This window comes from Mesocricetus auratus, unplaced genomic scaffold (genome assembly GCF_017639785.1).
Source record: "Mesocricetus auratus isolate SY011 unplaced genomic scaffold, BCM_Maur_2.0 Super-Scaffold_100001, whole genome shotgun sequence".
Classification (NCBI taxonomy): domain Eukaryota; kingdom Metazoa; phylum Chordata; class Mammalia; order Rodentia; family Cricetidae; genus Mesocricetus; species Mesocricetus auratus.
Window position 1 is genome coordinate 961,647 of NW_024429187.1, and position 144,179 is coordinate 1,105,825.

Sequence of the window (144,179 nt, forward strand, 5' to 3'; positions counted from 1 at the left end):
CACACCCACTTTAGGCATGACTAAAGACATATACGGAGGGACGTAAAGACGTATACGTACATAGGCAATGAACTACGTCACTAGCCAGGCCCACTTTTGGGCATGGCTAGGGGGCTTTACAGGGGAAGGCATAAAAGACTGCACAAAGGAAGTCTTGGTCTCTTTTCCCGGATTTCGGCTTCCGGTTTGGCAGTGGGGGGGGACTACTGGGCTCATCTGGGTTGCTTGTTTGGTATCTTGTGAGTAATTTCTACAATAAATACTTAGTTTTACTTTCAGTAAGTGTGCCGTTTATTGTTACAGCGTCATTTGGAGCATCACTCAAGTACTATTCTAAAGCTTCTTGGCTTTCCTGAAGAGCATTTCCCCGCCCAGGTGATTAGCAGGCCCACTGATTTGGCTCTAGAAGGGGGAGAAACTAATGTCTTTGTTCTTTACTGGAAAGTTCCTGCTAGACAGTAATCTGGTAATAGTCCTGGCAGATCAGAAAGTCATGTCTTTATCCAGGGCCAAAGGTAGGACACAGATAGGACTTGACAATGAAGAAGACAGTTACATAACAGACAAATTGAAAGACACCAAGGAAGGGCAAAAGAGTTAGCACATCACATCTGCTGTTCCTTCAGAGTGCTCAGTTCAGTTTACAGCACCCAGATGGTGGATTACAACCATCTGTGACTCCAGTTCCAGGGGTCTGGTGCCCTTTTCTAGCCTCTGAGGACAGTAGACATGCATGTGGTGCCCATGTACACATGAAGACCAAATATTCATACACATAAAATAAAAATGATAGAACTTTTTCTATCCCCACCTTCATTTAATTCATGAAGAACTTGTTTTGCCACAATCCAAGTTCTACCGGAGGATTGGGGTTGGAGATTGTCAAGGGATGGTCTATTACTGTAGTCTTCCCCTGAGGAGCAGCCTGGCCAGGGATATAAGGTTCAGTTCTCAGCACCCTAATATCAATTACTTCTACATAGGTATTTCTATTTCCTACAGTAAGATAAGATTTAGTAGATCTGAAGAAGGAGACTATTATGAACCCTGAAAGCAATTCAGAACAAGATGACTTTAAGAACAAATGATGACTTTAAGAAGTAAGGACATTGTACTCATATGTCAATTGGTAAAACTAATCATAACAAAAATATGGGTGTTGTAGCACATGCATTTAGTCCTAGTAGTAGGGAGGTAAAGGCAGATGGAGATATGTGAGTTTGAAGTCATCTTGCGATCCACAATTTTTGAAAATATGGAAGACAATTTTAGCTCATTGCCAAACTCCTCTACACCACAACATAGTCCTTAGTGTGGTAGCACTCACAATCTCACAGGTCGTGGCCAACACTTTTAATGAGTGATAATTTTCCTACAAACAAAATACCTACATATCCTGAGTGGGTTTTGGTATCTATCTAACAGCAATGCTACTCATTGTGTAGTTTCATTTTTAATCTATATCCTTCTGTGAGTCACAATTTACCAGATAACAGCTCATTTGAAAGCTTGCCAACCCTTTCCTATAATTGACACATTCTCCTGAACTGGGTATAAACACTGTCCTTTGGGTATATTTCTGCAGGGAATCTAAGAATTATACACTCTGTTCTTTTAGCAATGCCAAGATGCAACTAAATGGAAGTCTTCTATGGAAAGTTCCTTCCTTAAGGGAGAGCAGGCTGGCTCAGCCTGAACCAGTAGTTCTCAACTTTTGAGTTGCAATCCCTTGGGGGTTGCATATCACACAGATATCCTGTATATCACGAATTTACATTAAATTAGTAACAGTAGCAAAATTATAGTTATGAAATAACAGCAAAATTGTTTATGGTTGGGGGTCACCCCAACATGAGGAATTGTCTTAAAGAGTCACAACAGGAAGGTTGAGAAGCACTGGCCAAAGACTTGATGGCCATACTTTCACTCCATGGTATGGGAGAAAATGTACTCCTGAAAGTTGTCCTCTGACCTCCACATGCTTTTCTTTTGGAGAGTGTTCCTTGGTGGGTTGATCATTATTGAATGAATGGTGAGATTGTTCTGTACAATGATGCCTTTGTTCATTGCTCTTTATGCCCTTAAAAAGCACCTCATGTTGTTTTGTATTAAATAATTCCTGTTTCTATCTTATACCCTGTCTCATCTGAATCCAGTCAACAGAGATTACAAATACTAGAGAGATAAGCAGAGCTGGGAATGAGATCCCAGTAACAGTTGGATGATTGTTTCCTTAAAGTTTACTCAAACCTGTAGGAAAAACATACATATAGTCAAATAATTGGTGAGATCTAGACATCCTATGACTTGTCTCTGCTAACTCCCTACTGTCACAAGAATTGAAAGGGCATTATAAAATATTGTAAATATTGATTCTATAAAAATAAGACATAAAAATAAACCAGGCATTTCCTAAGAGATTAGCCCCACAGAGAAAAAAAGTGTCAAGAGTAATGTAAGGCATTTGTACTAAACCACACAGGAAACCACAGACTTGGGACCTTACAATGTATACTCCACACCAAGGGCAGAGAACTTTAACATAAGGGACAAGAGGACCTTCACAGTGCCATCTCTTTTCTTCCTTTCATCCATACAGTAGCAAATGTTTAACATTTTTAGAAGTATTATATACTATATGAATAATATTTATTCAAATTTTACATTAAATCTTTGGGATGATTCAAACTTGCATTCTTTGGGTGTATGTAGATTCCCACAAATGTTCACTGTGACATTCACAAGAGAACATGTTATTGGAATAAAATTTCAAATTATTAAAAATATAGTGCTGGCTGGATGTTGCTAGCACACACCTTTAATTCCAGCACTCAGGAAGCAGAGGCAGATGGATCTCTGTGAGTTCAAGGCCAGCCTGGTCTACAGAGTGAGTTCCAGGATAAAACCACCCTGTCTCAAAAAACAATGTGTGTGTGTGTGTGTGTGTGTGTGTGTGTGTGTGTGTGCTTGTGGGTGGGGAGGCAGCTTAGGAGTTTTCTTACTTTTCAATTGCTGTGACAAGACACATGACCAAGGAAATTTATTAAGGAAAGTATTTAACTTGAGAGTTCATGATTCTAGAGGATTGGAGCCCATTACCATCATGGTACGGAGCAAAGCAGGAGACATAATGCTAGAGCAGTGTCTGAGAACTTAAATATACAGTGCAAGACAGTGAAGGCTAACTGGAAATAGCATGGGCTTTTGAAAGCTCAAATCCCACCCCTAATGATACACTTCCTCTATCAAGACCTCATCTCTCAATTCTTCCCAAAGAGTTCCAACACCTGGAACTATATGAGTCTATGGGGCCATTCTTATTCAAACCACCACAGCAGGTAAGAACACTGACTACTCTTCGAGAATCTGGGTTGGGTTCCCAGAACCCACATGGAAACTCATTACTCCAACTCTAGGGGCCTGACACCCTCTTTTGGCCTTCACAGGCACTGAACACATGTGATACACAGACACATATTCAGGGAAAACATCTATACACACAAAAATTTAATTAATAATTAATTAAGAATGTATAGTAAAAGAATGTTGGGTTAAAAGCTTAATTTCACAGGGGCTGTTCAGTATATTTTTCATATATAACCTATTATACAAGAAATATTTATTTTGTGTTCATTGGCATTTTGCCTATATTTATGTCTGTGTATGGGTGTCAAAAGTCCTGAAACTCAAGTTACAGGCAGATGAGAGCTGCCATGCGGATGCTAGGAATTGAACCCAGGTCCTCTGGAAGAGCCTCCAGTGCAAGGCCCAGTGATTTTAAAATAATTTCTCACAAAAGTTTCACTTTATATTCTGTATTATGTGAGTTATTGGTTTGATTATCTGTTTTACTGAAAGAAAATGACCAATTCCTTTTGTCACTATCTACTCCTCAGAAACTAGCCTTGGATCATTCTTGGTGCTGTCACCCACATTTTGTCCTCTGTGAGCTGAGTCAAAATGCTCCGTACCAACTTCACAGTCTAAGTATTTTGATTTTGTAGAGGGCTGGGGTTTTTTATCTTTCTATTCTTGCTGTCTGACATAAATCACTATCATGATTCTCCACAAACTGGATAGTAGAGTTATTATCATTTCTTAGTGAAACAAATGTGAAATTTAGGAATACCAAGGGGTTCACAAAAGCATCCTCAGTGGGTAAATACACATCTTTACATTTGTGTTGCATACCTGCTTATTGGGTACTTACAGATAAGGAACAAAGAGCAACAGTGAACATTGAAACAATAAAAATTTAAAAGAAAAGAAAAGAGGAGCAATGAAGAAAAATGATAGAAAAGCTTATAAATCTTGGTACAAAATTATGCCACTTTTTCTCCTTTCTTCTACAGAAAACAGCAAGAGTCTCCTGTTTTCTAATTAGCATTACATCAGAAACTTCTGTCAAAGCATTGATTATTTATTTTAAATTTTCATCTTTATTAATTGTATGATTACATCAGGTATTTTTTGTTTATTTGGTTGAGTTTTTAGTTTTTGATCTTGCTTTTGTTGTTACTATTCTCATTATTGTTTCTTTCTTGGTTTTGGCTTTTGCTTGTTTGGTATTTGCTTTTCAACATGGATTTCTCTGTGTAGACCTGGTTGACCTGGGACTGGTACTTGTTCTGTAGAACAGACTGACCTCCAACTCAAATGTCTACCTGTCTCTGCCTTCCAAGTGGTGATAGCACACCCATCTTGGTTTGAGGTTTTTTGAGATAGGATAACACTCTGTAGCTCATACTGTTCTCAAACTCATGGTGATCCTCCTGCCTCAGCTTCCCAAGTGGAAGGATTATGGGCATAAGTATTGTGATAGGGTCTATCAAATACTATTAACCATTATTCTACTGTGGTGCACAGGCCTTAGCTGGAATTTGGCAATATAACAGATACTAAGGGGGAAAAGTATGGGCATTTTGTAACACGTATTATATTCTAAAGATGGACTTCAAAATTTACTTTTCATTTCTATAATTTTTACTTTTTATGTTTTACATACTAACCACAGTCCCCCAATTTCTTCTCCTCCTGCTTCCCCCCAAACCCCCCAATAACCCCCCCAGACTCCCCCTCCACTCTTCAGAAAGGGCAAGGCCTCCCATGAGCTGTTAACAATGCCTGGCACATTAGGTTGAGGCAAGACCAAGCCCGTTCCCACTGCATTGAGTCTGAGCAAGGTATCCCACCATTAGGAATGGGCTCCAAAAAGCCAGCTCATGCACCAGACATAGATCCTGACCCCACTCCCAACGGCCCACAAACAGACCAGACTATACAACTGTCACCCACATGCAGAGGGCCTAGTTCAGTCTCATGCAGGTTCCTCAGTTGTTGGGTCCAGAGTCCTTGAGTTCCCATAAGTTTGAGTCAGCTTTGGTTTCTCCTCAGATCATATAAATCTTTCATCTTTTGCTTTATATTTTTGAAGTACTAATATATTTTGCTAAATTTATGTGCAGTAATGGTCTATGAACATTCCTAGTTGTAGCATTTGAGAGTAATTCCCACCAGGGAGACTATTTTCCAAATTTCTGGACCTTGAGTTTATGTGGAGATGCCCTCTGGTAGACACTGTGCAAAAATCACAAAATCTAATGAGCTCTTGAACAATTGGAACACAAAAGTGCACAAACAGTACAGCTTTCTCGAGTTCAAAAGACATACTTCCTTTTGGATTTAAAAAAGGCCCCAAAGCCACATTATAAACTGCATCACATGGTGTGCATAAATTCATCCATAATACCTGGATTCATTCTTGGTTTTCTACTCATTGACTTTATAATTTACTGAAGGTAGATATAAGTAAATGTATCATTAAAAGGCGTGACCAAAGGCTTTTGATTATATGTGTAATTATCCTCCCTTCATAAAATGTACAGTGTTTAGTTATTGCTTGCAGCCTCTAAAATAGTCACCACCAATCATCATTATGTCACCCCTTGGCATTGATGCCACTGTTTGATTCTCATGTGAGTCTTCATGTTGACTATGGTGACCCATTGTTGAATCTTACCACTAAGGAAATAGTGGCAGGATGATCAAAACATTGAGGCCACACTGACCTACCTAGGAAAATCTTGTCTCAAAAATCAAAACAAGAACACAAAAAATAAAAAGAAATCATTTATTAACACATATCATGCATGTGTATAGAATATGTACACACATATTTCGATGTAAGTCTAACTTCTACCAGTTATTTAATAGTGAATGTGTACTGTGCAGAGTTTTAGCATTTAATCAATCACTAAAGTGGAGTTATTTGACTCAACTTAACCCTAAATCAAACTTCTAAGTTTCCATCATAGAAAGAACATTTTTTCCATTTTCTTTGATATTTTAAACAACCTCTAAGTCCATGTTAGTTCAAATAAAACTTTTCATATACAAAATGCTTTGATGTTTCCGAGGGCCATAAAGACAAAGCATTTACTTTCAGTGTTTTTAGAAGGACAGTAGACTGTTGACATAGGAAACATGCACTGGGTGGTGAAGTCATGAAAGTCCAACAAGAGAAAGCTACTAGGATCATTGGATGCAGTCAAAGAAAACATAGTGAGAGTTGGGAATGGCAATATGGAACCTAATGTAACTGAATACAGCTGTCAGTATTGTTGTCTTCATAAAAAGGACTTGATATGACTCTATTGGAATCTATAGCTCTTCCCCTATTTTTTATGTCTTAGCAGTTTGCAGATTAAGGAGATGTTGTCCTTTTATTTGGAGATGTTGGACTCAGCCTAGAAAACCACTGTGGATATTTTGAGTATCACTTCTTCATCACTTAAAGACTCTAAGTAGCATTTGTGTATATCAAATGCAGGAGAAAACATGGCTTATAAATACTCGGCAGGTAAGCTGTAGGAGAAATTCATATATTCCTTGGGTTCTTGGGCCTGTGAGGTCCTGTTCTACACTAATGATTCTGATAGCATGATGTATAACACAATAGGAATAACATCAAGTATTAGAATTTGGGGATACATTACCTTCTACCTAGTGTCATGAGATTTTGCCTCTGTGAAAACACCCTCCTCTATCATTTCTAGAGAGGAAAGCAATGAGATATTTAAAAAAAAGGGAATGGGCTTCCTCTATAGAAGTGCAGGAAAAACAATTCATCATATACATCCACACAATGTGTCACACAGAGTTCCTAATAAATGCCATAGCGCATCCCATACTATATGTCACATAGAGTTGCTAGTAAATATCATAGCACACACTTCCACATAATGTGACACATAAAGTGGCTAGTAAAAACCATTTTCCATAGATTTTCCTTCTCCATCTAAAGAATTCTTCTGAGGGGCCTTCTTAAGTAAAAACACAATTGCTTTGGTGAGTCTGCAGGCCTGAGCAAATGTTGTTTGTTGGTGACAGGTGAAAAATAATTTATGTTCAAAGGAACAAAGTTTTAAGATGTTATCTCTTCAAAGAAATTCTCCTTTTTCTGTGGGCATAAAAATATTCAAAGTAACAGGTCAGTGCACATAAAGCTATGATCTCAGGAAGAGGTCTGCAGCTTTGATGGCCTGGGAGACATAGGGTTCTGTTAATTCTTCAACCATAAACCACAACATTTTCCTTTGTGATTGACATCTTCTATGTGTTGTTTTTCATCTTAAATCATATTCTCTTGTACTATGGTATCTTCTCTACATTGTGCTGCCAGGTTGTAAGACCAGATTTTATAGCTACAGGGATAGTAAGTTCAGAATGATTATGATAGAGCCATAAGTTTTACCTTGCCTAAGAGGGGCATTCCTACTTCTAGAAACTACACGTACTGTGAAATTCTTCTATGTTTCAGAAGCTCAATGACACTTATAAAAACTATAAGTCTGTAGTCCTTTGGCTTGTATTTGCACACATATGATGAAAAGTCTGTTTCACCTAGTTTCTTTAAAGCATTTTCTAGACCACTGGATTTCTAAATATCCATTGGCCCTTGATCTGCTGGAAATGTGTGGCTATAGCATGCCTGCCATAGTCCAGGTCAAGGTAGCTATATAAATTGGAAAGTCTGTAACCAACTTTATCTTTATTGTAGGTTTTCACAGGAGACAGAATCAGAGGCCGTGACTGCAACCAGGCATTTGGAGGAAAGAGTAATAACTGAGGTGGATGACAAAAGAAAATGTCCTTTAGGTAGTTGTAGCTAACAGTTACTATCACCTTAGGATACTGGCTATATAAAATTCAACCAAACATTATTAATATTTTGAGGTCCTTTCAGAATGTGCAAAAGAGAAAATTTATACTGTGTTATTTTTGTAGTATTCCTATCATCTACTTGGTTTCCTGTAGTAAGTATCAGTTTAAAGAAAGTGAAACAAAGTAAGTGCATAAGAGGTAATGCAAAGAGAGAGTTAGAAAAATCTTATCTTAGATATCTCAATAAGGGATTCCTTGAGGTATGACAGCTTCATGTGGGAATGAAGGAATGTTGAGTTTTTTGGACTGAATCAAGAGATTAAAAACATAGTTTGGACCTACATAGAATCGTTAGCTTTTTGTTTGTCTGTTTTAATCTCTCCATAGAGTGAATTCTCACAACTATCATCTAAATTCACAAGGACCCAGCAGCTATGGGTGACTAGATGTCACCATATTAAATAGACAGCTCTACATGATGGTCTAACTCAGTTTATGCCTATACTTTATTCATTAAAATTACTGTTAAGATGAAGGCTTTATAGGCTTCTTTTTTTTTTCGAGACAGGGTTTCTCTGTGGCTTTGGAGGCTGTCCTGGAACTCGCTCTGTAGACCAGGCTGGCCTCGAACTCACAGAGATCCACCTACCTCTGCCTCCCGAATGCTGGGATTAAAGGCGTGCGCCACCAACGCCCGGCTTCTATAGGCTTCTTATAAAGGGACTGAAGCAAAAACAGCAGTGATAACTGGAACCATACTATGAAAAGTTTTACTTATTTGTGCATATCTCTTGAGCTCCATTTAAACCTAAGCCGCATTCTAGGACCAGCAAAGTAACTTTGAGCTCAAAGTTACAGAAAACATATTCAACAAAATCATAGAAGAAAATTCCCTAACCTTAAGAAGGATATGCCTATGAAAATACAAGAAACTTACAGAACACCAAATAGGCTGGACCAGCAAAAAAAAGTCACCTAGCCATATAATAATCAAAACATCAAACCTACAGAATAAAAAGAAAATATTAAGAGCAGCTAAAGAAAAAGGCCAAGTAACATATAAAGGCAGACCTATCCTGATTACACCCACAATAACACCACTACCAATAAATCAAGCACAGACAAGAATCATCAATCAATAGTAATTAACATCCCTCAACGTCAATGGTCTCAACTTGCCTATGAAAAGACACAGACTAGCAGAATAGATACGAAGACAGAACCCATCCTTCTGCTATATACAAGAAGCACATCTCAACGTGAAAGACAGACTATACCTCAGAGCAAAGTGTTGGGAAATGATTTTCCCAATCAAACAGACCCAAGAAATAAGCTGGTGTAGCAATCCTAATAGCTAACAATTAGGCTTCAAATTAAAATCAATCAAAAGAGATGAAGAAGGACATTTCATATTCCTCAAAGCAAAAGTCCGTTAAGATGAAGTCCCAATTTTGGACATCTATGCCCCAAATACAAAGGCAAACACATTCATGAAAGAAACATTACTAAAGCTCAAATCACACATAAAATCTCACACACTAGTAGTAAGAGACTTCAACAGTCCACTCTCACTATTAGACAGAACCTCCAGACAGAAACTCAACAAAGAAACAAAAGAATTAATAGAAGTTATGACCCAACTGGGTTTAACAGACATCTATAGAACATTCCACCCAAACACAAAGGGATATACCTTCTTCTCAGCACCACATGGAACCTTCTCTAAAATCGACCACATAATAGGAAACATAGCAAACCTCCACAGATACAAAAAAATGGAATAACCCCCTGTATCTTATCAGACCACCATACATTAAAATTAGAATTCAACAATAACACAAATCACAGAAACCCTACAAACTCATGGAAATTGAACAAAGAAATCAAGAAGCAAGTCTCCAAAACACTAAAGGATCCAATTAAAAAGTGGGGTATATAACTAAATAGAGAATTATCATTAGGGGAATCTAAAATGGCTGAAAGACACTTAAGAAAGTGCTCAACATCCTTAGCTATCAGAGAAATGTAAATTAAAACAACTGTGAGATACCATCCTGTCAGAATGGCTAAAGTCAAAAACACTGAAGACAATTTATGCTTGAGAGGATGTGGAGAGCAGGGATCACTCCTCCACTGCTGGTAGGAGTGCCAACTGGTATACCCACTTTGGAAATCAGTATGGAATGGGAATCAATCTACCACAAGACCCATCAATTCCATTCTTAGGCATATATCCAAAAGTTGCAAAATGATACAACAAGTATATCTGTTCCACTATGTTCATAGCAGCACTATTTGTAATAGACAGAACCTGGAAGTAACCTAGATGCCCCTTAACTGAAGAGTCGATAGAGAAAATTTGGTACATTTACACAATGGTGTACTTCTCAGTGGAAAAAAAACAACGGAATCTTGAAATTTGCAGGCAAATGGGTGGTACTAGAAGAAACCATACTGAGTGAGGTAACCCAGTCACAAAAATACAAACATGGTATGTACTCACTCATATATGGATTTTAGACATGGATCAGGACAGTTCTAGTCTGCAATTCCTCTGACAGAGAGTCTGGGAAACAGGAATAACCTAAGAGAGATATGCATGGTACTCCAGAGAAGAGGAATGAGGCAAGATCTCCTGAACAGATTGGAAACACGGTGGGAGGTGTGTGTGTGTGGGAAGAGTGGGAGCTGGGAAGAAGAGAGGGGGAGAAGAGGAGGAAAGAGTAGGTCATGGGGGAACAAGAAGGTTGAGTGGGGGATAAAATAGGGGGAGAAGAAGATGAGAAATATTATAATAGAGGGAGTCATAGGTTTGAAGAGAGATGTGGCACCAGTGAGACCTCTAGTGATCTAAAAGGATGACACCAACTGGCAAGCTAAGCAATAGTGGAGAGACTACCTTAAATGCCCATTTCCGATAATGAACTTGATGTCTACCTTATATGCCATCCTAGAACCTTCCTCCAGTGACTGATAGAAGCAGAGGCAAACACCCACAATTAAACACTGAATTAAACCCATGGAACCCAGTGACAGACAGAAAGCATTGATGAACAAATTGGCAAAGAATGAATGGGCTGGTGAAACCAGCAGAGACAGCTGATCTGAACAAGGGGGGAGCTCTTGGACCCCAGACCGACAGCTGGGAAGCCAGCATGGGACTGATGCAGACCCCTTGAGTGTGAGAGTCAGTGAGGAGGCCTGGGAAACCTATGGGGCCCTGGGGGGTAGATCAGTGTTTATCACTGGCATACAAATGGACTTTGTGTGTCCATAACACAAAGAGGTATGATCTCTCATCCTGAACTCTTAGGGGAGTGCCTGGACCCTGACCCGAGGGAAATGACAGACTCTGGATATCCCCTATACGGAAGGAAGTGGGGATAGGGTGGGAGGCTGGTGGGGATGGTGGAGGGGTGAAGGAGGATGGGAGGGAGAGGGAACTGGGATTGACATGTGAAGCAGGCTATTTAAAATTAAAGCAATAAAAAAGAAATCAATAAAAATTTTAAAAAAGAAACGTTTATAACAATGAAGAGAATTTCACATGAAATAAATCACACAATACAAAACAGCAATCAAGTAATAAGAAATGGGAGCCCACAACTATATTATAGTTCTTAATTGTGCTGTCAATTAAGACAGTTTATCTTAATTAACTTAATAGTGAGATACCCAGGCTGTTTATTAGAGTTTTTATTTAGTTTTATGAGTGTTTAAAACACAGAAAGAACAGATTTTTCAGGGGCTGGGGATACCAGAGTAGCTGTATCTTTTCTCATCCAGGAAGGAAGATGGCCTCTGTGCTGTCAAGTCTGATTCTAGAGACCGTTCCCAACATCTTCCAGGTCATCTCTGTGTGCACAGAGGACTAAGTCCTGTGACCAAAACACTTGTTTATGAGGAGTCACAGATTATTACAGTAAACACATGAGCATCAGCACACTCTATTTTACCTTTATCATTTGTTGGAAAGTGAATCAGGGAATGGAAAGTCTCTTCTCACAGACACAGTGGTAGAGTTGATCACATCCAGCATCATCTATTCTTGTTTTAGACAGAAATGCACATCTTCTAGAGTTAGGATTGAAATTCATTATGTTCAAGTCACTAAAGAATAAAAACAATGAGCAATTGTTTAGTTTTGAATGTTCACTGGAATGTCATGATTTTGAAAACTCTATTGGCCAAAGTATATAGAATATGGAAATATTAGTCATAAGTTCATCACTAAAATGTTTTATTTTCTATAACCTCATTAAAAAGAAATCATCTCTTGGTCATACGAAAATCCCCATCTTATTACACAGTTGCAATTTTTGGTCAGCAGGTAAAATTCATTTTCAGTATTTCCATGCAATTATTTTATGTTATGCCTGCTTTGCCACTTATATATTGTCAATAAACATGCCAGGTAGAAGCAAATGTGTATTGCACCCAGAACAAGGTCTCATATGCTGGTGTTTTAAGGAATGAGGGAGGATTTGGAATACAGTCATAGATGAGAGACTATACCTAATGTTTTGGCCTATTTTTCCTTTCTTCCTCACCCACCTCATAGTTAATGGGTCTGTACTGAAATATGGTCATATACTGAATTTTCTATATATAATACAACTCTGATTTATGCAGGATGGTATAGTAGAAGCCATAACTGCCCATCTATAAAAAAGAAAAAAACCAAAATGTTGCAAAATAAAAATAATGTACTTAAAAATTATAAGGAAGAGCAAATTAGTATATAAGCTAAAACAGAAGGACTATGAGTACCAGTTCAACTTTGACTATGAAGCAAAATCCAAAGTCGATCAGTGATAATGAATTAATAAATAAGATCATCCTGTACAAACTGACAGAATGAGATACCTACTCAAGCTGAGGTGTTCGCAGGAGTTAGAAAAAATACTCAAAACGTCAGGGAAGAATCATAGCCTGTTTCCCCCATAATAGTTAGAGAAAGCTGACTGAAGAATACACTCAAAGCGAAGATCCTCAATAATAAGTCGATCCAGGCATAGTGGGGAGCAATCATGGTCCTAGTATTTGGGAGGTGGGCGTAGGAGTATCCCAGGTCAAGACACAGGGAATTTGGGGGGGCACTCCAATATACATAGAGTATGAGGCTAGTCTGGGCTAATGAGTCACCGACAAAGAAAATGAAAGTGAGAATGAAAGCCATTCATACTGTGAGACTCCAAAGCGATTGGTCTTTAGCAAACTAAATCACTTTCTTTGAATCTTGGGAGAAATGGAATATTCAAATTTACCATAGGAATTTAAAAGAATGGAAAAATAAATGAAAACAAGTGGCTTGCGGGATACAGAAAGAACATATTAGATACATTAGGAATAGAATGTACATTCGTCAGCCATGGGACAGGCTCATGGGTGTAGTCAAGAAACCATGTGTGTATATTGAACATGTGCAAAAAGAAGAAATGACCCAGAAGATGCCAACTGTTTACAAAAGTTACTTACTAAAAAATAAAGTGTATGCTTACACAGTGACTTGTACATGAATTGGTATGATAGCTTTCATAATTGTCAATAGCTCCAAATGGTCAAAACTTAGAAACACACCATAGGTTCACATATGGAGAAAATATCATAGTATATTTGTGTAATTAAAAAAGGTGCTTTGTAACAACAAGATTGAACCACTGATCCATGGGAAAAGCTTGAGTTAGCTAAATTAACAATAATGAGAAAAAGGAGCCAATCACAATCTGTACATAGCATAGGACTCTCTGGATGTGGCCATACTAACTGATAGTACAAGAGCACATGTCAGCTGGGCGTTGGTGGCACACGCCTTTAATCCCAGCACTCGGGAGGCAGAGGCAGGCGGATCTCTGTGAGTTCGAGACCAGCCTGGTCTACAGAGCTAGTTCCAGGACAGTCTCCAAAGCCACAGAGAAACCCTGTCTCGAAAAACCAAAAAAAAAAAAAACAAAAAAACAAAAAAACAAAAAACAAAAGAGAGCTCGTGTCTACTTGGCTAGGGCCAGGTGGCAGGCAAGACGTAGAAAAGAACTTTGGGAGGTAATGAAATTGCCCTGTTTTGTTTTAATGGTTTCTATTGCTGTGATGAAACAGCATGAAAGGTAACTTGAGGAGGAGTTTATTTTATTTAAACTTTCATATCACAGTCCATCATCAAAGGAAGTCAGAGGAGCATCAAACTGGGCAGGAGCTTAGTGGCACAATCTGATTAATGCCAGTGACCATGTCAGAGGAGTGGTAGATGACATTTGACTTCAGGAGACCGGCCCACCATGAAACAAGATCCTGATGGGTAAATCTTGGACAGGAAAGACTGCGAGAATGCAAACCCTAGAACATTTTTTGCTTCTTCTGTGCCTTCACATGTTTGCTTGTTTAGTTGAAAATTAACTTAGGTAAATGTAGGATAAAATGTTATCACTGCCTCTGATAAAGCAGAGGCTGCAGAGGATAAAAAATAAAAAAGAAGGGTCATACAACTAGAACACATGAATTTCTATTGAGGATTCATATATACTGTGGCTTAGGTTAATGATTAAGAAAAACAATTGAGTCCCAGTACCCCAGTTAGCTTAAAATCTTTAATATTAATGTAGAGAGACTGTTAACAAATTTCAGTGTTCATCGTAGCTGAAACAAAGTCTTAAAATGACCTCACTTTATATTAAGATGTTTTGATAATAGTTTTGCAATGAAAAACCCTAGAAAACAATCTAAAGTTCACAAAGACACATAGCTAAGGAATAGATTCATTTGGTTAGGGAATCAAAAAACCAAGTGGCCCAATTATTACTACCTGACATACTTTTCTTGCTAGGATTGATTGTTGATCAAAGACAATGATTACTTTCTTGTACACATTTCTGCCCCTAAACTTCTGATACAAAAAGAAAAAAAGTACTATTGATGGGTGGATTTGTAATCTAAAGATTAAAAGTAGAGCTAACTGATTGCTTTTCACATGTAAAAGTTTAGGTTTGTGACTCTTTTAAGATTCCTTACAAGATTACCTTTCAAGAAAAGTCATAAAGTGGTTGACTCTTTCTTTGTAACCACAATACGCAGCCTGACAGCAAAAGAGCTGGCTGAGAAAAATCCCTTGCTTGCTCATACCCTGTCAACTTATGTCAAGTTTCTTAGATATAAACGTATATGACTTTATTTTAATCATGTAGGAGACATGAAAAACATGTTTTTACCTGTGTTCATTATAATAATTTACTTGAAACGCAGATTATAACCACATTATAATTTCTATATTGTCTGAAAGATTTTGTTTAATTATGTAAGCTGTAGAGGAAAAATGCAGTCAGAGAATAGAGAATAGAGAATAGAAAATAAGGAATACAGAAGTAGGAAACCATCAAGAGAATGTGTGAGTGTCTTTCTCCTTGCACCCTTAGATTAAAATGGTGTAGTCAGTCAGTCTGTGGATTTCCTTTGAGCCCTGCCCTGCTGGAGGCTGGCTCCTCATTCAGGGGTAGATGCATATGTCACAAAGGAGAGCCACTTACTGGCTTGCTTCACCAAATTTTCTCAGCCTACATTCTTACAGCATGCAAGACTAACAGTCCAGGGGTGATGCTACCTTCAGTATGCCATGGCCTCCCACATCAGTCACTAATCTGGCACTAGTGAGATCTTCACAGATCTACAAGAATGACACCAACTGGCATTAAGGCTACCTTAAATGCCCTCCCATGATAATGAGAATGATGACTACCTTATATGCCATCCTAGAACTCTCATCCAGTGACTAATATGAACATGAATTTATTAGAACATATTTAATCTACATTCCTTGAGTTTAATCATTTCAGTATGATGTGTAAAAGAAATTGCTTGTCCCTAGAAAATATTTTGCTTCATATAAATGCATTCTAAGATGACAAATTCTACTACATGCAACAAGTAAACAGTAAGAAACCAGCTAACAAACAAACAAAAACCGGCATCTGCATTTTAGTTCTTAATTGTGCTGTCAAAGCCAAGGATATTAAAATGATTTCTCCTAGTAAGGATGAAATACATGCACTATTTATTAGGGATTTTTTAAATTAAGCTCTACACGTCATTTGGGAAAAAAAGAGAGTGGTTTCTCACAGCCTTTAACTGACGGCATCCATTATACACACACAAGCTTCTGTGTGTACAAGAAAGAAAAATGGCTTCTGCTCTGTTAAGTTAGACTTCAGAAGAATATTTCTTCCCTTTCCAGCTCATCACCCTATTTACACAGCAGAGACGTGTGGCTAAAACATTTCGCTGTTAAGTGGTCATAATCGTCAGAGGAAACCGACAAAGATGACCACATTCCGTTTTTACCTTTCCTATAAACTGCACACCATACCACAGAATTTTTCCATTTTGTTTTCAAAGATACAGGAGTGAGTTCTAACACAGTCATCGTTATCTATACCTGTTGAGCTGAAACTTTCAGTGCCTCCTGTCTTACATAGTGATCTTATTACTGTCAAGTCACTATAAGATGAAAACAATAATGGGCAGTTACTTAAATTCAAAGTTTATGTTGATTCAGTTCAGGGTTTTTAAAACAAGACTTATTTATGAAAATGTACAGAATATGGAATTAGATATAAGTATATTGATAAAAAGTTTCAATTTTCTCTAAACTCATAAAAAATGGTCTTGGGCCAGTGGCATGGCTCAGTGGATAGAAGCCATTGGCACCAGACAAGGCAGCCCAGAGTTCACGCCTCAGATCCCACACAACAGAGAAGTGACTCTTTCAATACTCCTCTAACTATACCTGTGCTGTGACCTGTATGCCACAGTACTTGTGAATGTATACACAAAAAATAAATAAATGGAATAAAAGATAAAAATGGTCTTTTCACCACAACTTAAATTCTTATGTACTTCATATTGTTAATTTTTTGTGAACAAGTTAAATTAATTTTCAGTATTTCCATGGAACAATTTTATAACAAGATTTCTTTCCTCTGATACCTTTTGCAATAATGACAATTGTAAAAGAAGTAATAATGCATGCAGCATACAGGAAAAGGCCTTGCATGCCTGTTTAGGAAGAAAAGTGACATTTGTAGTAACTGCTGTTGTGTTTTTTTTCATCTTTCTCCCTCCTCAGAACTATTCAGACTTCACTGCAACACCATGATGGACTGACTTCCCTATAATGCAGCACACAGCTGCAATCTCTGATGAATGATGAATACTAAATCCACAGCTACCTTCCACTGGAAAAAATAATTCAAAATTTTAAATAAAAAATAAAACACAGACAGGCAGTGGTGGCACACAACTTTGATCCCAGCACTTGGGAAGCAGAACTCTGTGAGTTCAAGGCCAGACTGATATACAGCATAAGTTCCAGAGCAGCCAGGGAGAAACCCTGTATTTAAAAGGCAAAATAACTATAATAATGATAATAAAATAAAGTAATACTAAAGAAACACAAAGAAAGGTGATATATGACTATAACCTAGCATTGGGGAAGCTGTTTTAAGAGGATTACAAATCCGGTCAGACTGGACTATGGAGCAAGACCCTGATCAAGTATTAACTAATAGTTAAAACTTTCTTCGATACATTAATGGACAGTCAGGAAGCAGACTTCCATGTAGACCGGGGCTTCAGAACAGTTGAGACTCCCAGAGCATCAGTAAACCATGACAGCCAGTCTTTCTAATAGGTTATGCAAAATAAATAGTGAATCTATGGAAAATGATATTAAAACACTGAATAATGAATCCAGTAGTATAATGAGATCATGGCCAGTTAGGGAAATACAGTGACTGTTAATCATGCTAGCCTAATGAGAACTTAATCAAAGACTACCAGACAGAGAATGAAATCCACCAAACTCCATGGGAATGAAATAGCAAAGAGATGACACATTAACAAAACATCACCTCGCTTTAACTTTGGATTTAAGCTATGTGGAAATAGAGGGTTTAGATTTATAACAGGAAAACATAGGGAAGAAAATTAAGATAAGTGGCCAGTGGATCATATAGAGACCAAGTAACATACATTGAGAATGAGTACACACATTGTTCAGCCACGGGGTATGATTATGAGTACAGTAAATAAAGCAGGTATGCTGAACATGAACAAAGAGAAAAAACTGTAGCAAACACTAACTATTCAAAAGATACACTTGAAACTCTTATTCTGTGTCATAAGCTCTTAACATCACCCACATGGTGATGCCCATCTGGACCTCTATACAAGAAACACAAGCTCACAGCTGTCCACGAGGTTCATCAGAAGCTGACATTGTAAGTAAGTGTCCAAGCTACTATGTCTTCCCACTGGAGAGAATATTTGTGATGGTCACAGAAACCTGACCACTGGGATTCTTTACTGAAGCCTCATGTTTATCCCTAGTAATCCCAGCATCATCAGGGATCAGCTCTGTACTCACAGTCTACAAAGACCACTTAACCTGGAGACTGCATCCTTTCAGCCACTGGAACCTCACTCTAAATGTCACCACCTGCCCATTTCACTCTGTATGGTGCTGTAGAGATACCAGCAAATTCATTAGTCTTGTTGCCTTTCACAGTGGCAAACACCAGCAACTCTGGTGCTCTGGAGGTAGATGCAAAGGAACAGAGCTAGCCTGTATGAAATGGTACTTCATATAGAAAAAACAAAATCAACAACAATGGTGCTAATCTGTATGTTTTGAACATATTAGTACATCTTATAAAGCCTACTGTCCACTGGCCACTTCTGTGATAGTATGACTGCCTCTGTGACAGTGTGGCCACCTCTGTGACAGCATGCTTGAGAGTGTCCTTGGAGAAGAGAAAGGAAGTTATTTTCCTGCATATTTGGAACCTAGTTGTCCACACTGTCAGGTTCATGTACATTTAAATAGAGGTGAGGTAGAGCTGCCATGTTCAAGGGCACTGAATGAAAGACTCCTGAGAAAGTTACCACTACTGATGCCTCAGAGAGTTTCTGCAGCAGTTGAAGAAGAAATTCACTGAAAACTACAAAGAAAATGCCAGCATGAACAAAATCCTGCAGACAACAAGATGGCCACCTAACACATGTAAAATAAGTATGGTTGATATCTTTAAAGGGATAAAAGAGTATAATCACATCTACTTGTAGTCTCAGCACTTGAGAAGCACTTAAGAGATGAAGATGCAAGGATTAGGAGTTCAAGATGAGTCTGGGAAACATAAACTCCTATCTCAAAACAACAAAACAATAAGAATTAAATTATGTTCAAATATAAAATAACTTAAAATGTAACTAGGGCAAAAACAATTATTAGGGGATTTTAAAAATTATAATTCCAAAAATCAATAATCATTAAAAATGACAAATATGTGATATGAAGGGAGTTGGGGGGACAAAATGTGAATGAGTACTGGAAAAATGGACAGAAGAGAATAAATGATGGATCAATCAAAACTAATGATACATAAAAGGACTTATGGATACCCACTAGTTATTAAACTCAAGAGTTTACCAACACAAAATAGGCTCCATTTTCATTGTTTGATTTGGGAACTTTGTTTGCTTGTTTTGGTCAATGTTTTGTCTTATTGGTTGTTTTTTTATAGTTTGATTTTATTATCTTTTTATTTTTGATTTTGGGAGAGAGAGAGAGGGAGAGGGAGAGGGAGAGGGAGAGGGAGAGAGAGAGAGAGAGAAACATAAGGAGGAAAACCTCATCAAAATATACTCTATGGAAACATGTAATTTTAAAACATCAAAATAAAAATTTTAAAATGAGTTAGATCCATAGAAAATAGGAGTTATTAAATGAAAATCAAAATGCAAGGCAAGGGATACCTCCAAAGGAATTAATGGTCAGGGAGACTGCAGAGGTCTCCAAACAGCACAGGCTTTTGCCATGCACTTGGTTTTTCCACCATAACTACATGGTAACATCCTGTTGGTGAGGATACCACACAGTGTCAGGACACAGAAAAATCAATCTAAAACCAGTCATGAATATATTCCCGTGGGTTAGCTTTCAATGTGTCAAAAGTTCCTTTGTACACTGCCAGGGAATTGTCTTAGTTTTTTTTTAATTAATCTTTTTTTGAGGGGGGGTTCCACAATACATTTACTTATTTTTTTAATTTTAGAAGCACTCTTTTTAAAAACAATTTAGTTTAAATTAGAAACAAGCTTGCTTCACATGTCAATCCCAGATCCCTCTCCCTCCCCTCCTCCCCTGCCCCCCACCAGTCACCCCGACCCCCCCCCCCCCCCAAACCCCACTCCATTCCCCAGGGCAGGTGAGACCCTCCATAGGGCATCTCCAGAGTTTAGAAGCACTCTTAATTGAATATCAGTTCCCCATTCCCTTGCCCTCCTATGCTCCCATGCTCCCCACCAACCTCCAACCCATCCCCCCACCAACTCCCCAGAGATAGTGAGGTCCTCCAGTTTGGGTTTTAATTGCTGTGAAAAGACACCATGAGCTTGGCAACTCTTATAAGGAAAACATTTAACTGGGGTGGTTTATAGTTCAGTCCATTATCAACATGGTGGGAAGTATGGCAGCATTCAGGCAGACTTGGTGCTGTCTACATCTTGATATGCAAGCTGCAGGAAGTTGACTGACACACTTGGCAGTATCCAGAGCACAGGAAACCTTAAAGCCAGTCCTCATGACATACTTCCTCCAACAAGGTCACCATTGCCTAATAGTGCCACTTCCTATGAAATTATGGGGGCCAATTACATTCAAAATACCACAGGGTTAAAATATATAAATGGTCTTACCTAGTATTAGGTGCTGAATGCCATGATACTGACTTGCTAGGCAAGATGTGCCCACTTAAACTATTATTTTTGTTATTGGAGTTGAAGGATGTCATGTTTGATTTTGTAATCCAAACCAAAAGCCCATGATTGTGGAAGTCATGGTCCGTTGATGGGTGAAGTTCTGTGTATATGTTAATAAAGCACTGTTGGCCAATTGGGAACAAGATAGGTGGGACTAGGAGTCTAGGAGGATTCTGGGAAATGTAGTGAACTGGCTGTTGCCATGTGACTCCTGGGAGGAACGGATGTGATAGGAGTGCATCCGAGCAAAGATAAGTTCTTATAAAATATATATGAGTAATTATGGATTAATAGTCAAGTCAGACTTAGCAGATAAGAAATCAAGCAAATGGCCAACAGCTTCCTAATTAATATAGTGTCTTGTGTGTTACTTGGGGGCTCAGACAGCTCTGCAGGGCCCAGGCAGTTGTCAGGGAAGACAACACATTATAGCCCCTCGTATGAAACCTGATGCTATCATTTTGCTAAGTGGTCATGTGGTCAAACTGCATTCTTAATATTTATGTTTATGGCCTGGATCTGGGCTGCTCTCAACCTCAATTCTATAAGCTTCTTTTTGTAGTGGCAGTGGTTAGTGGAGAGATGCAGAAATGGTCAAGGTGCTTAGGAGAAGAGAGTATGTGCTCAGCCCCAGAGACACATATCCATAAAACCCTTTCCTCAAACACTACCACCAAGACTCAGGAAAGAGGAGGGAATCAGAGGCAGGAAAAAAAAGCAAGAACTAGAGAAGGGAGAAAGCACCATGAAAAACAATCTGTGGCTATCCAATTATAAATTCACATAAAACTTGGAGGTTATAACAATATGACACCTTGAAATGGAAGGTAGATGTACATATGTATGCATATGTGAGAAGGTTCTATATGTATAACAGGCAATTTTATAATCTAACTAGAGAAACAAGTGAAGTGAATATTTCAGATATTCACAGTCATAGTATCTATCAGGATAATCCAGCCACTTCACATCATCTTAAACTGTTGGTTTGCTTGTGCCCTCTGCATCTTAGGACATACAATCCTGAGCTGTGTCAGCATTACACACTAGCAGTCAGCTTCTAGACCATTCCTCTTCCCTCTCTAACACTTGCTCAAACACTGCCTTATGCATCTTGTCCTTACCTGTGAGTTCCACTGAAACTGAGGAGAGCCATGTGAAATGAGATTTTTTTTAAAGCCTCTGCACACCATTCTCCCAACACCTGCACCAATGTTAGGCGTGGGGGTTCAGGAAACTCACAGTTTAGATAGGCTATCGTCAATCCATTGCCATTTTCTTCTTGTATCATATGATAATCCAATCCAGTGACTCTTTGGATTAATTTGGAGCTGAAGGAATTTCTGCAAGGGAAATGACACATATGATAAAATTTCTATTTGTTTGGCGAGAAAAGAATCAGCACAACAGTTCCCAGACATTCTTATGTCAGTTCTCTGCTGTCCTGTCTTCCAGTGTTTCAATCCCTCCAAGTTCATTTTAAAGTGATTTCCTACTAGTAGATCATTTATGTCTAAACCAATGTCAGTTACACAAGTTATTTAAAATGAAAACTTCTGATGTTTACAGATACCGAATTCATGGTATGATTTGTGACTGTGTTTCTCAGATAGTCTCACTGTGAGGTCAAGAGGGACCCTGAACTCACAATATTCCTGCTTGTGGCTCCTAAAAGCAAGCACATTGGATACATAGCTTGTTAAATAATTCTTGACTCTGGAAATTATTCAAATGTGCATTCCCAAACACTACAGAAAATGTGGGAAGTGTTCATATGGTAAGCAATGCCCAGTCTTCAAAGCAAATTCATTACGATGAAAATCCTGTGTAAAAAGCTGGGCAATAAGCTCCATGCTCCATCGAGGATGCTGTTCTGAAGTTCAGATCTGGATGTGAGAGAAACTGAGGAGGAAAGGTACAGATATTTGGAAAAATTAAGTCTCTTACATGTGACATCTAAGTGCATGATGTCTAATTCAATTACTGAATAAATTTCTAAATATGGGTTTAATTTAATTTTGCTTATTACATCAGACGACAATTTGCATAGTTATTTGACATTTAAAATTCTTTTATGTTGTAATTTGTATACATGTTTTAAATTGGTGTATAAATATTGTACCATGTTCTACGTGACAAAGGTTTCAACCGGATCCTGCAAGCATTTATCTAGCAAAATATAGTTTTCATATTAGAAGAAATTTTGTTAGTAATAATTTAAACATCTTAGCACATTTGTTTTCTTTTAATTACTCATTTCTAAAAAATAGACATCTTTTTAAAGAACATAAAAGTAGTATGAAGTAAATATTATGCACAGTGTCATTGAAAATAACCATAGAGTTAACTGGAAAAACCATTTAATTTTACAATTCTCACATAATCTCCAGAGGTCAGATACTTTCCCTATTGTCATCCAACTACTCATCTCAGGCAGTCCCAATTTTGGGTTCCAAAGAGCAAGTCCTAGACTGCAGCCTTTCTTTGTAGTTAGCACTCTATGGATATACATGATTGTTAGTCACAGGATGTACTGTACTACAGTTTTAAACTCCTTCAGGGAAAACATGCTTTTCTGAAGTACTCTCTTTTAGGACCCAATGAACGGGAGGAGATTGCAAAGACACAACTATCTCTTTATTAAGGAATCTCCTTGTAACAGACCATGTATCTTGACTCTAAACCACAAGCAGGAGAGGGCTTCCTGGGAGACTCTCATTGAACAAGTTTGATGACATTACCTGCAAACAATATACAACACTTGAAGATTTCACTTTCAATAAATGTGCCTGGGCTCAGTAACTCGCTATCCAAAGATCAGAGACAGAGCCTAAGAGAATACAATGACAAGTAAGAGTCTACAATACCAGTTCATCATCATCCTCTATCTTCAAAAGGGATAAGCTGCAGTCCTGGCAGGTCTGCTTGCATCCATTCCAGCTTTCCTTGTCCATAATGAAATAATAACATTTTATGCCACAGCAGAACCACTGTGCTTCAACATGTTTGCCTATAACAGAGAAGTAAACAGTTAAACGTCTTATATTCAGGTATACAGTATACAAGGCTGTATTTTGTGACTTAACTCAGATGAGGGTTCTTACACAGCCCACCCCTAAGAATCAGAGTATTTGAGATACCAGGGCTAATGAGCTGTGAGCAAACACGTGCTGCACAGAGGCAGTTACAAGCATCACGGAATTTTAGACCTGCAGCAATGCTCTGTGCCCCAAGTTTATCCACACATACAGTGCACATAAGGTTGTGCAGTAGTCTGTGTTAGATGCTCTTGCTAAGAGAAATAAGAGACACATGAGGAACCTTTGAAGGTGTTAGTCTGCTCTCCTGAATATGTTGATTCCTTCAATACTGTTTCCACATAGCCAAACATGTCAAGTTGAATACATTAAAATGTGGATATTTTTAAAGCAACAACAACTCATGTGATTATTTGGTTTAATGAGGTGCTGAGGAAGGCCTTGTTCTATTAACAGACTTTATCTCCAAACTTTGCTATTTGGTGAAGAGGTATCATTGTGTATCTCAGTCTGTCCTGGAATTTTCTGAGCTATACAGATTTTCCTCAAAGGTATAATCCTCCTGTCTTAACCTCCTAAGGACAGGATCTATAGCAATGTGCTGCTATTTAGAGATGATAAAGCTATTCTAAAATAATGGCACAAAATGTTTTTCATGGGTCTAGAATATTTAAACATTGACACTTTGTCTATTCCTATTACATGTGTTATAATGTAACAGTATCAAAGATATTATTATTCCTTACATAATGAAGAATGTCAACCCCATCATGGTGTAGTAAGATCATACGCAAAAGATCTTTGTAAATTCTACATACCTGAAAAAATTTAATACTGAATGATAAACTGTGTTACAGTTTATTTATTATTAATTAAAGTTAACCACTCATGATGCAAGGTTAGAAAGGTTCCTTGCAATAGTTATTTTTTCATCTTTCTTGCCTCATTCACTGTGTCACTGACAGAGTTACACAAGTGTGCACACCATGGTGAAGCTTCCATAGGTGCTGCAGGGAGCTTCACCATGGTCACAAACAGGTCAACTCTCTCATACCAAGGCAGAAGGAACACACACACACACACACACACACACACACACACTTATTTTTATGACTGCATTCATATAAATGCTGTACGTTCATTTAAGGCTGTTTAGTAAATTCACTCTTACTGGACACTTCTATGTTCTGTCAGCAATAAAGTTGTATATTCAGATTTACCCGCAGAGCAAAATAACCTTTGTTTTCAGTTCTGTTGACTTGTGATTCCATCATCTGCAAGCAGTAGCAGTACCAGAAGAGCCACTGAGGCCTAGAAACTCTAAGATTATCCTAACTCAAGCAGGGCTTTCTGGTGTTCCAGACCCCTACATGAAATAAGGAACCCCCCAAATCCACAAATCACCAGCATTGTAAGCTGCTGAATGAACTTCAAATCTTCTGGAGAAGAACTGATACAGAATAATGGATTCTTTATTCATGATCACCATCATACCTGAGGGCTGTTTGCAATCTAAAACAACTTTAGTTTCCCCATGGCATCTGTTCTGTTTTCTGTTGAGGGAGTCCAGGTACTTTTTGAGGGCCTCAAGTTCTGTAGACTTGTTTCTCAGCATTTCATCCTTTAAATAGCTGTCATTTTGCTTGATGTTGAATTCTTTTTGATGGTGATTATTTAGAGTTTTCTTCAATTCATGATTTTCTTGATCATACTGAAAAACTAAAATTAGTAACAGATATAACACTAAAAATGTTCATAAGGGGTAAACATTGAAATTTAAGATAACAGAGAAAGCTCATGTTTACAGCCAACACATATTACTTTAGCTTGTACTTTGGCATTTAGAAAGTAACACCTCAATTAACTCACTATAGGAATGGAAACATGAATTCTCTCTCTCAGGGTAACTTTAATGAAAAGTAAATGACACAGATGAATAAAAGTATAGTGGAGATATTCCTTTTTTAGAGTCCAAAAAATTTCAAACAAATAACTAAGTAAAGTATCCACTGAATACTTAACATAACATGGAAAGGTGAACTATGAAACTTTAAGAAATGCCACAATTCTCATTGGACTAGAAGGAAAGCAAAATATACATATATGTAGCCATGTCTTAGCAGAGCCTGGGAGTGATTTCTTCTAGAGATGTGAAGGAATCCAGTGGAGCATTAAAGTCTCTGCATAGATGAAATCTCTTCACTTAACAATGTCCTCAAAATACACAGAGGAAAGTGAAAAGAATACTCTCATTTCTTTTTGCACAGCTCTTTCTCACAGAATGTTTACATAAGATTTACAATCGCCTAAGTGCAGAAGGCAGACTGTCACCAATTCCTCAAAAGGAACAGTACCAAGAATGATATAGAACAAGGCAGTACCTAACAGCCTCAGTGTTAATATAATATAATGTGTGAGAACAGGACACTGTACTTTATCCATAAAAAAACGATTACAAAGTCCAGAATTATCTGACACATCCGCTGATTATAGGAAGACAATAGACAGTATGTGAACTGTATAACTGATGTCTAAAGCTATTACTTAATCAGAAAGGCAAAAAAGGACTCCAGTTACTCACTGTATATCACCAACACTGCAACAGCCACCAGCAGAATGCAAGAAAGGATTCCCAGAAATTTTGTAATGAAGTTGCAGGGGACTGAGCACTCTTAAATTTAAAAAAAAATCAATAAAATAATCACCATGAAAAGAGTACATTCCACTAGTAATTATAATTTTGCATAGCATTGAAATAACGGAATATTGGTTTCTAAGAGTTTTACAGAAATTCATTACACAAGATGACTCAACATGTGCTTTCAAAATTACAGATTTCTACGTACAATGGACACACTAAACAACTTCATGAAGTTTCATAGGATTTCAACATTTTTTTCTCTTTTGACCTTGTATTCTCAATCTTCCTGTCTCAGCCTATAAGTATCTAGATGACAGGAACATGCTTCCCACTCAGTTCTACAGGATCAAAGAACATCCTTCAGAAAGCAGTGGTGGCACAGGCACAGTCTAAGTAGAAGACTCCAAACTGGAGCATGTGGTCCACCAGGAGAGCCTAACTGAGCATGAGGAGGAAGGAAATAGTGGTGGATGCTTTTCAGGATTTAGGAGACCATGGCAGTTCTGGAGCTGACCTGTATATAGCCCCATCCTAAAGGGGCCTGAAGTCAATTCTCTCCTTCTTCCCATAAGTTATATTTTTCTCTAGACAATACTAAACAACTCTTTGTGGATCTGAAGTGTGTGGAATTTCAAAGCCATTCCTCTATTATCACTACATCAAAGAAGTTAAAGCTCTCAGCTGGAGATGGACTGTGATACTGTTAGGAGAGTAAGTTGAAAAAGAGGAGAGAAAAGTGAGATTTCTGGTTTTTTATTAATAATTGTAATTATTATTTGACATTTCTACAGATACACAATGTAGTTTAGTCATCCCAGCTCCTCTATCCTCTCTCACATTTCCCCCTATTCTTCCTCTGCAGAATCTTCCCAAGAAGAGACTTCGACTTTAGACAACTTTTCCTGCTTCATTGAGTTACATGTTGGAACAAATAAAACAATCTTCTGTTAGAGTGAAAGCATTGTTTCTAAAGCACAAGTTGCATTTTTTTAAGATTTCATTTCTCACTCCCCCACCAATCACAGCCCCAACATCCATTCAATAGGCATGGCTCTTATGGCCAGGCTGCTCCATTACCATCCCCAGATACATCATAGGGCCTCAGAGGCACAGGCCCCACCTGTACAGATGGAAGGAAGAGTGTAGTGGCTGCTCTTCGAGCTGGACAGCTGTACTCTATATGCCTTAGTCCATGGTGCTTCCACTCCCTTACCAATCCCAGTAGCTGATGAGTAGCCAAGTCTTCTGCTGCCAAGTGGTTCTACCACCATCTCCAGCTACATCAGAGGCCCTTGGAGGCACAGACCCACCTGCACCTATTGGAGCAAGAGTGGTATAACAGGCCCTGGGAAACAAAGCCCCCATTCGCACCAACTAGAGGAAGAGCCGCAACAGCCAGTCAGGCCACTCCACCTCCAGACCCAGCAGAATCAGAAGTCACCCAGAGGCACAAGCTCCACCTACATCAATGGAGGAAGAATCAATGCCTGTGTCCATAATTACCCCAAACACAGATGGGTAGAAGGCATTGTAAGAATACACTCAACAACTACCAGTACCATAGTCCCTTTCTCCACCTACAAGGCTAGATAGGCCTGGGCCTGTTTACAGACTGCCTTCTGGTGATCTGCGCACAACTAGCCCAGGACAGAGTAATGCACACTGCAGTCCCCATACCAGCAGGAGCCAGCCCAACCAGAGACTGCCAGAATTCAATTCCCATGCTCCACTCACGGGATAGGCAAGGGTCCATCCTACCCAGACATTGCCAAGGTCCTGATACTAGGATGGCCTCCATCCATGTAAGAGGAAGCCACCAGGGTATTGGACCTGCTCCCACCCATTGGAAAGGAACCATGATCACATACCAACCAGGAGAGGAAGAGAGGCCTTCTGTACCCATATGAAGAAATGATGGAAAGGAGACAATATAAAAACATACCAACCAACAGAAAAACAAACATGGCACTGTCAGAAACTAGAGAATCTATACCCGCACCAGGTGGTGGTGGCACATGACTTTAATCCCAGCACTTGGGAGGCAGAGGCCACTGTCTCTGTAAGTTCAAGGCCAGCCTGGTCTATCGAGCAAGTTCCACGACAGCCTCCAAAACAATACAGAGAAACCCTGTCTCAAACAAACAAACAAACAAACAAACAAAAAGAATCTACACCTGCAAGACCTGAAGAGCCCATTACAGATGAAGCAGATGAGAAATACCTTAAAAACACCTTCATGAAAATGATACAGGCTATCAAAGAGGATATGAGAAAATCTGCTAAAGAAATAGAAGAAAAAACAAACCAAAGTATGCAAAAATGCAAGAAATGGAGGAAAAAATAATCTAAAAAATGTAAGAAATGAAGAAAAGACAAACCAAAAAAATCCAACAAATGCAAGAAAGAGAGGAAAAGACAAAGCAAAAATGGCAAGAAACAATTCAAACAGTGCAAGGGTTGAAAGCTAAAATAGAGACAATTTAAAAAAAACAGCCTGGAGGAATGCTGGAAATGGAAAAGCTAGGCAAATGGTCTGGTACTACAGATGCAAGCATAACAAACAGAATACAAGAGATGGAGGAGAGAATCTCAGGTGTTGAAATACACTAGGGGAAATAGATTCATCGCCCAAAGAAAATCTTAAGTTCAGAAAATCCCTAACATATCTAGGAAATAAGGTATGCTGTGAAAGACCAAACCTAAGAAAAATAGGTACAGAGGAAGGTGAAGAAAACCACCTCAAAGGGGCAGAAAACATACTCAACAAAATCATAGAAGAAAACTTTCCAAAACAAAGAAAGACATGCCAATGAAGGTACAAGAAGCCTACAGAACATGAAATAGAGTGGACCACAAAAGGAAGTCCCCTTACCACATAATAGTAAGAACCCTGAACATACAGAATAAAGAAGGAATATTAAGAGCAGCAAAGGAAAAGGCCAAGTAACATACAAAGAAAAACCTATCAGAAACACACCTGAAGTATCCATGGAAACTCTAAAATCAAGAAGGTCCTGGATAGATATTCTACCAACATTAAGAGACCATGGATGCCAGCCCAGCCTGCTATACCTCATAAAGCTTTCAATCACTATAGATGGAGAAAACAAGATGTTCCATGACAAAACCAGATTTAAACGATAGATATCCACTAACCCAGACCTACAGAAAGTTCTGGAAGGAAAACTCCAACCAAAGGGAGATAGCTACAACCAGAAAATCATAGAAAACAGAAAATCCCACCTTACCAACAGCCAAAACAAAAGAGAGGTGGAAATCCACATATAATTCCACCACCATTAACCATTCCAATGCAAACAAGAATGAGCAATCAATGGTCATTAATATCCTTCAATATTAATGGTCTTAACTCACCCATAAAAAGACACAGACTCACAGAATGGATTAAAAGACAGAAGCAATCCTTCTGTTGCATAGAAGAAGCACACCTCAGCCTCAAAGACAGATATTACCTCAGAATTAAGGGTTGGGAAAAGATTTTCCAATCAAATGGACCCAAGAAACAAGCGGGTACAACCCTAATATCTAACAAATTAGATTTTAAGGTAAAATCAATCAAAAGAAATGAAGGAGGGCATTTCATACTCATCACAGGAGAAATTCTCCAAGATTAACTTTCAATTCTGAACATCTATACCCCAAATACAAAGGCATCCACATTCATAAAAGAAACATTACTAAAACTCAAATCACATATAAAACCCCACACACTTAGAGGGGGAGGCTTCAACACACCACTCTCACCACTAGACAGGACTACTAAACAGAAACTTAAGAAAGAAGCAAAGGAACTAATAGAAGTTATGACCCAATTGGGATTAACAGATATCTTTAGAACATTCCATCCAAATAAAAGAGAGTATACCTTCTCAGCACCACATGGAACCTTCTCAAAAATCGACCACATATCAAACCTCAACAGGTACAAAATCATTGGAATACCTCGATGCACTTTATTAGACCACCATGCATTAAAATTTGAATTCAACAACAACACAAACTGCAGAAACCCTACAAACTCAAAGAAATTGAATAATGCACAATTGTACCACTCCTGGGTCAAAGAAGAAATAAAAAAAGAAATTCAAGACTTCCTAGAACTCAATGAGAATGAAGACACAACATATGCAAACTTATAGGACACTTTGAAAGCAGCGCTAAAAAGAAGTTCATAGCACTAAGTGCCCTCATGAAGATACTGTAGAATAATTACACTAGAGAATTAACAGCATGACTGAAAGCTCTAGTACAAAAAGAAGCAAATTCACCCAGGAGAACTAGACACCAGGAAATAATCAAACTGAAGGCTGAAATCAATAAAGCTGAAAGTAGGAAATCAATAAAAAAAATCACTGTAACGAAGACTTGGTTCTTTGAGATACTCAACAAGATAGACAAACCTTAATCCAAACTTATGAAACGACTGAGTGTCAACATGCAAATTAACAAAATCAGAAATGAAAAGGGGGACATAACAATGGACACTGAGAAAATCTAGAGAATCATCAGTTCATACTTTGAAAATCATACTCGACACAATTTGAAAATCTAAAGGAAAGGGCAATCTTCAGGATAGAAACATTTTACCAAAATTAAATCAGGAACAGATAAGCAATTTAAATATACCTATACCTATAACCCCTAAGGAAATAGAAGCAGTCATCAAAAGTCTCCCAACCAAAAAGAGCCCAGGGCCAGATGACCTCAGGGCAGAATTCTACCAGAAATTCAAAGAACAGCTTAAACTAATTCTTCTCAAAGTATTCCACGTAATAGAAGCAGAAGGGTCTTTGCCAAACTCTATGTGGCTTCAATAACTTTGATACCCAAGCCACACAAAGACAAAACTAAGAAAGAGATCTTCAGACCAATAACCCTCATGAACATTGATGCAAAAATACTCAATAATATACTGGCAAATCGCTTTTCTGTCTGGACTGGGCCTGCGAGCAGCCAGCATGCTCCGGTCTGTCGGAGCTAAATGCTGCTTGGCGGGCCTCCGAGGCCCGGCACACGCCCCAGCTGAGCAAAGATTGTGGGCCAGAACAGTGCCATCGCCACGGGCATGTGCGGTGCCCTCTCCATTGGGTACTGCATCTACTTTGACCGCAAAAGGTGACCCTAACTTCAAGAAGAGGATTCGAGAACGAAGAAAGAAACAGAAACTTGCAAAGGAAAGAGCTGGGCTTTCCAAGTTGCCAGATTTAAAAGATGCTGAAGCTGTTCAAAAATTCTTCCTTGAAGAGATACAGCTTGCTGAAGAGTTACTAGCACAAGGTGAATATGAGAAGAGTGTAGACCACCTGACAAATGCAATTGCTGTGTGTGAACAGCCTCAGCAGCTGCTGCAAGTGTTAAAGCAGACTCTTCCACCGCCAGTGTTCCAGATGCTTCTGACCAAGCTTCCAACCATTAGTCAGAGAATTGTAAGTGCTCAGAGCTTGGCTGAAGATGATGTGGAATGACCCAGATATCAACACGATAAAATCTCAGTTAAAAATGATTTAACCATTAGCTTGGAAGCTGATCGGCTCTGGGGCAATAAGGGCAAATACGCTTGTCATGAACTGTCCTACACTGAAGTCTACCAAAGTGAATGTGTACTTTGGGTAGATCTATTTTCGGTTCTATTTATTTTTTCCAGTGAAAAGTATTTTGATAGAACTTTTCATTTTATAAATACACTGAGTTAACCAAAAAAAAAACCCAAAATACTGGCAAATCAGATCCAAGAACACATAAGAAAACTCATCCACCATGACCAAGTAGGCTTCATCCCTGGGATGCAGGGATGGTTCAACATAAGAAAATCCATAAATATAATCCACCACATAAACAAGCTGAGAAACAAAAATATCATGATTATCTCATTAGATGCTAAATAATCCTTTGCCAAAGTCACCCACCCCTTCATGATAAAGGTCTTGGAGAGATCTAGGATAAGAGGAACTTACCTTAACATAATAAAAGCTATATACAGCAAACCAATAACCAACATCAAACTAAATGGACAGAAACTCAATGTGATTTCTCTAAAATGAGGAACAAGGAAAAGCTGTCCACTCTCTCCATACCTCTTCAATACTGTACTTGAAGTTCTAGCTAGAGCAATACGACAACAAAAAGAGATCAAGGCGATACAAATTGGAAAAGAAGAGGCCAAACTTTCACTATTTGCAGATGATATGATAGTTTACCTAAGGGATCCAAAAACTCTACCAGGGAACTCCTGCAGCTGATTAAACACCTTCAGCAAAGTGGCAGGATACAAGATCAACTCAAGAAAATCAGTAGCCCTACTGTATACTAATGATAAAAGGGCTGAGAAAGAAATCAGAGAAACCTCACCCTTTACAATTGCCACAAACACCATAAAATACCTTGAGGTAACACTAACCAAACAAATGAAAGACCTGTATTGCAAGAACTTAGAGTCTTTAAAGAAATTGAAGAAGTTTCCAGAAAAGTGAACGATCTCCCATGCTCTTGGATAGGTAGGATCAACATAGTAAAAATGGCAACCTACCGAAAGCAGTATACAGATTTAAAGTGATCCCCATCAAAATCACAGCACAATTATTCACAGACCTTGAAAGATCAATTCTCAACTTTATATTGAAAAAAAAAAGGACCCAGAATAGCCAAAGCAACACTGTTCAGTAAGGTAACATCCGGAGGCGTCACAGTCCCTGACTTCAAGCTGTATTAGAGCTGTAGTCCTGAAAACAGTTTGGTGTTGGCACAGAAATAGACAGATAGACCAATGGACTCGAATTGAATACCCTGACATTAACCCATAAACGTAAGAGCCCCTGATTTTCAACAAAGAAGCTAAAATTATATAATGGAAAAAAGAAACCATCTTCAACAAATGGTGCTGCCATAACTGGAGGCTGACATGTAGAAGACTGCGGATAGATTCATGTCTTTTGCCATGCACAAAACTTAAATCCAAATGGATCAAAGACAGCAACATAAATCCAGTCACACTGAACCTGTTAGAAGAGAAAGTGGGAGGCACCCTTGAACGAATTGGTACAGGAGACTGCTTCCTGAAAACAACTCCAGTAGCACAGACACTAAGATTGACATTTAATAAATGGGACCTCCTGAAACTGAGAAGCTTCTTTAAGGTAAAGGACACAGTTAACAAGACAAAAAGGCAACCCACAGATTGGCAACAGATATTCACTAACCCCTCATCTGTTAGCAGGCTGATATCCAATATTTTTAATGAACTCAACAAGCAAGTCTCCAATACACCAAAGGATGCAATCAAATTGGGGTACAGAACTAAATTGATAATTCTTATTAGAGCAGTCTAAGATGGCTGAGTGACACTTAAAAAAAGTGCTCAATATTCCTAGCTGTCTAGGAAATACAAATCCAAACAACTCTGAGATTCCATCTTACTCCTGTCAGAATGGCTAAAATTAAAAATTCCAACAACAGTTTATTCTGGAGAGGATATGGGGAAGGGGGAATACTCCTTCACTGCTGGTGGGAGTGCTGACTCATTCAGCCACTTTGGAAATCAGTATGGAGATTCCTCAGGAAAATGGGAATCAGTCTACCACAAGACACAGCAATTCCACTCTTAGGCATATACCCAAAAGATGCACATTGATACAAGAAGGATGTTTGTTCCACTCTGTTAATAGCAGCATTATTTGTAATAACCAGAACCTGGAATCAACCTAGATGCCCCTTACCTGAAGAGTGGATAGATAAAATGTGGTACATTTACACAATGGAGTACTATTCAGCAGAAAAAAACAATGGCGTCTTGAAATTTGCAGGCAAATGGATGGTACTAGAAGAAACCATCTTAAGTAAGGTAACCCAGTCACAAAAAGAGAAGCATGGTATGTACTCACCTATTTATGGATTTTAGACATGAATCAGGGGAGTGCCAGCATACAATACCATTACCAGAGAGTCTGGGAAACAGAGCCTTCATCCAGAGACTGATGAAAGGAGAGGCAGATATCCACAGCTAAACACTGAACTGAACTCCTGTCAGAAAGGGAGAACTGATGGACAACGGAGTTAAGACTGGGATGATTTAACCCACAGAAACTGTTGACCTGAACAATGTGAGTAATTTGACCCCAGATTGACGGTTGTGTGGAAAGCATGGGACTGACCTCTGAATATGGTTTTCAGTGAGCAGGCATAGGTAATCTATGGTGCCTTGGGCAGTATTTATACCTGGCATACAAATGGACTTTGGGTGCCCATCCCACAATGAGTGATGATCTCTCAGCCAGGACTCTTGGGGGAGGGCTTAGGTTCTGCCCTGGATGAAATGACAGACTCTGGAGATCCACCATGGAGAGACCCTTCCCAATCTCCCTGGGATATGAGTGGAGATTGGGTGGGGGACTGGGTGGCCTGGTGGGGAGGGATAAGGAAGAGGGAAGGCAGAGGGCTAGGATTGACATATGAAACACGCTTGTTTCTAACTTAAATTAAGAAAAAGTGGAAAAAAGAAATATGCAATATCGGCCGACATAAAAAAAGAATACACTCAATAATTCTGCAGTTTGGGTGTTGGGTTCATGATGATCCAGGGAAAGAAGACTCAGAGGTGCCTTAAGAATGACTTTAGCCTTTCTTGACTGCAGGGGGATTCAACCTCTAAGGACTGACTTGCCTGTCCCTCACCCAGCGGTGTCTTTATTTTTCTCCGTATTTATGCTTTAGCCAGTTGATTTCCATATGCTCAAAGAAACCTGAGTGAAGCTTTCAAAAACACAATTTGATGTGCAAAATCTTGATTCATCAGGTACCACAGCTTTCTGGGTTTCTGAACCAAGTTTTGCACTGGCTTTGTATCCTTGAGAAACTTTCAGACAAGATTCACAGAGGGTGACAAGAGAAACAAAGTGTGACTGCTAATCAAAAGATTAATTAAGGCTAGATGCTAACACACTAGAGCCAGGCCAGGGGTAGCACACCTGAGATGCTGCCACACAACACAAAGAGGAGCATGGCACCACCAGAACCTAGTGGTTCTACAACAGCAAGACCTGAATATCCCAACTAAGATGAAGTAGAAGAAAGCAACCTTAAAATAACTTTATGAAGATGACAGAGGCCCTTAAAGATGAAATAAAATTCCCTTAAATAAATGGAGGAAAAACAACAAAATCTGGAATAATTCAATAAATCCCTTAATGAAAGCCAGGAAAGCCAAGAAAATGCAATCAGACAGGTGGAGGAAACAGTTCAAGAAAGAACTGAAAATTGAACTACAGACAATAAAGAAAACACAAACCACAGGAATTCTAGAAATGGAAAATCTTTTTAAATGATCAGGAATCACAGATGCATAAAAAGACACAGGTTTACAGAGCGGACATGAAAACAGGATCTATCCTTCTGCTGCATACAAGAAACACATCTCAACTTCAAAGAAAGACATTACCTCAGAGTAAAGGGCTGGGAAAAGATTTTCCATCCAAATGATTCTAAGAAGCAAGCCAATGTAGCCATCCTAACCTAATAAATAAAATTCAAACTCAAATTATTTAAAAGAGATAGAGAAAGACATTTCGAAGTCATCACAGAACAAATCCATCAGGACGAAGACTCGTTTCTGAACATTTATGCCCCAAATACAAGGTCATCCACATTTGTGAAACATCCATTACTAAAGCTTAAAGCACACATAAAACTCCACACACTAACAGGGAGAGATTTCAACACTCCACTCTTGACAAAGGACAGGTCTGCTAGACAGAAACTTAGCAAATAAAGGAACTAAGAGATGTTATGAAACAAATGGAGATAACAGACATACATAGAACATTTCACCCAAACAAAAAGAATATACCTTCTTCTCAGCACTTCATGGAAAATTCTCTAAAATTGATCACATACTCAGTCACAAAGCAAATCTCAACCAATACAAAAAATTGGAATAACCCCCCAACATGTTATTGGATCACAACACAAAATAGGAAAGTCTACAATCTCATAGAAACTAAACAAAGCACAACTGAATCACCACCGGGTCAAAGAAGAAATAAAGAAAGAAATTAAAGATTTTCTACACTACAATGAAAATGAAGGCACAACACACCCAAACTTATGGGACACAATGATTTGGTGAGAAGACGAAAGTTTATAACACTAAATACCTACATAAGGAAGTTAGAGAAATCTCACAAGAGATTTAACAGCACACCTGAAAGCTCTAGAACAAAAAGAAGCAAACTCACCCAGAAAAAGCAGATGACAGAAAAAAAATGAGAACTAAAATCAATAAAATAGAAACAAAGAGTCCAATATAAAGAAGCAATGGAACAAAGAGTTGGTTCTTTGAAAAAATCATTAAGACAGATAAACCCTTAACTAAAAGGCAGAGAGAATATATCCAAATTAACGAAATAATGAAATGAAAAGAGGGACATAACAACAGACACTGAGGAACACTAGACAATCATCTGGTCATACTTCTAAACCTGTACTCCAAACTTTGGAAAACCTAAAAGAAATGGATAGTTTTCTGATAGGTACAACTAACAAAATTAAATCAGGACCAGATTAACAACTTAAATAGACCTATATCTCCTAAGGAGAGAAGCAGTCATTAAAAGTCTCCTAACCAAAAAGAAAACCAAGGGCCAGATACTTTCAGCACATAATTCTACCAGAATTTCAAGAAGGAAATAATACCAATACTCCTCAAATTTTTCCACATAATAGAAACAGAAGGAACAGTGTCAAACTCTAGGAGGCTATGGTCATACTGATACACAAACCACACAAAACTGAAACAATGAAAACTACAGACCAAGTAGGCTTCATCCCAGAGATGCTGGGATGGTTTAACATATGAAAATATGTCAATGTAATCCATCATATAAATAAACTTAAATAAGACACCACATGATCATTTCACTAGATGTTGAGAAAAGCCTTTGAAAAAATACAACTGCCCTTCATTATAAAGGTGTTGGAGAGATAAGGGATGCAAGGAAAATACCTAAATACAGTAAAGGCAACATACAGGAAGCTGACAACGAAAATCAAACAAAATGGAGAGAAACACAGAGCAGTTCCACTAAAATCAGGAACAAGACAAAGCTGTTCACTCTCTTCATGTCTATTCAATATAGTACTCATAGTTCTAGCTAGAGCAATAGGACAACAAATGGATATCAAGGGGATACAAATTAGAAAGGCAGAGGATATGATTGTATACACAAGTGACTCCAAAATTCTACCAGGACTCCTACAGTTGACAAACACCTTCAGTAAACTGGTAGGATACAAAATTAACCATACACAAATGATAAATGGGCTTAAAAGGAAATCAGGGAAACATCACCCTTTACAAGTGTCAGAAACAAAAGATATCTTCGGAAACTCCAACCAAACAGGTGAAAGACCTGTATGACCAGATCTTTAAATATCTGAAGGAAGAAACTGATGATATCAGAAAATGGAAAGATCTCCCATGTTCTTGGATGGGTAGGATCAAAGCAGTAAATATCACAATCTTACCAAAAGACATATACAGATTCAATGCAATCTCCACCAATATCTCAACATAATTCTTCACAGATCTTGAAAAATCAATGCCCAACTACATATGGAAAAATGAAAAAAAAACAGGATAGCAAAAACAATCCTGTACAATAAAGGGACCTCAGAGGGTATCACTATCCCTGACTTCAAGCTATACTATAGAGTTATAGTAATGAAAACAACTTGGTATTGTCATAAAAACAGATACATGGATCAATGGAAAGAAACTAACATATCTGTGAACACCTGTTTTTTTGACAAAGAAGGTAAAACTATGCAATGGAGAAAAGAAAGCATCTTTAGTGAATAGTGCTGGTATAACTGGATGTTGACATTTAGAAGAACGCAAATAGGTTGAAATATATCATCAATCACAAAACTTATATCCAAGTGGATCCAAGACCTCAATATAAATCCAGTTACACTGAACCTGATAGAAGAGAAAATGGGAAGTATCTTTGAATACATTGGCACAGGAGAGACCACTTCCTAAATATAACACCAGTAGCACAGACACTGAGAACAACAATTCATAAATGGGACCTCCTGAAAATGAGAAGCTTCTGTAAGGCAAAGGACATGATGAATAAGACAGAGTGGCAGACTATATAGTTGGAAAAGACTTTCACCAATCCTATATCTGACAGAAAGCTGATCTCCAAAACATATAAATAACTCAAGAAAGAGGGCATCAAAATGCCAAATAATCCAACTAAAAATGGGTATAGATCTAAACAGAGAATTCTCAACAGAAGAATCTCCAATGGCTGAAATAAACTTAAAAATTTGTTTAATTTTGGCTAAGATCTAAAACACTGATAAGAGCTTATTCAGGAGAGGACAGGGAGTAAGGGGAACACTCCTTCATTGCTAGTGGGAGTGAGAATTTATACAGTCACTTTGGGAATTAGTATGGCAGTTTCTCAGAAAATTGGGAATCAGTCTCCCTCAAGACCCAGCAATACCACTCTTGGGCATATACCCAAAGATGCGCTATCATACCACAGGAAATTTGCTCAACTATATTCATAGCAGCATTATTCATAATGAACCTGGGAACAACTAGATGGTCCTGAAACTGAAGAATGTATTAAAAGAAATATAGTACATTTACACAATGAAGTATTATTCAGTGGGGAAAAAATGGAGTTTTACATTTACAGGCAAATGAATAGAACTAGAAAAAAATCATCCTGAGGGAGGTAACCCAGACCCAGAAAGACAACCATGTTATGTCTCACTCATAAGTGGATATTATATGTAAAGAAAATTATAACCAGGCTACAATCCACAATCCCCAAGAAGCTAAGAAACAAGGAGGACCCTAAGAGATACATACATGATGCCCCTGGGAAGGGGAAATAGATAATATCTCTTGAGTAAATTGAGGGCATGGGGCTTGGGGGAAGGGAATGAGTGAAATGGAAGGGGACAAGAACATGAGGGAACAGGATGGTTGAGTTTCAGGAGGGACAGAAAGGGAGAGCAAGAAAAGTGGTATCTTGATACAGGGAGCCATTATGGGGTTAGGGAGAAACCTGTTGCTAGAGAAATTCCCAGGAATCAGTAAGGATGACCCCATTTAAGATTCCAAGCAATAGCAGAGTATATGCCTGAACTGGACTTCCCCTGTAATCAGATTGGTGACCACCCTAATTATCATCATAAACCTTCATCTAGTAACAGATGGAAGCAGATACAGAGACTCACACTCAAGCACTGGGCTAGAACTCAGATTCAAGTTGAAGAGAGAGAGGAAGGATTAAAGAAGCAAAGGGGTCAAGGTCATAGTGAGGAAAATCACAGAGACAGCTGAACCAAGCTAGTGCGAGCTCACTGATTCTGCATACGACCGAACTAGGTCCCTCTGAATGTGGGTGACATTCTTTGGCTTGGGCAGTCTGTGGCAGCACTGGCAATAGACCAGGATATTAACCTATTACATGAACTGGATTTTTTGGAGCCCATTTCCTATGGAGGGATACCTTACTCAGCCTTGATACTGGGCTTAGGGACTTGGTCCTGCCTCAACTTGATATACCAGAGTTTGTGGATTCCCCATGGAAGGCCTTATGCTTTCTGAGGAGTGGATGAGGGGTTGGGTCGGGGAGGAAGACGGGGGAAGGAGAAGGAACTGTGGTTTGGTATGTAAAATGAAAAACATAATAACTTTCAAACAAAAAAATTATTTTCTCCAGAACATTTGGTGTTTCTTCATACTCTAATTTATCTGTTCTTTTTAAAGCTTTCAGAATTTTTCTTGTCTAGAGTAAATAATAAAAACCTCCTAATGGTTTCTTAAAATTGACAGAATGTACTAATTTTTCACTACTCAATTCTCAAGAACTTTTTCTTTTAGACGCTTACTGTTCTACTCCACCCACCTGGTTTTCTTTGCTACCAGCTAACAGTTACATGTAAGGTTATTTTGTTCCTTTTTTCTCCTTTAAAAATCGATTATTTAATTTCAAACTTAATTTTGAGGTTTTGTACATGATTACTCTTTGACTCATACTCACTTATCTCTTTTACACCCTTGTGTACCACTGATCCAGCGAAAACGGAAGGCAACTGTTTTCAATAGAAGCCAGGAGGATATTGTTTTTAAATGTCAAAAGTTACAATGCATAAAAACAGGTGAATTTAGACACTTAAAACCCTTACCTCTGTGGCCAACTTCTCTGAGCCGTTGAGTCTCATCAGGCCTTCTTCTGTTCTGCAGGCCTGAAGAAGACTTATGAAATCTCACTGTTGTGTAAGTTGTCTCCTCATCACTCATCTTGAGAGTATGTAAAGTACAGTCTGTGTTAAAATCTTGACTTTATGGATTTCTAGAGAAAAAGTTAAAATGTCCACCTTTAGGAAGGGACCTGGATCAGATGCTGCAGTGGGGTAGGAAGAGTGGGGTCTTATAAACTCCTGTAGTGATCTGAACATCCTAAATCACATGGGCTGACCCTGATTTCCACTAGAGGTGAGAAGTCTATGAAGATTTCTGCCATTTTTACCTCTAACAGTCACAACGCTTATTATTAGGAAATGCTGAAAGAATTAAAAATTTACCAATAAGTCATTGTAATGTTTACACAACCTGTTTGTTTAGAATATTCAACATATGTAAAAATGTGAGTTAAAATCGGTATCACTGCAAACTATTGAAATACTTTTTAAATTATCAATACAAATAACAAACTGGAAAATTTGTGGATGAATAAAATTTTGCTTTAAAGTTATTTACACATTTTGATAAATTCACAAATATAAAAAATGGATTTTTAGTGTTTTCAGTTATACATGACCCTCAAAGTTTCCCAGACACCACCCACAAAATAATATTTGAATGTTAATCCTGCAGATGATTAATATTAGGGGATCCAAGACTCATAAATATTTCTTGGGTTAAAGCCCAAACACCGGAGATGTTCAATCCCTCCACCCAGCAACTGCTTACACCTTCTTTTCCAGGCTCAGGCCTGGTTAATGCATGGAACTAGAATTGATCCTACTGCGTGGGTTAACCCAGACCCCAAAAGACAGCTAACACATATTTTCTCACATCGGAGGATCCTGGCTCCAAGTCCTCAGACTTGCTACATAACCTGAAGTAACTGCAGCAACCAGGAAAGTAGAAAAGGTTTTTGCAGAGGTGAGGTGAGGGAGCGATATAGAGGGGAATATCATGACACAACCTGAAGTTTTAATCTGAAACCATTGCATTTATGTGATCAATACACATATTATATTCTAGTATAGGATATTGTCAGAGGAACCTATATAAAAATAAGTTAGTATGCAGCAGTCTTTAGTTATGACCATGAAGGATTCAATCTGATAATAGATAAAAGTATTTTATTAAGTAGTAAATATTTGTAACTCACCTTACCTCTTACATCCACAGCTGAGACAGTAGTCAACAGATAATATGGAAAACAAATTGTACATGGATTGATTCTTCTCTAGTTTTTTTAATTTATGAAGTTTTCTGAATTTACTAAAAATTTCCCTTAATTATTTAGAAAAAGGAAACTTTCTATTACAGAATTCTTTTAAAAAATTGTTATATATTATTATTGGGTGGGGGGGCATGGGAGTACCTGAGCCATAGTGCATGTGTCCACAGAATAACATTACCGAGTGAGTACTCTGATTCCACTTTTATGTGGGTCCCATGGATCAAACTCAGGCAGTCAGTCAGGCTTTCGTAGCGAGTATTTTACACACTGAACCATCTTACCTGGCTCCTATTATGACTTCTTCAAGATGGGTATATAATGAACTCCAAAGAACCCTCGACCTTATTTTCTTATTACACAGCAGAAGTCACAGCACAATTAGAAGTAAAATAATCAGCGCTGAACTCCAGTTTTCACATGCTACCAAAGTCAACCAGATCGAACAGAAACTACTAGACTTCCCCAGCAATCCCACTCTCACATCATACCATCCGAAATTCTCCAGAGTGCATAAGAGTGTGTGATAGAAAAACAATAAAAGCAGCTGTTACCTGTGTCTGTACCCAGAAGTGGTTTAGGTGGAGGGAATTTATCTCCCGAGGTGGGACAAGTTGAACTTCCCTGGACTTTCTCACAGGCGCCAAGAGAAAGGGCAGAACTGAATTGCCTCTGAGTGATAGATACTCCGTCTCACGATTTTCTGCCCCTCCTCTTGACAAAAACTCAAAGAGGAAACTGTGTGATGAAAGCTGATGTTGACAGAAAGGGAAGAATCAACATATCATTACAGATGCTGTAAATCCTGACCATGATCAATATTTTAAGACTGAGATAGACATACATGCAAGAAGGTAAAACTACTGTCCTCAGCAAAACCATTAGTAAAAAGTTCCTCTACACACAATTTTGTGGTAGGCTGTTGGAAATTTTCCCTTATGTTACTATTTGAAGAAAAAAGTTACTTCCTGTTTTTGAAGTATGCTTATTACAGCTAAGTGTGTTTTAGGATACCTTTAAGCACTCACATTTCTACCGTGAAACTTGCTGTGAACATTTATAGTTTTTCATTCATACATAATATTTACTGTGAACATTAATGTTATTTACTGTGAACATTCATTGATATCATTAAATATGGAGCAGTCATTGCTGATACTTTCATGGTGTGGAGATATCAAATGTAAGAAACTTAGCATGCTCCTTAAATATTCTATGATTTAGGCTTAGGCTTTGGTTCTGTTTTGCTCTGGTTTAGAGTGTGTGTGTGTGTGTGTGTGTGTGTGTGTGTGTGTGTGTGTGTGTGCGTGCCTGTCTGTCTGTTTTGATTTTGTTTGTGTGTTTGTTTTGAGACAGTTATTATATCACACTTACTATGTAGCACAGGCTGTTATCAAACTCACAGTCCTCTTGACTCAATTTCTTCACTGCTGGCATTACAGCTATTTACCACCACAGCAATTTACACCATGTTTTTTGATATTTTCTTATAAGCAAAAAACATTTCTATGTTTTATAAATATTGACCTATGAGATATTTTAAGCCAAATATAATTATTAATCAATTGTAAACAGTACAACTCAAATAATCCTCTACTGCTGAACATTTACCTTGTTTTACAGCATTTTGCTGTTGTTAGTTTACAAACTTCACAGGATATACATTACAATATACTTTGAAATTTTAGTAATGAAATCATATAGATAAACATTTAAGGAACTCTAAACAGATTATCACAAGGCCTCTAGTTCATTTATAGTACACCAGTTGTGTGTGAAAATACAATTGATTTTTTTAAAGATGAGATATGGTGAATTTTTCTTCTTTGTGAGTTTTTTCCTTCAGTTTGTAAATGAGAGTTCCTAGAAAGAAGCTGTGTCATCAAATACTGATTTACTTAATAAAACTACAGTGGACAAGTTGAAATGTCATAGGTCCAGAGGCTAATTACCTGGACACAAGATATCTCTAGCCCCTTAAATAGCTATTTCTTGCCTGTCTGTGTCAGAACTAATATCCTGTTACTAACAAAGAAAAGCATCATGAAACCTATTAACAGACCACTAACTTTCACCAACCCGAAAGCTGAGAATGTCATCTGATGACCTACAGAAAGCCTTCCTCTATTTTGCTGTAACCACCTTTCTGGTGTACTGACTAATGTACCCATTGAGCCATCTTTCATGTTCCCTTTAGGTTTTTAAACCCTGATATCTCTGAGTCATCACTCAAGTCTGCGATTGTCAAGTACCAGAGGTCCCCTAAAACAGCTCTTAAACATTAACTTATCTACACAGTGTAAGCAAAGTTCACTGGGTGCTGCCTGTAAATGCAGAAGCTAGTCACTTTTGTCTCTATACCCTCATTCTAGGGGATATCTGCCTCTAGTGTTAACACACACACACACACCCACACACACACACACACACACACACACACACACAAAGAATGAAAGAAGAGATTTAATAGGGTTGTGCTTAGAGGAGAAAACAAGTGGAGTGGAAGAGCAGCAGCTCTAAATATTAATGAGAAAGGAAGAACAGCTGCAGAAAGGCATTGGATAATACAAAAATCTACAGAATTAAATCAGCCAGTATACTTTAAAGATGTGTTGGCCTCAGAATGGAAACCAGGACATGTGTTACATTGGGTAAAGGGTTTTATTTTTGTTTCCACAGGAGAAGAAAAGTTATGGATACCATCAACATTGATAGAGATTTGATTCAAAGAAGGCACCTCTTAATTAGAAGAGATGATAATTCATTAAGCAACATGGACACTTAATCTAAACTAACCTATACACCTAACAAATATTTTTCATTTGATAAGATATAACTTACCAAAAGAGAACTCCCCAAGATTATGGTTGGGGAAAGAGTTTTGTTTTTATCTTTTCAGAACAATAAAGGTATCCAGCTAAGGAATCCAGAGACTACTTTACAAATGAGACACCTGAAGAAAAAGGACGAATATCCATTAACAATTTCCCACCAAAGAGTAAATAGACCTATTGGTATATCACATTACCAACAGGATAAAAGTTCTAAAATCTTCCCAAATGTTTGTTTCTGCTTTTCTCTATAGTCATGCAATGTAAATGGTCTTGATAGTTCTAGTCCAATGTAAGATTAAAGCTAGCTTTCAAATTGGAATATACTCTTTCCTTCTGTAAGTCCAAGCATGCTTGTTAAATTAAAATCTAAAATCTCCGTGTCATATTAAAAGAACCACCTGACATGTGACAGAATAAAAATATCTAAGGACGAATTTATCATCACTAATATCATAACCCTTTGGTTTTATAATATTATCTCAAAATCTATAAGATTAATATATGTGTATTCTGAAGTTTTTGTCATGATATTAATGGCCATATAGATTACTATCTAATTCTAGAAAAAGGCTTCTTCTACCTTCTTGTACATGATTTCATGTCAGAATCTGATGTAATTCTACTTACTGCTAAAGTCAGTCTTTGTAAGAAATCCACGAAGGCTTCCTTTGTATCCTGCATAACTTTTGTAAGTGTTTCAATTTTCTTTCCTACTTCTCCAATTCTATCCCAAGAGTTCAAAGCTGCTACATATCCTAAAGCCAAGAGGTGATCATCATATGGACATTGCCTTTCTAAAGTAGCATAATCTCCTTTTTCCAAAAAGTAGATCCTGGGTGATATTCTTAATTCTAGCTCTAGCTTTATCCCATTGTTCAATAGTCTTAGCTTTTTCTCTCAACCATGTAGTACACTGTAATTGTGAACCAGGCTCTAGAACACTTTTAAGCAAGTCTATCCAGTCTGTGGAAAATGACCACATGTTTAACATCTGCTACACAAATGGTGAATGGATGTCATATGAGACTACAGTTTCCTTAAATTTCCCTAAATATTACATTGTCACAGATGTCCAATCAACACTTACAGAGCCTCTATCATTTGGCACTTCATAAATATTACTGTATATATTAGGTGGGTTCTTAAGACCTTAAACTGCATTAATCTTTAATGCAATTATGAATTTTCTTTACCATTAAATTCCACTGTCTGTGTTAGAATATCTCTATGGTGGGCTTTCATAAGTTTTTCTAAAGGCTGCATCTTGGCACTCCTATCAACAAACTTTTTTTAGAGATAAACCAAGAATTATCAAGTTAACAACAAAGATTATCAACTGATAATTATCAGTATGTCAATCTGGTTGATTATCCCTTCATGTATTTGTTCCAATTTTAAATCATCCATTGTGTAATTAATTATCCAGAGACCTAACTCCCTCTATTGCAAGAGTGTTTCCCATTTTTTTAACATGGGGAAAAACTGGTTTAACAAATTACTCCCTTTAAGAATTCAAAATTGTCTCACCGAATCTGCCAAAAACCACTATTCAAATGACAGTTGGAAGTGTGAAGCTCTCTGCTGCAGCATACAACAGTAGAAGCCTAAGTGGGTTTCAAGGCAGCTACCTATTTGACAGCAGCCTGAGCAGGGGCTCCAGGGGTCCAGGAACAGGAATGGTCCAAAACACACAGGGAGGGGATAGAAAGGGAGAAAGACAAACACACACACACACACACACATACACACACACACACACACACACACAGAGAGAGAGACACACACACACACACAGAGACAGAGAGAGACACAGAGAGAGAGAGAGACAGAGAGAGAGAGACACAGAGAGAGAGACAGAGAGAGACAGAGACACAGAGAGAGAGAGAGACAGAGAGACAGAGAGACAGAGAGACAGAGAGACAGAGAGAGAATCTGGCTGTGAAACCACAACAGGGAAATCCTTACTTGCTCAAAGACTTGGGAAAAAACAAAATAAAACCTAGCCCATCTGGGCAGCAGGATCCTCCTACCTGCAGCTCAGGCCTGGCTAGCAAGCCACAGGTAAGCAGCTTTTTAAGAATGAATTCATACCTTTACATTGGGTGCTAATTTGTAACATGAATAATAAAAATTTAGAGACAGATATTGGGTTCAAGCTAAAAATCAGAAAAGCAAAAGAGCCAACCAGTAGCTCTTATCTATACCAAGACTGAAATTGAGTTCTTGTCTTCTCTGTGATTGGAAACTGAATGTCACATGAAACCCTTGGCTTCATCCTTATATACCTCTCTAGTGCTGGCATTAAAGGTGTAAGTTGTGTGTCTCTTTTAGACTGACTTATTTGCATGCTTCCCAGGGTGGTCTTGAACTCACAGATACTCATCTGCCTTTGTATCCTGAGTCCTGGGGTTAAAGGTGGTACCATTATGGCCCAGCTTCTGTGGTTGTGGCTAGCTTTGCATTCTGATCTCCAGTGGATTTATTAGATTATAAACAATATATCACCACAAGTTAAGGCCTACCAGGCCAAGAGTTGAGCCAACCTGGAATCTGCCTGGTGCTGTCAGAGGTCCTGTTCCTGAATAGTCAATGAGGGGTGACCACACAATACTGCCTGAGGTATAGCAACAGGTACTGTCAGGGGTGTCTATGCAATGTCAAGGGATTGGAATGTCTAGGTGTTAGGATGGTATATAAAATTCCTGCCATTGCTAAGTAAATGAGTCTTCTGTTTTTCCTTTCTTCTGACTGCAGGTATCTGTGTCATTGTCACTGAGGCTTCTCACCCCCTGCCCTGTGGAATCCATTAGAACCCAGAAACATCTGTCACCTAGAACAGGGACTTCTGGCATAGGTTTTGAACTTGCCTCATCAGAGTACCTTTTATTTTTTCTTTGTGGTTGTAATTTTGGGGGTTTGCCCAGAACAGGTTCTAGGGTTTCCCTTTCCTCATTTACAATGGTGGACAGTGTCCCAAGATAGTGTATTTCAGTGAGAAGGTCCTTCTATGCTGTGTGTTCTCAGTCTCTTTGGCAGGTAAGCATTGGAACCCCCATTCTTTTGTGCTTTTTTATTGTCTGTCATGTTTGTCTACCCACCCAGGTAGGAAGGCACATGTTTTTTTTTCTGTTCCACCCATGTTGACAGGACAGTCATCTCCTTTCTGAGAGTTGCTCTTTTGCTGCCATCCTCTATAAAATTGGTAACCTCGCCTTCACCTCCACACCTTCCATGTCTGATCTCTTCACAACATTTGGTGATGAGTTAACAGTTTAAGCCCTGTGAGATAGGCTAAGGAGAACACAGCCACAGTTAACACTGCATGTGTTGCTTCTGTCGGCTCCTCCCCCACCACTGGAGGAGACACCTCTGCCTCAATGCCCTCACAATGTCCATTAGCACTATGTTATGACCTCCAACTGCCACAGGCCCACACCACCCCCATCTCAGGCCTCAAAGGCTGGCAAAACCTTCCCATTCAACCTGGAACAAAATGATATTAACCAGCCCTGGATCCCCACCCCCATAGCTAGCTGAACTTTCCCTTATCTAGAAGGTGGCTAATGAGTCAGGCCCAGATTCACCTTTGAACAGGTCTTCATTAAATGGGCAATTCAACTACAGACTTACTTTGATTAGTATAGCCTCCTCAAAGCTGTGCTGGAGCTGGTCACATTTCTTAGCTGGAAATTGGCTTACCATGATCAGGCAGAAGCTCTATCATGCATGAACCTCTTAACTGATATTCCAGTGAACCTTGACATGTTCACTGGATGAGGTAACTTTGTCCATCCCATTCATCAGGCACAGACTAGCCATCAAGCCTACTACCAACAGGTTTCTGACCTGGCCTTCAAAGCTCTTAAGTTATGCACCTTGCAAGACCCTTCACTTCTGCAATCTGATTCAACAGTCAGGGGAACTTGTCACTGATTTTCTTGCACATGTCAATGAGATAGTGGAGCAGAGTAGACCTGAGCCCCACTAGGGAAATGTTAATCAAACTATCGGTTTGGGAAGGGATTAATGCCCCCACCTGCAATGCAGCTGGAGAGGTCTGCAATGAGGACATTCACAAGTGGGTTCTGGCCTCAAGGGATCTTTATGCAAAGAAGTCAAGAAATACACATCAAAATACCAAACAATCGAATTAAAATTGGGTACATATTAAACAGAATTCTCAATATAGAAATATCCAATGTCCAAGATACACTTAAAGAATGTTCAACATTGTTAGACATAAGGACAATGTAAATCAAAATGACTCAAAGATACCACAAACCACTTTTATGGCCAGACCTCATGCTCAGCAGTAAAAGATGAACAGAAAATGACTTCAGTGGCATTTTTTGGAGATTGTTTGTCTCATGATGCTTTGTCAAAGCTGTTTTTCTTACAGGTTCTTTGCATACATATTACTCTTTCCAGTTTTGTGCTGTTATGAGATTTCTGCACATGCAAATGTTTTTGTCTCTGTGTCTATATGAGTTTCTTGGGCTTTTTCCTTGGCTCCTTTTCTTCTGTTCATTTTGCCCCATTGTGTTTTGTTTGTTAATTTCATCTGACTTTATTTTATTATTATTAATATTATTGTATCCAAAATTGAGAGAGAAAGAAAGAGTGTGAATTTGGGCGGGTGAGGGAAGTAGGAAGGATATGGGAGGAGATGAGGAAAGGTAAGCCATAATCAGAATAAATTGTTATTAAAACATCTATTTCCATCAAAATGTATTCAAAATAAAATGTAGTCAAACATCTCTCTCTGAACAGTAAAGGTGGTCTAAATGCCCTGTCTATTGACAGACACACAGGAATATTCAATAAGTGTCTGTTATGACTTTTTAAAAAGATGTGGGAACATGTTACACTTACAGAGGTCCTAAATTCAGTCCCAGCACCTGGGTGGCTCACAAACTCCTGAAAGTACAGGTCTACTGTAGCTAATGCCCTCCTCTGGCCTCTGAAGTACATACCCATAGCACCCATACACACCATACACACATGGCACATGATCTCTCTCTCTCTCTCTCTCTCTCTCTCTCTCTCTCTCTCTCTCTCTCTCTCTCTGTCACACACACTCACAGAGAGAGAGACAGAGACAGGGAGAGAGAAAAAATATAAAACAACAGACCAAAATGCAAAAAGTAAAAAACAGTACTTTCAACTAAATATATAAGCATAAGCTGAAGCTATATAATATCTAGGAAAAATAACACTGTTAAAATCTATGCAAATTTGAATAAGAATATTTTCATAATAAAGTATTACCGTGAAAGCAAAAAAGTGATAAGCCAAGCTTGAATAAAATGTTATATTTTATATTGCTGAATGATTTATTTCAGAACACAAAGACTTGAAAGTAGGAAATGTTTAACAAATAATTCTATCAAACAGTGTATACAAAATATTGTGTTACATACATGGCTTACAGTGTTACAATAAAAGGAAAGACAAAGCCAATGGGAGATGAGAAAATATAAACAGATATTTGGCAGAGGTAAATATATATGTGACCAATAAGTACTTAAAAAAGGATGATTGCTATCATTAGCTCTTAGAGAAATGTGAATTCCTCAACTTGTCACAGTGGTTAAAAATTGAAAGCATTGAGAATAGTGTCTTGGCAAAGATGAGAGGCAAAGGGAACTCTCCCACGTTGCAGAGAAAGTAAGATTATGTAAGCTATGTGAAACATACTAGAAGTTCCTTGTTGAATGGAACTTCACTTAACATAAGGATTCTAATATCAGAGTTCCAGATGTTTACTAAAAAGCACTAAATTTATGTTCACACAGTGACTATACAAAGTAGCATAATTCTCTTCATAATTGTCAAAACTTAGATGCACATCAATATTCCCATGAATGGAAAACATTATGGAACATTTGAGAGTAGAAAAGTGCTTTTTTAACAAAAACAATGAACCACTGGTTCATGTAAAAGCTTTAGTTAATTAAAAATTAATAATAATTGATAGTAATAACAATAGTCAAAGATGCAAGGAAATATTGAGTCAATCACAAATATGTACTTAGTATATGAAACTATAGAATGTGCCTTACTAATTTACAGTACAAGAGAGCAAATACCTGCTTACCTGAGCACAGGTAGAGTAGAACTTAGAGTTGTAAAATAAATCCCTCTTACAGTTTTGTTGGTCTCTTGGGGTGTCTATTGCTGTGCTAAAATACCATGACCAAAACAATTTGAGTAGAAAAGGAATTGTTTTGCTAACATTCCAAATAAAAGTCAATCACTGAAGGAAGTCAAGACAGGCACTAAAACCATACAGGAACTAAGAAGCAGAAGCTGATGCAGAGACCATAACAGCCTCTTTTCTTATGGAATCCAGGAACACCAGCCCAGGGATGATACAATCCACAATAACTGGCCCCACCCAGTGAATTACTAATTAATAAAATTTCCTAAAGGCTTGCCTCTTGCTAGATCTTATTGAAGCACTTACTCAGTGGAGGTTCTCCCTCTCAGATGTATCTAACTTGTGTCAAGCTAACATAAAAGTAGCCTACACATCTTGAACAGATGTACATAGTTTTAAAACTCATATTTCTCATGATTTAGAAAGGGTACATTTCATTATGTAAACACTATAAAGTAAACTTTGATTTTTTTAATAACAAGGTCCCAAAACACACACCATAAGTAAATAACAATTTTAGATCTAAAGAACATTACAAGTTAATTCACTGATGATAGTGAAAGTGAGGAAATATTGACAGTGATATGCAGAAAACTGACAATTATGAATATTGGTTGTGGAATAGATCACATTACTTGGTCAATACTAAATTTCTAGAGTTTTATAGTTTAAGTATGATGCTATAAAAGAAATTACTTGTCCCTAGGAAATATCTATGGACAGTTTAGTTTTATTATTAGCACTATCATTATTAGTATGCTTCACAAGATAGTATCACTCTGCAGCCCACAATACCCTCAAACTTACTATGCAGATTGGGCTACACCAAAATTCATGTACCTAGAAGATTATAAGTTTCATCCATGACATCCAGTGAGTGTCAATTAATATTACTGTATCTATGTGGTCTCAACTTGTCAGCAAATCAGTGAGACAGAGTGCAGGGTGAGAGTATATATGGATTATAGATGGTGTATGAGTTACTTGAATAGTATGCATTATTCATCAAATCTAGAAATATAATTTACAGCAAAAGTATGCTTTTTAAAAAATTGTTCTACATATAAAAACTAACAAACACTAACCAGCCAGCTGAAAACAGAAAACCACAACTACATACTAGTTCTTAATTGTGATATCAGAGCACTGGGGGGGTATAGAAGTGGATTATCCTAGTGAGAAGGAGATGCGAGTGCTGTTTTTCAATGTTCTTTTTTTTTGGATCTGCGTGTCATCCAGGTAGCAAAGAGAATGATACTGCAGGCTTGGAAACAAATGGCATCCGTTCTCCAGACATTTGTGGTTACAGGAAGTAAAATGCCTTCTGATGTGCTAAGTCAAGTTTCAGAATATTTCTTCTTTTTCTCATCCATTACCCTGTTTGCTTGACTGACGGAGTCCTGTGGTTAAGACACTCAGTCATTAAGTATTCACATATCATCACAGGAAGCCAACAAAGATGAAAAAATGATCCAGTTTTACTTTTCCTTCATACTGCACACTGAGTCAGGTTATTTATACATTCTCTTTTCACAAATACAGGGATGCTTTCTTTCACATTTATTATTATGTATACCTCTAGAACTGAGAAATGCGCAGCCTCCATCTTCCTGCAATGATTTCATTGTCATCAAATCACTATAAAACAAAACATATAATGGGCAGTTATTAAAATTTGAACCTCATATTGATTCAGGATTTGATTTTAAAAATAAAATTTATTGACCAAAATATGGAGACTATATAATTAACTGTGTTTTACTAAAGGAATTTGCTGTCTCTAAATTTATAAAATGTGGTCTCAGGGCAGTGATGTGGTGATATATTATTTATGATTTGTTAAAGCTTGCCTGAGGATCCAGAAAGAAAAATGAGACTCAAGCTATAGAGATCATGCAGTGGGGGTAGAAATCTTTAATCTCACTACTTGGGAGATGTAGGTAAACAGATCTCTGTTACTTCAAGGCCACAATGAGCTACAGGAAATATAGGCAGTCCTAAAGAGAAGCATCTTAGAAAAAGATGATCTCAGCACTTGGGATCACACACCTTTAGTCCGAGGACTCATGGGAGGTATTTAAGACAAGAACAGGATCATTCTGCAGCTACATTAAGGAAAGGGGAACAATCTGAGAGAGTTTCTAACCATGTTGAGGAGATCATAGCAGTTTGAGTGTGTCTGAGGACCAATGAGTTCTGGAGCAGTTTGAGGATCACCTCTCTTGTTTCAGCTGAGGTAGAGGTAAGAAAACCAAATATAGTGGGCCACAAAAAAGTTCCTTTGCCACACAATAATCAAGAACCAAAATATACAGAATAAAGAAAGAATACTAAGAGCAGCTAAGGAAAAAGGTCAAGTAACATATAAAGGCAAACCTATCTGAATCACACCTGACTTCATGGGAACTCTGAAAGCAAGGTCCTGGATAGATATTCTACAAACACTATGAGATCATGGATGCTAGCCCAGACTACTATACTCAGCAAAGCTTTCAATCATTATAGATGGAGAAAACAAGATATTCCATGACAAAACTAGATTCAAACAATACATATCCATTAACCCAGCCCTATAGAAAGTTCTGGAAGGAAAAGTCCAACCCAAGGAAGTTAACTGAAACCAGAAAAACATGGGCATTAGATAATCCCACCTTATGAGCAGCCAAAAGAAAAGAGGGGGTGGAATTACAAACATAATTCCACCAACAACGACCGTTCCAAATCAAAGAAGAATGAGCAGTCAATGGTCATTAATATCCCTCAATATTAATGGTCTCAACTTGCCCATAAAAAGATACAGGCTAACAGAATGGATTCTAAGACAGAACGCATCCTTCTGCTGCATACCAGAAACACACCTCCACATCAAAGACAGATATAACCTCAGAGTTAAAGTTTGAGAAAAGATCTTTCAATCAAATGGACCCAAGAAACAAGTGGGGGTAGCAATCCTAATATCTAACAAATTAGACTTTAAAATAAAATCAATCAAAAGAGATGAAGGAGGTCATTACATATTCATCACAGGAGAAATCCACCAAGATGAAGTTTCAGTTCTGAACATCTATGCCCCACTTACAAAGGAATCCACATTAGTAAAAAAAAAAATTACTAAAACTCAAATCACATATAAAGCCCCACACACTTGTAGTGGGAGACTTCAACACCACACTCTCACCACTAGACAGGAATACCAGACAGAAACTTAACAAAGAAGCAAAGGAATTAATAGAAGCTAAGCACCAATTGGGATTAACAAATATCTATAGAACATTCCATCCAAATAAAAAAGAAATACACCTTTTTCTCAGCACCATATGGAACCTTCCCAAAAATCGACCACATAATTGACAACATATCAAATCTCAACATGTACAAAAAGTTGGAATAACTGCATGCATCTTATCAGACTGCCATGCATTAAAATTAGAATTCAACAACAACACAAATTGCAGTAACTCCACAAATCCATGAAGATTGAATAATGCACAATTTCACCAGAATTAGAATTCAATGAGAATGAAGACACAACATACCCAAACCTATGGGGCACTTTGAAAGCTGTGCTATGAGGGAAGTTCATAGCACTAAGTGCCCACATAAAGAAACTGTAGAATAGTTATACTAGAGAATTAACAGCATAGCTGAAAGTTCTAGAACACAAAGAAGCAAAGTCACCCAGGAGGAGTAGACACCAGGAAATAATCAGACTGAAGGCTGAAATCAATAAAGTAGAAACTAGGAGAACAATACAAAGAATCAATGCAACAAAGAGTTGGTTATTTGAGAAAATCAACAAGATAGACAAACCATCGTCCAAACTTACCAAACGGCACAGTGTTAACATGTAAATTAACATAATCAGAAACAAAATGGGGAACATAACAATAGACTCTGAGGCATTCAAGTGCTTTCTAGAGCTCCTCTCCTCAGGCTGATACTTTCAACTCAAGGCAACAAGCTAGTTCTCCAATTCAAATGTGCTACACCTCACTGCTCATTGACAATGTCAGCAGATTTGACAAGTCAATTGGAAATTCTTAAAGGAAGGGTTAGTTAAAAATGAACTTGGGCCGGGCGGTGGTGGCGCATGCCTTTAATCCCAGCTCTCGGGAGGCAGAGGCAGGCAGATCTCTGTGAGTTCGAGGCCGGGCTGGACCAACAGCCTCCAAAACAATACAGAGAAACCCTGTCTCGTAAAAACCAAAAAAAAAAAATGAACTTGGGAGCCCATTCCACAAGGAGGGGTGCTCTCTCAGCCTGGACACATGGAGAAGGGCCTAGGTTCTGCCTGGATGAAATGATAGACTCTGGAGATCCCCCCAAGGAGGGCCTCACCCTCCCTGGGGAATGATGTGGGGATTGGGCTGGGGGTGGGAGGTGGGGGCAGGGCTGGTGGAGGGACAAGGTGGGGAGTTGGGATTGACATTCAAAGCATGCATGTTTCTAATTTAAAGAAATAAAAAATGGAAAACACTATTAAAATGGAGAGAAGTAAACCTCTGTATGATTACATATTGGATGGTTTAAAAAAGGGATAATCAACTTAACCAGGAGTGACATACTGTTAATTATCATTTTGATAATCTTTGTTGTTGGTTTGATAATTCTTTGCTTATCCCTAAAAATGTTGGTTGATATGAGTGCTAAGATACAGGCCTGAGAAAAACTTATTAAAACAGATTATAGAGATATTCAAACCCAGACTGAGAAATTAAGTGGGGAAACAAATTAAGCATTGCATTTTAAGTTTAACAGGGAACAGTCTAAGGTCTTAAGAGAAGCATATTTATTATATCCAGTAAACTTACAGGGAATTGCCAAAGGAAAACTTCTATAAAAGCTACTTGATAAAAGCTACTTGAAAGCCTGTGACATTATCTGATTTAGGGAAGTTCAAGAAAGCTGTATTCTCATATGGCATCTATTCACCATTTGTGAAGCAGATGATTTGCAGGTGGTAAGTTTGTAATAGGGTTATCACTATAGATTGCATAGATTTGATTAAAGCTGTGCTAGAGCCTGGACCACAATTACAATAGACTTCATGGTTCAGAGGAGAGACTAAGAATATTCAATAACAGACTAAAGCTAGAGATATAGAGGTTCCCAAGATCAAATTCTTGATGAAGGAGATTGTACTACTTTAGAAAGGCAAAGTCAATGTGATCACCTCTTAGGTTTATGCAATGCAGCAGCTTTGATTTCTTGAGACAGAATTGGAGAAGCAGGAAAGAAAATTGAATCCTTTGTAATAGTTATTCAGGGCCCAAAGGGAGCATTCACTGAATTCTTACAAAGACTGTCACTGGAAGTCAACGGAATTTCAGACTCAGATGCTAGAAAAATAATCATTGAAACTCTGGCTTTTGAAGATGCTGATGCACAATACAAAAGGATAATTAGGCCTTTAAATGCAAATTAAGTTTTTCTAGAGGATTGGACCTAGATACAATTAAATATGAAGCTCATGGCCATGATAATGATACATGGATAGGAGAGATGATTTCAAGAGGTTTAAAGAAAAATCAAAATGTCAAATATTTTAATTGTGCCATACCTTAAAAAGCTTTGTAAACAGGGCACTTCTAGAAACAATTCTTTTTATACACATTATTCAATCAGAATGAACCTCCCTTCTGGATTATGCAGAAGTTATGGCAAAGGCAGTCATTGAACTAAGGAATGTAGATCAAGAAGAGAATATCAAAGTAGTATTTGTCTTTGGGACCTCTCAAAGCCCCTATGCCAAAACCGGTTCATTCATTTCCTGCCACCATGGATGAAATTCCTTCCCAGAACAATTAAATAACCTAATGCTTATTGAAAGAAAACATATTGTCCTGGGTAAGAGAAGAACTTTATATGATAAAAAGAAAAAGATTTAAAGAGAAAACATAAATCAAAATTGATAAGGATTAGATTAGGAACTTCTCCAAACATAGCATTGAGGGAGAGTTTTGCTTTTGTATTTTTAGGAAAATAAAATGATCATCTTGCAGAACTTAAAGACATTTGGACACATAAGCATCCAAAGAAGAGGAGAGAACAACCTGGAAAACTTGCCAAGCAATGAAATAATTTTACCTAATGTGACCTCTGAAGTCTCCAAAAAGAAGATGGAATCCAAACATGGTGGTTGAGGTCATATGCACTTTTAATCCTACCACTTTGGAGGTAGAAGCACTCAAGTCTCAACAAGTTTGAGGCCAGTCTTGTCTACAAAGTGCATTTTGGGATAGCCAGGACTGTCAACACAGATAAAACGTTTCTTGAAAAACAAAACAAGAAACAACAAAAAGAGGAGACTCCACAGATTAACAACTATACAAGATAATAAGGAAATGCAGGATAGTAATTAGACACCTTTTACAATAAAATTTTTAATTACATTAGGTATTTTTTCAAAGACAAACAGAGATATATTTTAGATAGACAGGTTGCCTTCAAACAATTCAGAGAGCTACAGAATATGACATTTAAAATGTTTTAATAACATAGGTATTTTTTATGACAATGAGACATGTCTCCTCTTGGAAGCACCAATATACCAATCTACTTCAGAAAAGATGATGAATATGAAAGCAACTACCAAGAAGACAATGTGTATTGAAGAAACTCCACATGGAGTTAACATTCTTTATGACAAAAGGAAGTTATCTGGCAAGAAAGTGCCCTTGTCTCGACTGCTGACAGCAAGCTGTCCAAATGGGACAAACAGGACACAAAAGAGAATGGCTACAAAACTTGCCAAGACAAGGCAGGACAGTCCTACAGAATACCCTGCTTCACAGAAAAGTGTGTCATATATTCTAGGCCAATGGACTAAAAAGGGATGTCCCAACACTGTAGAATCTTGGGTGACTGTCCAGGCACCTAGCTGTTTTGTCATTTCTCCAATTTTTTAAAAGTTGCTTACTCACACTTCCTGTTTACTCAGTTAATAATATTTCCTTCTTGGGTCTCTGAGGGAGTTGAAGAATAGTTAGTATAGTTACAGTTTTCAGTGTTTACTAGAGTTAGAAAAGAAACTCATTAAAGATATGTAAAGTGTAAATAGTTTGAGAAACAACAAAAGATAATGCAAATTAGAATATAAAGTATATTATGTACAAGACTTTGGACTTACCAAGGTAGGATAGATAAAAATGACTTTCTCTGAATTTGTCAAATGCAAATGAACTAGTTATTTTCTCTGAATTTGTCAAAAGCAAATGGATTCGACCTTATTGATGAATTTACTGTCTCTATATATTGTATGTACTTACTGTACTTATTGTATATAGGGTTTTATGTTTGTTGTAGGTTTCTTTTTGTGTTAGACAAAAAAGGGGAACTGTGGTAATATGTTATTTATGATTTATTAAAGCTTGCCTGAGAATTCAGAAAGCAAAACCAGCCTCAAGATATGGAGATCAAACAGTGGTGGTATACACTTTAATTCTACCACTTGGGAGGTAGAAGTAGATAGATCTCTGTTAGTGCATGGCCACAGTGAGTTATATAAAATATATCCAGTCCTAAAGAGAAATGGCTCACACAAAGATGATCTGTTCACTTGGGATCACACATATTTAATTCCAGGACTCATGAGAGGTATTTAAGACATCAATAGGGACTCAGAGCTGACATTTATTCTCCAGCTACACTGAGATTAGGAAAGCATTCTGAGAGAGTCTCTAGCCACATTGAGGAGATCATAGCAGTTTGAGTGAATCTAAGTGAAGTCTGGAGCAGTCTGAAGAACACCCATTTGGTATGAGCAAAGGTAGAGGTAAGAAATAGTGGCCGGCTGCTACGTTTTCTGATCTTCAGTTTGAAGCTTGAACCTCAGTATCTGTCTCTGGGTCCTTTATCTATTGTATTATACAGTGACATGGCTCAGTGTATAGAAGCCATTGCAATCAAACCTGACAACCTAAATTTAGACCTCACATACCACACAGTAGAAGGATTAAAATGATTCCTTCAACTACCCTCTAAGTACAGACTTGCTATGGCATGGTTACACAAATTTGTACACATTTTTAAATGTAGAAGAAATTAAAAAAGGAAACTAATTTCTTGATCACAGTTCTACTCTCTATCTCTTATGCACAGTTAATTTCATCATCAATTAAATTAATTTTAAGTATCACTGAGGGATAACTTTACACTAAAGTTGATTTCCTATGATGCTTTTTCAATAAAGACATTTAAGAAACAATAAAAATAAATATATGTATCACACAGGACAAGGTGTCATGTCTTGGGTAACACAGAATATTTAAACCAGGCTAGCCTGATGAGAATCTGTGCCAAATAATAGTAGAAAGGGAATGAAATATGTAGAACTCCATGGGATTGAGAGTGCAAACAGGTAAATCCTCAACAAAAGATAACCTAAGTTGATCCCTGGATTCAACAAGGTTAAGATAGAATATTTTAATTTATCTTAGGAACAAAATAGGAAAATAAATGAAACTAAGTGGCTAATGGATCATAGACACAATAGGTAAGTTAAAGTAGGAATGAGATTGGCAAGTGATGAGATATCATTATGGGTACAACCAAGAAAGCATGTGTGTTGAGCTTGAATGATTAGGAATAGATCAAACAGACAGTAACTATTCACAAGATATACATGGAGCACATATTCTGCATCGTGAGCTCTTCACTTTACCTCCATATTGATGTCCATCCAGTCCTCTAGTCAGGAAATACAAGTTAAGCTCATAACTTTAGACCCAGTCCATTAGAAGCTGACATTAAAAGAGGTGTCCAAGATACTACATCTTCTCATCAAAGAAAATGTTTGTGGAAGCCACAGAAGCCTTCTGATCAATGGACATCTTTACTGAAGCCTCAAGTTTGGTCCTGCTTATCACACCATCACCATGGAACAATTCTGCAGCATAGTTAAGGACTACAAAGATATCTTAACCTGGGTGCAGGTATTCTACAGACTCTGTAACCTCACTTAAAATGTCACCACCTACCCAATTCACTCTGTATGGTGCTTTAGGATACAAATCAATTTATTAACTTGTTATTAATGGCAAAAAACCATCAATTCTATCCCTTCAGAGGTAGAGACAGGAGTAGCAGAGTCAGACTGTATGAATGATATTTCATGGAAGAAAAACTAAACTTAATAAGAAGAATGAGCTGTCTACTATGAAAAAATTAATAGACCCTGAAAGGCCTTCTTTTTATTAACCACCTCAGTGACAGTCTGAAAGGCCTTCTATTTTGACCACCACTGTGACAATTTTACCAATTCTGTGACAGCCTTCTTGAGATTATTGACCTTTGAGGAGAGAGAAGTTATTTTTTGGCCGATTTGAAACCAAGCTGTCCACACAGAATGAAAAAATTCCTGAGAAATTTACCACTGAGGATACTATTGCTTTAGTTTCTGAAGGAGCTGAAGAAGAAACTCTGTAAATACCACAAAAATATGACACCATGAACAACATCCAGCAGAAATAATACATGAAATCATAGAATGGCAGACACTAGAATTACCAAATAATTTATGTTAAATAAGCATGATTGATATCTTTCCAGAGATAAAGGACAGGACAGGCACAGTCACACCTGCTTGTAGTCCCAAAACCTAAGTGAAAGAGATACAAGGATCAGGATTTCAAGGCAAGCCTGACTGACATGAGTCTTTATTTTAAAAAGGAATCCTCACCAATCGTCCAGGGAGTGTATAATCCACCTGTCAGCGTGACTGTTGTTACCTCCTAGAATTTGTTTCCCCATGACCCAGTCAGTCCACTTCCCATCACCTCTACCTCACTGTCCTTCCTGTGGCAAGCCCTTCCCCACAACTTCAGCAGACTGCATAGGCCCAAGTAGAGTCCACACCAGTTGGAAGGACAGCCTTCCAGTTGAGCCTCTCCAGCCTACAGAACCTATAACCCAGGGAACATTCTGTTTTCCTTACTTCTGATCTCAGTATCAGCACTGCTGCTAGGCCTTGTTCCCAACTCTGATGAAATTCTAATGCTCCTGTGTTATAGTCCTCACCAGTGAACTATCAAGTGAGTGACCAACCTTCCAGCTGAACTGCCATCGCCCCATGGATTTTGATCCTAAAGACCCACTCTTACACCCAACCCCTCCAGCTTATCATCTTTCTTATGGCCAGTCCTTCTCCACAACTCTAATTGATGCCAAAAGCCCAGGTAAGTTCCATACCAGTCAGAAGATTAGCACCACCTTGACTGAGCTCCATATTCTGGTCTAAAATTTGGAAGAAAACTTCAGCTTTACTGGAAGCCAGATTAGACCTATGAACCCAGGCCCCAAATATCCCAATGGAGACTCACTACCGGACCTGAAGACTCTCTAGTCACAAGAACAGTTGGCCAATTAGGACAGGAGACCACAGATGAAACAGAAAGCAAAGGAACAAATCACCAATCCAACAAAGACAAATGCAGGAACCAACACCTATACCCATAATCATTCCAAATCCAGATGTCTGCACTCTAATGTGATAACATGATCAATGATTAACAATCAGGAAGAAACAAACTTATAAAAGCATTCTAGCAGGAACTCACATTGAATATCATAGTGAAATATTAAAAACACTTCCCTTAAAATATAGGAACGAAATAATGGGGTGAGGAGGGGTAAATATATCTGACAGAACATCCCATCCAGAATCTGTCAGCTTCTTGGTGCTAGTCCTGCCTCCACTCTTGGGAAGAGGAGAGTCATTGGAATTTTGGACCTGGTTGTACTCACCAGAAGAGAACCTTGGACCCATACCCACCAGGAGAAGGAGATACCCCACCTGCAGCCACTGGAAGAAGGGATGGGAAGATGACAGTATAAGAGCACATAAAACAAGAAAAATCAATATGATGCCATGAGAGTGTAAGGACTCCACACCAGCAATATCTGAACCTCCCAACACAGATCAAGCAGACGAGTATGACTGTAAAAACAACTTTATGGAAATGATATAGACCCTCAAAGAGGAAATGAATAAAGAAATGGAAGAAAAAATGAGCAAAAAAATTTTAAAACTGAGGAAAAAACAAACCAAAAATTTCAGGAAATAAATATCTTGAGGAAAACCAAGAAAAAACCAAACAAACAAATGATGGAAACCATTAAAAAATACAAGACTTGAAAGCTGAAATTTTTAAAAAATCCAACACAGTCTGAGGGAATGCTGGAAATAGAAAAGCTGAGCGAACAATCAGGAACTACAGATGCAAGCATATCCAACAGAATATAAGAGATGGGAGATAGAAATTCAGGTGTTGAAGATAAACTAGGAGAAACAGATTCATCAGCAAAGGAAAATCTTAAGTTCAGAAAACCTCACAAAGTTATAGTGGGAGACCAACACCCCACTCTCGCATTTAGACAGGACCACCAGACAGAAACTTAACAAAGAAACGAAGGAAATAAAAGAAGTTATGACCCAATTAGGTTTAACAGACATCTATAAAACATTCCATCCAAACAAAAAAGAAAAGACCTTCTTCTAAGCTCCACATGTAACCTTCTCTAAAATCAACCACATATTAGGCAACATACAAACCTTAACAAATACAAAACAAAATGGAGTAACCCCTGTATCTTATCAGACCATCATGGTTTAAAGTTAGAATTCAACAACACAAATTGCAGAAACCCTACAAACTCATGGAAATTGAACAATACACAATTGCACCATTCCTGAGTCAAGGAAGAAATAAGAAAAGAATTCAATGAGAATGAAAACACAACATACTCAAATTTATGGGACACTTTGAAAGAAGTGCTAAGAGGAAAGTTCATGGCACTAAGTAGCCACATGAAGAAACTGGAGAATAGTCACACTAGAGTATTAACAGCACAACTGAAAGCTCTAGAGCAAAAAGAAGCAAACTCACCACAGAGAAGTAGACTCCAGGAATTAATCAAATTGAGGTCTGAAATCAATAAAGTAGAAACAAAGAAAACCATAAGAAGAATCAAAGTAATAAAGACTTGATTCTTCAAGAAAATCAAATGAAGAGCAAAAGGCAGAGAGAGAACATGCAAATAACAAAATCAGAAATGAAAAGAAGGAAATAACAATGTACACTGAGTACACAGAGTATCTTCAGGTCATACTTTGAAAACTTGTACTCCAATAAATTCAAACATTTAAAGAAAATGGACAATTTGCTGGATAGACATCACTTACTAAAATTAAATCAGGAACAGATAATCAATTTAAATAGACCTATAACCCCCAATGAAATAGAAGCAGTCATCAAAAGTCTCCAAATGAAAAAAAGCCCAGGGTCAGATTGTTTCAGTGCAGAATTCTACCAGAAATTCAAAGATCAGCTAATATGAATACTCCTCAAAGTGTTCCACACAATAGAAGCAGAAGGGTCATTGCCAAATTCTTTTTATGAGCCTACAATTACCTTTGTACCCATGCCGTACAAAGAGACAATTATGAAACAGAACTACAGACCAATATCCCTCATAAACATTGATGAAAAATGCTCAATAAAATACTGGCAAATAGCATCTAAGAACACATCAGAGAAATCATCCATCATGGTCAAGCAGACTTCATCCCAGGGACGCAGGGATGGTTCAACATATTAAAATCCACCAATGTAATCCACTATATAAACAAACTGGATAAGAAAAAACACAGGATCATCTTACTAGAAACTGAAAAGCCTTTGACAAAATCCAACACTCCTTAATGATAAAGGTCTTGGAGAGATCAGGGTTAACAGGAACATACCTGAACATAATAAAAGCTATATAACAAACCAACAGTCAACATCAAACTAAATGGAGAGAAAAAACAATGTGATTCCTCTAAACTCAGGAACAAGACAAGGCTGTTCACTCTCTCTATATCTCTTCAACATTGTACTTGAAGTTCAAGCTAGAGAAATAAGAAAGCAAAAAGAGATCAATGAATATGAATTGGCAAGGAAGAAGTCAAACTTTCACTGTTGGCAAATGATATGACACTTTGTATAAGTGCAAAACTCTATCAGGGAAATCCTACAGCTGATAAACACTTTTAGCAAAGTGGCAGGATACAATATTAACTCAAAAAATCAGTATCCCTACTATAAACAGATGATAAATTGGCTGATAAAGAAACCAGAGAAACATCACACCTTTCAATAGCCATAAACAACATAAAATATCTTGGGGTAATGGTAACCAAACAAGTTAAAGACCTGTGTGAGGAGGCCTAGGTAATCAATTGAGCCTTGGGTAGTAGATCAGTATTTATCCCGGGTATACAAATGGACTTTGGACTCTCATTCAACAATGAGAGATACACTTTCACCATGAACTCTTGGGGGAGGGTCTAGGCCCTGCCCTGGATGAAATGAAAGAATATGGTCACCCCCATGGAGGGCCTCACCCTACCTGGGGAAATGAGGGAATATTGGGGGGGTTGATGGGAGGTCACGGGAGAAGGGTAGGGAAATGGAAAGGGACCTGGAATTGCCATGTGAAGCAACATTGTTTCTAATTTAAATATATATATTTAAATTATATATATATATATATATATATATAAAGAAAAAAAGGATAGGTAGGATCAACATAGTAAAAATGGCAATCTTGCCAAAAGTAGTCTGCAGATTCACAGCAATCCACATCAAATAGCAACACAATTTGTCACAGGCCTTGAAAGAACAATACTCACCTTTACATGGAAAAACAAAAGACCCAGGATAGCCAAAACAATCCTGTACAATAAAGCAACTTCTGAGGCATCGCCATCCCTGACTTCAAGCTCTATTATGGAGCTATAGTCCTGAAAACAGTTTGGTATTGGCACAAAAATAGACTGGTAGATCAATGGAATCAAATTGAAAAGCCTAATATTTACCCACACACCTACGAACACCTGACTTTTGACAAAGAAGCTAAAATTATGCAATGGAAAAAAGAAAGCATCTTCAACAAATGTTGTTGGCCTAACTGCATTTGGCATGCAGAATACTGCTTATAGTTCCATGTCTATCACCATGCACAAAATTTAAGTTCAAATGGATCAGAGACTTCAGCATAAATTCAGCCACACTGAACCTCTTAGAAAAGAAAGTGGGAAGTACCCTTGAATGAATAGGTACAGGACACCACTTCCTGAACATAGCACCAGTAGCACAAACACTGAGATCAACAATTAATAAATGGGACCTCTTGAAACTGACAAGCTTCTGTAAGGCAAAGCACACAGTCAACAAGACAAAATGGCAGCCCACAGTTTGGGAAAAGAAATTCACCAGCCCCACATCTGATGTAGGGCTGATTTCTTAAATATATAAAGAACTCAAGAAGCTAGTCACCAAAACGCCAAATAATCCAATAAAAAGGTGGGGTACAGAACTAGAGAATTATCAATAGAGGGATGTAAAATGGCTGAAAGACACTAAAATAAGTGTTCAACTTCCTTAGCCATCAGGGAAATGCAAATCAGTCTACCTCTAGATCCAGCAATTCCATTCTTAAGCATATATCCAAAAGATGCACATTCATACAACAAGGACATCTGTTCAGTTATGTTCATAACAGCATTATTTGTAGTAGCAAGAACCTGGAAGCAATCTAGATGCCCCTCGACTGAAGAATTGATAAAGATAATGTGGTACACATGGAGTACTACTCAGTGGAAACAAACAATGGAATCTTGAAAATTGCAGGCAAATGGATGGAAGTGAAAGAAACCATCCTGAGTGAGGTAATTTAGTCACAAAAAGCCAAATATGATATGTACTCACTCATATGTGGATATTAGATGTAGAGCAATGGATTACCTGCCTATTATCCACACTGCCAGGGAAGCTAGGAATCAAGGAGGACCCTAAGATAGACATACATGGTTCTACTGAGAAGGGGGAGGGGAAGATCTCCTGAGCTGATTAGGAGCATGGAGGGAGGTGAGAGGGAGTTAGGAAAAAGAGAAGGGGAGAAAAGGAACATATGAGGGAGCAGGATGATTGAGTCAGGGGAATATTAGAGAAGAGCAAGAAAAGAAATACCATAATAGAGGGAGTCATTATAGGTTTAAAGAGAAATCTGGAACTAGAGAAATGTTCAGAGATCTACAAGGATAACACCAACTAACAATCTAAGCAATAGTGGAGAGGCTACCTTAAATGTCTTTCCCCTATAATGAGATCAATGATTACCTTATATGTCATCCTATAGCATTCATCCAGTAGCTCATGGAAGCAGAAGCAGATACTCACAGCTAAGGTCTGGACTAAACTCCTGGAATCCAGTTACAGAGAAGGAGGAGTGATGAGAAAACTGGTCAAGACCAGGCTTGGGAGACCCACAGAAACAGATGACCTAAACAAGGGGCAGCTCATGGACCTCAGACTGATAGCTGGTAAACCAGCATAGGACCTACCCAGATGTTAGTTAGGGGGCCTGGGAAGTGTATGGAGCTTCTGTTAGTATAACAGTATTTATCTCTAGTGTACAAATGGAATTAGGAATCCCATTACACATAGAGGGTTATTCTTTCAGTCTAGACACACAGGGGAGGGCCTAGACCCTGCTCCAAGTGATGTAACAGACTTTGAAGATCCCCCATGGAAGGCCTCTCCTTCCCTGGGGAACAGAAAGGGGATGGGATAGGGGGTCATTAGGAGACTGGCAAGGGAAGGAGGGAGAGGGAACCCGCAATGACAGACATGTAAAACAAGATTGTTTCTAATTTAAATTTTAAAAAAACATATAGGAGAAAAAATTAGGTTCAGTAAACTAACTGTTTGAGATTTGTGTGACTAACACACAAAGACTATTAATTGACTAACAATTTCCAAAGAAAAATAGCTTTCTCTCCCAGTTACTGTGCCAATAGCCTCCACAGATGGCCAGAACTCAAGCCCAACTTCAAGCTTGAGCAAAAATGTTGCAAGGTCCTCTCTTTGTTCTGAGACCACATGGTGTAGAAGATGTATTTTTAGATCTGAAATGCCTTTCTATGCCAGAGAAAATTTGGTGAATACGTTGATGTAAATCAACTCTGTATGCTTCCCGTCACCTTAAACAGTTTGCTATTGGTTACCCTGCAACAGCACGTTTTAGAGCCAGGATAAAATCACCCATTTTACTTTTTGCCTTTTGCTGATCACAAATTATTAGGTTATAATATTGGTTAAACTTAAGAAATGTAGAATAGTGCATAACTTCTTTTCTTCTGCCTTAGATTACTCAATGGTTTAGTTTCTCCCCTTTGTGATCCTTTTTCCTTTAAGAGAATCAATAAAGTAGAAACAAAGAGAATACAGAGAATCAAAGAGTTGTTTCTGTGATAAAATCAACAAGATAGACAAACCCTTATCCAAACTAAGTAATTAGCAGTGAGAGAGACTACCAAAATTAACAAAATCAGGAAGGAAAAGGGATATTTAACACCAGACATTGAGGAAACCTAGACAGTCATTAGGTCATAGTCTAAAGACCTGTACTCCACAAAATTGGAAAATTTGTAAGAAATGGGCAAATTTCATGATAGATACAATATACCAAAATTAAATCAAGATCAGAAAAACAATATAAATAGATCTATAACCTGTAAGGAAATAGAAATGGTCTTTAAAAGTCTCCTAACAACAATAAAAAAGCCCAGAGCCAGACACTTTTAAGGCAGAATTTTACCAGATTTTCAAAGAAGAATTCTACCAATACTCCTCAAGTTATTCCAAAAATTAAAAACTGAAGGAAAATTGCCAAATTATTTTTATAAAGACACAGTTACCCTGATATCCAGTTCACACAAAGATTCAGCAAAGAAAGAGAATGACACACCAATTTTCTTCATGAGCATGAACACAAAAATGATAAAATACTAATAATAAACCAAATCCAAGAACACATCAAAAGCATCCACCATGATCAAGTGGAATTCATTCCAGAGATGCAGGGATGGTTCCACATATGAAAATATGTCAATTAATACACAATATAAACAAACTGAAAGAAAAAACACATGATTATCTCATTGGATGCTGAAAAAGCCTTTGACAAAATACAATACCCCTTCATGATATATGCTTTGGATAAATTAGGTTTCCAAGAGACATACCTAAATTCAATAAGAGCAATACACAGGAAGCAAATAGCTAACATTGCTTTAAATGATGAGAAACTCAAAGCACATCTAGTAACATCAGGAAAGAGACAGGCTGTCTACTGTCTCCAATATTTACTCAATATACTACTTGAACTTCTAGAAAGATCAATTAGACAATCAAAGGTGATCAAGGTGAATTGGGAAAGAAGAAGCCAAAGTATCACTATTTGCCAACGGCATGATAATATTCATAAGCATCTCCAAAAATTCTAGCAGGAACTCTTCAGCTAATGAACACCTTTAGGGAAATGGCTGTACATAATATTAACTAAAATAATCAGAAGCTCTCTATATGCAATTGATAAAAATCCTGGAAAAGAAATCAGAAAAACCACACCATTCACAATATACACAAATAATACAAAATATCTTGAGGCAACTCTAACTAAGAAAGGGAAAGACCTGTATAAAAAGAACTTTAAGTCTTTGAAGAAAAATTTGAAGAAGATATCAGAAGATGGAAAGATCTCCCAAGTTCATGGATTAAAAGGATTAACATAGTAAAAATGACCATTTTACCAAAAGCAGTCTACAGATTCAATGTAATTCCCATTAAAATTTTGACACAATCCTTTACAGACCTTGAAAGAACAATACTCAACTTTTTATGTAAAAACAAATAAACAGAGTAGCCAAAACAACCCTGTACAATAAAAAAGAACCTCCGGAGGTATCAGCATCCCTGGTCTCAAGATCTGTTATAGAGCTATAGTGCTAAAAACAGTATGGCATTGACATAAAAACAGAACAGTAGATTGTAACAAGAATAATAAAAATTTAAAGACAGATATTGAGGTTTAAGCTAAAGATCAGAGAAGCAAATTAGCTGGTCACTAGTTCTTACCTCTTCCTCAGGCTGAAAGGGCTGTCCTGTTTTCACAAATCCTCAGAGTACAATGCTGACTGCACTGCTCTCCACCAAACCTCAGACTGCCATTTAATGCCTTCCCTGTCTAGAAACTAAATCTTTCACTAGACCCTTGGCTTCTTTGTGCATTTCCTGGGATTGAAGGCATGAATTTGATTCACTTTCTTGTAGCCCAGGATGGTCTTGGACTCATAGAGATCTGCCTGCCATGCTCTGGGATTAAAGGTGTGTGAACTCAAGATCTGATATCACTTGTGAACTGTTTCATTTTTAGACTGGATCAATTTCATATAGCTCAGTATGTACTTAAACTAACAGAGATCATCTGTTTCTGTCTCCCGAGTTCTAGAATTAAATATGTATATCACCACTGCCTGGCTCTATGGGTGTACCTACCTTTGCATTTTGATCTCCAGTGACTTCTTTAAATCATAAACAATATATCACAACAGTGGATCAATGGAATTGACTCAAATACTAATAAATAAATCCACATACCTACGGACACCTGATTTGGGACAAAGAAGTCAAAATTATACCAGAAAAAAATGTTCAATATATGGTGCTGGCATAACTGGATGGCAGCATGTAGAAGAATGCAAATAGATTTCTCACCCTGCACAAAACTCAAGTCTGAGCTGATCAAAGAACTCAACATAAATCCAGTTACACTGAAGCTAATGAAGAGAAAGTGGGGGAAAGCATCAAATGCATTGCCTTGGGATGCAACTTCCTGAATAGCACGCCAGTAACTCAAACACTATGATCAACAATTAATAAATGGAACCTAATGAAACTGACAAAACATTTGTAAGGCAAATGACACTGTCAAAAGGACAAAGCGTCAGTCTACAGAATTGGAAAATATCTTGATTATCCCTATATTTGACAAAAGACAGTTCTCAGAAATATATAAACAGAACAAGAAACCACACATTTAAAAAAGCATAGATAATCAATCATTTTCTCTCATATCGTAATTGTGTTGCACTAAATTAAAAATCATAATTTTCTTTGGTTTTTCGAGACAGGGTTTCTCTGTGGCTTTGGAGGCTGTCCTGGAACTAGCTCTTGTAGACCAGGCTGGTCTTGAACTCACAGAGATCCAGCTGCCTCTACCTCCCAAGTGCTGGAATTAAAGGTGTGCACCACCAACGCCCGGCAAATCATAATATTTTAATATAAAAACCCAAATAATTCAATTTTGAAAATGGAATACAGATATAAACAAAGAATACTCAATAGAAGAATCTCAAATGGCCAAAAAACACTTTTGAAAATATTCAACACCCATAGTCATCAAGAAAATGCAGATCAAAATTACTCTGAGATTTCATATTACACCTGTTAAAATAGCTAAGATCAAAACCATTGATTACAGCTTATGCTGGAGAGGATATGGAGCAAAGGGAACACTCCTCCATTGCTGATGGAAGTACAAACTTGTACAGCCTCTTTGGCAATCATGTGGCATTTTCTCAGAAAATTGGGAATCTACCTATGTCAAGACACAGCTATACCACTGTTGAGCATATAGCAAAGGATACTCAATCATACCACAAGAATACTTGCTCAACTATGTTCATAGTGGCTTCATTCATAATTGCCAGAATCTGAAGACAATCTAGATGTTCCAAAATTAAAGAATGGATAATGAAAATTTGGTACATTTACATATTGGGGTATTACTCAGTTGTTAAAAACAATGACATCATGAAATTTGCAGGGAAATGGAAAGCACTGGAATAAACCATACTGAGTGAGGTAGCCCAGACCCAGAAAGATAAACATACTATGTGTTCATGTGTAAGTGGATACTACCCATAAAGTAAAGGATAACTAAACTATAATCCACAGACACAAAGAGGATAGGTAGCAGGGAGGGACCAGTGGGGAATACATGTATCTCCCCAGGAAGGGGAAATTGAAGAAATCTTCTGGGTGGACTAGGGGAACCTGGGGATGGTAACTTGGGGTTGAGGCTAGATGGACTGGGATTACAATTTGAGAGTCAGATAGAACCTGATGCAAGGGAAACTTCAGAGAATCTATAAGGATGACATAGCTAAGACTTGTAGGAATACTGGGTGCATAGAGTAAACTGGCCATCTCCTGAGAACAGATTGGTGACTACCCCAATAGTCATCAGAGAGGAATCATCCCACAACAGATGGAAACAGATGCACAGATTCATAGCCAAACAATAGGTTGAGCTCAGGGAATCCCACTGAGAAGAGGGAGGAAGGATTGTAGGAGCCAGAGGTGTCAAAGACTTCACATGAAAACCTACAGAAACAACTAATGTAGTTCATAGGATCGTACAGAGTCTAACAGAACTACAGAGCCTTACTGGGAATGACCCAGGCCTTCTACATATATGGGTCAATTGGTGCCAGGATATAGAGAAATCAATCTCAAACAAATCAGGAAACATCTTCAGTCAGGCTAGTTTTCAAAATCTCAGAATGTGATTTGCAGATTTCAGGGTGAGAAAGGTTATGAGTGCTCTTACCCAACACTGTATCCTGCATGACACAATACTGACTAGCTAGGAAATATGTACTCCATGGTACTATTGTTATAGGATGACTAATTATTTATTATTGAATGTGAGGTCTTTATAATATGAGGGATGTCATGTCTAGTATTGCAATCAAAACCAAAAAGCCCATGATTGGGGAGGTCACAGGCCCTAAGTTAGAACCTATTACAATCAAATTGTTAAGTGGTCAAGCAGTCAAATTACACTTTTGGTATTTGTGTTATGCCCTAGGCCAAGACTGTTCTCAACCTTGGTCAGAAAAGTTTCTTTATGCAGTGGGAAGTGGTCAGTAGAGAGGAACAGGACTGCTCAAAATGTTGAAAAGATGAGAATATGTGTTCAGCTCTGTGGAGACCACATCATCAACATCCTCCCTGCAACATCACCCCCACAGATTCAGGGAGTATCAGGGAAGAGGAAGCAGAAAGAAGATAATCGTCAATTAATGAGAAAAAGTTCTGTAAAACACTGCCTTCTGGACATGACATGGGTATACCAAGCACAGACTCATAGCAACTGTGGTTAGTTATATGCAATCTGCTCATGATTAACCAGCTGGAATTCCAGCATAGAAAGCTGGCACCACCATTTAATGCATTATTATTGTTAGGTGACAGTTGTTGTATATGAAAGATTCATTCTTTATTATGGGTGCAGCCACTGCTAGGTATTCTTGCCTCAGTGAATGATCTATAACCATGGACCAATTGACAGGATCAACTAAGAAAAAGAGTTAGAGGTGAACACTTTAGAGTACAGTCATGGGAAGATTGAGAGGTCAAGTAAGGGGGATATTATCATAATTCATTCTCTATATGTATGAGATTTTCAAGAAATGTTTATTAAGAAGAGCAGTGAATATACTCTTTTATGAGACTAGAAATTAATAACCTTAGAGCTGAAAGTAGATCTACATATGTATACATATTAAGATGTTCTTATAGTTATAAATAACAATTTTATATGCTAACTATAGAAACAAGTCAAGTTAAAATTTGAGATACTCATACTCATTGTTTCTGTCAGGATGACCAGTCACTTCTGATCATCTTAATCTTTTGATTTGCTTGTGTCCTGTGCATTTTAGATCACACATTCCTAGCTGTATTCAGTATCACATCATGGGCAGTTAGCTTCGAGACCATTCCTCTTCCTTATCTAACACTTGCTCAGATGTGGCCTTCTTCATCTTGGCCTTACCTGTGAGCTCCATGGACAAAGTGAAAAGGTATGTGAAATTAGACAAAACCTCTGCACACCCTCATCTCAACTGTTCACCCATGTCAGAGTGTACAGGCTCAGGAAACTCACAGTTTAGATGGGCCATTGTCAATCCATTGCCAATTTCTTTTTCTTGTATCATATGATAACCCAATCCAGAAACTGTTTGGATTAATTTTTGGCTGAAGGAACTTCTGTAAGAGGAAAAAAACACAGCTGATGATAAAATTTCTCTGTTTGGTGAGAAAAGAACAATTGTAACAGGTCCCAGGAATTCTCATGTCAGTTCTCCGCTGTCCTGTCCTCCAATCCTTCAGTCCCTCCAAGTTCATTTTAAAGTGATCTCCCTCAAGTAGATCATTTATGTCTAAACAGACGTCAGTTGCATAAGGTATTTAAAATGAAAGCTTCTGGTGTCTACAGATACTGGATTCATGAAATGATTTATATCTGTTTTTCTTAGACCAAATCTCACTATGTAACTAAGGCTAAGCCTGATTCACAATATTCCTGCTTGTGACCCCGAAAAAGAATCACAATGTATACATGGTTTGTTACATAATTTCTGATACTCTATGAAATTATTCAAATGTACATTCTCAAAGGCTACAGAGGCACATAGATAATGTTCATATGATAAATAATGGTCTGTATTCAAAGCAAATTCATTAAGATGAAAAGTCCTGTGTGAAAAGCTGCCCATTAAGCTCCATGCTCCAGAGAGAAAACCATTTTGAAATCAGACCTGATACGACAGAAATTGAAGAGGAAAGAGACACATATTTGGAAAAAATTAGTGTATTATTTGTAACATCCAAGTGGCATGATACCTAATTAGATTACTAAATAAATTTTACATGTGAGTTTAAATTTAATTAAGCTTACTATATCAAATGGCAATTTACATTATGATTTGACATTAAAATTTTTTTGTGCTATAATTTTTATTCGTGTATTAAGTCGGTGTATAAATTTTGTACTATTGTCTAAATGATAAAAGTTTCAAACTGATCCTGTAAGCATTTCTCTGGAAAAATAGTCTTCATATTAGAAGAGTTGTTGTCAGTAATAATTTAAACAGAAAATGTCAACATCTTGCCACCTTTGTTTTCTTTTAATTACTCATTTCTAAAAATAGACATCTTCTTAAAAAATTAAAGTAGTCCAAAATAAAGATTATAGAAAGTTTCATTAAAAATCACGGTGCAGCTAACTGGCAAAACTATTAAATTTCATGGTTCTCATACAATTTCTATTCTGCATATTGGTCCAGAGGTCAGTTACTTTCTCTATTGTCATCCAATTACTCATCGTAGGTAGCCTCACTTTTGGCTTCCAAAGAGCAAGCCCAAGACTGCAGCCACTCTGGGTGTAGTTGGCACTCTATGGAGATAAATAACTGTCAGTCACAGGATCATGGGAAGCATGCTACTGTGTAAGACCCTCTTACAGATTCCTGAGAAACAGGGGGTTTTGCAAAGATATGACTGTTATTTTAGAAACATGTCACCTCATAACAGACCCCCTGTTCTGACACTAGACCAGGAAGAGGAAGGAGTAGGTATAATCTTACTGCGCAGCCATTGCTCACATACAGTTAAACCATATACAACACTTAAAGGTCACTCTTTCAACAAACAAGCCTGGGCTCAGTATCTCCCTACCCAAGGATTGGAGAAGGAGTCAGAGAATAAAAAAAAAACATGTCAGAGTGTACAGTACCAGTTCATCATCATCATCTATCTTTAAAAGGGATAAGCTGCAGTCCTGGCAGGTCTGACTACATCCATTCCAGCGTTTATTGTCCATGAAGAAATAATAACATTTTATGCCAAAACAGAACCACTGCACTTCAACACGTTTGCCTATAACAGAGAATGGAATGATGAAAATTCTCATGTTCTGGTATTCTGTTATTAGAGCATTGCTGTAATTGCACATCTATAACTAAATAAAATTTCAGAGCTCTAAGAAATTAAAATTCTAGAATTTTGAGAGACCCCTGTATGCCCATGTTCTATGTAGCATTATTCATAACAGTAGATGTGTAGAAACAGCTGATGTGTCCATTGTGGATAAATCAGGAGAAAAATTAAGCACATGCACACTAAGGAATACTATTTATCCTTTAAATTGGCTGGTCATGATGGCTCATACCTATGACCTGGGCACTACACAGCATGAAACAGGAGGATCACCAACAGTTTGATGCCAGCCTAGGCAGAGTAATGACATCCATGCCAGTCTTGGCTATAAAGTAGATGCTAAGACATCTTGGTCTACAAAAATAAAACCACATCTCATACCTCAACACCCCAAAGGAGAGATGCTCAACTAAGTGACAAACATGAATGAACTCAAGGATGGTGTGCAAAGTAAAACAAGCCAGGCCCAAGATTGTATTTTGTGACTCAACTCAGATGAGTGTTCTAATGCAGCCCAGTTCTAGGAATCAGAGGTAGTGACATACCAGATCTAGTGTACAGTGAGCAAACACTTGCACAGAGGCAGGTACAAGGATGATGGAATTCTATTCCCTCAGCAATGTTCTATGCCCCCAGTTCGTCCACACTTACTGTGCACTTAAGTTTGTGCTATAGTCTGTGTAAGATGCTCTTACATGGGTGTCAGTTAGGAGGCCTGGGAAATCTATGGGGCCTCTAGTTGTGGATCATATGAATGTACTTTGGGATCCCACTCCATATACAGGGATACTTTCTCAACCTAGACACATAGGGGAGGGCCAAGGCCCTGCTCAGAATGACATGACAGACTTTGAAGATCCCCCATGGAATGCCTCACCCTCTTTGAGGAGCAGAAAATGGATGGGATAAGGGATTGGTGGGGGGCAGGGGAGGAGGTGAGGGAGAGGGAACTGGGATTGACATGTGAGACAAGCTTGTTTCTAATTTAAATAAAAAAGGGAGAATGTATAAGGAATGAAAGCAGTTAGGATGTGATCAAGAGAGGATGAAGATAAAATATGAATAAACTACATGTCTAAGTAAGATGGAGGTAAATGTGCGTATCAAGTTAAATAAAATCCATGGGAGAAATAAAAGACGCATGAAGGAGCTTTTGAAGGTGTTAGTCTATTCTGGTTATGTTGATGCCTTTAAGGGATTGCCCACATACTCAAACAAGTCAAGTTGAATATATTAAAATATGGGCAGTTGGTATAGCAACAACATGTCAATATGAGGACCTGGGGAAAGCAATTCTCTATAAACAAAATTTATCTCCAGCCTTTGTTTTCCTGTGAAGTAGTATCATTATGTAGCTCAAGCTGGTCTGGAAGTTGCTGAGCTGTCCAAATTGTGCTCAAAGTTATAATCCTCCTGTCTCAGTCTCCTAAGAACAGGGACTACAATGGTTGCAATATGATACCATTTACAAATGATAAAGTTATTTTAAAATAATGCCCCAAACCTTTTTCTTTTCCTAAAACAGATTTTATAATGTAACAACTTTAAAGATATTATTAGCCCTTGCATAAGAATATTAACCCCTATCATGATGCAGTGAGATCATATGTAAAAGCTTTTTGAAAACTCTCAATTCTGAAAAAATATTTTATAATAAATGATAAACTGTGTCAATTAAAGCTAAACAGTCATGATGTAAGGTAAGAAAGGTTCCTTGTAATGCTTGATTCTTTCATCTTTCTGTGCTCATTCATTGTGTCACTGACAGAATAAGATAAATATGAACATGATTTTGAGGCTCCAAAATGTGCTGCTGGGAGCTTCACCATGATCACAAATGGGCCAACTCTCTCAGCCATGGCAGAAGGAACACACACACACACACACACACACACACACACACACACACAATTACTTTTATGACTTCATTCATATGAAATCTATAAGTCCATGTTAGCCTAAGAGTTTGGTAAATACACTCTTACTGGAAACTTCCAGGTTCTGTTAGCAACTAAGTTGGAGACTCTGGTTTGCACACAACCCAAAGGTTCCTGTTTTGTTAGCTTGTTGGCTTGCAGTTTCATCCTCTTTCAGCAGTTGAAGACAGAATGGCCACTATAATCTAGAAGTTATAAAATTCTCATTCAAAAAGGGATTTCTGGGGTTCCAGACCCTTTCGTGAGATAAGGAAAGCCCTAGCCATTGGCCCACAGATCACCAACATTGCAAGTTAATAATTGGACTTCAAATCTTCTGGAGAAGAAACAATACAAAATAATGCAATTCATTATTCAAGATCCCTTCCGTACCTGTGCGCTGTTTGCAATCTAAAACCTTGGTTTCCCCATAGCATCTGTTCTGTCTTCTGTTGAGGGAGTCCAGCTGTTTTCTGAGGGCCTCAAACTCTATAGACTTATTTCTCAGCATTTCTTCCCTTAAGTGGCTGTCATTTTTCATGGTGCTGTATTCTTGATGGAGATTATTTAGAGTATTCTGCAATTCATGTTTTTCTTGACTATACTGAAAAACTAAAATTAGTAGCAGATATAATGGCAAAAAATACTAATAAGGAGTAAATATTGTAATTAAAGATAACAGAGAAAGCCCATGTTGACAACGAACATATATCATTACTTTAACTGGTACTTTGGCATTTAGAAAGTAACACTTCAATTAACACACTATAGAAATTAAAACATGAATTTCTCTCTATAGGGGTAACTTTAGTATAAAGTAAACAATACAACTGAATAAAATTATAGTGGATGTTCCACACATCCAATTATTTATTTTTTCACAGTGCAAATATTTCAAATAAATATATAAGTAAAATATTCAGTGAATACTTAATAGAGCATGAAATTGTAAACTAAGAAACATAAAGAAATGGTACAATTATCATTGTATCCAAGGGAAAGCAAAATATCCAAATATATAACATTATCTTAGTACATTATTGGAGTGATTTCCTTTAAATTGTGAAGGAATAGAATAAAGCTTAAGTTTTAACATCTCTGTACAAAGAAGTTTCTTCACTTAACTGTGTCCTCAATAAACACAGAGGAAAATAAAAAGAACTTCATCATTTTGTTTACACAGCTGTTTCTCACAGACTGTTTACATATGTTTCATAATTACTTGGTCATGTAGGATAATTTTTTGATGTAACACAGACCCAGATAGTCAAACACAGTATGTACTCACTCATACATGGATATTAGATGTAAAGTAAAGGTTAATCAGACTACAATCCACAACCATGAAGAACCTAGGTAAACAGGGGTTCCCTAACAGGGACACACAGGGAAGGCCCCAGGAAATGAAAATAGTTAAGATGTCCTGGGTAAACTAGAAGGGTAGGGTTGGTAATGGGAACATGAGAGATCCAAGGACCCAGTAGGAGGAGGGACAGAGAGGAAAAGCAATGAAAAAGAAATCTAAATAGAGGGAACCATTGTGGAGTTAGGGAGAAGCATGGTGCTAAAGAAACTCTCAGGAATCCACAATGGTGGCCCAGCTAAGATTCCTAGCAATAGTGGAGAGGGATTTGAACAGGCCCTCCCCTTTAATGAGATTAGTGACTACCTTAATTGTCATCCTAAAACCTACATCCAGTAAATGATGGAAGCAGATGCAATGATTCACAACCAAGCGCTGAACTGAGCTCCTCAACTTCACTTGAAGAGACGGAGGAGGGAATATATCAACAATGGGGGATCAAGGCCATAATGGGAAAGCCACAGTGACAGTTGACCCCAACTAGTGGAAGCTCATGGACTATGGACTGTCATCTGAGGAACCCGCATGGGATCTAACTAGACACTCTGAATGTGAGTGACAGTTATGAGGATTGATCTGTTGGGGGAGCCTGGCATTGGCACCAGGACCTATCCCAGATGAATGAACTGGCTTTTTGGAGCCCATTCCTCATGGTGGGATGCCATGCTTAACCTTGATACGTGGGGGAGTGGTTTTATCCTGCCTCAACTTGTTATGCCAGACTTTGTTGACTCCCCTGCAAAAGGCTTTATCTCCTCTGAGGAGTGGATGGGGTGTGAGATGGGGAAAGGTGGGGAGCAGGAAGGGGAGGAATGGGGGACTGGGGTTAGTATAGAAAATGAAAAATTAAATTTTAGATGAATAAAAAAGCTCAGAAAGAAGACTATAAACAAGTTCTCAAAAGGAACTGTACCAAGAATGAGACAGATCAAGGCAGTTCCCAACTGTCCCAGAATTAATAGAATAGGTATGTCTGAGAACAGGACACTGTCCTATGTCAGGCAAAAAACAAAAGATATCCTGAGCTATTTAGGACATCCTTTGATTATAGACAGAATAAACAGAGTTGTTAACTGCATACTTTTTGTCTAAAGTTATTACTTAGGCAGAAAGGCAAAGAAGATGTATACCAGTTACTCACTGTGTTTCCCCAACAGTGCAACAGTCACCAGAAGAACGGAACAAAGGATTCCCAGAGGTATGGCAATGAGGTAACAGGGGACTGAACACTCTTAAATCAAAACAAACAAACAAAGAACAACCAATAAACTAATCATTATGAAAAAAACAGATCCCAACACTAATTACTATTTTGTATAGCATGGAAACAATGACATATTGGTCAGCATAAAAATTTTACTAAAGTTCATCTTACAGGCTTACTGAAAATGTGTTTTCAAATTTGTAGATTTCTGCCTAAACGGCAACCACTGTAGAAATCCTACATGTGTGAATTTTCACAGGATTTCAAACTTATTTTACCTTTGACCCTATAGTCTCAATCCTCCTGAATCGTCTAGAAGTAGCTGGATGACAGGCACATGCTCCTCACCCAGTTCTATAGGATCATAATTGCATCTTTCAGAAAGTACTAGAGGCACAGACAAAACCCAAGTAGAAGACCCAAAACTGGGCAGTTCAGGCAGCCAAAGGAGCATAACTGAAGTAGAGGTGTAAAGAAAGAGGGATAGATGATTTTTGAGAACTGATAGGGAACTGTGGCTGTTCTGGAGCTGACCTGTATACAGGCACATCCTTAAAGGGGCCTAAAATCAACTCTATTTTTTTATCACAAACTCCATTTTTTTCTAGACAATAATAAACACTTTGCTGTATCTTAGGTTTGGGGAATCTGAAAGCCAAGTCTATAATTATCACTGTCTAGGAAGTTAAGGTTCTCAACTTGGACTTCAACTGTTAAAGTTCAGGAACAGTAAGCAGAAACAGAGAAGAGAAATAAAAGTTTCCTCTTTTTATTAATAAACTTAATTATCTTTGACATTTCTGCAAATGCATAGTGTGGTTAGTCATCCCCATCCACAATACCCTCTCTCATCCAGTCTCTTCCTCTTCAGCGTACTTCCAAGGAAGAAGCTTCCTCTTTGGATGGACTACTTTTGCTGTTTCCTTACATTAGTTATTGGAAATATTTCAGACAATGAAAACACCTTCTGCTAGAGTGAAAGTATTGTCCCTAATGCATTCCATTTCCCTGGAACATTTGATTTTCTTCAGAGTCTAGTTTATAACTTTTTTAAGGTTTTAGAATGTTTCTTGACAAGGCTAAAAAATAAAAATCTCCTAATCGTTTCTCAAAGTTGATGGAATGCATTCACTTGCCACTTGGCAGGAATTTCTTATAGACTTCTATTGATCTGCTATAGTTGTCTAGCTTTCTCTGATACCAGATAATTATTAGTTTCCTTTAGTTATTGTTTTCTTTTCCTTTTTTTTACTTTTAAAAACTAATTAATTCATTTTTGAACAACTTTGTAAGTGGTTACTCTCCCACTATTACTCACTTATCACTCTCCTACCCCTGTGTATCACTAAGCCCAGCTAAAATGGAGGGTTATAATTTTCCATGGAAGTCAGTAGGATGTTATTTTAAAATATCAAAAGTCATAATGCATAAAAACAGGTGCATTTAGATATTTAAAAACTTACTTCTGTGGCCAGCTTCACTGGGCCCTTGAGTCTCATTAGGCCTTCCTCCATTCTGCAACCCTGAAGACGACTTATGGAATCTCACAGTTGCATAGGTTATCTCCTCATCACTCATCTTGGGCGTAAGTGAAGTAGGGTCTGTGTTAAAATCTGTCCTTGGATGTTTTCTAAAGAAGAAGTTAAAATGTCCACATTTAGGAGGGTACCTGGATCTAATGCTGCAGTGGAATGGGATGGGTCTGAATAAGTCCCCAACAATCAAAACACCCTAAATTACATGAACTGGCCGATTTCCACTAGAGGTAAGATGTCTTTGAAGATTTCTGTAATTTATACCTCTACCCTTCACAGAAATTGCTATTAGGAAATATAGAAAGAATTAAAATTTACTAATCAGTTATCATAATGCTGGCGTGGCCTATTTCTTTAAAATTTTCAGCATATATAAATGTTAGGCAAAATTTCTACCATTGTAAAATCAATGAAACACTATAAATTCAAATAATAGTCAAAGCTTTATGAATGAATAAAAATCTTTCCCTTAAAACTATTTATATATTTTGATAAACACATGAAAATAAAAATGTTCTTAGAGTCTTTTCAATTGTATATGACTCTCAGAGTTCTCCAGACACCACCTTTGAAACAATATATGAAGGTTAATCCTGCAGTTGATTAACATTTTCGGCTCTAAGAAACATAAATATTTCTTTTATTAAAGCCCAAACAACTGAGATAATGCAACCTCTCTACCCAATCACTGACTACATATTTTTCCCTGGGTCAGGCCTGATAAATACATAGAACTAGAGAAGACATTACTGCATGGGGTGACCCAAACTGAGAAAGAACAAGCTGCATGTTCTCTAGCATCTGAGGATTCTTCAGACATGCTACATAACCTGGGGTAACAGTAGCAACCAGGAAAGTAGAAAGAGATATTTCAGGAGTGACTTGTGGGAGTAATAGAGAGGGAAATAGTAGTATGCAACCTGAAGTTTTAATCTTAAATCATTCCATATACATGATTACTTAACATATATTTTTGTAGTATATGATACTGTCAGAGGAACCTATACCAAAATAAATTTAGTCATTATAAAGCAGTCATTAGCTAATGTCCATGAAGGATTAAATCTGATAATAGATGTAAATATATTATTAAATAGTAAATATTGGTAACTTGCCTTGCCCCCTACATTCATAGCTGAGATGATAGCCAACAGATAATATGGAAACAAATAATACATGGATTGATTCTCCTCTAGTTTTCTAATTTATGAAGTATTCTGAAATTATTCAAATTTTCCTTTATTAAGAAGAAAACTTTGCATTACAAAATTCTTATTTAAAACTGTTGTTATTATTGTGGGGCTTTTTGGCGGGGTGGAGGTAAATGAGCCATGGTACACATGTCCAGAGAATAACTTTATTGAGTGAGTCCTCTCTTTCCCCATTTGGGGGTCCCAAGGATCAAACTCAGGTCGTTAGTCAGACTTGTGTAGTGCATACTTTACACACTGAGCCCTCTTATCTGTCTCTTACCAAGACTTCTTCAAGATTAGTGTACAGATATTTAACCTGATCAAGAGTAATGAAGTCCACCCTACACCTTATTTACTTTGCACACAGCATTAGCCACAGAACACTCAGAAAAAAATAACCAGTGGTAAGCTCCTGTTTTCACATGCTACCAGAGTAACCCAGCCCTAACAAAAGCAACACAGCTACCCCATCAAACCCACTCTCATGTTACACCATCTGAAATTCTCTAGAGTATATTTAATCATTTTATACAAAAACAATAAAAGCAGCTGTTACCAGTTTCTTGAACCAGGAGTGGTTTTGGCAGATGGAATTGTGTCCCTAGATGGGGGACAAGTTGAGGCTTTCCTGGACTGATCCTCTCAGAAGTCCAAGAGAAAGACAGAACTGAAACGCCTCTTGACTGATACTCTAGCTCATGATTTTCAGCCCTCCTCTTAATGGAAACTGGAAAGAGGAAACTGCATGATAAAAGCTGATGCTGACAGAAAGGGAAGAATTAACTTAGCATGACAGAGGCTGCAAGTCATTTACATGACCAATACTTGAAGACTGAGAAGACAAACATGCCTGTGAGAAGGCTAAACCAGTGTTCTTAGCAAAAGTAAAATGAGGTGACTGACATTCGTAATTTTGTAATACACTGTTGGAAATTTTCCCTTATGTTATTAGAAAAAAGTTACTTCCTATTTTTGAATTATACTTATTACAGCTAAATGTATTTCAGGATGTCCTTAAAGCATGCATATTTCCACTGTGAAATTTGCTGTAAACATTTATAACTTTCTATGCATGCATGCTAGTTACTGTGAACATTGCTGTCATTCCATGTCCTATCATGGTATTTTCATGGTGTGAGATTATCAAGTATAAGACACTGAGCATGCTCAGCAAATATTTTACCACTGAGTTACATACTTAGGCTCTGGTTCTCTTTTGTTCTGTTTTTTACTTTGTTTATGTGTGTATTTTCTTTTTGCTTGTTTGTTTGTTTTGAGGCAGTTGTTATGTCATTATGTACCAGGCTGGTCTCAATCCTGTTGACACAATTTCTTCACTGCTGGGATTATAGCTGCATCCTACCACATCAATTTACACCATGTTTCTTGATGCTTTCTAATAAGTAAAAAGCTGTGGTGATATGTAGTTTATTATTCTAAAAAGTCACTGGAGATATAAATGCAAAGCTAGTCAAAACCATAGAGCCCGGCAGGGGTGATACACACCTTTAATTCCAGGATTCAGAAATCAGGTGGTGGTGACTCACTCCTTTAATTCCAGGATTCAGTAGAGAAAGGCAGATGGATCTCTGTGAGTTCAAGACCACCCATGGTTACATTAGAGTGAATCAGTCTAAAAGACCAACAGCTCACACAAAGGATGCCTCAGCATATGTGATCCCACACCTTTAATCCCAGCTCCAGAGTGGTATATAAGAGTGGGGCATTCAGTATTGAATCTCAGTGATTCATTGTCTAGCCGTGCTGAGGACAAGACAGCCCTTTCAACCTGAGGTAGAAGTAAGAGCTTGTGGTCAGTTGCTTTCCTTCTCTGATCTTCAATTTGAACCACAATATCTGTCTCAGGGCTTTTATTATTTGTATTACCAAAAGAATTTCTATGTTTTATAAATATTGATCTATAAGGTACTTTAAGTCAAATATAATTATCCATCACTTTTATACAGTATATATCAATTAAATCATCCTCTACTGGTAAACATTTAAATTGTTTTACTGCATTTTAGTGTTTTTAGCTTAAAAACTTCACGGAATATACATTGTAGCATTCATTGACAGAGTTTTATGCATGAAGTCATGGAATTAAAGTAGATACACATTTAAGAAGCTCTAATAGAACCTCAGCCGAGCCCAGGTTCAGGTGAGCTTGGATCTCTGGGGGTACGCTCCACATCCCGTGCCCAACACCCATCCTCTTGATCTTCTGGGGCCGCTCCTGGCATCCAGAAGACCTGCTCATACAGGAAAGACATCAGGCCCTCCAGGCCCCAACCTCCTGCGATCCCAGATTCAGGTGAACTTGGGTCTCTTGGGGGACACTCGCCATCCCCCACCCAACACCCATCCCCTCGATCTTTGGGGCCCTGCAACTGGCATCCAGAAGACCTGCCCACACAGGAAAGACTTCAGCCCTTCCAGGCCCCAAACTCCGGCAAGCCCAGCTTCAGGAAAGACTTCAGCTCTCCCAGGCCCCAACCTCCAATAACCCAGCTCCAGGAAAGACATTAGCCCTTCCAGGCCCCAACCTTTGGCGATCCCAGCTTCAGGAAAGGCATCAGCCCTTCCAGGCCCCAACCTCCAGCAACCCAGCTTCAGCTTCAGGAAGGAAGGAGACCAGTGGAGATGGAAAGACTCCACCTGCACCCACTGGAAGAAGAGATGGTAAGAAGACAGAATAAGAGCACACTCAGCAATAGAAAGACAAACATGACTCCACCAGAATCTGGAGAACCAACGCCAGCAAAACCTGAAAAGCACTACATAGACGAAGCAGAGGAAATTGGCCTTAAAAATTATTTTATGATGATGATAAAGACCCTCAAAGAGAAAACGAGGAAATCCATTAAAGAAATAGAAGACAAAACAAACAAAAAAATCCATGAAATGGGGAAAAAAATCAAGAAATAAATCTCTCAAAGAATCTAAAGTGTACCAAGAAAAAACAACCAAACAAATGAAGGAAAAACTCAAACAGTTGAAAGATTGAAAGCTGAAATAGAAACAATAAAGAAAACACAGAACAAGGGGATGCTGGAAATAGAAAAGCTGGGTAAACAATCAGGAACTACAGATGCAAGTATCACCAATAGAATACAAGAGATAGAAGAGAGAATCTCAAGTGTTGAAGACTCATTAGAAGATATACAGTCATCAACCAAAGAAAACCTCAAAACCGAAAAATCACTAAAACAAAATATCCAGGAAATATGGGACACTGTGAAGAAGCCTGATAATAATAGGTATAGAAGAAGGCAAAGAAATAGAAGAAATAAAGCTCAAAGGTACAGAAAAACAAAGGTATATTCAACAAAATCATAGAAGAAAACTTCTGTAATCTAAAGAAGGATATGCCTATGAAAATACTAGAATCTTACAGAACACCAAATAGGCTGGACCAGAAAAACAATTCACTGCACCATATAATAATCAAAACATCAAACATACAGAATAAAGAGAAAATATTAAGAGCAGCTAAAAAAAAAGGCCAAGTAACATACAAAGGCAGACCTATCCGAATTACACATGACTTCTCAATGGAAACTAAGAAAGCCAGAAGATCCTGGACAGATGTCCGACAAACGCTAAGGGAACAAGAATGCCAGCCCAGACTACTATATCCAGCAAAGCTTTCAATTACAATATATGGAGAAAACAAAATATTCCATGACAAAGCCAGATTTAAACAATACGTATCCATGAATCCAGCTCTACAGAAAGTGCTAGAAGGAAAACCTACACCCAATGAAGATAACTACACTCACAAAGACACAGGCAATAGATAATCCCACTTTACATAACACCAAAAGAAAAAGGGAGGAGAACCTACACAAAATAACTCCACTACCAATAAATCAAGCACAAATAAGAATCATCAATCAATGGTCATTAATATCCCTCAATGTCAATGGTCTCATCTTGCCTATCAAAAGACACAGACTAGCAGAATGGATACAAAGACAGAATTCATCCTTCTGCTGCATACAAGAAACACATCTCAACACCAAAGACAGACGTTACCTCAGAGTAAAGGGTTGGGAAAAGATTTTCCAATCAAACATACCCAAGAAAGAAGGGGGTGTAGCAATCCTAATATCTAACAAACTAGACTTCAAATTAAAATCAATCAAAAGAGATGAAGAAGGACATTTCATATTCATCAAAGGTAAAGTCCATCAAGATGAAGTCTCAATTTTGAACATCTATGCCCCAAATACAAAGGCACCTACATTCATGAAAGAAACATTACCAAAGCTCAAATCGCACATAAAATCTCACACACTAATAGTAGGAGACTTCAACACTACACGCTCACTGCTAGACAGGACATCCAGACAGAAACTCAACAAAGAAACAAAAGAACTAATAGAAGTTATGACTCAACTGGGTTTAACAGACATCTATAAAACATTCCACCCAAACATAAAGGGATATACCTTTCTCTCAGTGACACATGGAACCTTCTCTAAAATTGACCACACAATAGGAAACATAGCAAATCTCCACAGATACAAAAAAAATGCAATAACCTCCCTGTATATTATCAGACCACCATGAATTATAATTGGAATTCAACAATAAAACAAATCGCAGAAACCCTACAAACTCATGGAAATTGAACAAGGCACAATTGCACCATCCCTGGGTAAAGGAAGAAATAAAAAAAGAAATTAAAGACTTCCTGGAATTCAATGAGAACGAAGACACAACATACCCAAACTTATGGGACACTCTGAAAACAGTGCTGAGAGGAAAATTCATAGCACTTAGTGCCCACATGAAGAAACTGGAGAACAGTCAAACTACAGAATTAATAGCACAGCTGAATGTTCTAGAAAAAAAGAAGCAAACTCATCCAGGAGGAGCAGATGCCAGGAAATAATCAAATTGAGGGTTGAAATCAATCAAGGAGAAACCAGTAAAACATTGCGAAAAATCAATGAAGAAAAGAGTTGGACCTTTGAGAAAATCAATAAAATAGACAAACCTCTGTCCAAACTAACCAAAAGAGAGAGAGCACGCTAATTAACAAAATCAGAAATGAAAAGGGGGACATAACAACGGACACTGAGGTAATCCAGAGAAATATCAGGGCAGACTTTGAAAATCTTTACTCCACCAAATTTGAAAATTTAAAGGAAATGGACCATTTCATGGATAGATATCACTTGCCAAAACTAAATCAAGAACAGATAAACAATATAAACAGATGAATAACCCTTAATGAAATAGAATCAGTCATCAAAAGTCTCCCAACCAAAAAAAAAAAAAGCCCAGGCCCAGATGGCTTCAGTGCAGAATTCTACCAGAAATTTACCAGAAATTCAAAGAAGAGCTAATTACAATACTCCTCAAATTATTCCACACAATAGAAGCAGGAGGCTCACTGCTAAACTCTTTTTATGAGGCTACAATCACCTTTATACCCAAGCCACACAAAGACACAACTAAGAAAGAGAACTATAGACCAATTTCCCTCATGAACATCGATGCAAAAATACTCAATAAAATACTCGCAAACCGGATTCAAGAACACATCAGAAAAATCATCCACCATGATCAAGTAGGCTTCATCCCAGAAATGCAGGGATGGTTCAACATTAGAAAATCTATCAATGTAATCCACCATATTAACAATCTGCAAAAGAAAAACCACATGATCATCTCACTAGATGCTGAAAAAGCCTTTGACAAAATCCAGCACCCCTTCATGATAAAGGTCCTAGAGAGATCAGGGATAACAGGAACATGCCTGAACATAATAAAAACAATATACAGTAAACCAACAGCTAACATCAAACTAAATGGAGAGAAACTCAACACAATTCCTCTAAAATCAGGAACAAGACAAGGCTGTCCACTCTCTCCATATCTCATCAAAATTGTACTTGAAGTTCTAGCTGCAGCAATAAGACAACAAAAGGATATCAAGGGGATACAAATAGGAAAAGAAGAAGTCAAGCTTTCACTATTTGCAGATGATATGATAGTTTACATAAGCGACCCGAAAAACTCCACAAGGGAACTCCTAGAGCTGATAAATACTTTCAGCAAAGTGTCAGGATACCAGGTTAACTCAAAAAAATCAGTGTCCCTATTATATACAGATGATGAAGTGGCTGAGAAAGAAATCAGAGAAACATCACCCTTTACAATAGCCATAAACAGAATCAAATATCTGGGGATAATGTTAACTAAGGAAGTGAAAGACCTGTATATCAAGAACTTTGAGTCTTCAGAGAAAGAAATCAAAGAGGATACCAGAAAATGGAAGGATCTCCCATGCTCTTGGATTGGTGGGATCGACATAATAAAAATGACAATCTTGCCAAAATCAGTCTACAGATTCAATGCAATCCCTATCAAAACTCTGGCACAATTCTTCACATACCTTGAAAGAACAATAATCAACTTTATATGGAAAAACAAAAGGCCCAGGATAGCCAAAACAACCCTATACAATAAAGGAACTGCAGGAGGCATCACGATACCTGACTTCAAGCTCTATTATAGAGCTATAGTCCTGAAAACAGCTTGGTACTAGCACAAAAATAGACAGGTAGACCAATGGAACCAATTTGAAAACCCTGATTTTAACCCACACACCTATGAGCACTTGATTTTTGACAAAGAAGTTAAAACTATACAATGGAAAAAAGAAATCATCTTCAACAAATGATGCTGGCATATCTGGGTGTTGGCATGCATAAGACTGCAGATAGATCCACCTTGTACAAAACTTACATCCAAATGGATCAAAGATCTCTACATAAGTCCAACCACACTGAAACTCTTAGAAGAGAAAGTAGGAGATACTCTTCAACGAGTTGGTACAGGACACCACTTCCTGAACATAATAGCAGTGGCACAGACTCTGAGATCGACAATTAACAAATTAACCTCCTGAAACTAAAAAGCTTCTGTAAGGCAAAGGACACAGTCAACAAGACAAAAAGGCAGTCCACAGAATGGGAAAAATATTCACTAACCCCACATCTGACAGAGGGATAATCTCCAAAATTTACAAAGAACTCAATAAGCAAGTCTCCAAAACACCAAAGGATCCAATTAAAAGGTGGGGTACAGAACTAAATAAAGAATTCTCAATAGAGGAGTCTTAAAGGGCTGAAAGACACCTAAGAAAGTGATCAACATCCTTAGCCATCAGGAAAATGTAAATAAAAATAGCTCTGAGAAACCATCTTACTCCTGTCAGAATGGCTAAAATAAAAAACTCCACTGACAGTTTATGCTGGAGAGGATGTAGAGAGAGGGTAACACTCCTCCACTGCTGGTGGGAGTGCCCACTCATACACCCACTTTGAAAATCAGTATGGAGATTTCTAAGGAAATTGGGAATCAATCTACCACAAGACCCAGCAATTCCACGCTTAGGCATATATCCAAATGATGCAAATTCATACAACAAGGACATATGCTCCACTATGTTCATAGCAGCATTATTTGTAATAGCCAGAACCTGGAAGCAACCTAGATGCCCCTCAACTGAAGAGTAGATAGAAAATATATGGTACATTTATACAATGAAGTACTACTCAGCAGAAAAATACAAAAAGAACCTCAGAGATATGCATGGTACCCCAGAGAAGAGGAATGAAGCAAGATCTTCTGAACAGATGGGGAACACGGTGAGGTGTGGGGGAGAGTGGGAGCTGGGAAGAAGAGAGGGGGAGAAGAGGAAGAGAGAGTAGGTCATGGGGGAACAGGAAGGGTGAGTCGGGGGTAGAATAGGGGGAAGAGGGAATCATAGATTAGAAGACCGATCAGGCACCAGTGTGACTTCTAGTGATCTGAAAGGATGACACCAACTGGCAAGCTAAGCAATAGTGGAGAGACCACCTCGAATGCCCATTCCTGATAATGAACTTGATGTCCATAACCATCCTGGAGCCTTCATCCAGTGACTGATGGACGTAGAGGCAAACACCCACAGTTAAACACTGAACTTAACCCATGGAACCCAATGACAGAGAGAGAGGAGCGGTGAGCAAATTGGCAAAGAATGGCCTGGCAAAACCAGCAGAGACAGCTGATCTGAACAGGGGCAAACTCTTGGACCCCAGACCAACAGCTGGGAAGCCAGTATGGAACTGATCCGGAACCCCTGAATGTGAGAGTCAGTGAGGAGTCCTGGGCAACCTATGGGGACCTGGGCAGTGGATCAGTGTTTATCCCTGGCATAAAAACAGACATCATGTGTCCATAACACAAAGAGGGATGCTACCTTGTTCTGCCTCATGCTTTGTACCGTTCCTTTTGAGGTCTTCATGATAGTCTGCCTTCTGAGCTCAGGTGATTGTCAATCTTATATAAACCTTCTGTGAGAAACAGATGTGCAAAAGAAATGATGACCTCCTTTTCATTTTTCCTATGTGTATACTGAGGGCATGGTTAAGTGAGGAGACTTCATCTGTGCAGATATATTAATGCTTTATTGGGTTCCTTCACATCTCTAGGGGAAATCATTCCCTGGTTGTGCTAAGATATGGCTACATATATGGATATTTTGTTTTCCCATTGGTTCAGTGACAATTGTACTATTTTAATGTTTCTTAGTTTACCTTTCATGGTGTGTTAAGTATTCACTGAATATTATATGTATGTACTTTTTTGAGAGTTTGGAGCTGTTAAAAATGAAATAATTGGAAGTTGTGGTACATCCACCATAATTTTGTTTATTTATTGTTTACTTTGCATTGAAGTTACCCCAAAGAAATTTGTTCTTCCTTTCCTATAGTGAGTTAATCAAGGTGTTATTTTGCAAATGTTAAAGTACCAGTTAAATTAATGGTATGTGTTGGTTGCCAACATGGGTTTCTCCATTATTTTAATTTCAGTATTTATTCCGTATGACCATTTTTGGTGTTATAATTTTAGTTTTTCAGTAGACTCAACAAAACACGAATTGCAGGAAGCTAAATAATTTCCATCTAGAGTACAGCACCATGCATAATGACAGCTAAAGAAATGCTGAGAAGTAAGTTTACAGAGCATGTTACCCTCAAAGCTTATCTGGATTACCTCAACAGAAAACAGAACATATACTGTAGGGAAACTAAGGTTGCTTTTGATTGTAAACAGTGCGCAGGTATGAAGGGATCTTGAATATAGATTTGCATTACTCTGTAGTGATTCTTCTCCAAAAGATGTGGAATCCATTTAGTACCTTACAATGTTGATGCTCTGTGGGCTAATGGCTAAGGGTTTCCTTATCTCATATAAGGGACTGGACCCCCAGAAATCCATGCTTGAATTAGGAGAATCTTATAGCTGCTAGAACTTATTGGGTGTTTGAGTTTCTACTGCTCCAAGGAGACAGAACCACAAGTCAGCACAGATGACAATTCAGGTTCTTTTGGTCTGTGGGCAAAATTTGATCCTCTAACATTGTTAGGGACAGAATATGGAAACTTCTAGTAGAGAGTATTTATCAAATCCTTAGGCTGAAATGAATTTAGGGCATTTATATGGTTGCAGTTATAAAAATAATTGTGTGTGTGTGTGTGTGTTCCTTCTGCCATGGTATGAGAGTGTGGGTCTGCTTATGACCAAGGTAAAGCTCCCAGTAGCACAATTTAGAACTTCAAAATCCTGTACACACTTGTGTAATTCTGTCAGTAACACAGTGAATGAGGCAGAAGGATGGAAGCCTCAAGCATTACAAGGAAACTTTATTACCTTGCATCATGACTGGTTCACTTTAATTGGCATAACTGATCATTCATTATTAAATATTTTTTCAGAAATTAGAGTTACAAAGCGCAATTGCATTTGATCTTACTATGCCATGATAAGAGCTGATATTATTATGCAAGGACTAAAATATCCATAAAACTGCTACATCATAAAAATCTGTGATAGGAAACGAAAAAGTGCTATTATTTTAGCATTCCAGAATTAAAAATGTTTTGTGCCATTATTTTAAAATAACTTTTCCATTTGTAAATGTTAGCATAGTGCTGTAGTCCCTGTCCTTAGGAGGCTGAGACAAGCATACTATAAATTTGAGTACAATCTGGGCAGCTTAACAAATTCCAGGCCAGCCTGAACTACAAAATGGTACCTCTTCACAGGAAAACAACAGTTGGGAATAACGTTTGTTAATATAGCATGGTCATGCCCAGCCCCTCAATAAGCAAAATAATCACGTTGCTGTTTCTTGCTACAAAAATTGCACACATTTTACCATACCCGTCTTGACAAGTTTGGGTACATGGGCATATAGTTGAAAACTATAAAGGAACTTCCAGAGGCATCACCACCCCTGACTTCAAGCTCTACTATAGAGCTATAGCAATGAAAACAACTTGGGTTGGTAGAAAAGCGACAGATAGACTAATGGAGTCTAATTGAAGACCCTTATATTAATCCACACATTTATGAACACCTGATTTTTGACAAAGAAGCTAAAATTATACAATGGAAAAAAGAAAGCATTTTCAACAAATGATGCTGGCATAACTGGATGCTGACATGCAGGTAGATCCATGTCTTACCCCATGCACAAAACTTTCTTCCAATGGATCAAAGACCTCAACATAAATCCACCCTCACTGAACCTCTTAGAAGGGAAAGTGGGATGTACCCTTGAATGAATTGGCACAGGAAACCACATACACTGAGATTGACAGTTAATAAATTGGGCCTCCTGAAACTGAGAAGTTTAAGGCAAAGGACACAGTCACTAAGACAAAATGGCAGCCTACAAAATGGTAAAAGAACTTCACCAACCTCACATCAGACAGAAGGCTGATGCCTAAAATATACAAAGAACTGAAGAAACTACACAAAATACACCAAACGATCCAATTAAAAATTAAGTACAGATATAAATAGAGAATTCTCAACAGAGGAATCTCAAATCCCCAAAAGGTACTTAAGGAATTGTTCAACAATCTTAGCCATCAGGGAAATGCAAATCAAAACAGCTCTGAGATACCATCATACACCTATTAGAATGGCTAAAGTCAAAAACACTAATGAAAGCTAATGCTGGCGAAGATGTGGAGGAAGGGGAATACTCCTCCATTGCTGGTTAGAGTGCAAATTGTGCAGCCACTTTGGAAATCAGTATAACAGTTTCTCAGAAAATTGGAATCAGTCTACCTCAGGACACAGCAATTCCACTCTTGGGAATATACCCAAAGGACGCACACTCATTCAACTATGTTTAGAGCAGCATTATTTGTAATAGCCAGAACCTGGAAGCAGCCTAGATGCCCCTCAGCCAAAGAATGGATAAAGAAAACGTGGTATATATACACAATGGAGAAGCATTCAAAGGACAAAAAAAACAACAATGACATCTTGAAATTTGCAGGCAAATGGGTGGAACTAGAAGAAACCATACTGAGTGAGGTAACCCAGACAGAGAATCAAAATGGTACATTCTCACTCATAAGTGGGTATTAGGCATAGAGTGAAGGATAACCAGCCTACAATTCAAAACCCCAGAGAAGCTTGGAAACAAGGAGGACCCTATGAGAGGCATACATGGACCCCTCAAGAAAGTGAAAGGGACAAGACCTCCTGAGTAAATTTGGAGGGAGGGGAAGGAGAAAGGAGATGATGTGTTTTGTTTGTTTTGAGACAAACATCATACTTATTATGAAGCACAGACTGGACTCAATCACTGATTCTTCTTCTTTAATTTATTTTTATTTAAATTAGAAACAATCCTGCTTCATATGTCAATACCAGCTCCTTCCCCTCTTCCCCTGCACCCCACTAACATCCATCCCATCCCCCTACCCCTCCCCAGGGAGAGGGAGTCCCTCCATGGGAGATTCCCAAAGTCTGTCATAACATCCAGGGCAGGGCCTAGACCCTCCCCTATATGTCCAGCCTGAGAGAGCATCTCTTCACATGGAATGATCTCCCAAAATCCATTTGTACACCAGGGATAAATACCGATCTACTACCATAGGCACCATAGATTCCCTAGACCTTCTCACTGACAGCCACATTCAGGGGGTCTGGATCAGCCCCAGGCTGACCTCCCGGTCATTAGTCTGGGGTCCATGTGCTCCCCCTTGTTCAGGTCAGCTGTTTCTGTGGGTTTTGGCAGCCCTGCCTTGACCCCTTTGGTCATCAGTCCTCCCTCTCGGCAACTGTATTCCAGGAGTAAATTTCAGTGTTTAGCTGTGAGTATCTGCCTATATTTCCATCAGCTACTAGATTTAGGCTCTAGGATGGCATATAAGATATTTATCAATCTTATTATAGGGTAAGGGCCTTTAAGGTAACCTCTCCAATAGATTACTTAGATTGCCTATTTCAACGTTTATGATAAATAATGAACTTTTAAATTTTATAAATATCTATCTACAAGATTTTTGAACATATATAATTATCAGTAATATGTAATTTATTATTGACACTGTTTTGTCTTTAATCAAAAACCTATATGGGCTATACTTTAGAACATACTTAATAAAGATATTTTATGCATGAATCCATGGAATCAAAGGAGATAGACACTTAAGGAACTCTAATAGAGGTTATCACAACCCTCTAATTCATTTATATTTTACATTTGTATGTGAAGATAATAACAATTGCCTTTTTTGAAGCTGAGATAAGGGGAATTTTTCTTCTATGGATTTTGCTTATGGGTTTGTGATGAGAAATCCTGGGAAGAAGTTGCATCAGCAAATACTGATTCACTGATTACTAACTAAAATTACAGTGAGATAGAGATGTTGGAATATTGTAGACTCAGAGGCCAATTACTTTACTATATTAATACCCTGTGACTAATAAATAAAAACTGTAAAATCTATTAACTTAGCAGACCACCAACGTGAAAACTAAGAATGTTATTTCATGACTTATAGAAAAGCTTCCCCATCTTGCTGTAACCATCTCTCTGATGTACCAATGTATAATAATTTTGCCTTGATTTATAACTTTCTCAGTTCCTTGAAATTACAAAACTTCATGAAACTGCTTCCACATTGGAACAGGAGCCATGGTCACTCAAAATAGCCCCAGAAGAAACTATCGTTTATTACATTAAAGGTGAAAGCTGGATTTTTCATCAACAGATCTTTCTTCAAAACTCTTGATGTATACATTATTAGTGAGGCAACAGTTTCTAACACTGAATGCTGAAGATTCTAGAAATATCTTGGCAATTGGGGTACAGTTCAAGGAAGAGCTTTGCTTGCCATGTGCAAAAGTCCATGCTTGACCCTAAACAGCACAATGGTGATGGTGGAGATAATGATGATGACGATACAGGAAGGAGGGAAACAAGATTATTTGATTTCTATAGTCTGCTGACATGAGCTAACTTTTGCCAGAATATTTTCAAATCTCTCATCGAACTCTACTTTCATGTGATTGTAGATTTTACAACCTAAAATCTTGTTTTTTATGAAATCAATTTAAATTGTTCTTCAAATCAAGTGAGAGAAGTTAATGAAACACTGGGAGCTGGGGAATGGGCTGTAGAAAAAAAGAGGAACTGATCTTGCAATGGCAAGTGTGACCCCCCTTGACTATAGCAGAACTACAGCCCCTGCTTCTCTCCTCCTTTACTGACTTCCAGCCAGTATTTGATCTTCTCTCTCTTAGCCTTCTTTCACTTCCACCCCCAGTCTTTGTGCCTATTTCACAATCTTCTCCTGTTCTCACCACTAAGTTATGTAGCTGATATTTTATATGGCCAGTTTCTGTCTCCTTACGTTGCTCCCTATGTAGACTTAATTTTTTCACTTTATTATTATCATGTCTAATGAGTGTATGTGAGTTCAAATGCATGCATGCCTTCTGTTTCAAGTAGCGATGAGAGAACAGCTTTGGAAATTAGTTAGTTATTTGCTTCCACTTTGGGTTTCATGTATTAAATAAGGGAAGGTCATCAGGCTTGTGTGACTAATGCTTTTGCCAATGCAGACATCCCACAGGACCACTTCATGGTTCTTAAGCCCTGATATCTTTGAGTAACTACTCAACCTACCATTATCATACACAAGATGTCTCAGGAAACTGTTCTCAGACATTAATTCATCTAAACAGTTCAGTAAGCCAAGTTCATTGAGCAGGTGCTCCAGAATACCTCTATCTTGTACCATTTGTCTCTATCCTCAATATACAAAAGATCAGCAATACGTGGTAGGACCCAGGGAGCCACTTCTCCTTTCATAGCTGACAGTGTGGGGGATTCCTGGCTGTGTGGACCTCGTGCTACTTCTCACAGCCACAGCTGCTATGACTGAACAGGTTCTCCATCTAACCACCTTCAACAACTCCGTATACCTTACACATCTTTCAAGTGGCATGTTCTGACCTGTTTCTTTTTGATGGGAGGTAACACTTCCCACTCTTCTGTGTATCTACCAACCTGCCCTTGCTCATAAATTGGTGGCTCCTGAGTCAGAGAAGCCTACTGCTTTAATTCTGCCTACAAATTCTGAAACAAAACACGGTGATTTCCCTGATAAATAATCCAGGGTGCTCTCATTTGGTAGTTATTTGATAAAAACAAAACCGGAAGTGCAACTAACATGATGCGATACTAAATCTTCTGTTAGCCATCCTGGGTTTAGTTTTAGTATTGATGCTAATAATCAAAGTGATACTTATTGAAGCCTGAAAAACATAAATAAATAAATCTCCCAACTCCACCCTATAAGCTCTGTACAGCTAAGATTTGAATTTCAGAAAAAAGTAACTTAGTAATGAGCATAAATAGCATGAGAAAATAGAGTCACTTTAGACCAAATTGACTGACAATCCCACTTATGTTTTTCCAAAGTGCAACGCAAAACATAAAATACTAAAATTCATTTCAATAAACTTGTGGAATGCAAATGTTAAAAGCTTTAAGAAAGTTTTTGGTTTCTTTTATTTTGTCTTCTAAATTCATTTTGTAGAAAAAAGCTACATATATATTATATATATATATATATAACATATATTCATTTCTCTGTCTTCTTTGCTGGAAATGCCTTCATTTGTGAAACCACAGCTTCCTGTTCCTTTATGTTGAGATACACAAGTGTAGTCACACATTCAAACCTTCCAGTGGGACCCTCAGAACTCACTGACATTGGTCTTCCTGTCCCAGGCTAAGGTGAAGTTTCACTGGAGTATTGGCTGGTTCTGCCCAGCATCACACCTCTTGGTAATTCTGTCTTAAGGAGGAACTGTCACAAAACCGAAATGTGGTAATCTTCACAGCTCTTAAGAAAACTAAAAAGAAGTTTATTTCGAGATTTTTGGTGACTGTAACCACCTTACATGTCCTGGAATTTATAATCAGCACTTTTCTAACCCTCTGCTTTATCCTGCCTCCCTGCATAGTTCTTGCTGGGACTAAAGCCCTGGGACTGAGAAAATGGAAAAGATGCTTTGGAAACTCAGTAATAGTAATAAAAGGCACCCCCATAGGGTTTCAGATGAATATCTGGGTTCTTTGATATCAGAGGATAAAATTAATTCATGGAGAAAACAGGTAAGCAACAGTCTATAAGACTTTTAACTCTTTAGTTCCTGTTTTCTCACTGTACCATAGCTCAGAGGAAAAACTCCAACTGCACTGCATCCTCTGTGGAGTCTGAAGACTCAACTCATCTTACTCAAAGCAATCTTTATTTTAACTTTTTTCCCCCTTAGGTGTGATCTGATACAGTTCAGGATGGCCCAGAACTGACTATTTAGCTGAGACAGACCCAGATGTCCTCATCGTCCTCTTTCTGGCTTGTGAGTTCTGGGATTACAGTGTGAGCCACCATCTCCAGCTCTTATATTATTTGTTTACCATTGATTTGTATTTTTTAATTTTAATGTGATGTTTATTCTACCTCATTATGTAGTAACCCTAAGAATCCAGGTATTGAGTCAATCAAACAGTTCTGTGTTTCAAATGACTCATTAACCTTTTACAATAGTTATGACACATTTTAAGTAAAGACATATGAGTCTACTATCATTTATATTCCTGATAATAATGTGGTATAGTCATATTCCTAATGGTTACTCTTCAAGAAGACCAAGTTTTGATTCCTAACACTAACATTGAGTTAACATCTTGGGAACTTTTTGTCTAAAGACCTTTATTATGATTGGTTTTCATTTCAATTTGGCACAAACTAGAATCAGCTGATGTTAGAGCCAGCATTTCCATGTGTTTGTTGTGAACTAAGAAACAGCTGCTCTCCAGGAATCTGAATGATTTCTGGTGCCGCACTGGGTTGACTGAGGCCAGTCATGTGAACAGAGAACTTCTGACTAGCTGCTTCCCCAGTGAGGTGACCACGGTGGGACTACCTTAAATGTTGAGACAGCAGCTCCAAGGACCAAGCAGTTAAAGGGGTCTTCAACTCTCCCTTGTAATTTGTGTGTTGTTACTCATTTCACAGTGAAGGTCTAATAAATTCCCATATATGTTCTCTTATTCAGGGTTACTAGTTTGAAGAAGAATGGTCTCTATATGTTTGAGTCTTTGAACATAGTGAGCAGCAGTCACTGAGAGGGACTAGGAGGTATGGACTTATTAGAGGAAGTGTACAATTTCTGGTGGGCTTTGAAGTTTCAAAAGCCCAAGCAAGTCCTAGTGTCTCTCTTCCTGCTGCTTGCAAGATCCAGATGTAGGATACTTAGTTACTTTCCTTTTTTCAGTTTTGAATATAATTTTCTATTTATTACTAATTAAGATTTCTGACATGAATTAGCTTTACTACTTTTCTAGCACCATGACTGCCTGTATACCCCCACACTTCTTTACATGATGAAATTGGACTAAGCCTCTGAATCTGTACCCATGACCCAATTACTTTTCTTTATAATAGTTACTGTTACTCTCTTTCTTGTTGAATTGACAGCTAATTAAAAGGAAAGATGATGATGTGCCTGTAACTTGAATACAAATACTAATGCCCACAAAACAAACCTATAGTTGATGTGTATTGCATTGCACAGTGAGAGGTAAATCAACAGACTTTACACAGCAAAATGAGAAGAAGGGGCACACATTTGTGAATAGCAAAGGAACCAGACAGTATTTCTGGCAAACAAATTACCAAGCCATGACTGATTGATACACTGAATATATCCACAAACCATCTGAATGCTTAAATTTATCATCATTAAACAAGCAAATAAATAAATAAATTCTGTTGATACCACCTAAGTGAATAATCAGAAGCACAGTTATTTGATGGATTGGATATCAATGACCACAGTTGTTGCAAGTTGGAATGTTTGCAGCTTCTCATTTAAAAACACAAGGAAAAATCATTGTAATAGCACTATCCATTTAGTTATACTAGATATAGATGAAGCAATCAGTAGCCACCACACAAATGGCAGTGGATCCCTATGGGCCTGCACTTCTATAAAATAGTTCTGTTAATGTGAAATGTTCAATGAGCAGAGTCACTTTGCTTCTGTCTACTTAACACAGCTTTCAGCCTTCTAAAACTTCCATCCTGAAGTCAATACTAACTGACCACTTCAACAAGTAGATTATAACTACCAGGACAGCATAAGGCTTACACTGTGAATACAGAGAGAGACTTAAATTGGACACCAGCAGCAGAATTAACAAAAAATAATGGAAGATGAACTCTACTAGAAAGAAGTTCAAAGGAACTGGGAAACATGAGCAGGACATGTTTGACTTGTTTTCATTAGAAGTCAAAATTACGTGTCCGTACTATACTAGTCTGGTTTCTGATACTGTGATAAAACACTGAACTACGAAAACTTAATAGGAAGTTGTTTATTTCGTTTTATATGTTACTACCCAATATTTGTGGAATATAATACAAACATTTATATGAGCAGAAACCACAGAGCAACTGTATTACTCTCTTGCTCTACAGCTCAGGTTTAGCTATTTTTCTTATATAACCCACATATTGCTACCTAGTGATGGTACCATCCACAACTATCTGGGACTCTTACATTGATCATTAATCAAGAATCTGCCCCCACAGATATGTCCACAAGGCAATGTAATAGAAGAAATTCCTCTAGATTAGCCAAAACAAGTTCAACACACTTACAACTTGGGGTATCGCTGCTGAACTGCAACCTTTTCTATCTTTCCCCAAAACTTCAGGTTAGTATAATAGAAAACACATTGCAACCCTGAAAAGTTAAAGTCTTTTAAAAATATTTCCACTGTTTAGCTCTGTACCCCACCTTTTAATTGGATCCTTTAGTGTTTTGGAGACTTGTTTCTTGAGTTCTTTGTAAATTTTGGAGATTAGTCCTCTGTCAGATGTAGGGTTAGTGAATATCTTTTCCCATTCTGTGGCCTGCCTTTTTGTCTTTTTGACTGTGTCCTTTGCCTTACAGAAGCTTTTTAGTTTCAGAAGGTCCCATTTGTTAATTGTCGATCTCAGTGCCTGTGCCACTGGTGTTATGTTTAGGAAGTGGTCTCCTGTACCAACTCGTTGAAGAGTATCTCCCACTTTCTCTTCTAAAAGTTTCAGTGTGGCAGGATTTATATTGAGATCTTTGATCCATTTGGACTTAAGTTTTGTACAAGGCGATAAACATGGATCTATCTGCAGTCTTCTGCATACCATTACCCAGTTATGCCAGCACCATTTGTTGAAGATGCTTTCTTTTTTCCACTGTACAGTTTTAGCTTCTTTGTCAAAAATCAGGTGTTCATAGGTGTGTGGGTTAAAATTAGGGCTTTCGATTTGGTTCCATTGGTCTACCTGCCTATTTTTGTGCCAATACCAAGCTGTTTTCAGGACTATAGCTCTATAATAGAGCTTGAAGTCAGGTATGGTGATGCCTCCTGAAGTTCCTTTATTGTATAGGGATGTTTTGGCTATCCTGAGCCTTTTGTTTTTCCATATAAAGTTGATTAATGTTCTTTCCAGGTCCTTGAAGAATTGTGATAGAATTTTGATAGGGATTGCATTGAATCTGTAGACTGCTTTTGGCAAGATTGCCATTTTTATTATGTTGATCCTACCAATCCAAGAGCATGGGAGATCTTTCCATTTTCTGGTATCTTCTTTGATTTCTTTCTTTAAAGACACAAAATTCTTGATATACAGGTCTTTAACTTCCTTGGTTAACATTATCCCCAGATATTTGATGCTGTTTATGGCTATTGTAAAGGGTGATGTTTCTCTGATTTCTTTCTCAGTCACTTCATCATCTGTATATAATAGGGCCACTGATTTTTTTTTAGTTTACCTTGTATCCTGCCACATTGCTGAAGGTGTTTATCAGCTCTAGGAGTAACCTTGCGGAGTTTTTTGGGTCACTTATGTAAACTATCATATCATCTGCAAATAGTGAAAGTTTGACTTCTTCTTTTCCTATTTGTATCCCCTTTATCTCCTTTTGTTGTCTTATTGCTGTAGCAAGAACCTCAAGTACAATATTGAAGAGATATGGAGAGAGTGGACAGCCTTGTCTTGTTCCTGATTTTAGAGGAATTGCTTTGAGTTTCTCTCCATTTAGTTTGATGTTAGCTGTTGGTTTACTGCATATTGCTTTTATTATATTCAGGTATGTTCCTGTTATCCCTGATCTCTCTAGGACCTTTATCATGAAGGGGTGCTGGATTTTGTCAAAGGCTTTTTCAGCATCTAGTGAGATGATCATGTGGTTTTTCTTTCACAGATTGTTAATATGGTGGATTACATTGATAGATTTTCTAATGTTGAACCATCCCTGCATTCCTGGGATGAAGCCTACTTGATCATGGTGGATGATTTTTCTGATGTGTTCTTGAATCCGGTTTGCGAGTATTTTATTGAGTATTTTTGCATCGATGTTCATGAGGGAAATTGGTCTATAGTTCTCTTTCTTAGTTGTGTCTTTGTGTGGCTTGGGTATCAAGGTAATTGTAGCCTCGTAGAAAGAGTTTGGCAGTGAGCCTCCTGCTTCTATTGTGTGGAATACTTTAAGGAGTATTGGAATTAGCTCTTCTTTGAATTTTTGGTAGAGTTCTGCACTGAAGGCATCTGGGCCTGGGCTTTTTTTTTTGTTTGGGAAGCTTTTGATGATTGCTTCTATTTCATGAGGGGTTATAGGTCTGTTTAGATTGTTTATCTGTTCTTGATTTAGTTTTGGCAAGTGATATCTATCCAGCAAATTGTCCATTTCCTTTAAATTTTCAAATTTTGTGGAGTACAGATTTTCAAAGTATGCCCTGATGATTCTCTGGATTTCCTCAGAGTCTGTTGTTATGTCCCCTTTTTCTTCCCTGATTTTGTTAATTAGCATGCTCTCCCTCTGTCTTTTGGTTAGTTTGGACAGAGGTTTATCTATTTTGTTGATTTTCTCAAAGAACCAACTCTTTGTTTCATTGATTCTTCTCAGTGTTTTTCTGGTTTCTACTTGATTGATTTCAGCCCTCAATTTGATTATTTCCTGGCATCTGCTCCTCCTGGGGGAGTTTGCTTCTTTTTGTTCTAGAACATTCAGCTGTGCTATTAATTCTATAGTATGACTGTTCTCCAGTTTTTTCATGTGGGCACTTATTGCTATAAACTTTCCTCTCAGCACTGCTTTCAAAGTGTCCCATAAGTTTGTGTATGTTGTGTCTTCATTCTCATTGAAATCGAGGAAGTCTTTAATTTCTTTTTTTATTTGTTCCTTTACCCAGGGATGGTGCAATTGTGCATTGTTCAATCTCCATGAGTTTGTAGGGTTTCTGCGATTTGTGTTATTGTTGAATTCTAATGTTAATGCATGGTGGTCTGATAAGATGCAGGGGGTTATTCCAATTTTTTTCTATCTGAGATACCAAGTCACTCTTTTCAGAATGGCTAAAATTAAAAAAAACACCAATGACAGTTTCTGGAGAGGATGTGGAGAAAGGGGTACACTCCTCCAATGCTGGTGGGAGTGTCAAATTGTACAGCCACTTTGAAAATCAGTATGGAGATTCCTCAAGAAAATGGGAATTAATCTACCACTAGACCCAGCAATTCCACTCTTAGGCATATATCCAAATGAGGCAAGTTCATACAACAAGGGCATCTGCTCCACTATGTTCATAGCAGCATTATTTGTAATAGACAGAACCTGGAAGCAACCTAGATGCCCCTCAACTGAAGAGTGGATAGAGAAAATGTGGTACATTTACACAATGGAGTATTACTCAGCAGAAAAAAAAACAATGGAATCTTGAAATTCGCAGGTAAATGGATAGCACTGGAAGAAACCATCCTGAGTGAGGTAACCGAGTCGCAAAAAGACAAACATGGTATGTACTCACTCATATATGGATTTTAGACATGGATTAGGATAGTGCCAGTCTGCACTTCCACTGATAGAGAGTCTGGGTAACAGGAAAGAACCTAAAAGATATGCATATATGCATAGTACCCAAGAGAAGAGGATTGAGACAAGATCCTCTGAATGGATGGGGAACACGGCGAGGGGTGGGGGGGGAGTGGGACCTGGGAAGAAGAGAGGGGGTGAAGAGGAAGAGAGTTGGTCATGGGGTAACAGGAAGTTGAGGGGGTGTGGGTAGAATAGGGGGAAGAGGGAATCATAGGATCGAATACAGATCAGGCACCAGAGCGACCTCGAGTGATCTAAAGGGATAACACCAATTGGCAAGCTAAGCAATAGTGGAGAGACCACCTCGAATGCCCATTCCTGATAATGAACTTGATGTCTATAACCATCCGGGAGCCTTCATCCTGTGACTGATGGAAGCAGAGGCAAACACACAATTAATCACTGAACTGAACCCAAGGAACCCAGTGACAGAGAGAGAGGAGTGATGAGTAAATTGGCAAAGAATGGGCTGGCAAAACCAGCAGAGACAGCTGATCTGAACAGGGGAGAGCTCTTGGACCCCAGAACGACAGTGGGGAGGCCAGCATAGGACTGATCTGGACCCCCCCAAATGTGAGTGTCAGCAAGAAGGCCTGGGCAACCTATGGGGCCCTGAGCTGTGGATCAGTGTCTATCCCTGGTATACAAACAGTCTTCGTGTGCCTATAGCACAAAGAGGGATGCTCTCAGCCTGGACTCTTAGGGGAGTGCCTGGACCCTACCCAGAGTGAAATGACAGACTCTAGATATCCCCTATGTGGAAGGATTTGGCAATAGGGTGGGAGGGTGGGGGGGAAGGGGAGTGCGGGAGGAGGGGAGGGAGAGGGAACTGGGATTGACATGTAAAACAAGCTATTTAAAATTAAAATAAAAAATGATAAAAAATATTTCCACTGATTTAAAAGTCCAAGGGGTTTGAAAAATTCAAATTTCTCAATTGTGACTGCTATTTAGTAATACTGTTACACCTTCTTACTGAGGACATGAAGATGCATGACATAGGAAAAATCAGATCTAAGCGAAATCTAAATTCAGTTATGTCAGTCCATGTTCTATAATTTAGTATTTGGCTGCTGGAACTTACTCATGATTTTCTGGGCTTCAGAAGGCCTGAACAGTAGCACCTCTGGTTTCTCTGAATAGTAAGTATTTGTTAGGGCCCATAAGAAGTCCCGCAAAAGACAGGGTCCATGTAGGCTATCAGCACGAGTGTTTATTACCAACATGCTGGGGACATCCATTCTACATAAAGGCAAAATGGCAAGGACGCTGAGAGGGATGTTCCGGCTCATTTTAAGCACAGCCCAGTTGGCAGCTGGGTCATTTTAGATGTAATTAGCTTAAGCAAATGGCAATCATATTAGTACATTCTAATTGACTAGCCTTTGTCAGGGGCTGATTGGGGATAAAATTTTTCTAGTTTTGGATAGGCCTGGACAAGTCCCAAGCTTTGTCCTTGTTTGGTTATTGCCTTAAGTTGTTATGGCTCAGACCCAGTACTACATGTACCAGGCCTCCCTGTTCTTGCTGTTGGGATGTTGGAGATTTATTGTCGTTTATTTGTGTTTCTCCCCCAGAAACTGTCTACTTGTTTCCAAGAAGCAGGACTCAAAGCCTAGTTCTTAACTGAGTTATTAGGGCAGGCTGCCATATTTCCTGGTCCTCTCAGTATCAAGCCAACCAGTGCCACACAGTGAGATACTGTCTCCAAAAACAAAATAAACAAACAAATGAAAAATATAAAATTAAGCTTAATGAACTATTTAGGGAAAATCTGGACTACAGGTAGCTCATAGACAGGTTACACAGGAGTCTTCTACAAAGCTTGTACTTACTAATTACTGGAAAGGGGGTCTCTCAAATGTTTCTTTGGGGCTCCCAGATGCTATGAGCTTTCTGGAGCATCACTGATAACTCTCCACAAAGGAAAGCTAATGGACAAGACTCATGAGAGTCTTCTGTGGCTGAGCACAGCTTCTCTGATTCAAGAGATGGTATCCATCATGCTCAAACCAGAGGGAATAGCTACACATCTGGGTTACAAGATGGAGTTTGGTTGCACACCTGTAATCTCAACACTGCTGAAGTCAGGGAAGGAGGATCAACAATTTGAAGTTGTCCTCTGCAAAGTGAGTTTGAAACAAGGCTGGGATATGACATCCTGACCTCCAAAAGCAAAAATAAACAAACAAACCAAAATCTGGACTTCACACAGTAAGAGTATAAGTATTGTTTTACTTTAAGCCACAAAATGTGTACTCTTCATTAAAGCAGCCCAAAAAAACTTCCACAGTTACAAAAATAATAGAAATTTCATAATTTTAAAAGGTCACAAATATATTAAAAAACAAATTTACCCAATTTAAAAGATAGAAATACCTAAATTGTATTGTCTATTAAATAAATGTTGTTCCTAATCTAGTAAATATCTTACCCCAAAGATATCTTCAAGCCCAAATTATCACTCACTATATCTTTTCTATTTCCCCTTTTGAACCCTTCTTGTTACCCAGTCTCTCAGCATCTGTGGATTGTAGCATAGTTATCCTTTACTTTACAGATAGTCTCTACTTATGAGTGCATACATACCGTATTTGTCTTTTTCAGTCTGGGTTACCTCACTCAGAATTACTTTTTTCTAGTTCTATTCATTTGCCTTAAAACTGTATAAATATACCATATTTTCTTCATCCATTCATCAGTTAAGGGGCTGTTACATGTTTTCCACATTCTGGTTATAAACACATAAAGCTGTTATGAACATAGTTGAGCAAATGTCCTTGTGGTATGATTGAGCATCCTTTGGATATATGCCCTAGAGTGGTATAATTGGGTCTTTAGGTGGATTGATTCCTGGTTTTCTGACGAACTACTATACTAATTTCCAAAGAGGTTGCATAAGATTGCATTCCCATATACTGGGATAAAACTTCTAAAGCAGACTTAAGTTTCTCCTGAGAACAATGAAGATCTAGGGACTCTAGCCCCAGCATCTTTACTGGAGGCCAGGCTGGTCCTAGGTACCACAGGTAAGATACTGATCACCTCCCACTTTAATCCCTTTAAGCCTGCCCAACAACCCCAGACTTCACTCCCATCCCTGGGCCCCATATCCCAGCCTACTACTATCTAAGAAGTCTTATCAGAGGCCAGGTAGGACCTAAGAAACCCAGAAAACACACTGCCTACCACCCACTAATGCTCCTTAAAATCAAGTCAACAAACCCCAAATGCATTCCATCCCCTGAGCTCCATACTAGGAACCATAGCCCTGACAGCTTTTCCAGAAGCCAGAGTAATTCCAGGGACCCCAGATAAGACACTAAACTCTTTTAATCCTCCACAACAACAATTGATTGCACTCTCCTTCTCTGGGCTTCATATCCTGAACTACAACTTAAGAAGGAGACTTTGGCTTTACCATAGGCAAGGCTGGTTCTAGGAATCCCAGGCCTCCCAAACCCCAGGGTGATTCCCTACTGGCCCTAAAGACTCAGTGGCCTTTTAGATCTCAAGACCAGAGAAGAATGATAAACAAAGGATCAAAACACTAATTCAAGTAAGACAAATGCAGGAATCAACACCTAGACCTATAATTATCCCAAATCCAGATGCCTAAGTGGTAGTATAAGAATGCAATCAATAACAGAAAGGGTAATATGGCACCATCAGAACAAAGATACCCTATGACAGAAAGACCCGAACAATCCTAGAAAGCATACTCAAAAGAAAACAGCCTAGAGAAGGGCTTACTGAAAACGATAGATGTTCTTAAAAAGGAAATGAAAAAATACCTTAAAGAAATTTAGGAAAAGATTTTTAAAAAGTGGAAGAAATCAATGAATCCCTAAAAAATTCCAAGAAAGCCAAGGGAATGGGGGCAACAAATAAACATGTTAAGGAAACTGTTTAAATCCTGAAAGTGGAAACAGAAGCAATAAAGAAAACACAAATGAAAGCAATCCTGGAAGTGGAAAATCTGAGTGAGCAAATAGGAACTACAGATGCAAGCACCACCAACTCAATATAAAGGTGGGAGGAGAATCTCAGGCATTGAACACACAATAGGGGAAATAGATTCTCAGTCTTCCAAAGAAAATGTTGAATTAAAAAATCCTAACACAAAATATCCAGGAAATCTGAGATGCTATGAAAAGTTTAAATGTAAGAATAATAGGAATTGGAGAAGAAAATTAGCTAAAAATTTCAATGAATATATTAACAAAATCATAGAAGAAAATTTTCCCAACCTAAATAAAGACAATCCTATAATGGCACAAGAAACTTAAAGAACACCAAAAAACCCTCACCACCACATAATATTCAGAATACAAAACATAGAGAACAAAGAAAGATTATTAAAAGTGGCAAATAACAAGGAACATCAGTGTCTCATAATATAGTTTTATGAGAAGCCAAAAGCAATAGAAATATTCCATGTTGTTTTGGAGGCCTGTGGGACCTTTCTGACCAAAATCCCACTGGGACAAATTGAACACCTGCCGCTGGGATTTTTCTTCAATGGCTTGTGATTTCTGGAATTGTCATCATGAACCATTATAGTGTTCTTCTATTTAGCTGCAGTTGACTGTACTAGGCCTGCACAAGTTTCAATCTGTCAATATTCATCTTGTGTAGGGAAATGATTGATGGGACATTAGTCTCTTTCTCAAAAACTATTGGCTATTGATAAATGCAGGGGGAGAGGTAGTTGCTGTCTTCATTTGTATCTCTACCAGTGAGCACACCAGACTCAATGGACATACTTCTTCTCTTGTACACTGCATGGCTCCAGTGATTGACCTAACTAGAGGAGTGAGCAAGTGAAGGAATGGCAGACACATGGATGGACATAGTGTGTGATGAGCTGATCTGGGCTCTCTGGTGGACAAGATGCAGCACCTTGAATCCACTACGTATACTATTATATGAAGTTAAACAGGGAGACAAAGTTATTGCATGTGCCTGGATGAGCAGACAGGGCTCTTGATACAGCCAATCAAGGACTCAAATTTAGATTACCTCAGTAAGAACAGTCTCTGAAGGGGAGCAGATTTCAACCTATAAACATCTTAGGGAAGAAAGCTATGGTGGGCATTTTCTACACACACTGTCAACATTCATATCAGACCTGAGGAAGGCTTTGCCACTCCCAAGTGGCTATGGTATTGGACATTGTCATGACCTTTCCCATACCAATCAATAACATTCTCTTATGACTTAATTCACTCCCCAAGACTCACCTATAGTCATTTGGACAGTCCTGGTAAATTTCAATGAGACAAAGCAGGGAGGTAGTGGTACACACATTAAATCCCAGCACTTAGGAGACAAATCCAGGTAGATCTCTGTGAGTTCAAGGCCAGTTTCATCTATAGAGTGAATTCCAGTAGAGCTAGGGCTACACAGAGAAACTTGGTCTCAGAAAACAAACAAACTCAGTGAGGGACAAAACTAAACAAAAATACATAAATTTGGGAAAGAGACATGTAGAAAGAAAAGGGTGATGGCAGGGCATGGGAAAGAGATAAAGGAGTGAGGGTGAGTGCAATAAAATACATTTTATACAAATACAAATTGTAAAATAAAGTTAGTTGTAGGATGTTAAAAGGAAAACAAACCAGTCAATGTATTTTACCAACTTAGATTAATATATTACTTTTCTATTATTATAATAAAATCTTTAAGGTTGGATGATTTATGAAGAAAAGAGATGCACTAAGCTCACAGTCTGGGAGGTTGGTGGTACAAGAGTTGGCAGGTCTATCTGCTCACCAAAATGGAAGGTGGTGCTATAGAGGAACCACATGGAAACACATGTAGAAGGCAGAAATCAGACGGTGAAGACAGGAAACCACAAGTGGAGAAGGACCCTCTATGGCTTTCATTACAGCCAACTCAGGAGAACATAGTCACTCTTCAGGAACAGTATTAATTCATCCCTGTAGCAGAATTTTCAAAGATCTAGTAACTCAGAGTTGGCAGAACTTCCTGTAGATTTGACCACATAGGTACTGTGCATCTGAAGAACAAGACTTCAACACAGGAATGTACAAAAAACAAAAATGGCATGTACACACTTAAAAGTGGATATAAACTATAAAATAAAGGATATCTATGATAAAATTCACAGACCCAGAGATGGTGAGTAATAAGGAGGACTCAAAGGGGTTGTTCAGATCTCTCTGGGAAGGGGAATAGAAGAGACTTCCATGGGTAGACTTGGGACAGGAAGGGATGTGAACATTAGGTGGGAGTAGGGAGGGAGATACTGAAAGAGACAACTGGAAGGGAGCAGGCATTTCAGGGTCAGGTGGAAACCTGGTGCAAGGAAAACTCCCAGGAACCTATGAGGATGATACCAGCTAAAATTCCAAGATACAGTGGAGCCTGAACTAGTCATTTCCTGTGACCAGGCAAGACTTCCAATGGAAAGATTAGGACATCAACCCAGACACATAAATTTTGATCTACAGTCTATCTTGCCTATAGATGTGGTGGAATTTGTGCTTATAGCAGTTGTCACCAGAGAGGCTTCATCCATCAACTTATGGAAACAAATGCAGAAACCCATTGGCAAACATTAGGCTAAGCCTGGGGAATCCTACTGGAGAGAATAAGGAAGGATTATAGGAGCCATAGAGGTTAAGGACACCATAAGAAAACACACAAAATCAACTAAGCTGGACTCATAGGAGCTCCCAGAATCTGACCCAACTACCAGCAAGCCTGCGTGGGACTGACCTAAGATAATTGTTTTGCTTGGTCTTCTTGTGGGAATGTCTCTGACTCTTTTGCTGGCTATTCTTCAAACTTGTCTGTCTTGTCCAGCTTTAATAAAAGGGGGGGAGGTGCTTAGTCTTACTGTAACTTGATATGTCATGTTTTGTTGATATATATTGGAGGCCTGCCTTTTACTAAATAGAAATGGAGGAATGGATGTGGGGCAGAGGGAGAATGGGTGAAGTACTGACCAGGAAGAAGGGGAAACTGAGTTAGGTTTTTAAAATAAATAAATAAGTATTATAAAAGAAAGAAAACAGCCCAACTAAAAAACAGCCCAACTAAAAGTGGGGTACAGGTCTAAACAAAGAATTCTCCAAAAAGGAAACACATATCTAAGAATAACTTGAAATGTTAAACATCTTTCTAAAATAAAATATCATTTTATTTTAATGACATACTATTATATTTTTATTTAAAACAATTTGTAAATTTCAAAATACTTTGATTACATTATTCTTTCTCATGTCCTTCCAGATCTTCTCCCCTTCCTAACCATCTAACTCTACGTTCTTCCTTAAAAAATAAACCAAGTCCCTCTACAAAAACAAAACCAAGAAGTGGAAATCAAAACTCTGATGGAGTTTGTTCTTCTGTATGGTGTAAATATATGTTTCTCTTATTGGATGATGAATAAAGCTGTTTCAGCCAACGGACTGGAAGGATGCATATGTGGGGTTATCAGACTAGGAGAACTCTGGGAAGAGGAATGCAGAGAGTGAGTTGCAAGAGAGATGCCACGTAGCTACTGGGAAGATAGGATGGCTGAGCATTTTCCAGTAAGGCAAGACTACGTGGAGAGACACAGATTAATACTTAGGGGTTAATAGTTAATAGAGAGCTAGCAGGTAAGAAAGCTAAGCATTAGGTCAATCAGTTTATAATTAATATCAACCTCTGTGTGTTTATTTGGGACTAAAGTGCTGCAGGACTGGGTGGGACAGAAACGTTCATCTACAAAAGTACTTAGAGATTTTTATCTTACACCAGAAAGAATTACCAAGGTCAATAAAACAAATAACAGCTTATGGTGGTGAGGATGTTATATAATAGGAACTCTTCTGCATTGCTGTTGTGAGTGAAAACTTGTATAGCCACTGTGTGGAACTTCCTTAGGAAGATGGGGATTGATTTACCTCAAGATCCAGCTGTGCCACTCATGAGCATATGCATAAAGGACAGTAAACCATACAATACTGACACTTGCTCAACCAGAATCATTGCTGGTCTACTCATAATAGCCAGCAGTTGTCCACCAACGGATGAGTGACTGAGACAGTTATGGTTCACAATGTCATTGAGTGAAAAATGCAGTTTCCTCATCTCTAACTGTTTAGCCATCTCTTCAGTCACAATTACTCAGTGGGGCCTACTGTGGGAATTCTCTGTTTTGTCTCAGTGCAGATGTCCTCATGTGGAATGGCATGGGTTCCATTTTACATTTCTAGCACCCTTACTGAGAGAATAACCTAGCTCCAAGTCCAATGTTTATCAGTCTGAATTGGCTATTCCACTTCCTTTCACGCTCTCAAAATCTCTTCAACACAATGCCTCAGAATGCACAGAATCGGTAGCATGATAGTATCCTCATTCTAACAGTACTATTTGAACTCATTTTCATTCACCATTTAATTAAATCTTCATTTCTCTCAGTATATTGACATATGTCGTGCACAAATTGATACTTTTTAATGATACCTTGTCATTAATTTTTGGAGTTATCTGTTAATTGATAAAAGTAGAATCCATGTTATTCTTTTTTAACTTGACTCCTATGGCTCCACATTGGCAAATTATTCAATATTTTCAGGATATTTGTTTTGATTTTCTGTAGCTCCCTTGGGATGTTTCTTCACAATGCTCACCACATCTACTCACATTTAATCCAGGGCACATTATTACTGTGCACCTAATGCGACAACAGAGAACATCAGAAAATACTGATGAAAATAGTGTGCTAACCAGGCTCTCCCATAATCAATTACTAATTTTTTTAACATTCGAGGTTCTGTGCCTAAGTTTGCAGTGGAGAGGGAAGGAAAATATGGCATCAATGCCAAGTTTGTCTATATGTGAAGTTTTTAATTTTTTTGTTTCATATGTATGGATATTTTGCCTACATATATGCATGTGTACCAGATATAAGCCTAGTACTCCTGGACGCCATAGAGGAAATCAGAAACCCTGGAACTGTGCATACAGATAGTTCTTGGCCCTTATGTGGGTGCTGGGAATCAAAACTGGGTCCTTGGGAGGTGTAGCCAGTCCTTCCTTGCCTGCTTAGCAACTCTCCAGTCCACTATGTAAGCGTTTTTATGAGGAATATGAACAATGACTAACATTATTTGCAAACCTAACTATTAGAAACTTGTGTCTAAAATGTGTGAGAGTTGTTATGAAGGACTAAGGTGCACGTTGAACCACAGATCCCTTTGATTGTTTAAACAGCTGAATTCTTAGGATTACTGGATAAAACAGAGCTAGGATAAAACATCTCATCAAAATAAAAAATACAAAACGTAAAAGAATGATGTGAGGGCTGTAATCAGAGGCTTACACTGTAATCCCAGAACTCACAAATTAGAAGGAAGAGGAGCAGGAGTACTGGCCTGTTTCAGATCCTGAACTATATGAGATCACAGATCAGGAAAAATATTAAATGTAAAAGAAAGACTGCTTTGAGAAGGATGAGCTGAGCCGGCCAACTCCAGAGGGGATGCAGTAGAATTGGAGAGCTGTTAGACTCTCATCTTTGAACTGATTCAGTGAGTGAACAGGGCCTGAAGACACAGAAAAACTGTTGGATACCCTTTCTCAATATGGAAGAGCCCATATATCCATCAGACACATTTTTGGGGTCCTTCTATTACTCTTACTGAGTTCCCAAAAGATCGTTCTCATTTTTGTTTTCTTTTATTTCCTCTCAGAGCTTCTGGTCCAGAATGGACTATTTGTATAGGCATGATAACTCAGATTATTAGAACAATTGTGATTATAAGTACGAGGAAACATGGTGTGGTTATGGGCGGAGGAAATCTCAAAATAGAGTTTATTTTTATTTTGTTTTCCATCCTTCAAGAACTGTGAAGTTTAGTGTTGTCTAAGTTTGACCTCTGAAGTGAAGAACCAAGGCCAAGAACTGCGGTTCCTCCAGGTTAAGAGGTTCAAACCAAGCTTCTTGGTGGACTGTTAGCTATTTCAGATACCCTCCTCAGTTTGGGCAGGAAGAGCATCTTGCAGATGTGAAAGGACAACACCACTGCTGAGGGCTGATGGTGTGACCAGAGGTTGGAGGTGTGATTACCCTGAATACACAGCTTCAGGAAGCTGTCTCATCGGAAGTGAGTGGGCACATGATGAGGTTTCCCAGATAAAACAGCTCATGCAGGAAGGAGTCAAGAACATCAGTATATATTGTAAAATATATTAATGGTTGTCTGAATGTGGGGTTTGCACAAAAGTGAAATTAGAAGAAAAATTAAGGAAAGTGGAAAACATTTTCCAAATTTCTCACCTTTCTGTTTATCAGGTGGTTATGATGCAATTCCATACTTTCCATTTTATTCACTGTGCTTTGCACAAAGAACTGCAGTGTGGGTGTCAATCGGTTAGTTATGAAGATAATCTATTTTCTAATGTAAGCATCTTCATTTGAAGACTTTTCTTTACCAGAAACTCGGTGCTCTGTAGTAAACAGATGAATTTGCAGCTGCTGCTTTATTTGGCATCCCGAAAGTCATTGGTATGATTCTGCTTCTTCCTAAACTAAAACACTGGTGTGACTCTGTCTTCACTTTGTTTTTAGTTTCTGGTCACTTTGTTGTCCTTGTTTGTCAAGCACACTGTACGTACCATATCTATTTTGCATTCTGCTATCACAGAGAGGAAGGAAAGGATTTTGAGCATGTGTCACAGACTTGGCCAGAGAGGAGACAAGCAACACTCAAACATGTACGTCTGCTCTGCACTTGCTCGGTGTTCCTCCTGAGGACCACAGCCTCCAATTGAAGACAGAAATCAGAAAAATGTCTCAACAGAATTAACCTTTCTATGAACAGTTTCTTGTGAACGACATTTGTGGTGTTATCTACAACAGCAGTTTCTCACTGCCGTGGACTTGCAGGGTCTTCAGTTTCACTTATAGTCCATTTTATTCTAAAAAAAAACCAACAAAAACAAAACAAACAAATAAAAATACCACCTGTTCTCCCAATATCTTAAGATCTTTTTCCTCTGTCACTAAATATGGCCAACAACAAAGGGGATGACGGATTTATTTTAGCTCACAGTCACTGCAGCATCTTCTCACACTTCATCTCAGAGTGAGTGATGAGCATTTGTACTCAGTCGCTGTCTTCATCTCTATGGTCTGAGATTCCAGCACAGGAAAATGGCATCAACTACAAGGGATGGACCTTCCCACCTCAATTTACCTAGCAAAGATAATACCTCAAAATCTTTTTCAGAGCTAAATCTTACCTAGATAATCTCTGTCCCAAGGCTCTTCTCTGCCTGCTGCTGTCATATCCAAAACACTAACCACCACTCTTAGTGTGACATGGTAGGTAGAGAACCTAGCTTTCTGTGTGTGCTGGTTCATTTCAGTTGCTATACTGCGGTTGCAGCAGTGTGTTGCCATGTATTGTTACATGTAAGTTTTTGTTCATATAAGCCTTATTGAAGCTGTCATAGGCATCACCCCACACACATACAATGGAAACTGATCTAGTAGCATACATATGTCACAGAGAACTGGAGAGGATGAGGCAGGAGAACAGTGAGTTTGAATCTAGACTTTCAGGCCATTATTAGTTATAGAACTTGACCCTGTCTGAAAAATAACCAAGAAGCCAAACTAAGCAACCAAACAAATAAACGAATACTTAAGGAGTGTGCATGTAGCTCATGGTACAGCACTTGGAGGCATGCATAAAACCCCGGGTTTGATTGCCCAGTCACACTGAAATAAAAGAAATGAAATCACCTGATGCAAAAAGATATCAACTTTCATTTTAAATATTATGCGTAGATTAAAAAGTAGCTCAGAACACACCAAGAATACCACAATGGAAATATGATCGTCTTATGGCATTTCTAATACACATTTACTTTCAATAAATACAGTGCAATAAAAGAGTAATATTTCCTTTGAAATAGTAATGTAAGGAAAAATTCCTGAAAATTATTAAAATTTGGAACTGAGGAATTTAGTCATCCCATTTATTCTTTATAACCTGTTATTTATATAGAACTGTTTCAGCCATCTCTTCTAACCAATCTTTTTATAGTTACATTACATTTTAGCCGAAGATATTGGCAGTGTATTCTCTAAATGTATTTTCCTTTAATCCTTTCAGTCACCAAATACTGATTACAAACATGATTCTGCTTCATATGAAGTGGGAATCATTTCAAATGTTGGAATGCATAACTCATGCTTCCTATCTTTCAGCTCTCAAAATACAATTTCCTCTTTTCACTTTGGTTAAGAGGAGGGGCAAAACTTTAACAGCTGAAGTATACAGAAGGGACACTTCTGCTTTTAGTTTTGAGCTTCTGAAGAAATACAGAGCTGGAAAGGACAACTTGCTCCTCATCTTTGGTTCCCTCCATTTGCATTATTACCTGCTTGGGGAATAGGTAACAGTTATTTTGATTTCTGAAGATATCTCTTTCACAGGATACTTATTCTAGAGAAATGCTGTTCAGTTACAAATGGCATACATGACAATGGCATAGATAAGAAAGACGATTGATCATATTAGAACTTTACTAAGTCTGCCTGTGAACATTGGCGTTAAGCTTCAAGAAAGGTATTTTCTCTTGGTGTACTATTATATCCATTTTATGTAATCAAAAACAATGATCAGTAGAATTACTTTGTAATTAGTTCAAGTGGCTTACATAGTTTCTTATGTGCTTGGTAGAATTTTGTAATAGGAAACCATTTTATTTTTAGAGAAGTAGGTTACTTGTAAATGAGTTTAGAAAATTTCATCAATTAAAATGTGTTAGAAGTATTAAACAAGAATAGATTCCATCCACATATTTTTAATATTACCTATTTATTCAGTTGCCCCTTAAAATACTGTTTAATGGAAGAAACAAGGCAAATTATATATACCTCTAATTTAATAATTTGTATATTGATTGCTATCCTAAGAGTGAATAATTTATGAGTATTTATATTGCCTACTGACAAATTATCATTCTTTTTGTTTTTATTTTTTTTAGACAGACACCCTCTCTGCTGTGGTGGCTATTTAGGGATTTGATATTTAGATATTCTGGCCTTAGGGATCCTCCCGCTTGTGACTCTGAGTGCTAGTACAAAAAAGCATGTACCACTGTGGAAATTTTTTATTTTTAAATGGAGTCCTCAAGTAATGTTATACACTACACTGATTTTTGTGGAATATTCACGTCCATGGAATCCTTTGCAATTATAAACACGGGTGTTTTGGCTTTTACTCAGGAAACTTTTATTATTGTAACTTCCAATAGTATTCCTTTCATATAATCCTTTGGATATTGTTTCTGGCATACACTTTGTAAATGTGTCAAAAGACAAAAAGATCATTTTATGTCTACTTGTGTATCACAACTTTTACAAATGCTTTAAAAGCAAAGAGATTTGGTTTTAAGCAAGTTTTGAATTCCCAATATGTTAGTAATACTAATAAATTATGTCAGTTGCTTGGGTATCACCAGTTTTGTCAAGCCCTACTATTACCCAATCCTTTATTTGGCAATTCAGGTTTTTTTTCCCCAATACCTCCCAAAAATCTTTGATGTGACCACTAGTTAAAAATATTTTTCACATCTTTTGGAAACCAGTCACCATCCACACTCTTTACAGTATTCAGATGCTTAAAGGAGTCAATAAATTTCTACCCTGCCTAAACATAAAATTCGAGAATGTTCTAAACTTGTACCTTTAACTTTTTCTTTACCTAGATATCATCCCAAGACATGCTTTTAATTTAAACCTTCATTACTTCCTTTCAAGATGAGTAATCAGGAGGTGACTTATTCAAACTCAAGAGTTTTTGGGTCTTCTTCAGAGGCACAGAATCCAGCCATTCCTGAGGAGACTCGAGGTCCCCAAGAGGTTGGACACAAAGGTGAATGCTTTCCTCTGACTCACTGTACACACAAGATATTGAAAACTGTCCTACCCTTTCTGCTAATTCCCAGCTGGTAATAGAGGACCATGGAGGGAAGAATAAAGATTTGAAATCTTTTTAAAAACTTATCTTTGAGACTGGAAAAAACAATAATTTATTTTGCTTTGTATTAATTCGTTATTGTTGCTATTTTTTGTTGTTGTTCAATTTTTTGAGCCAAGGTCTCAAGTAGCCAAGAATAGTCTTGGCTATGCTGTGTAGCCAAGGGTGGCCTAGAATCCTTAATTTTTCTAGCTCAATATCTCAATTCTTGGGATTATAGGTGTGAGCCGCTTTGCCTGCCTGGAATACATTTTTATGAATTGGAGAAACTATTAAGTTTCAGTTATTTTTATCAAAATACTCCTTTAGAAAGGAGTAACTATAGTCTAAAAGAACCCTGTCTTTTCAGAATGACTACAATCTTAAATAAATTAAATGTATGTGTTAAAAAAAAGTTCTTACTAAAACAAGGTATTCCATGTGTTTCATCAAACTTCAGTGCTAATTATCAGCAACAACAGTAAGGTCAGAAGGGAAGTGTAAATTATTTTCTCTCTATTTCCCTTGCCCTTCAAATATTATCACATATAAACTCTAAAGTGAACACTTTAGCTACATTAGTGTGGTAATAATGAGAGGTGGGACCCTAGAACCCAAGACCTCAATGCACAAGATTAGATATCTTATTTTCCGAGGAAAACAGAATTGATGAACAAGAAAAGAGCTGACTTTTAGAAACTCTTTAAGGATGAAACCTTGCAGAGTTCATAATATTCATACTGCCTCCCAGTTTCTCAAGCCATTGGTTGATACTTCCTTCCTCTTTGTTCTTAGTTTCGAGTACTTGGTGGGTTACTAATTACTGTCTGGAGTTCCCTACCTGCATCTTGCTTATGCCTTCAGTACTTTGTAGGGTGAACCTTTGAAACTGTATGCACCTGGATGAGACAGCCTGAGCTTGTCATTCCAGTTGCTGAATCAGAAAGCCTGAGAGTTCAAGGCTGAATGGGCTAAAATTATCTACTCATAAAGAACTGCTTCTATACATAGGGCATAAACAGAATGGGTGTATATCATCCAGAAATGTAAAACTTTAAGCTTTTCTTTTTACAGATTATTAGAATTTATTAATTACATGACATAATTGGCTTCATTATGACTTTTATATATGCATATAATTTACTGATCATCTTTAATCCATTATTAGTAGATCCTGTTCCCTCTTCCTTCTGTTACCCTTCCAGTACATCCTATCCTTCCATCTTTGACGTAAAGTTTCTCTTATTTACTTTCCATCTAATTATTAGTTACATGTTTGTCTGTTTGTATATATATATACAATTTGTAATTCCATTTGACATTGTTCACATGCATGTGTTTTAATGCTGACCACTTTGTATTAGATATTCACTTATGGGCTCATTTCTAGGAGAGATTTATTTTCTCTCTCAGCCGTTACCAGTTGCCTGCAGTTTCCTGACATGTCCTCTGGTTTTATGGTTGGTCATGTCTTACTTAGGCTATGATATTCTTTTTTTATTTTTCTTTTTTTATTATTTATTTTTAAATTTAAATTTAGACTAGAAACAAGGCTGCTTCACATGTCAGTTCCAGGTCCCTCTCCGTTTCCCTCCCCTCCTCCCATGCCCTCCCCCAATACCCCCAATACCCCCTCATTTCCCCAAGGAAGGTGAGGCCCTCCTTGGGGGTGTCCATAGTCTGTCATTTCATCTATGGCAGGGCCTAGACCCTCCCCCAAGAGTTCATGGTGAGAGTTCATCTCACATTGTTGGATGGGAGTCCAAAGTCCATTTGTATACTCGGGATAAATACTGATCTACTGCCCAAGGCTCAATAGATTACCTAGGCCTCCCCACTGACACTTCCATTCAGGGGGACTTGATCAGTCCCATGCTGGATTCCTAGGCTGATGCCTGGGATTCAAGAGTTAAAACTTGTCAGGTAAGCTGTTTCTGGGGGTTAAACCAGCCCAGTCGTAATCCCTTTGGTCATAAGTCTTCCTTCTCTGTTACTGGCTTTCTGGAGTTCAGCTCAGTGCTTAGCCGTGGGAGTCTGCCTCTTTTTCCATCAGCCACTGAATGAAGGTTCTGTTTCCCAGACTCTCTGGCCATGGGATTGTAGGGTGGCATTCCCCAGATCTATGTGTAAATTCCATATATGAGAGACTACATGCTATGTTTCTCTTTTTGTGACTGCGTTACCTCACTCAGGATGGTTTCTTCTAGTGTCATTCATTTGCCTGCGAATCTCAGGATTCCATTGTTTTTTTCTGCTGAATAGTACTCCATTGTGTAAATGTACCACATTTTCTCTATCTACTCTTCTGTTGAGGGACATCTAGGTTAGTTCCAAGTTCTGGCTATTACAAATAAAGCTGCTATGAACATAGTGGAACAGACATCTTTGTTGTATGAATGGGAATCTTTTGGATATATGCCTAAGAGTGGAGTTGCTGGGTCTTGTGGTAGGTTTATTCCCATTTTTCTGAGGAATCTCCATACTGATTTCCAAAGTGGCTGAACAAGTTGGCACTCCCACCAGCAATGGAGGAGTGTCCCCCTTTCACCACATCCTCTCCAGCATAAATTGTCATTGGTGTTTTTGATTTTAGCCATTTTGACAGGAGTGAGATGGTATCTCAGAGTTGTTTTGATTTGCATTTCCCGGATGGCTAAGGATGTTGAGCACTTTCTCAAGAGCCTTTCAGCCACTTTAGACTCCTCTATTGAAAATTCTCCATTTAGTTCTCCAGTCCACTTTTTAATCAGATCCTTTGGTGTTTTGGAGACTTGCTTCTTGAGTTCTTTGTAAATTTTGGAGATCAACCCTCTGTCAGATGTGGGATTAGTGAATATTTTTTCCCATTCTGTGGGCTGCCTTTTTGTCTTGCTGACTGTGTCCTTTGCCTTACAGAAACTTCTCAGTTTCAGTAGGTCCCATTTAATAATTGTTGATCTCACTGTCTGTGCTACTGGTGTTATGTTCAGGAAGCTGTCTCCACTTCCAATTCGTTCAAGGGTACCACCCACTTTCTCTTCTAAGAGGTTCAGTGTGGCTGGATTTATGTTGAGGTCTTTGATATTCTTGAGATTGCTTGGTTGCAGCTTCCTTTTCATGCATATGTCCTGAATCTCTGTCTTTTACAATCTTTTCATCCTCTCTTCTGAACTGTTCCCCAAACCTAAGGTGTAGGAATGAGTCTGTATTCCAGAATTTTACTTAAATCATTAGAGTTTTCATCCATTTGTTTCATAAAATGCCCCATGGGATGGTCCTGGTGATGGTTCTCTTACCTATTTTGATGTCTTTAGGAGTGTTTAATCTCTTACATCTCATTGCAGTGCCTCTCGCGGTCCTTTGCTTACTTTTGATGATGGCAATCTCAGTGTGGCTGGTATACAGTGAGTAATTCAAATACATAAATAGTGTGCCAATAGGCACTAATTATACCCCAAATATCACACTTTGTACACTATTTTGTAAGTTTTTTTGTTTTCCCTGGACCCCTGAACCCTTGTACATTACAGTGATTCTGGGGCTGCCTTGGACTGTCTTATTCTGTCTTAACTCATGATCATATTCCTTCTGTTAATAGATGTGTTTGTGGTATTCTGCTTTTGAGCTCAGGTGATCTGACGTATACATTCTATAAGGAATAGCTATACTGAACATATTATACCATTTTATGGATTTTTGCCCCAGGTCATATTGAGGGCAGGGTTAAGTGAAAAGACTGAATCTGTACACAAAAGTTAGAAAGAAGTTCTGGAGCCTCAGTTTTATCTTTTATTGATGTCATCACATCCTTAGTTAAAACCACTGATGGGAAGGGCTCCAGCACAGCTGCATATTTGCATGTTCTTATGTCTCCTCCTGTGGGTAGTCCATCTGCTAACTGTGCTACTACTTCATGTTTTGTAGATCAAATGTTCATGGTGTGTTAGGTCTCCCTGAATATTTTACTTAAGTATTTATTTATTAGTTTTGTGTTGGATAAAAACTGAAGTAATCAGAACCTATGGTGCTTCCATAATAATATTATTTAGTTATTTTATCTGTTTTACACTGAAGTTGCAATAGTGACAAATTTATGTTTCTATTCTTATATTGAGTTAACTGAAGTGTTACTTTTTAACTGTAAAAATAGCAATTAAAGTAATGTTATGTTGGTTGTCAGCATGAAACCTTTTTGTCTAATATTAAATTTGATAATTACTTTTCATGGGCTTTATTTTAGATTTGTTACTACTTTTAGTTTTTCAGTATACTCAAGAAAAATACAAACTGCAAAAGACTCTTAACAATCTCCAGGAGTACCTCAGCATGCAAAGTATTGCCTCCTTAATGGAAGAAATAATGAGAAATAAATCAATAGAGTATAAACTCCCTCAACAGAGAATGGAATAGATGCTGTGAGAAAACTGTTTTAGATTGTTTACAGTGCACAGGTACTGGGGATCTTGAATACAGAACTGCTTTATTCTGTATTGTTTCTTCTCCAGAAGCTTTGAAGTCTAATTACCAACTTATTATGCTGGTGCTCTGTAGGTTAATAGTATGGGTTTCCTTATCTCATACGGATTCCCAGACACCTAGAAATTCCTGTTTGGACTAGGAGACTCTTATACTTTCCAGATCCAGTGGCCATTTCCCCACTCCTACTGTTCCCTGGGGATGAATCACAAAAGCCCTGAGCATTCAGGTTGTTTTGATTTATGAGCAAATCCAGGTCTCCAACATTGTTCCTGAAGAACATAAGTTTCCAGTAAGAGTGTATTTACCAAGTATTTATGAAAAAATAGAATAAGGGTGTTTATATGATTGCAGTCATAGATAACAGTGTCTGTGTATTTCCTTATTATTGGTATCAAATAAGTTGCCTGTTTGTGACCAAGATGTTCTCCCTAAATGCACATGGGAGCTTTACCATGGAACCCACAATTGTGAACTTATGTTAATGACCCCATTATTAATGGTAAAAAGATGAAAGTGTGTGTTATGAGAAAACTACTGTACCTTGCATTATGACTGCTTATCTTTAATTGACAGCTTATCGATTATCATGGACACCTGTTCAGGATTTAGAGTTTATAAAGAGCTTTAGCATATGATACCAACTCAGGGTAGGGGTTGACAATCTTCATTATTCAAGAACTAATAATATCTTTAAAACTGGTATATTAAAATATGTGAAAGAAAAACACACCAAAATAATCTTTGAAACATTCCAGATTCATCAAAAATATTTTATGTTATGATTTTAGAATAAAATAATTTTCATATCTAATTTATCATCATTTTGTAATGCTCCTGATTAGAAGGCCAAGGCAGGAATATTGTAAGTTTGAAGACAGTCTAGGCAGTCCAGCAAATTCCAAGCCAACTTGAGCTATGCAGTGCTATGACTTCACAGAACAAAGTCAGAGACAGTTTGTTAATAGATGGTGGCACTTCACCAGATAATCGTATTGAATTGTTATTGCTATACAAACTGTAAGCATTTTAATGCATTAATCTTGTCATACTTGGGGATGTGGGTATGCCCTTGAAGGCATCACCTCAAGCACCAGAACAAACTATCACCTTCGAAAGCTTCCTCATATGTCTCTTATTTCTCTTAAGAAAAGAGCATTTAACATAGATCTCAGCACAACTGAGTGCACAGTTGATTATGGACACTTTGGGCACTGTGCATTAATGTAGATATAGTATTGTGCATCCTTCTTATAACTGCCTCAGTGCTTGTTCTCCACCCCCTCCCCACCCCCAGCCACTGGGATCTTACAGGTCTCTGCTTCTTAGACCTGGGCTCTGATAGAAACCTCATCTGAGTGGAATTATAACGTATGGTCCTGGGCTAGGAATGTTTCACTTTGCATCCTCAAATCCATCCACTCTTCTCTGACAGACTGCCTTGTAAACTTCTGAGAAAGGGAGGGCATTGCAAAGGCCCTGCTCTCTCTTCAGAAATGAATCTGCTCCTAACAGATGCTGTGTGCTGACAGTAAGTGAGCAGTAATCAGGAGTCACCTGGGAGACTCTGATTGAACACTTGGCCACTTAGGTCAGGATCTCTCTTTCCGGGTATAGATGTGAAAGATGGTTTCACTCTGTAGTCCTGGCTGCAGTTTAGTGTTGTGTAATATTTCACTTGTGTTCTGACAAATCAAGCTTGCCTGGAGATGAAGCAAAGAGCTAGTCACTAGATAACCACAGAGGCCAGGCAGTGGTGGCACACTCTGTTAATCCCAGATCTTGGGAGGAGGAAGCAGGAAGATCAGAACTTCAAGGCCATCCTGGTTTACAGGATATTGGAAAAGTCTAAAAGAGAAACAGTACAGGCCAGTGGTAGCTCACACCTTTAATTCCAACACTTGGGAGACTCGTGCCTTTGATCATAGCAGCTGGAAGTTGAACTCTTTGATCCCAGCACATGAGAGGCCTCACCCTTTCTGAGACTGTGAATCCTTTGTGAACATTCATTGGTCCTCATACTACATTAAAGACATGGTTATGTAAAAACACTAGATGTGTACAGAGATGTTAAAACTTCAGTCTTATTGGATTGCTTCACATCTTTGGAGGAAATCACTCCTAGACTGTGCTAAAACATAACTAGATATCCGGCTATCATGCTTTCCATAAGGTCCTTTGAGAATTGTGCCTTATTTTTTGATGCTTCTTACTGTAGATTTCCAGGGCATGTTAAGTGTTTGCTGAATATTTTATTTAGATATTTATTTGGAAGTATTGGTCTGTTAAAAATGAAGCAATTAGAAGATATGTAATTTCCACCATAATTTTATTCAGCTGTATCATATACTTCACACTGAATTTGAAGATAGAAATTCATGTTTCCATTTTAATAGTGAGTTAATTGAAGTGTTTCTTTCTAAATGTCAAAGTAACAATAAAAATAATGATATGTCAACATGGGCTTTCTCTTTTATCTTTAATTTCAATATTTATAACTTATGAGCATTTTTGGTGTTATATGTCTGCTATTAATTTTAGTTTTTCAGTACAGACAAGAGAAACATAATCAGGAGAAGATTATAAACAACCTCTACCAAAAATATTACAGCATTAAAAATGACAGCTACTTAAAAGAACAAAATTTTAATAATAAGTCTACAGAGTGTGATGCCCTCAAAGATCGTCTGAACTCTGTCAACAGAGAATGGAAGACATGCTATGGGGAAACTAAGATTGTTTTAGATTGCATACAGCGCACAGGTATGGAGATCTTGAAAAAAGAATTGCGTTATTCTGTATTGCTTCTCACTAAACTTTGAAGCTCATTTAGCAGGTTATGATGGGGTTCCCTTACTTAATGTAGGGGCCTGGAATCCCAGATATTCCTGTCTGATTTAGGAGAATCTTATAGTTTCTGGAATTTCAGTGACCATTCTGGCTCCTAACGCCCCTAGGGGATGGAAAATCAAGTCAGCACCCATAAGAATTCAGGTTGTTTTGGTACATGAGCAAATCCAAGTCTCCAAATTTGTTGCTGACAGAAAATGGAAATTTCCAGTAAGAGTCTTTTTATCAAATATTCATGCTAAACACTCAGGATATATATATATAATCATAAAAATGTGTGTGTGTTTTCCTTCTCCCTTGGTTTCAAATAGTAGGCCTTTCTCTAATGAAGGTATCCCTCCTGCACTGCACATGGGAGCTTCCTTGTGGTGCCTACACTCATTAATTTCAATTACTGACACTGTTGATGATGCAGAAAAGATGAAATGTCAAGTGTTACAAGGTACCTTTCTTACTTTGCACCATGACTTATTGGCATAGCTTGTCAATATTTATTTAATATGTGCTCGTGGTTTATGGGTTACAAAGAGAATTTATTTATTTGTATTTATTTATTTATTTATTTTTCAGTTTAAATTTAGATAAAAAACAAGGTTGCTTCACAAGTCAGTTCCAGGGCCCTCTCCCTTTCCCTCCCCTCCTCCCTTGCCCTCCTCCCAACCCCCCCATTATCCCCTCATTTCCCCAGAGAGGGTGAGGCCCTCCATGGGGGTGTCAGGGATCATTTCTATAGTTCGTTACAAAGAAAATTTATATGATCTCACTGTGCTGTGATAGTAGGAATTTACAGTCTTCATTCAGCAAGGACTAATATTATCTTTAAAACTGTCAGTTTATAAAGTATATAACAGGAAAAGTAAAATAAAAATCTCCAAAAATAAATTTTGGAACATTCCAGACTCATGAAATAATTTTTGTGTTATGATTTTGGAATAAAATAATTGTCATTATTCAATGGTAGAATAATGCTGTAATACATGTATTTAGGAGTCTGAGGCAGGAGGGTTGCAAATTTAAGGAGAGTCTAGGCAGCCTAGTAAATTACAGGTTTGCCTGAGCTACACTGTGATACATCTTCACAAAAAAACAAAGGTTGGACATAAAGTTCATTGATAGACCATGGCCATCCCCAACACCTCCCCAAACTAAATAATTACACTGAGATGTTGCTACACAAATCGTATGCATTTAAATGTACTCAACCTAAAACATCTGGGCATGTGGCCATACATTGGAGGCATTACCACAGTCAAAAGAACAAATCATTACCTTCAAAACCGTCTTCATGTGTCTGCTAAGGTAAGAAATTTAAGAGAGACCACAGCACAGCTCTAAGTGTACAGCAGCATGTGGACCACTGTGTGTACTGAGCATTACTCCAGACCTCCTAGAATTCCATCATCTGTGTAACTGCCTCTGAGCAGGAAGTGCTCATTTTCTTTCCTTCCAACTCTTGGTAATTTACAACCCTTTGCTTTGTAAAACTGGGCTGTGTTAGAAACCTCTTCTGAGCGGAATCAAAGTATGGTCCTGGGCCTGGCTTGTTTCACTTTGCATACTATCCAATTCACTCATGCATCTCTGAGGGATTTTCTTGAATACTTCAAACGAAGACAAAAGATTGAAAAGACCCTGCTGCCTCTTTAGTAATGAGTCTCCTAACAAATGTATCCTGACACTAAGTGAGCAGCAGGCAGGAGTACCTTGGGAAATGACTCTTACTGCACATTTGGTCACATTGGACAGGCTCTCCGTTTAGCATGTTTGGATGTCAGATATGGCTTCATTCTGCAGCCTAGGCTGACTTGGAACTCACTGTATAGCCCAACATGTCCTGGATTTCACTACTCAGCCAAGGATGGCCTCACACTGGTGGTGATCCTCCTGACTTACTCTGGGGAGTGCTAGGGTTACATTCATAAAACATGACTACCAAGGCTACTTCCCTTTAAAGGCTAAGTAGCCTTCCACTGTGTGTATTGCTACATTTTCTCTACTTTTTCACCAGGAAAGAACACTAGAGTTGTTTTCATTATCTCTATTGTGATAAACAATGCTGCATAGACCATGGGGTCTTTCAGCATTCTAGAATCTCAATTTCTAAGAGCCATGCGATTATATGGGCTTAATAATATATTTTTCTGATAACAAAGTACCAGGAAACAAGAATTTTCACCATTCCCTTTTCTGTTGTAGGCAAACATGTTGAAGGACACTGGTTTTGCTGTGGCAAAAAATGTTATTATTTCATCATGGATAATAAACGCTGGCATGGATGTAAACAGACCTGCAGGGACTGCAGCTTATCCCTTTTGAAGATAGAGGATGATGATGAGCTGGTACCATAGACTCTTATATGCTTCTTTATTCTTAGATTCCCTCGCTAACAACTGGAAAATGAAATTTGAGCCTAGGCAGGTGTTTCTTTCAGGGGTTGGTTGTTGGTAGTTTTCCTGTAATGCAAGAAAAATTCATGCAAACTTACAGGACAAAATAATTTTTAATGTTTATACAGTAATTATAATTAAATTTAAGCCTGTATTCTGTATAGTCTGATATTTAATGAGATATCATGCCACTTGGATGTTACATGTTGGATGCACAAAATGCTGTCTTAATGAAGTTCTGTCATTTTGGGTCTGAACTACATCATGGCGTCCTCTCTGGAGAATGGAACTTACATTCACAGATTTTCACGTAGGAATTTTCATCTTAATGAATTTACTTTGAAGCCAGGGGACCATTTATGATGAACAATTCCCACATGCTTATGTCATGTTTTTGGAGAAATTATTTGAATAATTTTATAAAATGTCAGAAAGTATTTAATGAGCTAATGTGTAGTATATGCTTGGGAACCTGATGCAGGAAGATTGTGAGTTAAAGATTAGCCTTGCATATACACTGAGACTTTGTCTAAGAAATACAGTTAAGATAATTTAATGAATTGAGCATCACTGGACACTTGAAGTTTTCATATTAAATAACTTATGAAACTGACATTGGTTTTGACATAAATGAGCTACTAGTGAGAAACCACTTTAGAAAATGAACATTGAGGGACTGAGGGGCAGAGGGACAGGACAGCAGAGAATTAACACGGTAATAGCTGGGAATTATTCTGGTCATTTTTTTCTCACCAAACAGAACTATTATAAGATGTGTCATTTCCTTTACAGATATTCCTTAAGTCCCAACTTCATCCAAAGAGTTACTGGATTGGATTGTCATATGATAGGAAGGAAAAAGAATGGGAATGGATTGACGATGGCCCATCTAAACTGTGAGTTTCCTGAACCCCCACACTCTCACACTGGTTTAGGAGGTGGGAGGGTGGTGTGCAAAGGTTTTTCTCTCATTTCACAAGGCTCTCCTCAGTTTCTGTGGATTTCAGAGGTAAGGACAAGATGCGCAGGGAAGTGTCTCAGCAAGTGTAGGCAGGGAAGAGAAATGGTCTAGAAGTTGACTGCTAATGATGGAATACTGAACACAGCTCAGGATGGTGTATTCTCATTTGCACAAGGCACACACACACACACACACACACACACACACACACACAAACATAAAGTCAATGGAACATCCTGGTAAACATATTGAGTATGAGTATTTCAGACATTCACTTAACTTGTTTCTGTAGTTATTTATATAACTATTTATAAATAGAAGAAATGTTTATATACATTAATGTATATATCTACTTTCCATTTCAAGGTGTTGTAAAAAACCTAACGTTTATGTTCATTTCTGAGGTGCTAGAAAACTGTTCATTGATGTTCTTTATTAATAATGTTTCTTTTTCTGGAAATATATTGAAAATGTATGTGACTTGTAGTCACACATGCTTTTAATCCCAGGACATGGTAGGCAGAGGCAGTGGGTTCTCTGAGTTCAAGGTCAGCTTGGTATGCTGAGTGAGTTCCAGGACAACCAGAGTTGCACGGAGAAACCCTGTCTTGAAAGACCATCTATTGTTGATTGTTTTACTCTTTTGGGCTCTTTACTGTTTGGGGTGGCCCTCTACCCACCTAACAAATAAATAACACACGTGGAGTTTTAATTATATTTTTCCAAAGAATATATTTTAATCAGGCTTTCCACCAATAAATCCTCTGTGATCCTCCCCACCTCCCTACACATCTAACTTCGTGTTTTCTAAACTCACTATGTCCCCAAACAAAAACAAAACAAAAAGTGAAAAATCAAATTAAACAAAATACCAATAAAAGAAAAATACTAAAAATAAACCAACAAACAACAACAACTACAAAACAACAACTGCAAATCACTGCGGAAACTGTTCTCTGTTGCACAACTGTGAGCTTACTATCTAGTGAATTTCCATAAGATCTTTTCATACATTCTTCCCATAGGTCAGTCCACACTTTATCCTCTCTGGTTCCGTAACCTGCAGTACTCATCCACATTTGATCTTTTAGTTCTCAGAATACCCTCTACTTTCCTATTCATATTTATCATTCTTCCTGATGGTTAATGTTGTTAGAAATACTAAATATTGAAATTTCTCCCTAGGAATATCATGCTTAAATAATTTTGTTATCTAGTTGTGTTTTTCAGTTACCATTTGTATCAATTAGGATTCATTTTAATTTTTATTGTTTTGACATAGGGATTTATTCAGCCAGGCTCCATCTTGAAAGTGTTGAGATTAAAGGCATGTGTGACTTTTCCTGCTGTTTTTCTCTTGAAAGATATCAACCATTTGTATTTTACATGTGCTAGAAGATAATCCTAGTGTCTCAAGTTCATCTCTGTCTCTCTATGGTCTTATACATGACTGTAGCACAAATAATAAAAATCAAGAGGCAGATGTTAGGATAAAGCTAAAGATCAGAAAACAGCAGCCAAGTCACTAGACTGTTCTTACCTCTACCAAGGTTGAGATCAAAGCAGGTGATCCTGATGTCAGCGTCTCTTCAGAGTGACTTAGCTCCTGCCTACTTCTGTCTTATATTCCTCTCTAGTGCTAGGATTAAAGGCAAACACCACCACTGCCCAGTTTCTGTGACTAACTAGTATGTCTACTTAGATTTAAGATGTGTGCCACCACTGCCTGGTCTCTATGGCTAGCTAGTGTGGCTAGTTTTGCACTCTGATCTTCATGCAAACTTCATTTGCTAGAATATAAACAAAATATCACCACATTTCACATTTTTGTCTAAAATAAAAAAGGAGTTTATAACTAATATAAGAAAAACTATATATAATAATTACAATAACAGCACACAATATACAGCCAATAATACAACAACAATTGCACATTGTACATTTGCAATTGACAAATTCAAAGAAAGCATTCCATATCTACCCCCTCTTGGAGTGTCCACAAGGTTGTACCTAATTCACTTTTTATTCTAATTTATGTTACATAGAGAAAATATTCCATTATCTGTCTATATTGATGAGTCCACACAGATGTACCTAATTCACTTTTTATTCTAATTTGTATTATAAAATTATCTTTTAATGTCTCTCAACCTTTTGCACTTTACACCTTTTCAGTGAGTTTCTTTTCTGAGTCTGGTAAACAAGGAAAACTATTACTATCTAATATTCAACTCCCTCAGAGGCTGGAGAATGAAATACTATCTACGGAGTAAGCAGGAAATGCAAGCAATGAACTTCCACAGAAAATGTGTGAAATAACAGAAACAGCTAGCTGCATGGACAGTCCCCCAAGGTTCTCCAGCAGCCTGTGGAATCCCTCTTTGGCCTAAAGGCCTCCAATATTTGACAGGCTTTTTATGAAGCAGGATTTTTGATGTATTGTCCTGCTTTGTCTTGGCAAGGTTTGTCAGTCACTCTCTTTTGACTGCTTGTCCAATAGGGATAGCATATTGTCAGAAGTCAAGGCAAGGGCACTTTTGCCACAAAGAAAGTAAATTCCATGTGAAGTTTCTTTGATGCCCATCATTTTCTCTGAAGTAGATTGGTGCTGCCAGGAGCAGACTTGTCCCATTGCAATAAAAAACCTATGTTATATATATTATGTCTTAAATGCTATATTCTGTAGATGTCTGAAGTGTTTGAAGAAGACTTGTCTATCTAAAATATATTTCTTTTTGATCTTGAAAACAAACCTAATGTGACTACAAGTTTGATTACAATAGGTGACAAATTACCAAATGTATTTCTTTATTGTCCTATATAGTTGGTAATAATAACTTTCAAGAACTAGAAATTTGCATTTCGTTGTTAAATGAGCTGTATAGGTTCAATACCCTGAACAATATTAGAAACATGTACAGTATGTTTTAACAACATTCATCTCAAATTTGTTTCAACATATAAAATTTGAAAACAATATACAAAAATCCAATCCAATATAAAATATTTAAAACCAGAGGTTGCCTTTAAAAGTACATTCAGTAATCTATTTTTATCTTATATCTATATCCTCCCTTTTTTCTTTTCAGATTAGATATAATAATCTACCTACCTTTTATCATATCTATATCTATATCTATATATATATATATATACCCATTTTTTCTTTTCAAAAAGAACCTTGAATCTAATCCCCCTTGTTTAGCCTTTTTCCTGATCAGTAGCACTAACAACTTGTGGCAAATCCCCCTAAACAATGATAAATATCCATAATCCAATGAAAGATCAAAAAACCAAATATCCCACCTCTTGGGAATATGGACATCATGCTGTTAAATTTGTATCCTGCTGTCTTGGGGAAGCAACATCGTTAAGGGATCCTGAAAAGAAAAAAATTGAGTTAATGTCAAGTCCTTGGTGAGGTAGCTGTATCATTTGTCATCCAGTTGTCCAGTTTCTGCATAATGGGAAATTGGAGGTCTTGTCTCAAGTCTTAACTAGAGTACTTTGTGAAGCTAGATCATCTCAGCTAGCCACCTCAAAATTGTTCTGAGCATATTGTAGGTCAAAGATGATCTTTAGTTGTTGTTTTTCAGCTTAGTGGTATTATCATTGTGGGGTCCTATCATCCTTTTGGGGACTTCACAGGTCATTGTTAGGCATGGAGATTCAAACCTGAAATCATGTACAGGATGGTGAATTAAGCCTTTTTGTAGAATTAATTAGTATTCTATATGACCATTAAAATTTATAAGATTAATATATACTAACATATACTAATCTTATAAATTTTGGGAAAATATTTATTCATTAACAAAAGTTGTTTCTGGGCTGTGGTGGTGCATGCCTTCAATCCCTGAACTCAGGAGGCAGATCTCTGTGAGTTCACGGCCAGCCTCACCTATAGAGCAAGTTGCAGGAATGGCCCCAAAGTTACACACAGAAACTTTGTCTTAAAAAAAACAAAGAAGAACAAGAACAAGAACAAGGAGGAGGAGGAAGAGGAGAAGAAGGAGGAGGAAGAGGAGGAGGAGAAGAAGAAGAAGAAGAAGAAGAAGAAGAAGAAGAAGAAGAAGAAGAAGAAGAAGAAGAAGAAGAAGAAGAAGAAGAAGAAGAAGAAGACGGCAGGAAAAAGCTGTTAAAGAGGAAACAAAATACTTGCTTTTCTTCTTATATCAGGTGTATCTTCTGACATAAGAAAGGGATTTTGGATTTTACTTTAACAAATATGTTTGAGTTTAGAAGGAGAGAGCCACACTCCATCTCCAAAGCCAGTTTTAATCTTTAATTGGAATGGGACTACAAAATTACCATTTGTATTACATGTTTGTAGAGAAGAATGGAAACAAATATTTGGGAAGATTTATGAAATTTTACCCTGTTGTAAATGTGATATACCAATCAGTCAATTTACTCTTTTTCTTGGTACATTATTTTTGGATGATTTGTCCTTTTTCTTCAGATGTCTCATTTTCCCAGTAGTCTTCCAACTCCTTATCTGGATACCTTTATTCTCCTGAAAAGACAAAAACAAAACAATTCTCCAACCCTTATTTTGGTGAGATTATCTTTTGGCAAATTATATCTGATCAAATGAAAAACACTTGTTAGTTTTATAGGTTACTTTAGATTAAATGGCCATGAGGCTTGATGAACTATCATCTCTTCTAATTAAGGGGTTTCTCCCAAAAAATAAAAAGATATCTTTTTTGCTCAAATCAAATCTTTAACAATTTTGATTGTACGCATAGCTTTTCTTCTCATGTGGAAGCAAAAGCAAAAGCCCTTCTCCAACAACATATTTCCTGGTTTCCATTCTAAGGTCAACACATCTTTAAAGTATACTGGCTAATTTAATTCTGCAGTTTTTTCTATTATTCAATGTCTCTCTGCAGCTGTGATTCCTTTCCCATTAGCATTTAGAAAATTCAAAGTTAATAAAGCATTATGCAGTCTATTTTTGGGTATCTTTATTATCCCTTTCTGTTTATTTAGCACAGCCTTTAGAGTTTGGTTTGAGCTTTCTATAACTGCTGGCTCTGTCAGGGAAGTCAAACAATCACCATGTTTCAGTCAAGACTAATTAACTCTCAGGAGCGGGAACAAAGAGGAAAACAACCAAAGCAGTAGTCACAAACTCTTGTCTGTGACTGTATTCCAACTCTCAGCTTTCTTTTTAAAACACAAGAATAGGAGACCCTGCCCTATGTGACACACATTTGTTATCTTTTTATCTGTAGTTATTGCAAAAAGTATCATAGGGAAAAATTGTTCAAACTTATAACCTAGTGATACTGAACTGTATGTTACTTGAGGATAAAAAACTAACAGTGTGCAACAGACAAGGGATTGAGCTGTAATCAAGAGACCATTTCTATTTTGCATCTTCATTTCACTTTTTATTCCTGTTTGAATGTATGTACATTTTTTTCTTTTTTAAAATTATTTTAATTTTAAATAGCTTGTTTTACATGTCAATTTCAGTTCCCTCTCCCTCCCCTCCTTCCACACCCCCCCCGCCATTCTCCCCAGCCTCCCACACTTTTGTCAATTCCTTCCACATATGGGATATCTAGAGTCTGTCATTTCACTCAGGGTAGGGTCCAGGCACTCCCCTAAGAGTCCAGGCTGAGAGAGCATCCCTCTTTGTGTTATGGACACACGAAATCTGTTTGTGTGCCAGGGATAAACACTGATCCACTGCTCAGGGCCCCATAGGTTGCCCAGGCCTCCTCACTGACTCTCACATTCGGGGGTCTGGATCAGTCCCATGCTGGCCTCCCAGCTGTCAGTCTGGGGTCCAAGAGCTCTCCCCTGCATTTGTGTGCAAATGTCACACAGAACATGTGTAGTTAGATGGTAGTTGAAGGAGGCATTTTTATCTTTTCATTGTGTGGCATCTGAGGTCTGAAATCATGTTGTCAGGTTTGGTGACAGAGGCCTCTATTTGGTGAGTCATGTTGTTGGCCCAAGGCCATTTTTTATGACTTGAGAGAAAATGAAAAACTCTTAATGATACTCCTATTTTTAATTCTACATTCTGTAATTTTTGGTCAATAGATTTTGTTAAAAATCATGGTCTACATTCAGATGTAAATAACTGCCCATTATATTTTTTGTTTTATAGTGATTTGACATGGCTGAAATCAGTACACGATACAGGAGACTGTGCATTTCTCAATTCAAAAGGTGTACATGATGAGGACTGTGGTAAAACCCATGGCTGCATATGTGAAAAGAGAGTGGAGAAATTCCCTGGTTCAGTGTGTATTGTAAGGTAAAGATGTGCAGGAAGGTAAAAATGGAGATCTGTGTTTTGTTTCCTGTGATGATTTGTAATGAGTTAACAACTGAATATTTTATTCACAGGTCTGAGTTGGCTGTGCAAGTTGAGTGAGGAGCTGGAAAGGGAAGATATTCTTCTGAAATCTGACTTAATAGATTGGAAGCCAACTTCCTTGCAAGTACACAGAACAGCTGTGTCTGGAGAACAGAGCCCTTTGCTCCTAGCCCTGAGGAAACACTTTTATGAATGAGGCACAGAACCAAACACAAACCCTGATAATAGTACACATATCTCATCATTACTAGGACAAATCATTTCTATGACTTTGACAGCATAAATAACTATTTCTCTTTCTTTCTTAATTGGTTGTTTAGCATTTGATATTTTTGCAGGTAAAAGTATTTATCTTTAAAAAGCATTTATTTTCTGTAAAATATAATTTCAGACTTGATGAAGTTGCCAAACTAGCTCAATGATCCCATGTAACCTTCTGTAGTCCAAATGTTCTAACCCCACTTCTTTGATCTGTTTGATGATAAGTTGAAACCCCATAGATACTAATTTAAGATGGATATGGTGTCTCAGTCTTATAATTGTATATATGCATGAGTTTGATGGCTGTGTAACCTACATAGTTAAATTTTTGGCCATCAACTGCTATAGAGATTCTGCTTCATGAAACCTAATAATCATGATAGTGATAATAATATTAATAAACTCTGAATAAATACTTTCTAAAGAGAAGCAATTTCTTTCACAACATCATACTGAGATAAATGAAACTCAAGAAATGTAGTATTGATATAGTAGTATGTTCTAATCTATAATCCATATTCATATTTGTCATTTTCTGAATTATATCACTGTTGATATTTTCCTATGGTTAGGACCATGCAATGATTTCATTTGTAATGTTCTTTAGTCCTGAAATGGTTACTGACTTATGTTTTTTTCAACATTAAAATGGTAAAATACTGGTGTTGGAGTATGTGTGTGTGTAATATAATGTTCCCACTGTAAATCATTAGAAATATGCACATTTTAACAAATATGTACACCATTGAGAAGAGTTTTGTGTCAACATGACACAAGCTAGAGTCATCTGAAAATTGGGACCCTCAATTGAGAAAGTGTATACATAAGTTCTGGCTATAGGCAAGATTATAGGGCATTCGTTATTGATGTGTGAAAGCCCAGACCAGTATGCATATTACCGTCTGTGGGCTTGTGGTCCTGGTTCCTGTAAGGAAGCAGTCTGAGCAAGCCATGAGGAGCTCCCAGAAAGATGCACTGCTCCATGGCCTATGAATCAGCTTCTGCCTGCATCTTCCTGACCTCCTGCAGTGAAGGACTGTGATGTAGAAATGTAAACAAAATAGTTCCTTTCCTCCCCAAGTTGTTTTGGTCATAGTGTCTCATCATAGCAATAGAAAACCTAACTAAGAAAGCCATCAAACCCCAACAAGGCTAGTAAGTATCTCCCAAAAGTTCTGTTCTGTTCCTCAAGAACCCCACCTGGCAACAGGCAAGCAGAAACATGCTCTTATGTACTGTAAGTTTGTGTGGCCTAGTCCCAAGTCCATATACAATGCACAGATTTGCATTTGGCTCCATTTTCTCTGATTATTATCATTATTATTATATATCATCATCATCACTATTTTAGATCACTCATGCTTTTTCCATAGATCAGTTGTTCAAACTTCTTACTAAAAAGCACATTCATATTACACAAATAACCATATTTCATCTTTCACTTGTGAACACATGGTATTCTTCTAAGTTTTAACAATTATGAATAAAGTTGTCATGTAAATGTAACTCATTTTATGAAGGTACATTTTACTTTTTAAGTAAAAATTTAGAACTTTCATAACAAAATCCCCATGCTAAGTGAAGTTTCATTTAACAAGGATCTAGCGTATTTCACATGGCTTGCATCATCTTATTTTCTCTGAAACATGGGAGTGTTCCCTTTGCCTCTGGTCTCTGACAACACTTGATACTATCAATAATTAGGATTTTTACCATTGTGGTGAATTGGAGAATTCTTGTTTCTCTAAGATCTAAATGATACCAACCATCTTTTCAAGTACTTATTGGTCAGCATATATTTTTCTTTGTGAAATATCTGCCTATATTTGGCCAGCTATTATTGAAATTATCTGTCTTCTAGTTGTAACATTGTAAGATATTTTTGTGTAGATAATTTGGATGCAAAGCCTTTGATAGATATATATGTTATAATATTTTCCTATTGTCTTGTCTAAATGTTCTGAAATATACCATTCAATATAGAAAATTTAACATTTTAGAGAAATTTGATATGGTGGAACAATCTTTTTCACACTATGAATACATTTTACTCTCATTGACTGTTAAAAAGATGACTGTCTTATAGCTGGGTAGGAGAAGGTTAGGTGGGAATACCAGACTAAGAGAATGCTGGGAGGAAGAAGGGCAGAGTCATGGAAGTTAGAGGAGTAGCCTGCCAGGGGCAGAGGAAGCATAACAGGCCAGAGAAGTAAATGCCACAAGTCTTTGGGCAGCACATAGATTAATAGAAATTGATTAATTTAAGTTGTGAGAGATACTCAGTAATAAGCCTGACCAATTGACTGGGCATTTATAATTAATAGTAAGACTCATGGTTATTTGGGACAGGTACCCAAACATCTAGCACTTATAGTCACATAAGTCTCAAGAAAACTTAAAAAGACTCTAAGAACACAAAAACCAGAGCCACACTTGATTTCCTACTCATGTCTCTTGTGTTGGTTACAGTAAGGAGATGCATCTCCTACGAGATGCCTGTAGGAGGAGTGAGCAGTCAGCCAACATGAACTACCACCACATACTAAGCTAAGCTACACTAGTGGCAGCTGATGTACAAGTTTAAGATTTGTCTAATTTGATCAAAAACAATAAAGATGTTGTGGGGGAAGTCCTTCTGTGTATATGTTTGTCTTATTGGTTGGTAAATACAGCACTGTTGGCCAATAGGGAAGCAAAATAGTTGGGACTAGGAGTCGTGCAGGATTCTGGGAAATGTAGTCAAGAGTGGAAAGTCGCCATGTGATCCCAGGAAGAGAGGATGCATGAGGCTGGTGTCCTCAGTAAGATAAAACCTTATACACACACACGCGTGCACACACACACACACACACACACACATATATACATGTCTATATATATATATATATGTACATATATACATAAGTTATTATGGTTAATACTTAAGACAGAATTAGCCAATGAGAAGCCCTGGATATTGGCTTACAGCATTGTAACTAACAGATTCTCTGTGTGTTATTTGGGGTTGATGCTGCTCTGGGACCAGGCTGCTGGAAGATTGCTCATTACAAAAGACAGATCCAGATGAAAAATAAAACCCCCTAAATGGGTTACAATATGTTTAAATATATATATAGGCTTGGGAGAGAAAAGAGAAAGGGTAGAGGCCATCATAGATTAAAAACTAAATTATAAATACTAAAGTCCTTAAAAAAGGAATAGAGTAATAAAAAGTAAAGTAAGTCACATAAAGAATACACAGTCTGCATTCTGTGTGTTACTCTATTGTCTGTAAATTTTCTGATTGCTAATGAAGTCATGACAGCTGATAAAACACACTGGATTATGAAACCTGCTGGATGAAACCAATCTATATATTTGATAAACTGTCGTGACTTCAAAATCAAAGTTAGGAGATATGTTACTTTGGGGCACAGACTATGCTTTTATTTCCACAGGAAATGATAGACTATATATTCATTCCAAGAGATGATGGATTAGCTTTGATTGAGGAAAACCTCCCTGATAATCCTGGATGGAAGAATAAAGAAATAAGCCCGAAGAACTATAAGGCACATGATGTATATTTTACCTGCTCAAATATAAAATAAAAAAAATCAGCTTTGGATGATTTGTGTACAGTACACAGTCTATACTTGCAGTAATGCAGATATGAATGTTATCTTTAGAAATTTATGTATTTTCAGAGCAAGGAGACCAAGTATTAATAAAAATGGATGATCAAGGTAGTTCAGCATCCAGAACAACTTCAAGGTTGTTGGCAGAAGCATCCAACCTCACAAATTACTCTAGTTAAAAGCTGACAATTATCCTGATATTTTCAAGGTTCTCCTAAAGATACCATTGCCCACAGACATCAGGAAGTAGTATAGAGAACAATACCTACATTCCCAGGAGATGGAGTATGGACAGATTTTGGCTACTCAACGGATTATTAGTGTTTGTCATTGTAGAGTGGGGTTGGTTATAAGTTGTTTTTCGACATAGTCAGAAAAAAGATAAACAAAATGTTGAATTCAAAGGTCTTTTTCTGAAAGAAAAAGGGGAGATGGATATATGAATGAGATTAAAGGTTAGATTATTGAATCAACTTTAATCAAAAAAATAATCATTAGTCTAATTTTTTACATTTTTTGGATTTTAAGGTTAATTTTGGATTTAAAGTTAATTTTTTTGTACGGTAGGTATGTTTCTACTCATGTTTGTGGTATTGTGTTTATACAGTTCATTTTAAAATGCAAGGTATAATTAGGAAATACAAATTAATAGTAATCTATAATAGTTAAACATAGTCATATTAAGTATGTTTTCAAGGTCATACACATATATATTTAGATAGATAATGGAGGTTAAGGGTGGAATGGAGGGAGAATAGAGAGGGAAAACTGCAGTTGGCATGTTAATTAATTAATTAAAAATATATGTGATTGGTTTCAAATCAGTAACCACTTTACCTTGGTCTTTCCTTACAGGAATTTCCTCCTTATATAATGCATGTTGGTTGATGCTTTGCAAGATTTGTTTAATTAATATTTTTAATAAAACACTGATGACAAAGATGTTTATGTGGAAAATTTTAAAAATAATTTTTGAAAGTTTCACTTTTGGCACATTTCATATTTTATTTTTTAAATATTTGATTATCAAGAGATGGTCTGGGTCTGAAGATTTCTGAAGATTTAGTTGATTATTAATAGACTTAACCTAATTTAGACATCCTATGTCTGTTATTTCAGAATCTTTTGTCTTTTAATATATTTTTGCCTTTTGTTTAATGGTTAAATATCTGGGTTTTGTGTGTGTGTGTGTGTGTGTGTGTGTGTAACTTGTTAGTATCTGAGGGATGATATAATGAAGAACACAATCTAGGTATCTTAAAACAACCAAATGGAACCCAGATTTTTTTGTTGTTGTTGTAGTAGTTTCTGTTCTTCCTTCTTCTTTTCCATATATTTTTATTTAGCCTTTTACAAATGTCTCTTTAAGTTCCCTCTCCCTCCCTTCCTTCCCCACCTCCCAGTCCTCCAAGCCAATCATCCCCACTCCACCCCTCCCCCTTCTCCCCAGAGAGGGCAAGGGCCTCCATGAGGGATTTTCAGGGTCTTGTCACATCATCCTGGGAAGGGCCTAGGTTCTTCCTCATGTGTCCAGGCTGAGAGAGCATCCCTCCATGTGGTATGGGTTCCCAGAGTCCTTCTGTATGCCTGGAATAAATACTACTCCACTCTCCCAGGTCCCACAGATTGCCAACGCCTCCTTTCTGTCACCCAGGTTCGGTGGGAGGGTGTCTGGATCAGTCCCATGCTGGCCCCTCAGTCATCAGGCCGGGGTCCATGTGTTCCCCTTGTTTAGGTCAGCTGCCTCTGTGGGTTTGCCAGCCTGATCTTGATTCCTTTGGTCATCACTCTTCTTTGCAACTGGGTTCAAGGAGTTCAATTCGGTTCACAGCTGTGGGTGTCTGCCTCTGCCTCCATCAGCCATTGGATGAGAGTTCTAGGATGGCATATAAGGTAGTCATCATTCTTATTATCATGGGAGGGCATTTAAGGTACCCTCAATGCCAGTTGGTGTAATTCTTGTAGATTTGAAGATCTCACTAGTGCCAGATCTATCCTCCAACTGGCTCCTTCTTTTCTAGTATCTCCCATCCAATTTTTATTTTTTAAATAAAATTTTATTTAAATTTGAAACAATCTTATTTTACATACCAATCCCAGTGTGTGCTCCCTCCCATCCTGCCATGCCTTCCAACAAACCCGGTATGCACTCCCCAGGGAGGCTGAGGCCATCCATGGGGGATCATCAAAGTCTGTCACATCATTTGCAGCAAGGCCTAGTCCCTCCCCCATGTTTTAGGTTGAGAGAGTATCCCTCCATGGGGAATGGGCTCCCAAAGTCCATTTGGTCACTAGAGATAAATACTGGTCCCCCTGCCAGAGACCCCATAGATTGACCAGGCCTCCTAACTGACACCCACATTCAGGGGGGCCTCGTTTTGTCCTATGCTGGTTCCTCAACTGTCAGACTGGGGTCCCTGTCATCATAGAACCTTCCTCCAGTAACTAATGGAAGCAGATGCAGAGATCCATAGCTAAGCACCAGACCAAGCTCCATTTGAAGAGATGGAGGAAAGATTATATGAGCAAGGGGGCTTGGCCAAGATCCATGATGGAGAAATACAGAGAAAGCGGACCCATGCTTGTGTGAATGCATGAACTTTAAACCTACAGCTGGAGAGCCTGCATGGGACCAAAATAGGACCTCTCTGTATGTGGGCAACAGTTGTGTATCTTGGTTTGGTATAGGTATTTCTAAATTGTTTATCTCTTCTTTATTTAATTTTGTGTGGGGTACCTATCTAGAAAATTGTCTTTCTTTTAAATTTTCCAATTTTGTGGAGTATAGGTTTTCAAAGTGTGACCTAATGAATCTCTGGATTTTCCCAGTGTCTATTGTTATGTTGCCCTTCTTGTTTCTGATTTTGTTAATTTGTCTATTCTTTCTCAGCCTTTTGGGTAGTTTAGATAAGAATTGTCTATCTTGTTTATTTTCTCAAACAACCAAATCTTTGTTTCATTGATTCTTTGTGTTGTCCTCTTTCTTCCTATTTTATTAATTTCAGTTCTCAATTAATTATTTCTTGGCATCAACTCCTCCTGAGTGATATTGCCTCTTTTTGTCCTAGAGCTTTCTCTAGCTTCTTTATGTAAGCAATTAATGCTATGAACTTTCCTCTCATCACTGCTTTCTTTGTGTCCCATAAGATTGGGTATGTTGCACATTCATTTTCATTGAATTCTAGGAAGTCTTTAATTTCTTTCTTTATTTCTTCCCAGGAGATAATTCAGTTGAACATTATTCAGTTTCCACAAGTTTTTAGCCTTTCTGGAATTTATATTTTTTTGTTGAATTCTAACTTTAAGCCATGGTGATCCAACAAGATATAAAAGTTTATTCCATTTTTTTGTATCTGTTGAGGTTTGTTTTGTGGTCAGTTTTAGGGATAGGTCCATGAGTTTCTGAAATGAATATATATTTTGTGTTTGGGTAGGGTGTTCTATAGATGTTTGTGAAGTCCATTTGAGTCATAGCATTTGTTAGTTTCATTATTTCTTTCTTAATTTTCTATCTGGCAGACCTATCCATTGGTGAGTGTTGGGTGTTGAAGTCTCCCACTATTATTGTGTGGGGTTTGATATAGGTTAAGCTTTAGTAATGTTCCTTTTTATAGGTGTGCATGCCTTTGTATTTGAAACATAAATGTTCAGAATTGAGACTTCATTTTCATGGACTTTTCCTGTGATGAATGTGTAATGTACTTCTTCATCTGTTTTGATTACCCTTATTTTGAGTCTATTTTGTTAGATATTAGGATAGCTACACCAGCTTGCTTTTTAGATCTATTTGGTTGGAAAGTCTTTTCCCTCATTAGTCTCAGGAAATGTCTGTCTTTTGAGGTTGTTTTTCTTGTATGCAAGAGAATGCAAGAGAATGATCCTGTTTTTGTATCCATTCTGCTAGCCTGTGTCTTTTTATAGCTAAGTTGTGTCCATTAATATAAGAGATATCAATGACTAGTGATTGTTAATTCTTTTTATTTTTGGTGGCAGTGTCTGTGTGTTTCCTTCTTTAGGATTTGCTCGTGTTAAGGACATGTGATCCCAAGTTCTGAGACCACCTTTGTGTGAGATGTTTCTCTTTGGGACTGGATCAATTTCATGTAACTCATTGTGGCCTTGAACTAAGAGAGATCCATCAGTTTGTGTCTTGAATCCCGAGATTAAAGTTGTGTGCCACCACCACCTGGCTCTATGGCTAGATAGTATGGGTGCTGGCTCTATGGCTTGTGGATAGCTTTGGTTTCTGGATCTTCAGGTAAGCTTTAATAAATCATAAATAATGTATCACCATAGAGATAACATGAGAGTTAGACATGGTGGCTCACACTGTAATCCCAGAAGTCACAAGTTTGAGGGAGGTGAATCAGGAATCTAGGTCTGTCTCAGATACACAGTCAGTTCTGGGCCATCCTGAACTATATCAAACCACACATCAGAACAAAAAAAATAAATTTAAAAGAAAGGGTGTTTGAGGAGGATGAGCTGAGTCTTAAGACTCCCCAGAGGATGCATTAATATTAGAGTCTCTCCTATGAACTATGATTCAGTGAGAAAACAGGGACTGAAGAGGCAAAAGTCTTATAGGTTGTTGCTTACCTGTTTCTCCATGAATGAAATTTATCCCCTGCTATTGAAGAACCCAGATATTCATCTGAAACCCTTTTGGTGGTAACTTTTATCACTATTATGAGTTCTCAAAACATCTTTCTCATGCTTTCAACCCCAGTTCTTTAGGTCAAGCAAGAGCTATGCAGGTAGGCAGGATAATGCTGAGAGTTAGGACAGCTATGACTATGAATCTGGGGACACATACGGTGTCTATGAGCACAGTAAATCTCACAATGGAATTCTTTTAATTTTCTTAAGAGCTGTGAATTTTACCATATTTCAGAGTTGTGAAATGTTTACCTTAAGACAGAAGTACCAATAAGTGTGAAGCTGGCCAGGGTCAGCAGTCTTCCCAGTGAAGTCAGCCCATCCTTCCATGTGGGCTGGTGGCTACTGTAGGTGTTCATCACCTCAGCCAGGGTCAAGAAGAACATTTTGCATTGCAAAATGATAATGCCACTGAAATATGAGAGTATAACATGCATTCTTCCTGCCGGCCTGTTACTGCCATGACAGTCACAAATGAACACACAAACTTTATGTTGTTATGAATATGTTGGCTGCTAGCTATGGCTTCTTATTGGCTAGCTTAGTGTTAATTATTCACCCATTTTCTAATAATCCAAGTATTTCCACATGATCTTCACTTATCAGAGAAAGGTCCTTGGACCTGTTACTCTTCTGACATCCTATATGTAGGCTGCTTATCATGTCTGCAGAGAAGAGAAGAGAGCAATTTCCAGCTCGTCCCTGCTTATATACTGATTCAGTCCTTCTATGTCACTTCCTGCCTGGATCACATGGTGACTTCTCTTTACTACATTTCCCAGAATCCTCTTTGACTCTTAGTCCCACTTATCTTGCTTCCCTATTGGCCAACAGTGCTTTATTCATCAACCAATAATGCAAACATATACACAGAAGAACATTCCCCATTCTGGTCTCCATATAGAGGCATGGGTACAGATCCCACTTTTGACACCAGATACTGGTGAAGGTTACCATACATGGGATAGGGATGTCATAGGTTATTTTTATTGGGGAGAAAACACTTAAATGAGAAAGTGAAAACCCATGGTCAGCACTCCAAACATTTAGTCTCAGCTGCTCTCTTGGGGTTCTGGTAGGGTCTTGGAGAGTAGCTTGGAGAATAGCTGATAACTTATGACATCCCTATGCCATGTATGGTAATCTTTGCCAATATGAGGGTCCCACTAGAAGGTTTGAATGTGTGACTAGGATTCCATGTCTTAGAGGAACAGAATTTAGAAGACGAAATTAAAGAAAACAAAAACTTCCTTCAAGTTTTTCACTTTTCTGTTTTAGTGGCTAGTCATGATGTCTGTGCAGTACTTTGGTCAA

General features: G+C 37.9%; 2 protein-coding genes and 1 pseudogene across 2 annotated transcripts; 2 read left to right on the forward strand and 1 right to left on the reverse strand.

The window, feature by feature from the left end:
* Nucleotides 1-12,127: 12,127 nt before the first annotated feature.
* On the reverse strand, nucleotides 12,128-82,707 carry LOC101823350. Its single transcript, XM_040743690.1, has 13 exons — nucleotides 82,589-82,707; nucleotides 80,768-80,934; nucleotides 79,242-79,331; nucleotides 77,131-77,349; nucleotides 74,619-74,761; nucleotides 72,987-73,090; nucleotides 52,671-52,787; nucleotides 40,870-41,024; nucleotides 26,587-26,676; nucleotides 25,500-25,724; nucleotides 23,835-23,977; nucleotides 22,210-22,310; nucleotides 12,128-12,273 (listed from the first exon to the last, which is right to left on the reverse strand). Exons 2-13 carry the CDS (start codon nucleotides 80,880-80,882, stop codon nucleotides 12,144-12,146), a joined length of 1,632 nt encoding a protein of 543 aa, XP_040599624.1. The 5' UTR covers nucleotides 80,883-80,934; nucleotides 82,589-82,707; the 3' UTR covers nucleotides 12,128-12,143.
* On the forward strand, nucleotides 27,875-32,257 carry LOC106022637 (annotated as a pseudogene).
* A 32,974-nt stretch (nucleotides 82,708-115,681) lies between the features above and the next one.
* On the forward strand, nucleotides 115,682-135,251 carry LOC101826855 (killer cell lectin-like receptor 2). The gene is made up of 8 exons (XM_021223626.2): nucleotides 115,682-115,767; nucleotides 117,085-117,251; nucleotides 120,659-120,718; nucleotides 124,332-124,553; nucleotides 126,837-126,979; nucleotides 127,820-127,923; nucleotides 134,116-134,265; nucleotides 134,358-135,251. The coding sequence occupies exons 2-8, from the start codon at nucleotides 117,137-117,139 to the stop codon at nucleotides 134,383-134,385; spliced, it is 822 nt and encodes a 273-aa protein (XP_021079285.1). The 5' UTR covers nucleotides 115,682-115,767; nucleotides 117,085-117,136; the 3' UTR covers nucleotides 134,386-135,251.
* Nucleotides 135,252-144,179: the final 8,928 nt, after the last annotated feature.

What these genes read in the sequence shown, in the direction of transcription:
- LOC101826855 (XM_021223626.2), top strand. Translation starts at nt 117,137, where the DNA reads ATGAGTAATCAGGAGGTGACTTATTCAAACTCAAGAGTTTTTGGGTCT. An exon ending in CCAAGAGGTTGGACACAAAG is followed by an intron (nt 117,252 to 120,658) that starts GTGAATGCTTTC and finishes ATCTCATTGCAG; the next exon opens with TGCCTCTCGCGGTCCTTTGC. An exon ending in AGATTGCATACAGCGCACAG is followed by an intron (nt 124,554 to 126,836) that starts GTATGGAGATCT and finishes TTTCTGTTGTAG; the next exon opens with GCAAACATGTTGAAGGACAC.
- LOC101823350 (XM_040743690.1), bottom strand. Translation starts at nt 80,882, where the DNA reads ATGAGTGATGAGGAGATAACCTATGCAACTGTGAGATTCCATAAGTCG. An exon ending in TGCACTGTTGGGGAAACACA is followed by an intron (nt 77,350 to 79,241) that starts GTGAGTAACTGG and finishes TACTAATTTTAG; the next exon opens with TTTTTCAGTATAGTCAAGAA. An exon ending in TGTATTTGTGAAAAGAGAAT is followed by an intron (nt 41,025 to 52,670) that starts GTATAAATAACC and finishes AAATCCATAAAG; the next exon opens with TCAAGATTTTAACACAGACT.